The following is a 107,019-nucleotide window of genomic DNA, read 5'->3' on the forward strand; positions in this document are numbered from 1 at the left end:
AATTGTTCTAACAAACAGAGTGCAGAAAGATGAATGTCAAATAGACGCATTTTAATGTACATTACAATTAAGAATTATGTCATATTAGTGTCTTCTACCTTGGTACACCCGTTACATAGTGTTGTGGATTAAGTTTGATCAATATTACACTAGAATTACCAGGAATTACTTGTTTTAGTGACAATATTATTCAGATTAGAAATCCTGTTGTTTAAGTAAGGTTGGATTTGACAATGGATCTGATAATGGAATTTTACATTGATATTATGTAGATGAAAAAATTAATTTTTTATATTCAGGTGATACAAAAAAATGAGAAACATTTTCAAGCCACAGAAAGTAGCTGGCAAGGAAGAAACTAAATCTGACTTTTACAAAAGATGTTCACACACATACACATCAAAATATCCTTTCCTGACAAAGGTTCAAATCAAAGCTAAGGTCAATATTGCCTGGAAAAAGCTACAGAAGAAAAGAAAATCTTTAGAAGGTAAAAAAATACTGTTTATACTTTTTGTTATGGAATGTTGGAGTGTACTTTAGGCGTACAAACTTTCGCGAGCAGAAACTTTCGCGAGGACGAAAAATCGCGAAATTCACGACATTTACTTTCGCGAATTTAACGGAAAAATATTTTTCGCGAGCATAAACTTTCGCGAATCAAGACGTAAAATTGAGAATTTTCACATGAAAAAATGGCTTAGAGGGTCAAATACTTCTTGGATTGGCTTGAAATATTTGTCTTTTGACTTATTAGTATTTTAGCAGGCTAAAAAGTGCCATAAAAGTTACATTTTATTCAAAGTTTGAAGTTTAACAGATTTTCTATTTTGTCAAGAGTTTTTCGCGAGCATAAACTTTCGCGAATGGCCCTCCCTAGAATTTTTAAAGACATTTACTTTCGCGAAATAGGCCAAAATTCGCGAAAATCGCGAAAGTTTCTGCTCGCGAAAATTTCTACGCCTAAAGTAAGAGTAGAGTGGTAAGAATATAACGCTTAAAAATCTTTACATTTGGCAGTGTGTGTTCATCTAATATTTGTACAATTTAACAAAAGTTTTCTTATTTTGCATCTGAAAATAATGTCCAATATTAAATTGTGCAAATTTTTGTTCTCTATGTATTATTATTTCATCAGAAAATATATCTTACCGTCAACTGCTCTAACTTGGGACGATTGGTCGAAACATGGGACTGCTGACAATCTGGCCTGTATTTTCACTTACTGCTAAATCTCTTTGACAATAAATTTGTTTTGATAACTCCACCAAGTTTATCAATCATACTTCTTCGTTCCTCTTAGAGTACACAGACACTCGCGTGTGTTCCACTACGGATTTTTTTCATATTTTGATTTAAAAGCCTACTCGATGCGAAAGAGAAATCGTGTATTTTTTAATACGCTGTTCATTAACTCAAATCAAATGACTTTGGAGGTTCGGTGAAATGGTGGCCCATGTTAGATCAGTTGACAGACCTTCAATCCAAAAATCAACTGGAAATTAGCATTTTACAAGAGCAAATTCTTAGAATGTGACTTTGCGGAGCTGTATCTGTCTTTTTCATTGTACTACAAGTCTTTTTGCACACTTGTTTTAACATCTTTGAAGACCATTATGGCATCATTAGAATTAAATGAAATTGGCTAGAAGGTCCCTTTTTGAGCCTTTTTTTTGGACCTACCACGGAGGTCCTCTAAATTAAATGATGTTCGTTCGTTCGTCATTTTTAGGGAATTATGAGCATTTCTCGCGATTGGTTTGGTACTTTTTTCTAATTCTTCACTTTGTTTTTCTTACCATTATTGCCATTTTCTCATTGCATTAGTCGTCAGGTAGGTCCATTTAGCATGTAGCTTGTTAGTCCTAATTTTACAGATTTTCAAAAATGCTAAAAATTGCTCATAAGAGGGCCCTGTCACAGCTACAGTTTCAGGGAAAAGTTCTTTTGAGATCTTATCAGTACTGTAAAAGTTTGGGACCATGAAACACATGCATTCAGATTTTAGCTTTTTTGAAAATGTCAAAAACGAAACAATCATAAAACATTGTCCTTTTAGAGAATGGTTGGGAAAGTGCTAGGGACATAATAAATAGAAAGAAATATTTAACTTTGAAGAAAAAGCTTTTAAATTTTTTTAAAAAATAGGTAAGAATAAGATAGGTGGAAGTAAATTAGTCTAAAACATCTAGCTCCTTGAACATGTAGAAAAATGTCATTGATAAATTTAAAAAACCCTGTTTTTATATCTTCAGAGATAGACGTTGGGAAGAATGATAATTTGGATGTTTCCTCAGAATCCAGCGCTTCACAATGTGTAAGTTATTAAATACCTTAAAGGAAGAAATTTCGGCGGATTTGGCGGATTTGGCCAGAATCCGCCAAATTAAACTCCCGCCAAATTAAACTTTTTGAAAATATGGTTTCTTTCAAGGTGTTTTTGCATTTTTTTTTGCTGTTTTTACGCCATTTTAAGGATAGTTTTTTCAGCAAACTCCAAATTGAATTCCCGCCAAATTAAGTTTTTTCGTCCATCCGCCAAATTAAATTCCCTCTAAAAAAACTTTTTCGGCCAACCGCCAAATTAAATTCCCGCCAAAATTTCTTCCTTTAAGGTATAATGCGTCTGGAAAAATTGACTATCGAATCATTTAGCTTCTCCATGGATAGTAACAGGGCGGAGTTTTAAGGTTCATCTGAAACGCTATGACAGCTACTTTGTTAGTAGTTCAAAGGTTTTTGTTTCACATTTCCCGTTTCATGTCAGACACGTATGTTTTATATCAGGTCTGCCTATTGTTATATTATGTGCGATTTTGTACTGGATAAACAAAAAAATTCCCCTATTTATGATCAATCTTTCTCCACATCCGTGTCGATTCGATGTGAAAAAAGCTTGTAAATTACCTTAAGGGAAATTATTTTGGCAGGAACTAATTTTGGCGGATTTAAAATTCGCCAAAATTAGTTCCCGCCAAAATTAAATATTTTGCTCCCTCGTCAAAATAAGTTCCCGTCAAAATTTAAGTTTTTGTTTAAATAGCCCCTGAAATTCATCGAAATTGCTCAAAATAAGACAAAATAGAACAGATTTACGCCGTCATTCGCCAAAATTAGTTCCCACCAAAATTAAAAAATTTCATCATTCGCCAAAATAAGTTCCCGCCAAAATTAAAAGTCTTTAAGATTTTTGCTGAACGCCAAAATTAGTTCCCGCCAAAATAAGTTCCCTTAAGGTAAAATTGACGATATCAAACTTATTTAAAAATAAAACCTTTGAATTTGGGTTTTTGGAGGATATTATAAAGGGTTTTCATAATAATCTGATTTTTTTTACAAATTTATTTTGGAATCTTCTTCACATTTCCTTAGGTAAATCAATGTCGTAAGAGTGCTCGTGCTCGATGAGTTAAAAAAAAAGTTCTATTTTCTACAAAGTTTAAGAAAAAAGACTAGCAAAATATTTTCAAGAAACGAACTAAAAAACTTATTTTTTGATACATTTTTTATGAAAGTAACAGAAAATTACTACAAATTTGAATTGATTTTAGAGAAAAAAGGCCCTTGTCAAGGATAAGTGGTATATGTTTGCAAAATAGTTCCTATTTAAGATAAAAAAAATCTTAACGACAATTTTAAATATTTTTCTATTTTCAGAGTAGAGATGCTGTTGTACCATCTCCTGAAATTCTAAACGATGAAGATTTGGACAAATTGGAATGTAGTTCGAATTCCACTTCAGTGAAAGAAGTTATGGATATTCCGGACACTCCAGAAAGTGGACTTTCCCCTAGCGGTAAAGAGAACATTTCTCCGGTCATTCTTGAAGGCGGAAAAATCCAAGACGTTGTGGATTCTTGTACTACCGAAGATGTTGTTTCGGAAGACATTGAAATGATTGAAATAAGTAATCCTTTAACTAAAGCTCCTCACCAAAATTTTATGAAAGAAATTGAGCTCATTGAAAACGCTGAAAGTGATATCGGAGACGATATTGAATTCAAGGTGACGTGTAAAACACAGACCGAACAGCAATCTAAATCGCTTAATGAGGATAAAAAGTCTGTAGAATGTTCTCAACACGAGGATTCTGGATTGGGTGAAAAGCATATAGATTCAAAACTTGATGATTGTCTGGATGTTGAAAATAGAATCGACCTAGAAGAGAGTTCGTCAAAGAACGTTTCAGCCTTGGTCGAAAGTGACAGAGAATCTAACATTGTTGATTTGGGGGAAGATGAAAAATCTCTTCACAATATACAGTGTAGTACTGATAACAATTTTAAGTTGGATTTAAGAACAGTTGAAAAACAAAACGATATTGAGGTTACTGAGATCCTTGACAGTCCACCTGAAAACCAAAAAGTTGATAATGATGATGATTTTGCGAATGAAGAGCTATCTGGTAATAAGCCTGGTCAAGTAACACACAAGAATAGTGAAAATACTCAAGAGAGCGTGCATTTAAACAACGAAAAGAATGACGAAGAATTTACACTTAAAAACAACGAGTCTTGTGTGGGAACTGGATTAAACAACGGAAAAAGTGAAGAAATTTCAGATGCAAGTGACGTAAAACAGCTCAAAAATGAGGATTCAAAAAATGAACTTTCCTCAAACGAAAGAGATAATTCGAATGAACCTATCGATGGAGACGTTAAGAAACAACCAATCAGAAAAAATGAAAACAATATTCTTGAAAGAGAACAACAGATCGAATCGAAATTAACAAACGGGGACGTGAAACTTTCATCTCTTGATAAAACACAAAACCAGTGCTTAATCAACCGAAATCAATTCTTCAGTGACATTTTAAATCAAACAGAGGATTTAGATGATAGAAACCAGGCGCTTACAGTTGATGTCGCTAAGGATGAGTGTAGAAACCAGCCCTTTGATGAAGGTGATAGTGGTTTCTTAACAGATTTGTTCAGCAAGCGAGATGGAAACCGTCCACCTGTCAAGACTAATGATGCAACTGGGTAAGTGAATTCGTTGAATATTTGAATCGGATATTTCTCGACGCTTGGTTTTTTAAAGGGACATTAAAGTAGTAAAATGTAAATATTGCGCGAACCACGTGTCATTGAAGAGAACAATTAAAGTCACGTGTCTAAAACAAACTCCAAAACAATTGAACAATCAAAATCAGCCATATTTGGTTTTATTTTTTATTTTGACATGTGATATTTGTTTTGATTTTGTATCCGCTGCATACAGTTTGTTTACAAATTTCGCAAGTACTGTTATGTCCCTTTAAGCTACCTCTAAAAGAATCCAAGAGAACTCACTCGAAAACCCTAATCTAACATATAATTCATCCTGCAATACCACTCTCTTTTCTAAAGAGGTGTGGTAAATGAGCCAAGGTCTTTATAGTGAATACCTGTCATGCACAGGGTATCAGAATCTGCTTGAAGATTATCAAAATTCTATTCCGCATGAGAGACATTCACTGACTCTCTACGACGGTGGAGTGCAAACTGTTTTTTAAATTTGAATCGCCTGTACGCTTGTGTTTTCGATACCGTCGAAAAGAATTTTCCTTGTATTTTCGTTACAAGTCTCCTCCAGTTGACCGCGCTTCTAATGGTTGATATAAAGTCTGTCTCGAAATAATTTGCAGCTGGAGAAATAAATAGCTGTAACTTTTGATAGAATTCGAATCAAGTTACGGTATTGTGCTCGTTAAAAAGATATTCGTGAGTGGAATATTATCAAGTAAAAAAATTGAGAAATAAAAGGAAAATGAAAATGAAAAATGAAGAAGAAAAAAATTAACTTCTTGTAGAAATGTGGTATAACTATCATTTTCACAGGAGTGACTCTTCAATCTTTATTCATCATCACTGTGAAAAAATTTTTCAAAAATATTCATTCAATCAAAAGATATCAAACAAAATTTATTGCTGGTTGACTCTATAAAGTACTAAAAAACGACAAAAAAAACGAAAAAACCTGCCTTTTGTCGATCAACCAGCAATAAACTTTGTTTGATATCTTTTGATTGAATGAATATTTTTGAAAAATTTTTTAACAGTGATAATGATCTAAGATTGAAAAATCACTCCTGTGAAAATGATAATTATACCACATTTCTACAAGAAGTTGATTTTTTTCTTCTTCATTTTTCATTTTCATTTTCCTCTTTTTTTTCTCAATTTTTTTGACTTGATAATATTCCACTCACGAATATCTTTTTAACAAGCACAAAACCGCAACTTGATTCGAATTCTATCAAAAGTTACAGCCATTTTTTTCTCCAGCTGCAAATTATTTCGAGACAGACTTTAGAAGTAAAGACTACTCTCCTGTACTCGCGGCTTTGAAATGCCTTCAGTGTGGCTTCTTTCTGTATATTCATAAAGTCGTTATTTTAGCTGTTGTGTCAAAAAAAAAATGAATTGCTTTAATAAATAAGAAAAATCTAAATGTAAAAAAAGATATTTTTGCGAAACAAGACTTTTAATAATCAATAAATTACAGTTATTTTCTCGTTAAAATGTAAAATTAGCGACTAAAAATTGTAAACCTGTTTTCAACAAATTAGGTTTGTCTGTTTGATCACAAATAAAACAGCAAAAAATACTCATTTAATAGGAAAACAACACCGATGCATGCAAAGCAGACTTTAAGTAATTTCTTCTCCATTCGAAAATTATAGAAATATCTTTCCAACGTTAAATGAGTTTTTTCAGAGGCAGACTTTTCAGAGTATCAAAACAATAATAAACGAAAGATTGTTCATAACACTAAAGTATAAAAAGTTTACAATTTCTATTTTAACTTTACTTTTTACCCTTTTGAAGATGAAAGCGCTTAAAAATATCTTTCCAACGATTCATGATTTCTTTTCAGACGCAGTCTACTTATGGTATCGAATAACAACAATGGACGAAAGATCGAAGAATTCGATATGTTGGGTAACGAGGATGACATCTTCGCTTGAAAAAAGTTTATTTTATACACCTTTTCGACCGTAGCTGTCAATTGCCGCGCGGGCTTTTTTTCGTTTTAACACCCTAAAACCGTCCCAGTCTTTTTTTCGCACTATAGACATTAGATAAAGGTGTCAAAAAGGATTGGATCGAGTTTAGGGGTGGGGGAGCCCGCTCGGCAATTGGCGGCTACGGTTGAAAAGGTGTATGAATTGTATTCTCAGGTGCTTAAAAAGCGATCCAAAATTTTATCCATCCTTTATAACCATGAACGAGAGATCTGTATGAGGTGAAGAGTTTATTTATTTTTGAAAATATTTTTTGCGGTCAAAAGGAACCTCATTATTTTGCTCTAAAGCAGTTCGAGTTTAGCCTATATTTAGCCTTTTGCTTTACTTGGCTTATCTTTTAGTATGTAGAGGTATAATCTTAACACCCCAACGGCAATTAGGCCCTCTAGTTGATCAAATTTTGAACGTTTTCAACCCCCTGTTTAATTTAACCTCCCCTCTGATAAATGCCCTTTCTGTTCACATTTCCAACGCCCCGGTAATAAGCCCCCCTCCCGTGTATTCCAGTCCCCAAACCCCCTTTTATCAGGTTCCTCGGAGTTCTTTGCAAATAAAGACAAAATTGAACAAAATAGGTTTGTTGAAAAATTATTTTTTATTTTATTTTTTTTTCAATTAATATTTATTTCAATTTTTTCAAAAAAGACAATATTCCAATATTTAACCTTACACAGAATTAGGTCTTTTTCTCAGTTTCTTTCGCACCAGCAGGATATAATTGATACCTTTTCGACCTCCTCAACCCTTTTCTTGGCTCTCCAAATCTAAGTATATCGTTCGAGTCTAAATTGTATAAGAAAATTGTAAGAACATTCTAAGGCCTTTCGAACTCTAAAACATGCAATCTGCCGGGGATAATCTTTGAAAACGGTAAAAACGAAATCCGTACATACCAGGAGTGTACACTCGTCGAGTTTTAAGGGCTAGGGATAAATCTTAAAACTTTCAAAAGCAAGAAAAAGTGAACTCTTAACCTGTTCCGGACGAGAGAAATGCACTTTTAGAAAACAAAAACATTTTGCACGACACCTCGTGCTCTTGGGAAGGCTTAGCTCTCGAGTTATCCTTGTTTGAAGTAAGGTCCTTAGAATGGGCCACCCATTGACTTCAAAGCCCCGAAGGAGCTAGTATTCTACCATCCAAAACGCGCGACTCGTTTGGTTTTTACATAAAAAAAGCAATCTAGATCTGTTGATGAAGTCTAAAATCCACTTTTCCGAAAGAAAATGTATGCCAACTGAACCCAAAAAACTAGCTAAAACAATCCAAAGAAAAATTAAACCAAAGTTTTAACCTAAAAATTTCAACCTCGCTTCGCTAACCCATTTTAAAAATAATTCGCTAAAATTATTGAATATCTTCAATTACATTCCCCAGTCTTATCTAAGGAAAGAAACTTTCGCGGAATTAAATTTCACAGTTCACAGCTCAAAATTCGGAAGTTTCGCGGAATTTAACCCGCGGTTGCGATGAATTTTTGTTTAAAATATGGCTTATTTTGCCCCAAAAACACCAACTCTATCGGTGATTTTTTAAATCATGAGAATATTCTTGTTTCGCAGATTTGTAAAAAAACCGTAGATAGTGTACTCTTTGGTGCCAAACCCCCCGGACGTTATTAGGACCCCACTTGTCTATTAATTTTTGAAAAAATTCCTAGCTACCAAAAGGAAAGTTTCTTGATTTACTCTAAAAAGCCTAAATGTAGTCTATTTTGACCCTTTTTAGGATTTTTGAAAGTCCATTTTCCAACCCCCCCCCGGTAATTAGGCTCCCCCCGTTTATTTGATTTGAAAAGTTTTTCCAACCCCCTCGTTTATTCGAACCCCCCCCCCCCGTTTATTTGGCACGTAAGAGTAGACAAATAAATTTGTAACACCAAAAATTTTTAATTTAACTTTGCATCATTTATTTTCTAGTATGATAGTAAAAGATAACATAATCGACGGAAGAAAAAAGAGAAAGAAAAATTAAAAATGAAATTACTTTTATTTATACAAAATGAATATTTTTAAATTAGTATAAAAAAAATTGGAATATTGTATCTACTGAAAAATGATATGGTTATAATTATCGACCAGAAATGTTCCAAAGTTTATATTTTTTGACATTTGACCCAAAAAGTTAAGTATGTTGTCCAGTACCTTTACAAGTCTTTCTCCAAATAAAGTCAAGTATGTATGCCTTTGCATCGAGAATTACTCATAAACCTCAAACAAAACAAAAACCAATGTTCTCGCTTTACCTCATACTTTGCTCCACAGCATAAATATTTCCAATCAAAACTCGAACTTCGTCGATATCAAATTTAACATATTTTTCAACGTTCTTTGTGAAATGCACATCACGATATCTGAGGAAAAACAAAATAGAGAATAGTCACTTGCTTTGTTTTAAGAGCCTCTTTGATGCCAGTAATAATCCAGGCAGTATGGGGTTTGGGCTATCATTTTGGCGCTGACAAAGGTTTGGGACTATTTTTAGGTTGTCAACGGTTTTTTTATTCAAAAGTTATTAAATTCGGGCTGCACTTACAAAATTCTTGGTTTGCCGTCACCCGACCCTAGATTTTGGAGGTGGGTCGGTCGGAAAAATTTTTATTTTGTTCATTCATGGAATTTTTGTCTACATTTTGCAATTTTTGTAGAAAAAAAATTCGCGAAACAGCAATAAAAGTTTTTAGGTCGGCAAGTTTAGAGAACAGTCGCCGGCTGACAGCAAACCAACATTTTTTTAAATCCAGCCTCGGCTGTTGATCTATTTTTTCAGATTTTGTTAAAAAATAGTTACACATTTCTATTGGTAAGCAACGATTTTTGTGATTTCTAAAGAATTTTCTCTGAATCAAAGGAATAGAAGGATAAGAATTATTCATGAAATTCTTATTTTAGGTTTTTAACGAAAGAAACTTTTCTGGGAAGTTATTTTGGCGGATTAGTAGGGGGAATTTTGTTCGATTTTTTGAAATCGCTCGAATGTTTTGATCAAAGCACTTGTTATACATTTTTGCAAAGCTAAGGGGTAGGGGAATCGAAATTACAATGTTTCCAATTTTTTTCGGACACTTTGATGTGATTTTTGGACAAATATGACGGTCTCAGGCAAAAATCATAGGGTTAAAAATTAATGAAAATTTTAGCTCGAGAAAACGGAGACCTGTTGTATATTTTTGGAAAGCTCTCAAAAAATTAAGATTAGAGATATATTGCAAGTATAGGTGATTTCAGTACCCAACTCGAGATATTGAGCTTCAAAAAGCGTAAAAACTGGACAAAATAGCTGTTTCTGGCTGAAAAACACGGTTTTCAAGGGTTAATATCTCGAGTTAGGTACAGAAATCACCTATACTTGCAATATATCTCTAATCTTAATTTTTTGAGAGCTTTCCAAAAATATACAACAGGTCTCCGTTTTCTCGAGCTAAAACTTTCATTAATTTTTAACCCTATGATTTTTGCCTGAGACCGTCATATTTGTCCGTAAATAAATCACACCAAAGTGTCCGAAAAAAAATTGGAAACATTGTAATTTCGATTTCCATACCCCTTAGCTTTCCAAAAATGTATAACAAGTGCTTTGATCAAAACATTCGAGCGATTTTACAAAATGCCCTCTACTAGATGACAGAAAAAAATAATTTGGCGAATTTCAACTATATCCGTTTTTTTGGTCCAGCGCGCAGCAGAATGGACCTTTAAAAAGCAACTGATCGAAAAGATTTTGTCTTTGTCGGGGCCTGTGCGCGCAATAAATTAACAAGTCCAGGCTAAACCAACCGCCGATCTAGAATTTTTGTCCCGCCGTCCCGCGCGATGTTTGACCTATGTTTTGGATTGAATTAGTAGTAGAGTCAAATTTCTCGGTTAGATTAAAGGGTTGTTTCAGGTAGGGTCAGGTAGGGCTAGGGTTAGGGATAGGAGTTACCGAGTGGTTAAGGCGCTGGCATTCTAATCATAGATGCTTTGTATATAGTGGGTTCGAATCCCATCAGCCGCAAAAGTTTCGAAATTTCGGGAAATACATCAAAAGCTTTTAAAACTTAGCAATACAAAGAAAGTGTCAAAGAATAGAAGCTCAGAGTGGAGGATGGGAAGGAAATTTTTTGCGTCACTTAAGGAACCCGGTACGAACGACATTCGGTTATTGCCACGTCAGCTGGACCTTCACGCCGCTCCGGCTTCTTGTCTTTTTTTAAGGTATGTAGCTTTAAAAAAAATCACCTTTGAAGGAAAGCAGTATATTTTGGAACGACCAGATCGCAGATGCGATCATAAATCCTTTTCTTCAGCTCCATATCGGGGACTGTATATTGACAATGTAGTTGCTTGATGTCTTCAATATCTGTGTTGAAGCCCTGGAAATGAAGGAGGAAATAAAAATTGGTTTTATTGTTAAGTCAATGCCGGGAGGGGGGGGAGGTGCCGCCCGACTTCCGACCCTTGGACCCTTACCGGGACTAAAAAGGAGAAAACAAAGGAAAATTTTACGACCCTTATTGGGACAATTTTCCTATTTCTCCGTCCCTTAGTGGGACTGAAATTTGATTTTCTGATTTCTCCGACCCTTAGCAGGACTTTGGAAATCCAAAAAAGGTACTCTTAAGTGTGGCACATACCGTACCCTCCATTTGCCTAAGTACCCCCTCCCCCGGGAGTCAATGGAGGTAAAAGAGCTGATAGGAGTATACTGCTAAAATATGTTTGTCAAAACTATTTTAAAATATTCATAACTACAACTTTTTAACTTTTCAACCTCTTTTAGTCCTTTTTTCGGTCATTTTAGGTCTATTTTGATCGAAAGGAGAGTTGATACAACTTACCTTAAATTTTTCCTTGATTGCTTGCTTTTGTTTGTCTTTTAGCTGTGAAAAAATAGCAAGTTAATTTGAAGATAGACGCCCTTGTGACAACAATAAAGTTTTAATCCATTAAAATGGGTTGAATGGGTCAAAGATACTTTTTCCATGGACATTTAATTTGAAAAAATTGTGAAAGACCGTCTGTCCATGGGGTAAATTTGCTATCTCCCATGGGGTAAATTTAGTGTCCATGGGGTAAATCTCAGTGGCAGTGGCAATGGCGATGCTTGATACTTTTTCAGGGTCAAAACACGTGTCTAGGGGGTAAAAAAAATCGTAACGTCAAGAAGAGATCATTGATAAAATACCCCCTACTAAACCACAACCTTGCGCACCGTAATAAGATGCTCTACCACTGCACTACAGTCGCTACCAATAAAAATTAATCATAAAAAATTGGCCTTACATGTCCTCCCTTGGCATCAATACTTCTTTCACCAGCACTTTGTTCTAAATGGTGCGTCACACGAATCCAACTAACACGAAAAGAAGAGAGAGTACACATTATCTTTTTTCTTAAAAGGCTTGGGGACACGAGAAGTTGTTTTCGCGTTGCTACAATAAAACATGCTCCAACCCACCAACACAATAAAAAAAGTGCATGTCTCATGGTTTCTTTTTTGTTTCATGGGATAAAAAGTGAGGGAAATACCCAAAAGACACGCTGATTTTGTCCCTGGGACAATGGAGCAAAATTGCTTCGAATCAATTTTTCTCCATTATCCTAGGGACAAAAGTGAGTGAAGCACAAATGTTTTTAAAATAAAAATGGGGTGGAGACACGAGAAAGCGTCTCAGGTTGGTGGGATGGAGCATGTTACATTGCACCAACGCGAAAAAAACTTCTGGTGTCCCCAAGCCTTAAGTTATTGAGTCAAAACTACATTCTAGGGGATCCACCCCTTCCCCCAATATCAATGTTGATGGCGGAGTCTTGTGAACGTGCAAAAATTCAACTCCTACATTGATTTTTGGGGAAAAGGGGAGACTTGCCGTTGGAAAAGGGTTATCAGACACCAGACCTCTACAAAACCGCTGGTAATATAAGAAGCACAAATTCGATCGTATTCCTTAGAGGATGCAAACATCCCGAAAATTGTCTTGGGGCAATAAAATCCTTAAATCCTTGAATATCCCATTATTCTTGTACAAGTTTTGACATTTTTCTATCTACTTGAATTGAAAAAAATATTTTGCGAATATCGCAGTTGGCAAACATTGTATTAATTTAGATGTTACGGGCGTTTTTGGACGTTAGATAGACATTTTGTACCAGTGACATAATCAGGAGCAAGATACGCACCTTCGTTCATAGGATTCCAGTTCTGTTTCAAGGAACTCGTTGTATCTCCCTTCGAGGTCTGGCTCACCGTTTTCTTGAAGCATCGACATGATACCAATCCTATGATGAAAAATGAGACCATGTTCTATTGGTTAGAAATGACGCAATTGAATTTAACCAGTAGAATTGCTTCATTTTATTTTGTGAAGCGAAACGGAACCGTAGCGTATGAACGTGATCCGAAAGATCAAAGAGTGTTGTAACTTCATACTTTCCTCGGAAGTTTGCAGCTTAAAAGTACTTCGTCGCATCGAGTTTAAAACTCCGAAGCGCCTAGAGATGAAACATTGGGATGGAAAATGAAGTCACTCATTTGCCATTCGAAACGCTTGACCCGCTTTGTGCCCGCCAGGTGAAATTTGTAACCAAATTGGATTAAATGGAAGAGCTAAATATACAAGAGCCATTGAAATTGGCTATTTTTCAATGAGTGCGGGACTTTTCAAACTCAAAATTCAGTTGGGACTCTCAAAAAGAATTATCCAATTCGTTTTGCAATAGGGATGAAATGTGTTTTTAACTAGAGGTAATTGGTTCAGCGAACCTATCAAGTGAGGATGTTGTCCCACAAAGTCCAAGCTGTTTGGTGAATTAATTGAAACAGTACTTCTTAGATTGTTTCATTAAGGATTTTTGGCGACACCAAGTGAGTGGACGATGGCTTGTCATGCTTAATACATTTTCAAAGGAATTAATCATTGAAATAGAATTAAGTGTGTCCAAGTCGTGTTTATATAAATAATACGTTTGACCACAGCACAATAAATGAATTCTGCTTGAAAAATGTTATTTAATAACCCTTAAATGAGGTTTTTGATGGTTAAGACGTATGCAAGATCGCATTACAAGCTATTCAACACGAAAACAATTAATTTAACACAGTTTGAAAGTTGTGTAAGGGCAAGTAAAACAGTAAAACAGTTCATTTAGCAGCAAGAAGGAGAGAGGAGCTAACAAACGTTGTCTACGAAATATTTGATACGGTTGAAAACAACACAAACATATTTTCAAAGATTTTTATCCATATAATACTGGATTAAATAATTCATCCGGCTGCTGATTGATTTTATATGACTTGGGTGGAGCTAGAAAATTCTTTGAGGAAAAGTTTGAAAAGGTCGGAAAAAAGCTTGTGAAAGTTTTTAGAGATGGAAGAAAATCGTCAGGAAGGAATGAACGATTTATCCAAAAACACATTGGAGATCAATCAACTAGCTGAATCCTTTGCCAAGGAGAGGACAGAGTTTGAAAACAAGATAGACCAGCAAAACCAACGTATCGACATTCTACAACAATCCATTGAGAATCTACTCCAAAGAATGGAGAAAATGGAGATATGCCATAATGAAGTGAAACATATTGTCGAAAAGCAAGGACAACTCGATGCTGTGGACACCGAAAAGCTGGGCCACGTTGATTTGAATCCGAATGAAAATTTACAGAGACAAACAACTGATTTTAATGATCAATCCCAAAACAAGCAGAAATCTAATAGTGACCAGACGGTGGGAGTGTGTAAACATTCTATTGGAAATATCGAAAGACATTCGAAAAAGACACTTTCAGTTGGACAAAAACTCGATGAGCGTATCTTGATTGAACTTGAGCAGGAGGAGGAAGTCAATCTACATAAAAACGAGGCCGACTCTGCAAAAGAGAGGGAAGTTGCATCGAATGGTAATGACAAAATCCCTCAGCTTGAAAATACCATTAAGAATCTAACACAAGAAATAACGAATCTGAAAGAGTTTGCCCACAGAATCAGTAACCTTCACTCAACATTGAGTCATCCAGAGGTGTCCGAGAAAGCTTGGACAGTATCCTATCTCCGAAAAGAAGATTACAACAAGAGAACAGAGATTCTAAAATGGAACAGGTTTCTGGAGAATCTCAAAGCATCCAACACCAATGACTGCAAATACCTTAAAGAGCTAAATGATACCATATTGAGATACGGGAATCTCGTTTATAGTAACGAATGGAGGTGGAGACTATTGAGACTCTCCACTGCAATGGAAGTTGGACAATTCTTAGGTAACTTCATCAAAATAGGTGCCATATTTCATATTAAAAACATATCAGTTAAAGTGTTCACTAAATTGAAGGATTTTAATAAAGAGATTTTAAATGGGAATTGGAATCGTTTAACACATTACTTGGCAACTTATGTCGATGAAGATGAAAAGTTTTTCCGAGTTGCGTTGAAAGTTGATGGTTGCCAAAGAGTATCGATTCTCCATTGGAAAGATGAGAGAAAGAGAAAAGAGTTACCGAAAGATGGTCGATTTGTTTTGGTGGATGAACATTATTCTGTGCTCGGATATCGAATGTTAGAAGTGGAATTCTAATGGTGTATAGTTAATGAAGATGTTATTTGTTTTTTTAATAGACTTTTGAGAGATTTATAATTTTAAGGAACATAAAAAACAATGAATATTTAGTTTTTACGTATATGTATATTATACTACACATGTTTGAGTTTTTATCTTATTTTTATCAAACGGTCTTATCACTTAAAACACGCAAGGGGAGGGAAGACAAATTTGTCGAGTTAAGGAAATTTCGAGATATGGAGTACGGTTTGCAAGGCATTGTTAACTGAAGGGACTAGAAAACTTGTTCGAGTTCAGGAGACAATTGGATTAGACGTTTTTTTATAAGAACAAACTATATAAGAACATAAGGCTTTGTGGACCCTAAAACACATATTTTCTATTTATCATTTTCAGGAATATAAAAAAAACAATGAATTTTTAAATGAATTTATCACTTCAATATAACTATTACTGTAAGAGTTCTATTTCGAATCTTTCCGAGTGGCAATAAGAGTGGACTATTGCTAAGGAGCCCAAATTCTCCATTGACAGGATGTCAATGTTAATTTTATAGGTGCAGATGTTAATTTCTTTTGAATCTTTATTATAAGAATTTATATTCTAATGATCGCTTTCTAACTTGTATTGTTTTGCTTAATTTCAATTTGAACAGTCTTTGTTAACTACCTCGAAAATTAATCATGGCTTCATTAGCATGTTCTTTACAAATCAATTAGCGACTTTATATGAATCATTAAAGATGTAGCATTCATTAAATGGAAGAGAAGAGGATTATTTTTAATTTGATCGCTTTTTCTGGAACTATGTTAAAGGTTTTGTTTTTACCTAAGTGTTTCAGTTTCTTATAGACACATTTTTTCATACCAGGGCAGTGTCTGCCTATTGTTATATCAGCTGATATAAGCAAAAAATGTTTTTCTTTCCTCTTTCTGACCAATCTTGCTCCACATCCGTGCCAATTCAATATCAAAAAAGCTTGTGAATTAAAATTGATCAGTAAGCAAACGACATCACTCTTATTTAAAAACAAAACCTTTAACATAGAATTCCTCTAATTGATCTGCAACGTCTTAAAATGTACGATAAACACAATTCAATAAGAATGAGAAAGGCCCTACCCTAAATAGTCATTTACAGAACAAACATTTGGATCTTTACAACTTTGTTTATATATGATTGTCAATTTTTATTACGTCTTCAGGTGTTCTCAACTTTTCTAAGGTTACGAGCCTTAAAATTATTCCTAAACTATTCTTATTTTCCGCTTCTCATGCGTGAATCTCTAGCGAATCGCGCGTTCAGCAAAACCTAAGAAAGTTTTTGCATGTTTGTGATATTTGGTCTCTAAAATAAATATATAACTTATTATATTTTGCTCTTATAAAAAAATGATTAGTTCTCAGTTCCCGTCAACAGGAAGCCCTCATAAAATACTCTATAATTCGAATCTTTCAGTGTTCCAAACTGGACTCGAATTAGCGAGAGCTATCTGTAAAAGTAAGAACGTCTGCGACCGCAGTCGGAGGCGATTCGAAGGCTCCTCTTTCGATAGCTATCTACCCGAAGGTAGGGGAGGGCGCCACTCTCTCCTTGGATTGCTCCACTTACCCTTGATCCTTCTCTTAATTGGTGAACATCAAGCAGAGAGACATCAAGTACCATTTTGGGAATCTTTGGTATGACCCGGCTAGTGGGTTGAACCCATAACCTTGCGCACAGTAACCGGATGCCCTACCACTGCACTACGGTCGGTAAAAAATAAATTGAAAACTCACTTGTGTAAACTTTTAACAATATAATTGTAGTTGTTCAGCATGAAGATTGATTGGAGCGCTGATGTGTCATAAATCTTTGATTTCTGCATCAAGTTACCACTCAGACTGCCAAGAATTTTTGCTGTAATAAGAAGGAAAAAGAACTTTGGTAAAATTTCTAAAGTGAATTTAAAGTATGATATATTTTAGGTGGCCCTAATAAAAGTCACATGAACTATTTTTCGCGAGTTAAGCTCTCGCAAAGAATTCAAATGAGGATTTTTACCAAAACCCATAGGAAAATGAAAGGAATTAGGTGAAAAAGAGGTCGACTCGCGAAATTTGGTGCGTGCGAAAATATATTTACGAAAGATATTCAATAGGTAAAAGATTGTTATTGAGATTTATTAACCCGAGGTGATGCAAAACAGGCCAAAATAAGAAAAGTGCTGTAAAGCCAGTGCCGGGTAGAGGGTCAGGAAAAGCTCGAATACTAAACATAGAAATTGAACAACAAATTCAAATACAAAGAACCTACACATGTACGATGATGCAGTCCGCTTGATAGAATAGGCGTCAAGTACAGCCTTTGATGCATTTGGATCTAAAAAAATTAGAGAAAATAGTTGAGACCAAAGCAAAACAGGATTTTATGGGTACCGGCTCTAATTTGAAAATAATTTAATCTGAATCGAGTGGAACTGATTTGAATCCTTTCAAAATTCAAACTAATTCTCAGGTTCCGTCAAGAGAAAATCAGCGTAGAATGCTCTCAATTATTCGAATCTCTCCAAAAGTCAATTTTCAATATTTATTATTATATAATAAGAAAATGATGAAAGGTTTTACCATTTGAGGAAACAATAGCGGCTGTAGTATCCAAATACCCATTCAACTCTTCTAAGAAAATCATGACCTGAAAACCGAAAAGAAAAACATTAAAGAGAAAACCCAGTCGTGAAGCAATTTGTTTGAAACTACTCTCGGGTACCTCTAATAGCCATCCTCTTCACTAAAAATTTTCCACCCAGGACATTCTTATTCCAGCCCCCCCCCCGCTTATTAACTTTGGGGAAATGTTTTTGAAAGTTCCCTCTTTTGTCCTAATTCTGCTGTATTAGCCCCCTTTAAAAAGATTTTCCACCCAGGACATTTTTATTCCAATAACCCCCGAGATGAGATTTTTTCCAACCCATCCCCGGCTATTAGGTACCCGAGAGTAATAGGTACCCGAGAGTAATTGGCCCTTTATGGGCTACTGGGAAAAGGGTCGATTTTGGAGCATCATCCAGTATACTTAATCAGTATCAGCAGTCGAAAATTCAACGAATGTTTACAAGAAAATCTCATTTAACAGGGTCAGTTGTAGGAGCCAAAAAGCCAAAAGTTCTTACTATAAGCTGAAGTTTTGACGCTTTCCATTGTACAGTGGATATAGTAAAAACACCCCTATCTCACAGCCCCGGTGAAACTATTTTCCTCAGTGGGGATAAAAATTCCTATTGAAATCTCAATTGGGATAGAAAATCTATTGTTCAAAGGTTAAAAAATCCAGTGGGGATGGTTTTGGAGTGCAATGTTCAAGCATTTAATTTCGAGTGGGGATGAAATAGACTTCAATTTCCCAGTGAGGCTAAAATTCATATTTCTCAGTGGGGCTGGGGTCCCAGCGGGTCTTTGATACAGGGGTGTGTAAAAAGGCGGGAACACTTACGAATACTTAACAATACTCACGTTACTGGTGACTTGGTGAACGGTCCCATCTTTCGGCATATTGCCATGCTTCTCTGGCTCCTGTAAGAAAAAATGAAACAACCAAAAATGAATTGACTGACTGAAGTGATACATAGTAGGCTTGTTATAAAAGAAATTGTTTATTTTGAGTCTGTGCTGAAGTACTCTAAGGCATGTAGATTAAAATTCAAAGCAGTGCCAAAAATAATCTTAAGCCTGTGAAATCACCAAAATTTGACGAAATTTATATTTTAAAAAGTTAATTCGCAACACTGCATTATGTGAAAGGCTTCATTTTTTTTTCACAAATTAACGTGCACTTTATTTAATCCAATCTAAATACCTTTAAACGTTCGATGAACTCGTTTAATATCTTCAAACCCTGGTTAGAAAAAAAAAACATATCATTACTGGTGAAAGGACTGACCGGGCGTCACCCTTTCATTGGGATTTTGTCTTTTGGATTTTCGGACCCTTTAGTTTAGTTCTTATTCGGTTAGCTTTACCTTCCTTATTACGAGCTTGATGAATAAAGCACTTAATTAAACAATTCTTCTGAAGCTTATAAATATATACGAAATGGGTCTTCTTCAAGCAGATGAGATGGAGTATTTATAAGATACTTTAATAATTGGCCATCTGAAGTAATAAAAATGACCCGTTCTTTAGAAAAAGTAACAAAATCTATATATTAATAGCCGTAGTCTGTATGTGTGTTTGTTTTTTGTGTGTCACTTTCGTTTTCGCAAGCAATGTTTTGTTCTTTTAAAAGATGACTTTTGCTTCTTGCTCCACAAATGTGTTAAATCAGATTCGCGCCGTTTCAAGACTTTGAGTTGTTCGATAAGTTTGTTTTGATTGATAGATTAGACTTTTTCTTCTTTTTTTTTTCTTTTCTTTTGTTTTATGTTTTCGAATGTAATTAACGACCTTATTTGATTTGAGACATTCGAATTCTTTTCAAAACAAAAGAAAATCTTTTAAACAGAATCTGTTAAAGAAAAAAACAAATTTAAAATAAAACATAAGAATCACAAGATAAGTTTGTTAGAACAACAGCAACATTAAAAATACATCCAAAAGGCGGTAAAAACTAGAGTTTTTTCTTCGTAAAAAAGGGACCTTTAAAAATCTATGTCGATAATTATTTTGCTGTAAATCTAAGTCATTGTTGAATTTTAAAAGTTATGACGAAGTTATTTTATAAAAAGCAACATAAAATTGCGCTATCAAGCTTTTTTGTCTGCGTGCCCTAGCTGCCTTTCGGAGGGACTATGGTTGCGAGCTGACTTTCGGCCCTGCCCATCGGACCCTTAGCAGAATAAAGAAGATAAGAAACAAGGGAAATTGTGTGAATTTTAATTCACCTTTTGGGGCTAATTTGACCAAATTTCTATCTTTCCTATTTTTCCGATTCTTAGGGGGACTGAAGTTTGATTTTCTGATTTTTCAAACTGCCATGTTTCAAAAAAGGCACCCTAAAAGCCGGCACATACCCATACCCTTCTCTTGCCTAAGTACCTCCCCCCCCCCGGGCTGCCTTTTCCGACGAATCTCGTGTCATGTCTATTATTTCACACCGCTTATCTTGACATCAAAGTTTTCCTAAACATCAAGAACTACGGCAAATGTAACGCGAACGAAGCGAGAAAAAATTCTAATTGCAGAGCCGTCTCGGACATGGCTGGTCGCCGGTATGGTGTAATATGGGAATGACGCCCTTCCTGGGGCCCTTCCTGCTTACTGATCATTTTTGCCACAAAAATCTTTTTCAAAATATGGGAGGGATAGAGTCAAACTTTGAAGAGAATTCTTCCCTTTAATTTTGATTTCATCGTGTTTAAGCCACCTTCCCAACATCCAAATTACTTTAAATGCGTTCAGCAAACAGCTAAACGGGCGTGCGACGCCGGGTACCGGCTAGTTGTTTTATAACTGGTTAACGACCAACCAAATCAAATAAGAGCTTGTAAAAACTCCATCTCGTCCCCCTTCAAAAGAGAGCTATCCATTCTCTGATCCCAAATTTGTAAGAGTAATTTCCCAGTCATTCATAAAATTCTCAATCCTCTAACGTTAGTTTAATGGATTTCGGATTATAGACAAATCTGTATTTTGATAACAGAACAGCCTTACATACCGTATCGTCCACCAGTTGACCAACACTTAGAAACTTCTTTCGTGTGTCTACATTCACACCCTGAAAATGAAAATGAAAAACAGTAAGGTTAATATACATCATCCATAAATTTGTAACATATCAATCATTAAACCGCTACCAAAACAATTCACGAATAACAATAAAAAACGTTCAACGTGCGTATATATTGAATCCAGTGCAAAAGTGTTATCAAAGTAACCTGGCTTTGTGAATGTGGACGAATGTCATGAAAAGTATTTGAAGTCTTTTCGCGATAAACCTGCATTCTTTTTAGCTTTCTTTATCCCCCTTAAGAGTTATTTCCATATTTTAGAAAGAGGAGGGCGCATATATCGTGATCAGACTTGTGTTAGTTTGTCCAGCATCGGGTCTTTCTTTAGAATGCTATCCGAGGTATTGTATTAGTGGGGTCGTTTAGCATAATTTACGGGAAAACAATATGATCTAGCTGAAACTTTCTCCAGACCTTCTCTATAGGATGGTTATGCCTCAGATAATAGAAATGTCCCAAAAAAAGGATGTTCCACCAGTGGGATTTTAGGGGAATTTTTCCTGAGGTATAAGCATCCTATAGAGAAGATCTGGAGAAAGTTTCAGCTAGATCTTATTTTTTTCCTACAAACAGCCTGTATTTTTGTAACACGACCACACTATATGTCCGTTAGACCTTCGTGCCGTTTCGGCTTCTTGTTTCTTTATTAAGGTCCAACTTACTGGAAAAAGCGCTAAAGTTACAACACTGGAATACTAGTACAGTTAGGAAACTAATTTATAAGGAAGCGAGTTTTGTTCCTGGAGTTCCATTTACGCACCTTTAGTAAGGGGTCAAAGTCTGATTTCACCAAACTCAAACATTTGGCCAACGGTAAAATGACTTGAATTGCCGTATGATCCAATTTTGATACTTTTCGTGCATTCAAACAGACGTTCTAGAAAAGAAAATAAAAACAATCATTTCTACTGCTTTTTACTGCTATTATTGATATAGACATTAGAAAGTGAAGACTAGAGTCTTCTTCTGATTGAGCTTTGCTGAGTCCAGTGAAATAGACTAGATAATCTCGCCATGTTGAAATTTTTCACTTTCGTTTTCAGAAATAATAACATCTGTCACAATGCCATCCAGTCTATTAAATAATGATGGGCTAAAGAATACTTTTTGTAACAAAACACTTTACACCCGATAGAATCTCTATACTTACAGGGAATTCTAAGGAGTCCCTAAGGATTATAAGGCCACCCACCAACCAATGTTAAGTAATGAAAAAAAGATCGGTCCAAGATAATGAAACAAAGCACAAAACAACAGAAAATAACCTCAGCATCAGTATAGTACATTGAAAGAGTTTGTTGAACCAAATGACTGAAGACAGGAACTTGTCGTTCGGCTGGTATGATTGTTTGCATTAACTGCTTCTCGCTCTGTTAATGAAAAGAATTAAGGAAGAAGATAGAATGTGAGATACGAAAAAAAATTCGAAATTCATCTCCGTAGAATGTCCACCAACAACAAGCTGGAGTTTTTACAAGCTCTTATTTGATTTGGTTGGTCGCTAAGATGTAATAAAAAGAATCTTATTACTTTTTCTAAAGAACGCGTCATCTCTATCACTTTAAATGACCAATTAGTGAAGTATCTTGTAAAAACTCCAAGGCATCTCCCAACAATAGAAGCAAAACCATTTTTTCAGAGAGAATATTTCATGGGGAATTAGCTGCAAACCAGCCAATGAACGCAAACTGTACCAAGGAACGATATATGTGATATAAAAATATACTATTGCAATACATGAGCTAATAGAGTAGTATCACCTAACCAAATATGATTGGGAAAATCGTCCGAAAGAATGTAAACTAACCTGCATGAGCTTGAGTAGAGCATAGGTGCATTTGATGAAGGTGTTCACTTCCCTATTCCTAAAAAGGAAGAGTTTTTGTCAGGGTTCACACCACACTTTATAAAAAGATGAGTTATAAAAGGATGGGTTATACAAATCTAACATCAAAATTGATATCTCTGATCGGAATAAATCTAAAATCTCAGCCTCAGCTCTTGTTTTGACTCTTGTTTAGCTTAGATAGGAGCTGGTTCCAAAAAAACAAAAACATATATGTTATAAAAAGATGGGTTATATAAATCCGATATCTAAATTAACATATCTCGGGAGGGAATACTTATAATAATTCTGAAATTCGCACGTCAAGTCTCAGGTCTTGATTTGACTCATCACGAGTTTATACAGTAGCTAGTCCCACTGAATCCCAAAAAAAAAAACACAATAAACGAACAGAAAGGTTTTTAAATAATTGGTAACAAAAAGTGACTTACTCGTCCTCTTCGGTGTTGTCAGTATTCGATTTACTCCCTTTCACACCATACATACCTTCAATGAGGAGGAAAAAAATATTTTTCTTGAAATAAAGAAATAATGTGCGATTTTGAAATGAAAGACAATGGAAAGAAAAATTTAAATAAATGTCTAAAATTATTTTCTCGCAAAATGGGTTTTTCCAGAAAAAAATTTTGATATTAGGGGTGGAGGAAATAAAATTGTTGTCAATTTACCGCCCGGACATTGTGACTTTTGACCCCCGGACAGCAGGTCTTACCCCTGGATAAGCATCAGTTGCTCCATGGAAATCAAAATTACCCTCGAACAGAGCAAAATTGCCCACAAACGAGCAAGTCCCCCCTCCCCCGGACAACGCAAATTTTGTAAATTTTTAAATACCCTTAACCCCAATGTACATTTTCTGGAAGAGCCCATTACATCAAATCAAACCTTACTTTCGATATGTTGTCTTGTGGATCTCCTTGGTCCCCTGAGAAAAAATAAACCATGCATTGTCTTGATTGAGCAGATGTTGGATATTTTTGATAATGATAAATATTATCAAAATAGTTGAACTACTCTTAAAATATACGTTTTTTTATAACAACATCCAAAATTTTTAAAGCTTTTGGGATGTTCTTAACTTTTTGGGTTTCAAGCCTTAAAGTGTTCTTAACTTTTTGGGTTTCAAGCCTTAAAATGTTCTTAAAATTTTCTTACTTTCATCATTTTGTGACCATTTTTATCCATTTTCCTAAGAAAACGGGTGTTTTTGAGTCCGTAAAGCCTTAACATTTTAGCCATCGAGGCTTTTATGTTCTTATAAAGTTTGTTCTTATAAAAAACGTGTAGGTGACGAGAATGGAAAAATTCAGAGTTACAATCTTTTCCGTTGGAAGACGTCTGTTTGTCTTCTGCTTCCCGTTGGTGCAGCTGAAAAATCAAGATTGTCCAAAATATATTCCTTATACGCAAAAAAAAATAACACTTAAATATATAGCATGAAAAAATCAATACCTATCTGTTGACGAAGACAGAACCCAGCTAACACTCACATCTAACGTCGAATGGACGTTGTGAACGTTAGATAAACGTTGAAACAATGTTGTTGTTGTCAGCTGGGAATAGAGGCCTACTTTTCGGAAGAACAGTTCTTAACAACTGAACCCAAAAACTACTTTAATCGGATTAACTTTCGCGAGATTAAATTTCGCGATTTCGCGGATTTTTGCCATTTTCACAAAATTTAAACTCGCGAAAACACGTGAGATTCCTGACTCACGAAATTAAATCCACCACAAAATTTTAAAAATCGCATTTTCGGCGGAGAAACCAGTCCAAAGTCTCCAACTTGGGTATAGAATGGCTATTTTTTAGTTGTTTTCAGGTTTATTCTCGTAATTGAATCCACGCGAAATCTTTCAAAACCCTGACTCACAAAATTCAATCCAGAACATTTCGCGATTTTATTTGCTCGCGAAATTTATCCGATTAAAGTAGCCAGAGCAGTCCCAAGAAAAAAGAGACGATGAAATCGTTGGTATAGATCATTGGTTGAAATAGTTCAAAATAAAAGACAAAGTCCTTTACCAATCGAACATTTTATTTTCACATGACATTATGCCTGAAACTTAAAATTTAAAAATCAGCGAGTCAATCATAATACCTGGTTGCTTCTTTTTGCCAATAAGATTCTAAAACGAAAATGAACAGAAATGAGGTTTTCCTATAGCGAGCACCTCGCTCAAGTAAAAAAAACATGCAATGTAAAGCTAAAAATTAAGATTTGATATGAATACCAATAAACACTTACCTCATAATTGAACTTGAAGTCATCTTCTTTCACTCTAAAATATAACAGATGTACACAGAAATCTGCAACAAATTCTTTCAGCAAGTACGAAAGCATCCATCGAGGACCTTTTTTCAAACATCTGTTTCCCAGGCATAGGCTTACTGGAAAATTCAATCTGTTGGCCAGAATTTCAAAATTCTTATTTCTAGAAATTAAGATCTGTTTCTCCTCGAAACCAAACTTTTAATCTTAACCCTATTCATACTAGGCTTTTAGGGGCGGTTCAGAACTAGGGGGGCTTTTCCTGTACCACCCCTTAACTTTTGATCTAGTGGGTCTTTTTGGATGAAATTTGGCACACAAGATCCTTGTGACGTAAGGTAACAATTTTTTTGATGACGTCACTCATCATGCCCAAAGTGAGCAAAAACCGAAAATTTCCTTTGTTCTTGTAAATAGCTATTGTATTCTAACAGAGGCTTTAGAAAAAAGTTGCCTGAGTTTAAAATGCTCATTTTATCCTAAATATTCAATAAATTACGGTTTAAAAGATATATTTGACAATGAAAATAACTTTGTATTGGAAAAGTGTCAATTTTTGTGACACCTTACTGTCAGAAATGTCATCATGCTCAAGGTGTGAAAATATTTAGGTGTCAAATTTTTTTTTATTTTGAAGCTAAATAAAAGTTAGGAATTTACAGAAAATTTCACGGCAAAAGCTCTATTATTTCAGGAGCTATTAGCAATAGTTTGACCTCCGAACAGAAAGAGCCCCCCCCCCCCAGTCTATGGTAGCCCATCGGTATCAACGTTGTTTTTAGAGCATTTAGAACAAAAAAGTCAAAATTTAAGATAAAAAAATAAAAAAGTAAAAAAAAATTTCAAAAAATTTAAAAAAAAAATTAAAAATTAATTAATTCCTGGGCTACGGGGTCTAATTTCTTAATCGCAATCTATGGTTGTCTTGATACTTTTTCAAGAAAAATTATTTTCCTGAGAGTTTGGACCTCGAACTCTGACCCTAACTTGATTGGCAGATTTTATATGGAATATTTGCTGGATTCAAAACAAATTCCTACATATCTCAGAGTAGATAGAGGTACAGAAATTGGAACCATGGGGACAATTCAAGCCTTCCTTACTGATGAATTTGGAAACATGGAAGATCCTTTGAACTCTGTTGAAATTGGTCCATCAACTTCAAACAAGATAGAACGTTGGTGGAAAGAACTTCATGAACGCATGGAACGTTATATCAAAGAACAATTGAATTTTCTTCTACGATCTCATGCATATAATCCCAACAGTGAAATCGACAAAAAAGTAATGGCTTATATTTTTGTCCCAGTTGTCCAACGTGAGTGCGACATTTTTGCAAGAGGCTGGAATGCTCATCGAGTTAGGCATCAAGCAGGTGTTATTCTACCAGCAGGTGTCCCTAATCATATCTTCAATTTTCCAGAGAAATACAATGCTGAGGACCAGCATATTCCGATCACTGAAAACTCCCTGTTAGAAGTTAGCGCCCTTGCCAAGCTTGATGAAGGACCATCACACTATATCAACGAAGAAGATCAGCAAGTTTTTTCAAACCATTTGGCACACCCTCAAGATATTTTATGTAAGGATTTAGTGGATACATACTTAAAAAGCTGTGTCACTTAGAACTTGACTGTTTTTGAGAGATATTTAACCCTATCTGCCTGAGGGTTTCGGGGACTTGTGCTGCTCCGATATGGCACATTTAGGCCCCCTTGAATAATTCCTGATAGGGTGATTCAGATTTCATGAAACTTTGCACACTTATATTAAGAACAAATCACGAAAAATGGGATGGAACTTTTAAACAGAATAAATACCATTCACAAAGAGTTTTTTGACTCATTTTTTCTGGTATTGCTCACGTCACAAGCAGGTGGTACATTAAAACCTGATTACTAAAAAGCTGGTGCTAAAACCCAAAAAGTGATTAAATCGCAGATTTCTAATTTTTTGAAAAAAACATTTTCCCATAACTCCTGATAGAATTTTTCTTTTGCCATGAAATTTGGTACAGAAGTAGTTTACAATGAATATATCAAGATGGACTACAAAAAGATTGCATTAGATATGGAAATTTTTCATAATAGCAGCATAAATATGGAAAAATGCGAAAACGGCTATCGGCCTACCCTAAAAAATCGGTCACGTGATATAGGCGTTTTCAATGAAATCTTTTTATGCAATCTTAATCTACATCATGTACTGAATCATTGTATAAAATTTCAGGTTATTTGGACAACTGGTTCGGATTTTATTGCTATCTATTAATTTTCGGATTTAGCGGTTCTGGGGTTACTGCTGAACAAGGAGCCGCCTTGGGGGTCATCTATATATAATATATAGTACGTACGCAAGAATTTTCCAAATATTTGACACCCCCTCTTTTCTTGTACGCAGAGAACAATATAAATGACATCATTCAAACAATAGACATATGCTTTTGCTAAAACCCCCTCTCTCCCCCCTTCACTGCGTACGTACTATATGGATGGCCCCTTGGCTGACATGGGCAGATTTTTTAAATAATTTTTTTCAGAATTTTTTGTTTAAATGAATTTGTAAAGAAGTCAAAAACTTTCAGAAAGTTTGTTTATAAAGTGGATAAAAAGATATGGGGAAAATCTAGTAGGGGGCACATTGTGCCCCATAGGGGCAGATAGGGTTAAGCTATACCTTAAGGGAGCTAATTTTTGCGCAATTAATTTTTGAGGTCAGCTAGCATGAAATAAACATTTTTATGAACCAAAATTCTGTTGATACGTTTTGTACAAAAATAGCAGACATCAATATTAGTGTGCTTAGAAAGAAATTCATATTTAAATGGGTCTAAAATTATATTTAATTTTGAATGAAAAATGAATTTTCCTTTTAAATTTTACCAAAACAACCAAAACCATGTACTAAGACTCCCAATGTTATTACAATTGACTGATTTCTTGAGGAGAGCATATCGCATTAGTTTATATCTTCTGTTAAAAACTTCTTGTAGTTGTATTTATTAGCAAAAAGAGCTTTGAAATGAAAATTTATCGTTAAATTTATTTTTGCTGATGACCAATTTTGATAATTTTTGCGGGAATTAATTTTTGCGGTCCGTATGTCAACAAAATTTGCGGGAACTAAATTTTGCGGTTTGTACTTCGAGACTGGTTAGTTTTGTTGTTTTTATTTGTATACCTTTCTTCTTTCCCATAATGAATATTGTTTCATTTTTTTGCTCTAGCTTCTAGGTGGATCTATTTTTTTGGTCATTGCATTTATTCAGGAAAAATATTATTATTTGTAACTTTGAGATTATAATATATTTTGTTCTATCCTGTCATCCTGTAAATAAAGGTTTAAAACTACTTGTGCATTGTACCTAATGATTATCCGTGAAAGTACATTAATTAAAAAGCACTTTTTTAAGAAGACCAATTAGACCATTTTTCATTACTCTATGGGTCAAATAACACTTGGATATATCAAGTTAATATCTTAGTTTGACTGGATATTTTTTGCAGCCCTTTTGTCAAGGTTTAGTAAAAAAAATGGACCCAAAATTTTTCACAAAGCACTTTCTCCACGCAAACAGCTTTTTAATTTTGTGATCTAACCTAAAAACTGTAAGGTCTATCATGCGATCTGAAAAAAATATGGGATAAAGAAGCACACTCAACTTTTTATCAACTAATGGACCCTATTTGAAAAAATTTTATTTGACCAGAATGACCAAAAATATTAAAATTCTTTGGCCTTGTGAAGTGTGAAGCCAAGGCTTTAAAATTGAAAAGTGCTTGATAAAAAAAACAATTTCTGTGAAATATTTCCTAAATATTGCCACTTTTTATGACAGTGGAGGGTTTACGTAGTATTACTACAATTATGTATAACTGTATTAGGCGAGACCAATTTAATTTGTTGTTCCACGGGCGCAACCAACCCACCATTTTTGCTGCAAACAAAAAAATAATTTCAAATTTCTAATACTAGTCATTTTAAAAATTTACACTTAAAGTTGAATTTTCGACCAAGATTATTTGAAAATATTACTTAAAGCCTAATTACCTTCCGTGATTAATGAAAATCTTATTTTTATTTTATCGACCGACCGACTCATATTTTGCTAACGATATGCCTGTAGAATAAAATTGGTCTCGCCTCATACAAATTTAATATTTAAGTATCTTTTTCATTTGGTAATGTTAACTTAGTTAATGGGGGGCGTACGGTTTGACTGTATCCGGGATAAGGCTTTTTTAACGTGAGATAAAGGTATTCACGGGAGAAAAAAAAAACAGGATAACAGGATTTGACTCATAGTGACGGTAAATGTCAGATTTTTCTCTCAGGATACAGTATTTTTGTTCAAAATCTACAGTATTTCGGTGAAAATCACAGAGAAACGGTACACAATTTTGTCATTATTTTAGCGACAACTTTTGTGATGCAAATACTTTATCAAACAAGAGCGGTTTTGGTTTTGGCCATAACAAGAACGCCTAAGTAAAAAATCAATATTCCCCCCTCCTCTAGTTTAAGCCTTTTCAGGGTAGGTTCTAAACATTTATCTTCTTTTTTGTTATGTTCTAGCTACAAAAAAAATTACAGTTAACACAATGTCAAATTCAGAGAAGTGGAGAAATTACAACAAAAAAATCTCTCAGAAAAGGATGGGTGATAACCAAAAGATTCAGCCAACAAAGAAACTGTCATATATTAATATTCAAAGAATGGCGCCCGATGCAGCAGAAAAAACTCTAAGATATGCTCCTGAAAAAACAAGAGACTTTGTCGATTTTAAAGAGTATCAAAGTTTGACACTTGCAAATGTTAAGCTAGCATGCGAAAAGTTTTATAATGAGCCAGCAGGGTCATGTGATGTTTTGTTCTCCGATAAAGGGCCTAGCTGTTCTGTAGATGAACAAATACAAGGCAAAAAATTTTTATTAATTAGATTCATCGAGCCAGTCCAGGGGCCAGCTAAAAATTTAAATGTCTCCAATCAAGCTAGCGTGATGCAAAGCAGAATGGTTGGCGATAGTTGTATGGAAAGTTCATCTAAGCGTATACGCACTAGTAAAACCATCGCTCGAAAAAGTGCCCTTATCCCTCCTACAACTACAAATGGATTTCCAAAATCTGTTTCCATTGGGGACGTTCTCGATGCCGGAAAGCTGAAAAAACCTATTCATGAAATGAAAACTGAATTGGCACTGGAATATTTTGATATTAGGTCTAAAATTTGGTTGAAAGATACGAAAGAATTAAATATCAAAACTGAAAAGTTTTCTGAGGGTGCTTTCAGAGAAGCTTTTATGACATACAGTATTTCGAATGGTAAGCGCGAGCTCTACGTATTGAAAAAATTCAAAAGTGAATCATGGTCCAAAGTCTCAAAAGTGTATGGTATGAGCTTAGAAGAGCATACACGCAAACAAATACAGATGCATATGGCTGCAAAAGCCATTGCCGATATATTCTTCAAGAAAATAAACCTGACGAAAAGAGAGGATTGGTTTTCATATAACGATGCCTTCTTTGCGACCCTAAATGGAGAGCCGGTCACAGTAGAGCCATTTGTTGCTGGTAAATTTACGAAATATATTAACAATGATGGGGTTATTGGATCCCACGATACAAACAAAAATGCATCCAAAGCCATATATGAAAAAGCTGAAGCCTTGTGCCATTTTTCTTATGAGGACAGTGCTGACCGTCTCATGCTAGCCGATTTGCAAGGGAGTGGTCTAATACTGTATGACCCAGAAATTGCAACTGCCGAAGAACTCGAGGGTGAAGATTTACAGGGAGAAAAATTCTTTTGTGGAGGCAACCTCAACGATGTTGCAATTGACACTTTCTTTCGTAATCATAAGTGCAATATTTATTGCAAGTTAGCTTCACTGAGAGAAGTGGCAATGACAGAAATTTCCGATGACAGTCAGTAAAGTTGCTCCTGGCTACATATTCGTAAAAACAAATATGTATTTACTTCATATTTTATTAGAAATTTGTTTTGCGTATTTTTCTTTTGTTAAATTCGTTTGAAGGTAGCCCTCAACAATAATCTTTTGTCAAGTTATAGTTTTTGTTTTAACGTTTTTTACGTGTTTAAATAAGGGAGCATAATCCGACTTTGGCCAGGGGAGAAGTTGTTTTCATTTTGGCTGAAAATCGAAATCAACCTGCTACGACCCCTATGCACAAATAAAAGTTAGCCAGAATGCCAAAAATAATAGGCCTTTTTGTGTAGAGCTTGTACGCTGTTGTTCTTTGACTAATTTTGGGTAATATCACCAATATTCTTTTCTGAACCCGTATATACTTACAAAGTGCTTTCATTTTCAGAAAAAAAATCCAGTGTATATGCAATAGCCTACGTCAAGTAACTGACCCTTAGAGTAACTTCAAATTTTATCAAATGTCAGTATTTTGGTAAACCTGGTGCGTATCAGACCCACAACTTTTTTTAAGGGTTTTGGCATTGCCATTGGCCTATTTGGAGATCTTTTGACTAAAGAAACTCGTGATATTTATACCCAAAATTAGTCAAAGAACAGCGGATACAAACTCTACACAAAAAGCCTATTTTTGGCATTCTGGCCAACTTGGTGCATAGCGGTCGGAGGCTGATTTCGATTTTCAGCCAAAATGAGTATCATTTTCAGAATCAACATTTAAAAAATGCCAAAAAAGCTTTTCCAGGCAGAAAATCGAAAAAAATGTTGATAAATGTCCTTTATCAATTTTCACATATTTTTAAGGCTTTAAGGTTGTCAGGGTTTAACCCTATTTTTATCAGGGGGGGGGGGTGTTTTCCACCACCCTGGCGCTCTTTTGCTAATAGCTCACAGAAAAATTATTTTGACACTCTGAAACTTTTTGACTTTTATTAGCAATGTGTATACCAAATTTTACAATCATCTTCGACATTTTTATTGCTACATTAAAAACCGGCAATTATGTTTAACATCTTCTTTTTGGCTTTTAGAAAATCAAAGCAGAATTGAGAAATCTTTATTTGTTCAACTTTAAATTGCAGTTTTAGTAGAGGGTACTTTCTCATTGGTCAGCGGTAAATGTAAAACTTTGTGATGACGTCATCACCTTTATGATGACATATCCAATCCAAATATTTTTTAATGTATTCCTAATATGGTATTGAACATTCGTGCCAAGTTTCAAGTCAATAGCACTTCTACATAAAAAGTTATGGAAGGGTGGTGGAAAACACCCCCCCCCCTTGATAAGAGTGGGTACTTAAAGTTACACAGCCTAGTTTTTTTTAAAGTTTTTCAACTGTTGATATTCATATATTTTTTAAGGCTTTAGGATTTATAAGAGTGGGTAAAATTCTTCACAAACCAAGTTTTAGGTTAATATTTTTAACTGTAAAATGCTGTAAATATTCCAGAATATTCACATATTTTCAAGGCTTTAGGAGGATTCTCACTGTCAGGGATTTTTTTGCCGTCATCGCGATCACGAAAATAACCAAAACTTGCCCATCACGCCAATTCTCAATAATATAGCACCACGCCCCACATTTTCCCCACGACAGAATGTCAGAAAAATATGGGTGGGTCGGTATAATTAAAAAAAGTTTCTCAAAACCTCGGGTTGGTAATGTCCTATAGAATTAGGTTTTTACCCTGAAGACGTCAGTATTTGCAGTATTTGTACTTGATAAGGAGAGTTTTCTATTTGAAGCTTGCGCGGCAGTGATTTTTTCTGTTACCTTTCTCTTTTGTTTGATACTTCTTTATTTATTACTTTATTTTCACGTGATACCAAATGACACTTTACTTCATGGTTTGATGAAATTAGTTTCCTCCTATCAATTGGATAATTTTTGGACTTTTTTTATATTTTTGATGACATCTTTTTCAGTTATAACATAGGTTAAGACGTTGTCAAAAGCATTTATCTTCATATGGCTCAAAGTGCAAATCCATTAAATATATTTTGATATTTTAAAATATCTTTTGTCATATTTGTTAAAGTTTTCTTACATAAACAATTTATTGACATTCGTGAAAATGTTTTATTCTATTCTTGAATTAAAGTCTATTCACGATAAGTGTGCACTAATTTTTGTTTTGCTTGCCATTTCCTAACGAATTTCGCAAATTTAATAAATGAAACACCGTTAAAAAGATAATTGCGAGCACTGTAATTTTACGACAAAAATAATTCCAAAGATTTTTGAAAATGAAGATGAAAAATAAGTTGATGCTAGAAACTTCAGTTTTAGTACAGAGGTACCATGAACCTTCCTAATTTTTCAAATAATCATTTTTCCATAGCTTTAGTACATCAAAAGTTACAGCCTATAGGAGATAGATAGTTCGTTAGAGCTGAAAACCCCTGTTTTTGCTGTTGTTTTTTTTGCGTCAACGGGTTACCTTCCAGAGGAATATCTTTTGATCCAGTGAAGCAATGGAGAAATTTAGAATTTAGAATTTAGCCATTTGTTTGAAAATGGCAAGCAAAATGAAAATTAGTACACACTTATCGTGAACAGACTTTACTGTAGTTTCCTTTTTCCTTTCTTTTTATGTGCCAGATTAAGCGGCGCTGGGAGTGTTGGAAACTCAGTTGCTAAGAAAACTTATACTCTTCAGACGTACTCAGCAACGCTTTTCAGTGTCCCAAGCTCACGTGACGAAGCTATTCCAGAAAACATATACATGGGGTTGGAAGTTTAATCCCAGGAAATTCCTCTTTTTGACCCCTTGAACAGGCATACATTAGCAAAAGTGAGCCAAACTAAGCTACCCCCAGCAAATATTTTATGACGTAATCTTTTTCATACGGAAGCAACCGAAACTAGTGGCAAATTCTACCACCACTCTTTAATGTTATTTAGCCAGTTTTTCGAGTTATTTCGGGTGTTTCCGTATAAAAGATTATGGTCATGAATGTACGGTAGGCATTCCGAAGGGGCAGTGCCGATTTGTTAACGGCTCTTGCATTAGCTACGACACCAGTTGGTCGCTGTTGTCTACGTCAGACTAACCTAACTCAAATTCTTTTGCATTCTTCGTTATCAACATATAACCCCCCCCCAATAAATACACATATTTGTTTCTGGTGCAAATTGGTATTTGGCGGCTGATCATGTTAAGCCAGCGAGATTGGTTGCATCGTCACCTCACGATAACCAGATGAGCCGAGTAAAAAGACACCTCGGCCCAAGCCCCGATTTTATAGGCTTGCCGGGTTCAACTGCGATTTTTCAGGCTGCCACAGCATGACAGTTGAGTCCGACTGGTAAGGCGTGTGTCAAAGAACAATTACCCGTTGCGGTGGTGGCCGCCAAAACGCCGTCGGAATATGGGAATGTCAGATAAACCTATTATCTGGCGCCGAGATGGTGAAATTTTCATTCGACACGCCAAAGCTCTGAAGGTCGGGAAAATTTTGGCCCGCTCCCTTTTTAGAGCGTTAGCGTGGGCGGCCACCAATCCGCCATCGGAATATCAGATAAATAAACCTAGCTCCTCCGCTCACTTTTCCGCGCGGATAACTTTTCAAACCCGACAGGATTGCCAGTCTAGTCTATCAAGCTAACAATAACTCACGGATATTCATATTAGAGAGATAATCGAAACTATGATACTGATACTCATGGGCCACGTCGAGAAATATAAAAAAAATTATAATTTTTTTTTTTTTTTTTAATTTTTAATTTTTTTTTTCGTTTTCTTAAAATTTTTATAAAATAATTTAATAAAAACAAAATTTTCAATTTTTTTCTTTTTTAAATTTTTTAATTTTTTTTTAATTTTTTTTTTATTCATTTAATTATTTTATTTTATTATTATATTTTTATTTTATTACTATTATGATTTTTTTCTTAAGTTTTTAATTTTTCTTTATTTTTTCTTCAATTTTTTTTTTTTTTTTAACTTTTTTAATTTTTCATTTTTTTTAAACTTTTTTTTACTTTTTTGTTCTAAATGCTCTAAAAACAACGTTGATACCGATGGGCCACCATACTAGTCCGAATAGGGTTAAACTGTTCTCCTAGAAAATTTGATATGTTTCTACGATTTTCTGAGTTATTTCCTGAGTTAGAATTGTGATCTGCTTTTCCAATGTATTGGATCTGTTTCCCTCTCTTAGAATCCTAGAAATCTTTACTCTTATCTCCCAAATAGACGGGGGGGGGGGGTGTAATTTGAAGACAGAATTTTAACTGATATCAATTTTAACAACAAAAAAGAAAAAGGAAAATTTAACAAGTTTAAGGTTTAGTCGGGGGGGGGGGGGGGTGGGGGTGGATTTTTCTCTTAACAATTAGCGGGGGGGGACGTCTAGTCGGGAGACGAGAGTATCTGTTCTCCCGCGCTTGTTTGTGATTGATATCAGTTTTCCTCTAGAAAACTCAATTTTTTCTAATGCAATGTCATCTTTTAGGAAACAGATGTCTGTCTCCAAATTTATTATATCATCTACTAGAAATTTTAATATGTTTCCCAATGATGACGTCATCACTTGGAGCGGGGAAACAGATGATTGTTAGAAAATCATTTCTTCTAGAAATTCTGATCTATTTCCCAATTTTCGGAGTAAAAGCTATCTCTTGGAAAGGGGAAACAGATATTTTGGGGAAACAGGCTCATCGACTGCTTCTGCAAATAATGCTGAACATGAAAGTCCAGTTCATATTTGCTAAATTTTTTTGTTGTTTCTTTGTTCTAGTAATGTGTCTCTAGGGAAATTTGGTTTGTTTTGTCTTTTGTCTTTTAGGATTTTGGGTTGTCAAAATTCATTGGTCATTTGATTGTTGTCATATGATGTGGGGAAAGTTTAAGTGTTTTCTGAAATTTGATTAGCTTCTTCAGAATATCAATGAAAGCCAAGTCTCTCATGCGTTATTGAAATTTCAGATGACTTCAAATTGACTTCTAGGGGTCGGCGAATACCTTAATTTGGTGTCTTATGAATATCACAAGAGAGAGACGAAAAAATTTAAAAAACCCCGAGACGTAGCCGTAATATGCGAGAAGAACTAAAGAACAAAACAACAAGAGAAATAAATGAAAGATAAAGCAATACCCTTGTAAAGATTCCACCAGTTTGTGAGCACGAATTTGTGAATAGACGTTCATGAAATCTGTTAAGAAGAAATAGAAAGAAAAATGTTTTTTCAGAATTTCATTGAGAAAAAAATCTATGATCTATAACTATGGTAGTGTGGTCGTGTTACAAAAATACAGGCTGTTTGTAGGAAAAAAATAAGATCTAGCTGAAACTTTCTCCAGACCTTCTCTATAGGATGGATATACCTCAGGAAAAATTCCCCTAAAATCCCACTGGTGGAACATCCCTTTTTTGGGACATTTCTATTTTCCCCAGGCAAAATCCTAAGGGCGAGATTTTTTGAACATTTCAAACTTATTTCCAGGCAATATCATGTATACCATTCGAAAGCTCTCGAAAAACTATATAGAAGACTTTTAAACGGTTATAGCAGATTTCCCTACCTAACTCGAGATATTTCAAGCGCAAGTTCCACTTTTCGCCACACTTTGGTCAAAATTGACCATAAATAGCATCTTCTGCGTGAATTATCTTGAGTTAGGTAATGAAATCGGCTATACCCGTTTAAAAGTCTTCTATATAGTTTTTCGAGAGCTTTCGAATGGTATACTTGAAAATATCTAAAAATGAGTTTGAAATTTTCAAAAAATTTCGCCCTTAGGGTTTTGCCTGGGAAAAAAAGAAATGTCCCAAAAAAGGGATGTTCCACCAGTGGGATTTTAGGGGAATTTTTCCTGAGGTATAACCATCCTATAGAGAAGGTCTGGAGAAAGTTTCAGCTAGATCATATTGTTTTCCCGTAAATTATGCTGAACGACCCAACTATGGCTTGAAATTCGTCAAACATATATTTCACTAGCAAAGGGGAGGAGGCGTACGGGATAACGAACACCATAATACCGATGCATGTTTCATCATTATTTTCTTTCTCGACACCGACAACTAAAAATTGCTAAAATCCATACTGTGGATGATAGCAATACTCCAAAAAAATTAACAATATAATATTAAAAATTTAATACCAGTGCTTTTCTTATGTGAAGTAAACCAGTTTGCAATCGTTGCCAATTCATTCATGTTGCGTTCTAGAAAAGAGAGACATTTATCATGCAAAAATTAATTTGAAGCCGAAAAACGGTGTAACTAAATACATTAAAGGAAGAAAATTTGGCGGATTTGGTCAAAATTCGGCAAATTAAGTTCCTGCCAAATTTAATGTTTTCCGTCATTCCCCCAAATGTGTGCTATTTCAGGCTTTAAAACAGATTTTTCCATTTTCAATGGCGTTTTTGGACAAAAATGCCCTTCGTCCGCCAAATTAAATTCCCGCCAATATTTCTTCTTTTAATTTATTCAAGCTGACAGTTTTCATTCCCTAGCTAGAGAAAGCCAAAAATGTTTAAGAAACTTTCCATAGCTGTAAATAAAAGTAACTTTCTCTGAAGCAGTTTCTGATGAAAGATGACAGCAGAAGAGAAAAGAAACAGCGAAAAAGTAAATACCTGAAAAATGTTCAATTTGAGTTTCTTCCTCTGAAATTTGACTGACTGCATCTGAAAAAGACAGAAATTTTTTGCTAAAGTCAAACACTCGCAGCTTGAATATCTAAACATGAGGTTTGTAAAAGAAAATACCTGTACAGAGATTTGAAAGAAAGGGACCAAACTTTTGAAACCGCCGGAGAAAATGTATGCAAATAAACCTGCGCATACCTGCATTTTCCGCCATGGCGTTCAAAATATCTTGAATGGTAACGGGCGGAACTGCTTTACTGTTTCGTTTAAGTAGTGTTAAGAATTCTTTCTCCAGTGATTCTTTGCCAGACTCGTTTAGTGATCTCTGTGAGTCAAAAATGAAAACGAATAAGTTCTTGTGTATACGACGTCCAGGGAGGGAGCTCCAAAATAGTTTGCAGAGGGGTATGAACCCCTCCCTAGCTTTATTTCACCCCCCTTTTTACATAAAATCTATTTCGAAGGAAACTTGCTCTATGCGCTACCAAAAAGTGATCAAAGAGTACAAAATGTATACAGTTACAAGCCAACAGTTTCAAAATATGAAAATATAACTAGCTGTATTATTAACATGATACACTTATGATCATTTGTATATGATTAAGTTGACCAAAATTTCCAACCCCCCTTTCTTATTTGACCCCCCTACATTCCAATTCCCCCAGATTTTTAGGCAAATCTTAGTACCCCCCTAAGAGGGCCCCCAAAAAATTTGTCATACCCCTATTGAAAAGGGGGGTGCATAAGAAAAACAAATTCTCGCAATACACTTTTTCAGTAACTTAAAGTGTTTCATGCACGATGATCCAGCTCTTTTATAAATCGGCTAAATAGGATAACCAGTTAAATATCATCACAGCTTAAAGGAAGCCCAGCAAAAAATATTATAGACTCGGATCTGTTCCAAAATGATCAAGTCTTCCTAATATAAAAACCGTAAGAATAACATTTACCAGAACAGAAAGCTCAATGCTGTCAGGATTGTTCTTTTCGAAGAAAGAGATTGCATGGTCGATCTTCTCCATGCTCTCCAGATACTCTGTCAAATGTCCTGTTGGCCTGAAAATGAGAGCAAAATAATATCACAATGATTACTTTAGAATTTCAAAACAATTGAGTCTCCATAACTTGAACACCCACTGGGAGCGCAAATTTACTCGATTTATGGAAGTTCTGACAGGCATCGTTGTCTTAATAATGAGCAAAAATTTAGATATCTTAAGGTCTATTCCTGCCGGAAAATAAAAAATAAAAATATTTTAAGGTCTTCCAAAAGAAATTAAGTAAAGTTTGAAACATTCCTTCTGAAAGGGATAAAAAGTCCATTTCGAGCATTTCTAAGCAATTTATCGCTTAAAAATTATTTTACTTTTTTAAACTAAAAAAAAACTTGGATCTTTTCTCAGAGGGTTGTAACTTCTACTCCAAAAGAGATATTATATGAAATATCGGCGGGTTTCAAAGTCTCAGAAAAATATGTAATAAAAGATTGGCTTCATTGATATACATGCCCAGTAAAAAATATCTTCTTTTTTCTTCTTCATCTTTGATCTTCATTTAAAAAATTCAAAAAAAGTTTACATCAAGCCGCTCAAGATTATCTTTCAAAGGAGCCATTACTTTTCATTATATCTTTTATCCCATCAAGAGCAACAATGTTTCAAAAAGTAAGGACTGTCATTTTTTGAACAGATTTTAAATAAATGCATTTAAGAAGATAACGAAAGTACGAAAGAGGAAAATAGGCTTACCCTTCTTCGATGATTGGTTTAAGGTTCGACGAAACAGAGTGGAAACTCAAAACATCGTCCAGTAATACCAAAGTCTTGTCAACATCTTATTGTGGCAATGATGGATTGGTCAAGGGCAATGAAGAAGCTATTCTAGAATCTCTAATAAAAAACTATATCTACTTTCGTCTCCCAAAACAAACTTGTGGAACCCCCATCCACACTAGACAAAAACTAATGAAATTAATTTTTTTCATCCGATTACAGCTTCCACCATTTTCTAACGAGAAATCGAAAAAAGGAGCTTTATTCTGCTCCAAAGCCCGATCAGGGCCCACATCATGATATGGAAGGTGGAAGGGCCAGAAATATAGTGACTAAGGACCGTGGTAGACTGACTTTGCACAGAAACCAAGCTTTGAACCGTGATATTTTAAATATACCATTTCATTTGAGAAAAAAATTGAGAGGGCAATGGCACCCCTGCTCCCCGTAGCGTGGCCCTGCCCTTGCAATTATTAAATTGAGGTAAAGGATACTGTCTTGTCTCCGTTGCAAATCAGTTGTTTCTTTGTGAACAGGTAAAATGGTGTCTTCTAACTTACATAATCGTTCTTCGAATGATGACAAAATGTTCAACTATGGAACATAAGAAGATGAAGAAAGTATTAAAGTTCACCTTAAGGAAAAATACCAAATAAAACACCCGGGAAGCCTTAACATGGCACTTTCGATATCAATAGCTCAGGTTTTGAATCATTCAAAATAATGAACAACAAGAAGCCCGTTGGGCGTAAAGGCCCAGCGAAAAGTAACGTGTTGAAATCAAGCGTACAAAACAGCAAATGTATGACCCCGTTGACATGGATCAAAGTGAAGACAGGAAAAATTTTTTCAAAATAACCGCGGTACTTCTCATTGGTTATACGCTTGAAATTTTATTGAATGGTCCCCTACCAACCGGGACTACACAGGCGAATAAGGCTCATCCGGTTGAATACTCTCCTCGGGTACCTAATAGCTGGGGTGTTTTGGAATAAGCGGGGGGGGGGGGGAGGTTGGAAAAAATCTCAAAACTTAATAGGTGGGGGGGGGGGGTTGGAATAGAAATGTCTGTGGGGGAAAACTTTTGAAAAGGAGGCTACATGTTTTTTTATAAGCATATGTTTTTTGGGAAACAAGCTCAGTTATGCTTAGAGATATTTTAGACTCAGGCTTGAAGTATGTTTATCATATGCTTATTTTTCCAAAAAATTCGAGTTTCCAATTTTTCCAAAATCTGTCATTGCTATACATGAGGATAGGGAAATAAGTAATGACACTAAGATTTGTCATTACGTTTTGCAATAGAAAAAGAATTTTCACTTACACACCTCAAAAGCAAGCTCAGTAATATGCTTGTAATATGCTTATTTTTTAGACAAATTTAGGTCTTGGTATGCTTATAAACGTTATGCTTATAAAAAAACATGTAATACAGCAGATTTAGGACAAAAGAGGGAACTATTAAAAACATTTTCGCAAAGATCAATAAGCGGGGGGGGGGGTTGGAATAAGAATGTCCTGGGTAGAAAATTATTTTCGAAAAATTTATTTGCGGGGTGGGGGCAGCTATTAGGTACCCAAGAGTACGAGTATCAAAAATCGTGAATTTTTTTACCCAATTTTTGCCTTTACATTTTTGCCTGTAACGTCAGTCTTTGGCCAATAAAATATTTTACCAGGCCTTATTAGCAGCGGACCCCCCTCGCGAAAATGTCTTCAGCTACATTCAACTTTCCAATAAAATTCTAGCCTGGGTATCCAGACTCAAAATTTCAGAAAAAAAAAACAATACAAAGTTTCTAAAGTTTCGGTGTAACTAAAAAAGTTGGGTACAGTTTGTTTGATACTGCCTGTGAGTGAACCCTTCTTGTTGACAGACTATCAAAACATCAGGCACATTTTATAAAGGCTACTTTCCAGCAGCCATTTTGTTTAGAAATGCACCTGTGTTTTCATTTTCATTTGTTTATCTTTTTTCACAAGGTCAGCTTTTTCCATAAATTATGCGCACCCATAGAAAAACTGGAAAAATATAAAAAAATCTCGCAAATATTCTGCTTAGTGAGTGGGCGCTTTTTAACGAATAAGGTGCACTCACCTGCAATCACATATGCAGGGAGAAATATCCCTGCAGGCATGTTAGTTGGACCAGACTGTAAACCAGAAAAATAATCTTAAAAAAACTAGACGGTGAAATAGTTTACGGTCTGCATATCCAGGCTAATAAAATTAATGTGGTTAATGTTTGAATTAACAATTAATGTGACAGATCCAGAAATGACCATTTTCACTGTTCACGCATTGCAACCATGAAAAATGTTCCAATCTAGTTCAAATTTACCCATGAGCTGCATTTAAGTGTTTATTAACAGATTCCAGAATCAGTTTATATACTTTAAATAATTATGTGATTGATGTGAGTCGAGTTTGAAACCGACCGACCGTTTTAATGCGACAGATCCAGAAATGACCATTTTATTTAATGTGTGGAATCATGAAAAAATTCCCAATCTTGTTAGTTTCCATTAACATGTTCCATAATCAGCTTATTTGAAATAATTCTGTGTCGAGTTTGAAAAATCAAGCCACCGCACCTTTCGTCAAACGAGACAGATCCAGAAAAAATAATTTTCACGCACGCGTAGCATCATGGAAAAGTTCCAATCTTGTTCCAATTTACACATGAGCTCCATTTTAGTGTCCATTACCAAATTCCAGAATCAGTTTACTTGAAATAATTATGTGTTGGGTTTGAAAATCATACCACGTCCCACCACTGTTGTACTGACCGTTGTTAACACCGACAGATTCAGAAGTGACTTTTTTCTTCTGTAGCATCAAGAAAAAAGTTCCAATCTTATTCAAATTTACACATGAGCTGCATTTCAGTTTATTTATTTCTATATATCAGTCAGAAGCCATTTTTTCCTAAAAATAAAGTCTTTTTGAAAACAAGAAACTAAAAATGAAAGTGATTTAAGGTAGAATTTCACTCACAAAACTTTATGAAAACTTGAGCAAAGACTATAAGATATGGCAGAATGTTGAAAAAGGTTTATAAAGAAAAACCTTTACAAAATTTCTTTGGTTTTAAAATCTCTTGACCACTAAAAGCAAAGAAAATGTTCAAGAAAGTATGAATCAACCTCCTCGCTTCGACCGCCATCTTGTTTTGTTTTGAAAATTGTTTTGAAGGAGCGCGGAATCAGAAAATATATCTTTTATAGCCAGTATCCAACTTTAGCAAGCTTTTCCCTATCCAGACGGCAAAATGTGTGGTACTGGTTTTAAGCGCCGTTTCTACCAAAACGGACGGACAGATACACGTACACACGTACGAACAGAACGTTGCAAATGAAAGGCCCACTCGCTTAGCGCTGGGCCAACAAGTGATACTTTTATGGACCTACCCGGTTATGCATTTAAGCAAATATAATTGATATCTACGTGAGCATGACCGTTAAACAATCATTCAGAACACAAATAGTGACGATCTATTAAAATCAGTCGTTTGTTTTTTATAAAAAAAACGTTTAGAAACCAAAATTTCATGCTCTTGAAATATTCTTTCATATTCAAGACTTCGTGAGCAAAAAAAACATCTATCTCATCAAAAAATTGAGTAATTTGGCCAAGAACATTGATGTATGCTTATTTAGTGATTCTTATAGATAAAGATGCGCTTTTGAGATGAAAAATTCTTTTTTTACAAATATCTGCTTGAGCCATCTTTTGCCTACTTTCATGCAAAAAATCTGAAAAAAGTAATGATCCAATATTTCACAAAGTCCCTTTTTTTAGGCCCAAATTTGCCCAAAAACATTTTTTTTCAAAAATCGGGCTCCGTCACATTCGAGAGTTTATAGTTATGCATCTTTGTGCGAAAAGCATAAAGAATGAAAGAGCTAATACCTAAGTAATTGATAAGGTGCTTATAAAAAATATCGAATTTGGCCAGTTTTTCTATAAAAGCACGCTAAGCAACCAAAATTTCATGTCTAAACACACATATTCTTCAAAAAGTAAGCCCTCAAGAGCTAAAAAAAACATCTTTCTCATAAAAAAATGAGTAATTTGACTAAGAACATTGATGTATGCTTATTAATAGTGATTCTTATAGATAAACATGTGTTTTTTGAGCCAAGAAAATTTTTTTGCAAAAATCTGCTTGAGCCATCTTTTACCTATGATGGTACCCTACTTTCATGCAAAAAATCAGAAAAAATTAATGATCCAATTTTTCACAAAGTCCAAAACCCCCGTTTTTTAGCCGTTTTTTGGCCCAAATTTGCCCAAAAAATGTTTTTTTCGAAAATCGGGCTCCGTCACATTTTGGCCAACACCATTTTGCACCTTTGTACCAAAAATCAAAAGATTCCTATGATTCAATCCTGAGAAAAGTTGGTAACAGACGAACGAACGAACGAACGGACGAACAAACACAAGTTAATTTATAGGACCTTTACCGGGGTAGGTCCAAAAAGTCCTTCTAAATGTCTACTGTTGCCATCTACATCAATTAATTATAATAAGGCCTGGATCACCTTTATCCATTATCCAATGAGTGTAAAAAGAAAAACTAATTTTTAGTCATCAATAAAAATCTTGAAAAATTTAATTTTGCCCTGAACTGATTGTTACAAGGGTGTACACCTTTTTAATATTGGAGAAGTCTAATTGAAGGGAAAGACAGGTCTGTTTTTTTTCCTTTTTTTAAATATTTAATAAGGCGAAAAGTAAATTTAGCAAATGTTGTCTAGATTCACGTAGTACCTTACCATGTTATTGGTGAGCTGGTCACTCTTCTGTAAGCTTTCTTGTAGCCATTGAATATTGGCTTTCTCCTAAAGGTTGAAATGAATTGAAAAGATACAGGTTACTCTATGTTCATTGACCACATGGATTCGATATCTCAACCTTTTTTTGTTCAGATAAGCATACACTTATCCTCCCTAATTCGAACTCAAACGGTGAATCTAATTAGTTCTAAATTCGAACAGAATTCGAATTAAAGAAAACAAAGGATCCTCCTTGACGGGGACTGGGGATTAGTTCGAAATATAGAAAGATTCGAATAATGGAAGTTCGAATTAACAAGAGTCCACAGTAAATGTAAACGAGACTCTATACATCATACTGATCTTAACTGTCTTTTCTAATAAAAATAGGTATAAAAAGATAGAAGGACGCGATGGACCTAAAACGATGGGTAAAGAACGTTCCATTTTATGTTCGTTTTATTGGAACGTTCCATTTTACTTGTATTCAAAGTCGCTTGTGATTACAAATGTTAGGTTTTAGATCGCTAGATGAACACCCTGTGTATGTAGACCAATGTAGTATAATCTCGCATGGCTAGAAGTGAATCTCCTTGGTAGGATTCGAGGCCTCTAGATCCTACCAAAGTTGCGCGGCCTTGAGCGGCCCGAGTGGTTTTTATACAAATTCCTGATTGTAAAGTGAAATTTTTCTCTAGATTTCAAAAATATATCAATCGAAAACAAAGAAGCCGTTAAATTCAATCCGTCATCAAAAATACGGCGCGAGTTTATACTTCATTGATCTAGACCTCGCAACGAAATGAAAACATAACCTTACATCTTCCAATTTGGCTTCGATCTCTTGTTTCTTGATATGAATGTCCTCCATTGTAAACTGAAAAATAGACACATAAAAATATGAAACCACTTAACCGCGCTGAATTTATAGGAACTAACACGTTAAAGGGATGACAAGCTTTTTTTGGATGTGTTCACTGATTTTTCGTAAAATCAACGGTTTTCGACACCATCTTTGAAAGTCCGTCCTTTATTTCATCGAATATTTTTACAGGATACACATCTTGTCAAAGATTCTGACACAATTTCTGGCGAAGTATAATCATAATAGTATCGAAGTACAAAAAGATGGAAAAAAACAAGTACGGAAATTTTGAATTACTATTTAAATGGCCGTTCCCAGCATTGTTCTTTTGTTTCAGGACTTTAGCTTGCTTTTTGAAAAATGCATAATTAATCTAAATAAAACATAAGTGTTGAAGTCCATACAGTCACTCTATTGTCATGTCCTCTGACCAGCCAAAACAATCGTTGGAAAGCCAGCGGATCCGGCAAGACAACGTTAAAGCAAAGCAAAGCCGTTTGCGGGCATTTTCTCTACTCTTTTGTGCTTAAATGTAGGGAGAGGTGGTGGAATAAGCAGGGATTGGTACTCTGGGAGAAAATCCATAAAATGGGGAGGGGGTCAATATTAAGTGATTTTGGGGCGATTTCCCCCAAAATCCCTAGGAAAATGAATGTATTGGCATTTTGTCAAGAAAATTTTATAAAATGGGGAGGGGGGTCATTATAAAATGCTATTGGGGTGATTTTTTTTCGATTCTTTCCATTGAACTATGAATCCATGTGAGTCCTTTGAACTAAATTGCAACTAGGACTGACTGACTGGACAGAGACAGTGAATCAAGAGAAATCCATCTCCGTTAAACTCAAGATTATTAACTTTTGTGAAACGGTGCAATATAAAAAAGAACATATCGATGGCCGAAGCCATTAACTTTAAAGGAAATATTATCGATTCTGTCAAAGGCCCCCCCCCCAGCGGTTTGCGTGAATGCGTGAATCGGCTTTTTTGGTTGCGTGAATGCATGAAAATCGAAAAAAACTTGCGTGAATGCGTGAATTGAAAAAACTTGCGTGAATGTGAAAATCCATATTTTTATTGCGTGAATGCGTGAATCTGCCCTGTTTTTTGCGTGAACGCGTGAATTTTTCCTTTTCACAGTTTGTAGAAAACCCCAACGTGCGCACCTATCCCAAATTCAAGGGATGTCAGGTAAAGGCGCACAAAAAAAATCAGCAACTTTCAAATTCTCTATTTTATAAAACGATTCATGATTTAGATGCGCTTTCTAGCAATCTAGACACCTTAAATTTCCAGATTTTTTCGCTCGGGCCAAACATGTATTGGCCCTCAAATCTTAAATAACTCTAATTTGCCCCCTTGAAAGTGTTTGTTTAAAAGACAAAACCATGGTTATGCATGATGAGTGATCTAGGGTCAGGGCCAGAGCCACTGGGGCAGGAGGCGGCCATGACTTCACCACGTTTTTGCAAATAAAAAGTAACTTATTTCAAAGAAATTTTTACCCATGATGTAGACTTTCGATAACCTAATTTTTTGGCAAAATTAGTCTGAAATGGAGTCGTATTCAAGCACATCAGAGGGTTAAAATAGAAATTTTCTCCTGTCGGCACAAAACATGGTTGCGCCTCCTTAGTCACTATGTTTTCGGCCCCTCCACGTTAGGAAATTGATTCGCGAGCCCTTATTAAAACCTTTCTTTTTAATTTTTTTTGATCGCTTATCTGCTAAAGAGAGCATTTTTAGCCAAACGCGAGTGACAGAAATGCAAAAATTTCCTCTCTGCGTAAACCATGGTCGCGCCTCCTTACTCCTGAGCTAAGCATCATGGTGTCATACTCGAGTTTGTTTGACCTGTTTTTGATAACGTTTAAGCTATTTTTTGTACAAAAATTCACCTGCGGCGCATATCTTTTCACTTACTATCGCGATACGTTAACTGCAGAAGCTTCACCTTCTCCAAACGATCGTGACAAGTTAGAAGAATCAAATATTTTGCGTGATGGCATGTGATTAAAGTTGAAAAATTACGTAACGCTTTTTATTTGGGGGCTTCTTATGACGCTACCAAACACGGTGTTTTATAGTCAGGTCTACAGGAAAAAATCACTAAGTTAAGTTTTTCTCAAGTGCATGACCAGATCCGGTCGAATAATATCTCGAGTACAGCCTTGTCATACTTTTTTATGCAAATCGAACATTTTACTCCATAATGGCGGAGATTACGTAAATTACGTAACTTAGGGAAATGTGCAAGACCTCTATTTTTGACATTTTCCCCGATTTTTTCCGAAAATTTCCCCGATTTCCCAAAGAAATTGGGTTTGCGTCAAAATCTGTGAGAAATAGAAAATAACTTTTTAAAATCTTATTTCTATAGTCTTCCATATTAGGTGGATACTTTACTTTGTAGCAATTTCTCAGTGTGTATTAATGCTATAAAAAGCAATACACCGTTGGAAAGATATTTCCAAGGAGAATTATCTACAATAAACTAAAGATTTTTGCAAAATTATTGCAGAATGAAAAAGAAATATGAAGATAAAAGAAATGAAGATTTACTTAAAAAATTATGACATCAGTCAGACCTATTTGAATTTTTAACCTTGCTGATTTCAAATCGGGGCTCAGATTTTTCGTTTCTTATCACTTTTGCTGTTTTTGGTCATTTTTTGGTCGTTTTCGGCCTACTTCAAACTTTAGTTACAAAATTTACAGAAATCAAACTTTTTCACATCAATTTCTTTGAACGATTCTTTTTTCCTTTTTTCCTTTTTAAGCGAGAATCGAAAACAAACCTTAAAGGGGGACTGGGCAAATATGTGATGTGATAAATGGACAAAAAAATGTGTGATAGATATGATTAAAATGAGACGATTTTTCTTGATTATCGCTAAATATAGATGAAATAATTTATAACTTATTTTTAAACAAATTTTCTCTGTTATTATTGTTAAAAACTTCAATAACATAATAGTTTAACACACTTTTCCATAAGAACATAAATGGCTCAAAAACAATGAACGTTGTAAGAACATTTTTACGACTTTGCAGAAAACGGCTTTCCAGGACCATGAAACTTTAGATAATATTACACGAAAATGTTAGAAAATATCTTAATAATAAGAACACTTATTTGTAGGCTTGAACCCAAAATTGTAAAATCATTCGAATTCCTAAAATAAACTTGTGACATTTTTATAGGACCGACTTTGTAAAGTAAGCCATACAGTTTTGTTGATATGAAATTTGATAAATATTCCGTTTATTATTATTTTGATTACCCCCTGGATAAACAGTAATGTCTTTGTTTTTGTATTTTTTCCCTGGAGAGGCGGTTTTATTCGCGTGATTACTCAAAATAATAAACGAAAGAAGACTTTTTCATTAAAAGAATGAAAGGTGAAATGGAAGGAGGGAAAAAATATGTTGATGTCGTCAAAACTTTATACATACTTTTTATTTTAGTTTGAAAGTCATATCTTTTTGTTGTTAGCTTGAAATAAGTACTGGAAGACGGGAACCGTCTAGTAAAGTACTAAAGTTAAAGTTAAGATTTTGAGATACATAGCTATTATACCTTTATTAGGAGTAACCTGAGGCAAACGGATTTTTTGCCAATATCTAAAGAAAATAATTTACGACTGATGGAAAATTGATAAAAAATCTTCCTTTAATCATTGTTAATTTAAAGGGACATAACAGTACTTGCGAAATTTGTAAACAAACTGTATGCAGCAGATACAAAATCAAAACAAACGTCACATGTCAAAATAAAAAATATGGCTAATTTTGATTGTTCAATTGTTTTACAAGTTTGTTTTGGACACGTGATTTTAATTGTTCTCTTTAATGACACGTGGTTTGCGCAATGTTTACATTTTACTACTGTAATGTCCCTTTAAAAACGTGTAGTTAAATAATTTGGGAATTTGGGTTCTACTTGGACGTGAACTCGCCAAGTCTACTAATTTTAATTTGACATTTAATTAATAGTTTTTATAGCACAAAATAAAGAAAAAACAATATGGGAGTCAGCTTCAACAATAGGACTTTGAACGCTTCATTCAGTTTGCTGACAGCGCTTACAGACGATCTCCAAATAGTCCAGGGGATGCCTTACGTGTTTATAGCAGAGGGCGTACTCATCATCACCATAAACTTCGGACTCGTACTTTTTATTGCGCTACGTAAAAACGTTCGTAAAAACCCCAAAAACATTATCCTGGCAAGCCTCTTCTCAAGTCATTGTTTTGTTGGCATGTTGTGTTGCTCGTTGCCAAGCAACCATCATCACAACGAGGCCGTTAAAGGACCATCTATTGATTACGGGAGTGCTATCATGCTGGCATCTTTTTGCAATCTAATGTTGGTGACTTTAGATCGATTCTTGGCAATACAATTCCCAATGTTGTACAGTCGTTTAACAACACATATGCTGATCTTAGCATTATTCATCGTTTGGTTGATTCCTGTAATGTTCTTACTGGCAACTCTGGCAATTCAATTATCACGGCTAGCCTTTGTGATTATCACTTTTTCTTCCATGGTCATTTTACTACTTAACAATATACTCATATATGGTATAGCTAAGAAACAAGTCAAAAACATTAAGAGCGTTTTGATTCAAACTACAGACAGGAAAAATACAAATAAAATAAATAGACAGTCAGCCAGTCACCATCGCGCGTTTTTCATCTGTGCAGCTATGGTTTTATCCTATATTATAGCTTGGTTACCAGCCACCATTTATGTGCTCTACGATTCGCTTGTCGAGGAGAACAAAGTCAGTAATGTGTATTTGAATTTGATTGTGTTTCTGGCGTTTGCGAATAGTATCTCTGATCCGATTATTTATACGTGGTTTAACAGAAAGTTGAAAAAGAAATTGAAACAATTTGTACAAGAGGGTAGAGGACGTGCGCAAACACAGATGAGCTTTTTGGAAAACTCTTAAGAGAGAGCAGATGTATTCGTTCTTAAGCTATGGGTGTCCACTGAAAATAATAGCTTCGTTCTTAAGCTGGATGCCCACTGAAAAAAAAAAGTTCATCGCAAACATCTGTTGCGGCCAAAAAAATAAATCCAGATACATAATCCAGATACTAAATTACGCCATCACGGAAACTGCTGGCAGTCGAATGAAACGATAGACGTTTTAATTCTAATACACGCAGCAGTAAACAATTTTCGATTTGAATATTTTTTGACACTACCAAAATAAAAAAACCGATCCTTAAATAGTTAAAATTGTTTTTAAATGGATTATACCTAAATAAATACATATTAAAACAAAGAAAATTCATTAAACGCCAGGTATTTCTTTATTTTTAGATAAGTGTTCCCTTTAAGACAACTGTTTCATATCATGACAGTGTCTTCCTATTGTTTTATTGTGCCTAATAAAATTCAGTTTCTATAAGAGTCATTTTTGGGAGGTTCTGTCTACATTCACCAAACCATGGAAATTTATAATGCAATACCTGTATTTTTGTCTTGATCAATTTGTCAACTCAAACCATGACCCATTGATAATCTACAGCCATTCCATGAATCCAATAAACCAAGAAGTGTGTATAGTGAGTTGGCATCAAACAATCATAACATCATTTTTTTATTCATTATCTCTTAAATTATTTTTTCTATAAAAAGAAAAAAACAAAATAATGATCAGGTAGAAGATATCAGAAGATTTTTTTTCATTAAAATTTCTTACAAAAAATTGTTTATTAGGAATAACGACTTTCACTTCCGATAGACCTTTTCAGAAATTACGTCACGAACATCACTTGCCTCGTTTTGCCATGGTGATTAACTCCCAGTGGATTTTATCAAAACGACTTCCTATTCATAAAAAAATAATTTGATGTCTCAAGAGACATAATCACCATGGTATTTGTTTGAATACGAGGCAAGTGATGTTCGTGACGTAATTCATGAAAAAGGTCTATTACCCTCTTATAATTCAAAATTTCCCTCATTCTGAAATTTTGCTGCGTTTTTTGTAATGTTTGCTATTTAAGAACACTACAATGAATGAATATCAACTGAGAGTAAAAATAAAATGTATTCTTGATTAAAGTACATTAGAACGTAACAGGCAATCTTAGTATCAAAATCAAATAAGAATGTTTGTTTTTGGGAAACTCTGGAGAAATAAGAGTTGGTATGGGTAGAATTGTTCAAATCGTGATAGGCCAGTGAAATAACTGAGATAAAGGAGGGACGAAACGTACATTTCTTATAAAATAACTATCAAAAAATATTTATTATAAAGTTCCTATAAATTCGAAATTAAACAAAATTTAAAAATATGCGATCACGTGGGCAATAATGAGAAGTTATAGGTAAAAGCCTTAATAATAATAACAAAAAAAGTTGCGTGAAATTTATAAACTTACAATATGAAATCGACCTAGAAAAGATCACTGACAGCTCTTTGTTAGGTGTTAAAAACACATACAGTAATTATATCTCTCTCAGAGTAAGTTCGTATTTTTATGTGTCCTAGAATCAGATTTAATATTAAAGTAAGAATTGATGAAATTTTGAAATAATGTTAACAAGCAACATGGTGAATGGACCTACCTGTTGATCAAAAAATTTTCCAAGAAAAAATTACTTCAGCCACATTTTAGGGTGCCTTGCACTCTATCTTTCTGCCAAAAATCAGGAAAAACTAATGAAGCAATTTTGCACAAAGTCCAAAAAACCTTATTTTTAGGTAGTTTTTGGCCCAAATTTGCCCCCCAAATTTTTTTTCAAAAATCGGGCTCTGTCACTTTTTAGGCATTGCTATTTTGTATCATTGTGCAAAAAATTAAAAAAAACTAATGAGCCAATCCCGAGAAAAGCTGCTAACAGGAAAATGGTAAAAGGGAATTTCCCCAAAAGACGAAAATCCATATTTTACGACGAAAAAAAATTTTCCGAGAAAAATTACTTCAGCCACATTTTAGGGTACCTTGCAATTTATCTTTCTGCCAAAAATCAGGAAAAACTAATGAAGCAATTTTGCACCAAGTCCAAAAACCTTATTTTTAGGTAGTTTTTGGCCCAAATTTGCGAAAATCCGTATTTGACGACGAAAAAAAATTTTCGAGAAAAATTACTTCAGCCACATTTTAGGACACCTTGCACTCTATCTTTCTGCCAAAAATCAGGAAAAACTAATGAAGCAATTTTGCACAAAGTCCAAAAAACCTTACTTTTAGGTAGTTTTTGACCCAAATTTGGTAATGGTAATAAGAACATTTTTGAAAAATTAATTAGCGCCCCCCTGTTATTAGGTACCCGAGAGTACTTCAATGAGACTTTCTGATGAGAAATCTAAATCATTGCAGGTCAAGATAAAGAATCAAATTTTAAAGATTTAAAAGGCCATTAATTTAAGTAATCTCTCTAACAAAAATACCTATAAAGAATAACTTTCTAAATCCGTTTTGAATATTGCATTAATATTTGATTTCATATCCAAGCATTGTACCAAAAGTTCCGGTGAACGTGTTTCATTGAATTTCTTGTGGAGTTCTGCATACTGTTTTATCAACCATGATAAATCTTTGATATCATCAGCATCAAAATCTTGTAACAGGCTCAGTGCTTCACTGAAATCATGTTTTTGGAATTTGACGAAAGAGAAAATAGTTGATAATAGTGAATCCAAATACAACGATTCATCGTAAAGTTTTTCAACAGCATCAAAGTTTCCAAGAGCTAAATTTATCAATGCTTTAGTAGAAATTAACTCGCTGTATGCACTTTCGTCAACAAGATATTTGATCCCATTTGATATTTGATCACAAACCATTAGAGCATCAGTGTATTTACCTTTCTTATACAAAAAGAAAGCTTTATAATTTAGAAAATTGTAATGTCCATTAGGTGCTATTGAATCGTACCTCTTATCAATGTAATCTTCAAATTCTTTAAACACATTCTCTGCTTCATCAAATCTTTTTTGAAACAATAAATTGTTACTTTTTACTTGAAAATATTTGATAACATCATCGTTATTGTCTAAGTCTTTAACGTTTAGTGTCTTTAAAAGCTCTTTCGTAGCTACATGATTGTTAGCATCTCTGGCCATTTCTAATAGAATTTGGGGAGAATCAACTTTATTTTTCGATGCTTTTTCAAATAATGTAGATTTTATTTTCGAGGCTACTTTAAGCATTCTACATCTTTGGTACAGCTCAGCTTGAGCCAATTTCCAATTGTATATTTCATCATGACCAACCTCCAGTTCCTTATTATAATCCTTTTCAAATTGTTTTAGTGTTGGGATAACTTGATCTTTAATGATATCATCTGAAAAAGTATTTAGGCAACAACGTATGTAAACTTTATAAGAAGTCACCATTTCAATGAAGAATCCAAGTTCATTCGACTCTTTATACTTTTTAGTAAAGAGGCCAACGTAAGAACTTGACATCAGACGTAGACCATGCATATCCATTCTTCTATCTGCAATCAATGACAATTCAGATAACCAGATCTCATTTAAGAAATCAGTGTGATGGTTGTCGATAAAGTGATTTTGCATTACATAAACAACATGGGCATACCATAAATCTTCATCATCATAATACATTGTAAGGTTTTATAAATCTTTCTTTTTAAAGCTAAAAATCCCAGCAATTGTATCCATCACAAGTTTTTTGGGACATTCATCTTCAACTAAATTCTGTTCTTCAACACAATATCTTAACATTTTTTGAACAAGGGCATGAATTTCCAAAAATCCATTTCTTTCATTAACCAGAGAATATTGACCGAGTAATTGAACAATTTCTTCAACATCAATTTCATCAATATTATCCAAATAAGTGAACGTTTTTTTATTGATTCTCTTATTATCCATGTAACCCATCATTGTTAAAACTAAAATAGCATTTTTAGATTCCTCTTTTATCTTGTGAAATGCCATATCCCAAACTGTCAACAAAGTTTTATCGTAGTCTGAAAATGACTTTATTTTCATGCTTAAAACACTTTTGCGGCAAGCTTCAAATTGCTCAATATAAGATGGGACAGCAATTTTTAACTTACGTATATAACATATTGCTTGATGTAAAGCTAAAGGGTAACATTGTAGATGACCAACTAGAGTTGAAATATCTTCAGCAGAAGCATGATGAATTTGACCTTCCAAAAATCCAACAGATTCATATTCCTCAAAACAAGGAACTTTTATATTGGTGACAGCAAGATCCTCCCAATCAGTCAATTGTGATGTCATAAGTAATGATAATTTGTCCTTGACATGACGAAGGAAACTCTTAAAATCTTTAGATGATAAGTTTGTAACATCATCTAATACAATCAAAGTCTTTTCCTCAACTTTGCAAACTTTTGATAACAATAACTTGACCAATATTTCAGTCGAAGGATCTTTTGGAAGATATTGACCTAATCCAAAATAGCGGATGATTTCATCCATTGTTTTATTGAGATTATCGGCAGCTATCCAAAAGACTTTTTGGTACTCATCTTTGTATAACTGTGTGAATTTGGCAACAGTCTGTGTTTTTCCAACACCTCCCAACCCAGTCAAAACGACTCTTTGATTTGAATCAAGTTCTGAGTGAATATTTTTGATAAGTTCCTTACGACCATAGAAAACGGAGACAGGATCGTATATGTTCCAATGTTCCACTATGGAAAATAAAAGTAATTGGTTTGATACCGATGTCGTTGAATTGCATAAAAAAAATAAAAATCATCTGTAGTGAATTCACATCATAATGTGTTTAGATAAAGTGGAAAATAGCAAAATTGAAAAAAATAAGCAACTCAATTATGCCGGCAAAACTCTTCATAGAGAATTTGATATAGTATAAATTAAAACCTGTATGATCCCTGGATTGAATTGACTCATCTTTGATTTCCAAATTCTTCATTCTATCTTCCAAAGCTGAAAAAGGATTTTGAAAGTATGGCGTGTTATTGGAAATCATTATAATCTCTATTGTTTTTGGATCAATATTTTGTTTATCAATTGAAAATGAGACGAAAAGGAATTTCTTTTTGTTAAGTTTAACCAATTGATTGATTCATAATAGTTTGATTATATGAAGAATTCTTTTTATGTAAAAAGATTCTAGTTCAATGTATGTAAAACACATATAATATCAGCTCAGATTGACTTAAATCAACTTTTTTATTTTTGAATCCCTCAATTTCATCGTCACGAGCAAAAACCCTGCGCAGGCATAAAACAAAGCATAAATTATCATTGAAGAAATATTTCAAAATCAAACCTTTAAGTTGATTTTTATCAGCTTTTTCATCTTTGACATTCTTTACTTCATCGCTCAAATCTGAAATCACAAAAAAATGAAAGAAATTAGCAGCTTATCCCTTTAAAATAAATACTTACTTATCATTGAAGAAATATTTCAAAATCAAACCTTTAAGTTGATTTTTATCAGCTTTTTCATCTTTGACATTCTTTACTTCATTGCTCAAATCTGAAATTACAAAACAAAAGAAATTAGCTGCTTACCAGTGGATACCCCTTAAAACCTACAACAACTAAAAGATACTCCATTTATCCTGATAGAGAAAACATTAAGGGCTGAAACTTTTCCTAGTGAATCTAGGCTACCTATGAATTTCTCCCCTTTTTATAAAGCTGCTATGAAAAATGTTATTGCTTCGTGAAAAATGTGATTTTAGCTATTTTTACCCCTTAAAACCTACAAAATGGTTTTCTTGAATGACTTTTTATAAAATAGTTCTTTTGGTCTCAAATTTTGAACAGCGATTCACTGCAAAGTTACTAATGCTATAATTAGATCATTGGTACCTAAATATTTTCAAAACTGTACGTTAAAATCAAATCACACCTTAAAACTTACAAACATTGACCCCTTGCTCACAACTTACTGAAACGATGAAATTGTAATTCAGGTGCTGAACCGTGATTAATTGATCAAATACATGCTAAAACCGATTCCCAAAACAATACTTGTATATTTCAATATTTCATGCCCATAATGCAATTGCACCTGTTTTTTTTTGTCAAAAAAAGGTTCGAAGGGTTAAAAATTTTATTCCCTTCATTTTTGACGTATGTTACTAATGTTTTTCTAAATCTTTATCAAATTTGTGACGTTTCGGTATGCAAGATGACCATGTTTCGAGAAAGTCGATTTTTAGATTTCATTTGCCACTACCATAACTTTAAAATAGAACTTTGAGGGACTTGCAATTTCTTTGGGGTGTAACCATGAAGAAAAACATGATTTTTTCGTACCTACCATAAGTATAGGTACCTAAAAAGTAGAGGTATTATGACCTTAAATTCATTTGTGTAATCTCTAGGTCCGAAAGACTTGATTCTTTGAAGGGATTTTTGATAACATTTTCAATAACTTCGAATTTTACGACACTTTGCGATGGTTAAAATTCTTGAAAATAGGTATTTTATGAAAGTATCTATATTAGAGTTTGTAAAAAAATGAATAGTAGCAATATTAAATTAAGTTTGGGGGTTAAGAGAACCCAAAACCCAACTTTGTAGATTTTTAGGGGTATATGGTTTTAAGGGGTATCCACTGGTATCCCTTTAAAATAAACTATTACTATATCATAGGTGAAGAATTATTATTTCAAAATCAAACCTTTCAGTTCATTTTTATCAGCTTTTTCATCTTTGACATTCTTTACTTGATCGCTCAAATCTGAAATTACAAAAAAAATAATAAAAGAAATTAGCTGCTTATCCCTTTAAAATAAAGTATTATTACTTATGATAAATGAAGAAAATATGTTTTCGAAATCAAATCTTTGAGTTCATTTTTATCAGCTTTATCATCTTTGACATTCTTAACTTCATCGCTCAAGACTGAAATCATAAAAGAATAAAAGAAATTAGCTGCTTACCCCTTTAAAATAAAGAAATTATATATGATAGATCAGAAATATGTTATAGCGGAGCTGGATAACGCACATTTAAAAATCCTTGTTCTATCTCTGTCCCTGACAAATTTGATAAGAAATTTAACTTTTTTAATTAAAACTCGTGAAATTTGGATTTCCTCTTAGCCAATGATTCTGCTGCTGCATTTATCGTTCACGATTAAAAATTTTTAATTATCAAGAGGATCTGTAAAACATTGGTGAATGACAATTAAAAAAAATGAAAAACATTGTTTTCATTAGTAAAGTTGTAAGAAATTTCTTCTCTAAGATTATAAATAGTACTTTTTCATTTGAAATACCGCGCTATACCGTACTACCGTGGTGCCTCACTTTCTAACTGATATTTTCAGATAGTCGGTATGTCTGATTATGGAAAAAAATTCAAGTCAATTGAAACAATATTTGTCAAAATATTTACATCCGAAATTTTTAAAGAGAAATCATGAAAGCTTCTCAAATTCATAATACACGCTGGTAAAAATAGATTTCATTTACAAAAGGAAGCTTTTGGGGTATCTTCTACAAATATGTGACCCTCCAAACGATTTGGAGTACATTAAAAACGAGACCGGTCTTGGTGCGGTCGTGCTTGTGCCGCTTTCGGACTGGTTAATTGTGCGATTAAATATTGAAAAAAGCGGCCAGAAGACCGCACAGTACCGTATGGCCCGTGCGTACAAAACGCCGACTAAAGCGGACGATGGTGCGGTCCCCGTCGACTAAAGCGGACGATGGTGCGGTCCCCGCCGTTTCTATGTATGCTGTATGCTGTTTGTTATGCCGGCAAACGTTTCGAACGGCAAAATTTCCGCACCATGACTGCACTGAATACCGCACTTATTCAAATGGTGCTCTTTAGTGACCGATCGAGTGCGTTTGAATGGATTTTTAAAAATTATTTTTGGATGATTTCTGGCCGCACGGTAAATCGTTTCGCCGCTTTTTTGCCGCACATATTATCGATCCGTCCGCACCAAGACCGGTCTCATTTTTGATGTACTCCAAATCGCTTGGGGGGTCACATATTATTTTGATGAAAAACGGGAACATCATAGCAAAATATGTGCAAACGTACTGCATAAATACTTTGTCTGCTTCATTTTTCTTATAAAAACAGAACACTCAAGGGGACAGAGATGGATTTCTATTATCAACAGTTTACAATAGAAAAGACAAAGAAGCAATCCGCTAAGGAATTCTCGTCCTTCATCCAGCTCCGCTATAACATTTCCCTGGATAGATGAAGAAAATTTTTTTTTAAAATCAAACCTTTCTGTTCATTTTTATCAGCTTTTTCATATTTGACATTATTTACTTCATCGCTCAAATCTGAAATTACAAATTAGATGAAAATAGAAACACAAGGTATCAAAAAGTCCAAAAATTCGTTATTATTGTTATGGGAAGTATAAAACTTCTGCAAGCCGATAGAATTTGCCTGGTGAAAAATTTTGCTCGTTTAAAACAAACGATTCAGTGTCAAGCAATTAATATCAAAATTCAAGAGAATACCTTGCACATCCTTTTTATCAGTGCTGATTACTTGAATTTTCTGCTGCAAGTTTTGTATATCCTTAGCATTGTCATTGGTATCTTTCATTAAATTTCCAAGCATCGTATGAATCAAGGAATTATGTTTATCCAAAGAACACTTTTCCAAATCATAAAACTTCTGCATATCCTTGTACTGAAGTCCAAATAGAATGTTCTCAATTCGACTCAAAAATGTTTTGAACGTTGGCAAGTCTGGAATGTCGGTAACAGCTCCATGCTTTAATTCGTTTCGAAGTTTTCTGACCAAATAAAGATAAGCTCCAATAGATTGGTCACCTGGACTAACATTCTTGATATCCCAGCCTCCATTAGGTTTAAAACCAACAACAGTTCTTAAGACAGCAATGAGTAAGGTGATGTCCCAATCTTCAGGGTTTGAAAGTTGGTTTTGAGGACAAAGTGTGTTCCATTGATCAGATTTTAGCACTTTGTGAAGCTTATTACCTGAAACATAAGAAAACTGAGGTTGAGTATGTATCTGAATTGAGAGGAAACAATGTCATTCATGGCTAAAAAGTGAGCAATACTATTATTGTAATCAATAACACAGATGCACTTCCTATCTTGGAGTCACCCTTGAATAAAAAAGTAGGTATTTTCATCTGGTGGCTGTTGGTAGAGCAGGGAGTGAGGGAGTCTCTCCCCTTTTCTATCTGCGGTAGACCTGTGAAGTCCCACACCTTCTCTCAGCCCCAAGCTATCTACCTCATTGATCAGATTACCCAATCTAAGCAACTCATTTGCTGAGTTGGCAGTGACCGGGGATGAATCTCACATCCCTTAGATTGTACAGCGAATACTCTACCAAGCCATGTTTAATATTAATCTAAACCTATATTCCATTATTACGTTAAGGTTTCCTGATACAACTCAAGTTCACTTACGTTTATCTTGTTTGCATTGCAATAATCGCTGATACAAAGCTGATGGATTTGTTGGCAGACCATGGTAAGATGCATCATTATGAGAATTGTAAAGAACATCTATAAGTGCCTCTTTAATGCAATATTCCAAAGCGAGATTGACTCGAATCCAATACTCGCTTTGTAGAATGTGCAGAGGTGTACTCATGATGTTCTACAAGAAACACTTCGCTGATGAGGTCTATAAGGGAAAATCGAAACCAGATATTGCTTCTGAAGAAAAAAATTTTAAGAAAAGCTGGACTAACAGAGGGTTTCTTTTAAAACTTTATGGTCCTTAGGTTGCACGCCTGACGGAAGCGGGAGACTGGGGAGACTTCAGCCTCCCAACTTTTGAGCAAATGAGATTTTTTTATTACATTCCTATTGATTTTTATCTCATTTTCAGCCTTCAGCCTCCCCACTTTTACGTTTGTTCCGCAGGGACTGCCTTGGAGTTTAATACTGGCAGAAGATATGATTTCCTTACGCTTACAATGTTGGTTTTTCTCCTTTTGTAGCAAAGTGGCATGATGCATGATGGAATAATTCAATCATCTCTCATATTTTTGTCCATAAAACATCATTGTTCTATTTTGTTCAATTTTTGTATTTGTTCTTTTATTTTTGCTAAAAAATAGAATAATTGTATTAGAATTGTCAGGACAAGTTTATATTGAAGTATATTGATTTGACTTTTATTTCAAGAAAACAAACTTTTTCAAATTGAGTCCTTTTTCCTTGAAAAATACACAATACAGATTCCAATATTGGTTAACAAAATACCAGATACTTTTTCTTCTTTTTTTTCTTTGGGGGGGGGGGGGGGGTTGAAAAAATCTAACAAAAATTTCAATTTTTATACTTTTCTTGAGAAATACACAAAATAGATTCAATTTGAACATATTTTCTTAGGGAATATAGAATCAAGACTTTAGAAAATTAGAATAAACATATTTTTATTGAGGAATGCAAAGATCATATTCACTTTCAGCCCCGGGGGTGGAGAAAATTATAAAAAGGTCTCGCTAAGGGTAGAAAGTTTTTTGAAAATCGAACAAAATGTTTCAAAATTTGTTCTCTCCAAGGGTCAGTTATGGCAGTTCCTGTCCCCACATAACCAACATTCTCCAACCCTAGTATCCTAGTTGGTTTTAAGCACAGTTTTTCCTTTAGAAGTACGTTATAATAATCCGGCACCCTTCAATTCACTTGGAAATTTCTATCTTTGGAAAGTAGCCTAATAACAATAATGTGAAAACATTACCCTCCAGAGACACAAAATTTTTTACTCTGAATACATTTTTTTAATGAATTCACAATTCTGATACACATCAACTTGTTTCATTTAATTTCCTTAATAAATACAACATAAATTTCAATGTCCATAAATTTTCCTTGTGAAATACACAATAAAGATGTTCAATATGGACACATTTTTCTAGGCAAAAAGATTTCATCGCAAACACTTTTTCCTTGAGAAAAACTTAATTTAAAATTGAAAACATTTTCCTTAAGAAATACATTATAAACAGATTTCAAGTTGAGCACATTGTCTTTGATAATTACTTTATATATAAAGACTTCATTATGAAAGCAATTCTTTGTGAAATATATACATCACATAAGTATTCAATATGAAAACGTATTTACTACGAAAATATTTTCCTTGATACATACACAACGCAGACTTCAATTTGAATATTTTTTCCCTAAATAAGTACATGAAACACTCATGTACTTTGAAAACGTTTTGCTTGATAGATAAAAAGTGAACAATTCAACGAGATAAAAATAAAATAGATTTTAAATTGACTACCTTTTCCTTGAAAATAAAAAATACTGACTTTATTCAATACTGATAAAAAACAACAAATTTAAACAACAAATATTTCATTTTTTATACTTTTTTCTTGAGAAATACACATTTTTAGTAAGATAATATTTTAATCTCAAGAGAAAAAATTCTAAAACAAGTCTCTCTAAAGTAAGGAATTTTTTTCAAAAATTGAGGTAAATGTTTCAAAAATGCCTCTCTAAGGGTCACTTTTACACTAAAACTCAGTCTCTATAAGAGTCATTTTTGGGAGGTTCTTTCTACATTCATCAAACCATGAAAATTTATAATGCAATACCTGTATTTTTGTCTTGATCAATTTGTCAAATCAGACCATGACAAACAAAAATTCCTTACATTGATGATCTACAGTCATTCCATTAATCCAATAAAACAAGAAGTATGTACAGTGAGTTGGTATCAAACAATCATAACATAATTTTTTTATTCATTATCTCTTAAATTATTTTTTCTGTAAAAAGAAGAAAACAAAATAATAATCAGGCAGAAGATATTATCAGAATCCAACCATGACAGAATCAAAATATTTCTTACAAAGAATTGTTTATTAGGAAATGACTCTACTTCCAATAGACCTTTTCAGAAATTAAATCACGAACATCACTTGCCTCATTTTGTCAAGTGATTAACTCCCAGTGGATTTTATTAAAACTACTTCCTACTCATAAAAGAATCATTTAATGCCTCAAAAGACATAATCACCATGGTAATTGATTAAATACGGGCAAGTGATGTTCGTGACGTAATTTATGAAAAGGTCTATTACCCTTATAATTCAAAATTTTCTTCATTCTGAAATTTTGCTGGGTTTTTTGAAATGTCTACTCTATTAAGAACACTAAAACGAATGAATATCAACTGAGAGTAAAAAGAAAATGTTTTCTTGATTAATATACATTAGAACGTAACAGGCAATCGTAGTATAAAAATCAAATAAGAATATTTGTTTTTGGGAAACTCTGGAGAAATGAATCTAGCTCCATTATTTTATTTTATTTTTCAAAATTTTCCATGTTTTCACTAAGAGATTTTGTTAAGTTTCAAAAAAGAACCATGAAACTTATTTAGAATTTCCTTCCTTGGGAGTTGGTATGGGTAGAATCGTTCAAATCGTGAATAGGCCGGTGAAATAACTGAGATAAAGGAGGGACAAAAAGTACACTTCTTATAAAATAACTATCAAAAAATATTTATTATAAAGTTCCTATAAATTCAAATTTAAACAAATATTAAAAATATGCAATCACGTGGGCAATAATAAAAAATTATACGTACCAGCCTTATTGATAATAACAAAAAAAAGGTGCGTGAATTCATCAACCTACATTATGAAGTCGACTTAGTTGCATTTGTGTTCTGCATCTTTCAGTTTAGTGTCCAAAAAAAGCAAACTCATTCTACTAGAACCATCTTTCATATATAAACTCACTTTCCCATACGTCAATCGTTTCACAAATTTAATTTTTTACTATGAGATAAGCATTGTTGAGTTACAGTTGCATAAAGAGACAAACAAAAAAATATTCATAATTTCACTACTTTCACAACAAAAGGTTCAAAAATTATACTACAAGTAACAAAGAAAAGTTCGCTGACAGCTCTCTGTCAGGTGTTAAAAACACATACAGTAATTATATCTCTCTCAGATACCAGATTTAATCTGTATTAAAGCAGAGGAATGTAAAGAGATGGAAAAACAGCTTTTCTGATTACTCAAAGTTCAAAGTTCAACGATCAATTCTATTGAAAATTCTATTGTAAAAACGTTGATTAGGTCATTAAATGAAAGTCCAGAAAAGACGGCTCGCAATACAAATCGGACGGTTTCTACATGATTTGACGATAAAAATGAAAATTTGTTTTTCTTTTTTTGCCGATTACTAGTTCAATTTTTAAGAATAAGGAGCAATATTTTTACCAATGTATAGCAAAAGAAATTCTTAACGCAATGATATTAAATTGGTTCTTGTAAAACTGTCAAAAGTCGAGTAAAATCAAGATGAAGTTATAATTTTCTCGAGCTCTAGCTTTCCATATTATGGTGCGGTCATGATGCGGTTATATCAGTAGAATCGCTAGGAAATTCTGAGCAAGAAGATATAGGCACCTTTTCGTATAGGAGAGGTGTACCCAAAAAGTTTGCGCATAATTAGGCTTGAAACAAAAGAATTTTGTCACAACACGCTAATTATGCAGGTTTTTTATAGCGACAACAAAAGAAACCTATTTACTCGACATAAACTCCCTTAAGGGCAAGAGACCTGGTATATGACAAGCCGTTTTTACATTGTTTTCAAGAAGCTGTTTTTCCATCTCTTTACATTCCTCTGATTAAAGAAAGAATTGAAAAAAAAATTCAAAAAGCACCTACTCTCGGGTACCTAATAGCCGGGGGGGGGGGGGGTTTCGGAATAAGCGGGGGAGGGGGGATGGAATAAAAATGTCCTGGGTGGAAAATTTTCGATAAGGAGGCTAATACAGAAGAATTAGGGCAAAAGAGGGAACTTTCAAAAATGTTCCCAAAAATCAATGAGTGGGAATTCCCACGGGTGGGAATAAGAATATCCTGGGTGGAAAATTTTTGAAAAATTAACTAGCGGCCCCCTCCCCCCGGCTATTAGGTACCCGAGGTACTTCAATGAGACTTTCTGATGAGACATAGTGCGGAAAGGGGTCTGATCCCCCCTTCTTAAATGATCCCCCTCTTCTTGGCATCCCCCCCCCAACCTTTAAAAATGCCTATCCCCCAAGGGTTTCGGGCTAAATTTTTTATGGTAAAAAGGGAAGGGAAACAGTAAAGAAAAATTAAGTCTGGCAAATGTAATACCACTTTTTAGTGAAAATAAATAACTTCCTTTCACGCAGACCAAATTTCATAACAGTGCTGGAAAATAATCTACAATATATGTAAACCCCCCCCTTCTTAAACGATCCCCCCTCCTTGATATCCCCCCCCTTTTTAGTGAAAATTTCTGATCCTCCCCTTCTTCACTTTTTTGGAAGGTGTCATCCCCCCTTAAGAAAGGGGGGGGGTCCGAACTATGTGAGAAATCTAAATCATTGCAGGTCGAGATAAAAGATCAAATTTTAAAGATTTAAAAGGCCATTAATATAAGTAATCTCTCTAACAAAATACCTATAAAGAATAACTTTCTAAATCCGTTTTGAATATTGCATTGATATTTGATTTCATATCCAAGCATCGTTCCAAAAGTTCCGGTGAACGTGTTTCATTGAATTTCTTGTGGAGTTCTGCATACCATTTTATCAACCATGATAAATTTTTGATATTATCAGCATCAAAATCTTGTAACAGGTTTAATGATTCACTGAAATCATGTTTTTGGAATTTGACGAAAGAGAAAATAGTTGATAATAGTGAATCCAAATACAATGATTCGTCGTGAAGTTTGTCAACAGCATCAAAGTTTCCAAGAGCTAAATTTATCAATGCTTTAGTAGAAATTAACCTGCGGTCTGCACTTTCGTCAACAATATATTTGATCCCATTTGATATTTGATCACAAACCATTAGAGCATCAGTGTATTTACCTTTCTTATACAAAAAGAAAGCTTTATAATTTAGAAAATTGAAATGGTCAATAGGTGCTATGCAATCGTACATCTTATCAATGTAATCTTCAAATTCTTTAAAAACATTCTCTGCTTCATCAAATCTCTTTTGAAACAATAAATTGTTACTTTTTACTTTAAAATATTTGATAACATCAGTGGGATTGTCAAAGTCTTTAACGTTTAGTGTCTTTAAAAGCTCTTCCGTAGGTACATGATCGTCAGCAATTTTGGCCATTTTTAATATAATTCGGGGAGAGTAAACTTTCTTTTTCAATACTTTTTCAATAAATGTAGACCTTATTTTCGAGGCTACTTCAACCATTCTACATCTTTGGTACAGCTCAGCCTGAGTCAATTTCCAATCGTATAGTTGTTCATGATCGACCTCCAGTTCTTTGTTATATTCATTTTCAAATTGTATTACTGTTGGGATAACTTGATCTTTAATGATATCATCTGAAAAAGTATCTACGCAACAATGTATGTAAATTGTATAAGAATTCACCATTTCAATAAATTGTCCAAATTCTTTCGACTCTTTGTACTTTTTAGTGAGGAGGTCAACCGAAGAACTTGATATCAAACGTAGGCCACGGTCATCCATTCTTCTATCTGAAATCAATGACAATTCAGATAACCCAATTTTATTTAAGAAATCAGTTTGATGGTTGTCGATAAAGTGATTTTGCATTAAATAAACAACATGGGCATACCATAAATCTTCATCATCATAATACATTGCAAGGTTTTTTAAATCTTCCTTTTTAAAGCTATAAATCTTTTCAATTGTATCCATCACAAGTTTTTTGGGACATTCATCTTCAACTAAATTCTGTTCTTCAACACAATATCTTACCATTTTTTGAACAAGGGCATGAATTTCCAAAAATCCATTTCTTTCATTAACCAGAGAATATTGACCGAGTAAATAAACAATTTCATCTACATCAATTTCATCAATATTATCCAAATAAGTGAAAGTTTTTTTATTGATTCTCTTATTATCCATGTAACCCATCATACTTAAAACTAAAATAGCATTTTTCGATTCCTCATTTATCTTGTGAAATGCCATATCCCAAACTGTCAACAATGTTTTATCATAGTCTGAAAATGACTTTATTTTCATGCTTAAAACACTTTTGCGGCAAGCTTCAAATTGCTCAATATAAGATGGGACAGTAATTTTCAACTTACGTATATAACATATTGCTTGATGTAAAGCTAAAGGGTAACATTGTAGATGGCCAACTAGAGTTGAAATATCTTCGGCAGAAGCATCAAGGATTTGACCTTCCAAAAATCCAACAGATTCATATTCCTCAAAGCAAGGAACTCTTATATTGGTGACTGCAAGATCCTCCCAATCAGTCAATTGTGATGTCATAAGTAATGATAATTTGTGCTTGTCATGACGAAGTAAACTTTTAAAATCTTTAGATGATAAGTTTGTAACATCATCTAATATAATCAAAGTCTTTTCCTCAACTTTGCAAACTTTTGATAACAATAACTTGACCAACATTTCAGTCGAAGGATCTTTTGGAAGATATTGACCAAATCCAAAATAGCGGATGATTTCGTCCATTGTTTTATTGAGATTGTCAGCAGCTATCCAAAAGACTTTTTGGTACTCATCTTTGTATAACTGTGTGAATTTGGCAACAGTCTGTGTTTTTCCAACACCTCCCAACCCAGTCAAAACGACTCTTTGATTTGAATCAAGTGCTGAGTGAATATTTTTGATAAGTTCCTTACGACCATAGAAAACGGAGACAGGATCGTATATGTTCCAATGTTCCACTATGGAAAATAAAAGTAATTGGTTTGATACCGATGTCGTTGAATTGCATAAAAACAAGTGATACTTTTATGGACCTACCTGGTTATGAATATAACACATATAATTGATATATACGTGAGCATGACCGTCAAAAAATCATTCAGAACACAAATAGTGACAACCTATTAAAATTAGTTGTTTGTGTTTCTTATAAAAAAACGTTTAGAAACCAAAATTTCATGATCGTGAAATATTCTTTCATACTCAAGACTTCGTGAGCAAAAAAACATCTTTCTCATTAAAGAATTGAGTAATTTGACTAAGAACATTGATGTATGCTTATTAATAGGGATTCTTATAGATAAACATGCGTTTTTTTAGCCAACAAAATCCTTTTGCCAAAATCTGCTTGAGCCATCTTTTACCTATTTTCATGCAAAAAATCTGAAAAAATTAATGATCCAATTTTTCACAAAGTCTAAAAAAAACCCGTTTTTTTAGCCGTTTTTTGGCCCAAATTTGCCCCAAAATTGTTTTTTTCGAAAATCGGGCTCAGTCACATTTTGGCCACTACCATTTTGCACCTTTGTACCAAAAATCAAAAGATTCCTATGATTCAATCCTGAGAAAAGTTGGTAACAGACGAACAAACGGACGGACGGACTAACACAGGTTAATTTATAGGACCTCCACCCCACAGGGGTAGGTCCAAAAATTTAAAATCATCTGTAATGAATTCACATCTTAATGTGTTTATATAAAGTGGAAAATGGCAAAATTGAAAAAAATAAGCAACTCAAATATGCTGGCAAAAACCTTCATAGAGAATTCAAGATAGTATAATAGTAAGTCAAAACCTGTATCATCCCTGGACTGAATTGACTCATCTTTGATTTCCAAGTTCTTCATTCTATCTTCCAAAGCTGAAAAAGGATTTTGAAAGTATGGCTTGTTATTGGACAGTATTATAATATCTATTGTTTTTGGATCAATATTTGGTTTATCAATTTAAAATGAGACGAAAAGGAATTTCTTTTTGTTAAGTTTTACCAATTGATTGATTCATAATAGTTTGATTACTCTTAGGTTCCAAATAAACGGGGGGGGGGGGGGGGGGGGGGGGGGGGGGGGGTGGAATGGAAACGGGGGGTTTTTTTCTAGATTTTAATAAACGGGGGGACCTAATTGCCGGGGGGTTGGAAATTGTACTTCTGAAACCCAAAAATAAGCTAAAAATAGGCTAGAATCAGGCTATTTAGAGCAAAATAAGGGGCCTTCTCTTTGACAGCTGAAAATATTCTTAAACGGGGGGGGTCCTAATAAGGTCCGGGGGGTTGGAAAATTTTCGAAAAATTAACAAGCGGGGGGGGGAGGGTCGTTTATTTGGAACCTAAGAGTAATGAAGAATTCTTTTTATGTAAAAAAATTCTAGTTCAATGTATGTAAAACACATATAATATCAGCTCAGATTGACTTAAATCAACTTTTTGGTCAGCCTAAGCTGAGCATTCAAATAGGTAAAATTTTCTTCCACCATAAGACGGCAAAAAAAAAATTCCGATTTTCCGATCTCACTTTGATTTCTAAACTTTCTTCCGATCGGGTTAACTTTTTGGGTACTTTTAGCGTGCGTTGTTTTTACAGATCATAATGTAGTTTCAAGATGGCGGATCAAGCGATGTCGATAGTCAGATGTGATAAGTCAGTGTTGTACCAAAGTATTTCCAGTGTAAATCTGTTGCAAGCTTCAATTTCTGTCATTTATTTTTTTAACTAGGCAAATCAAACACATGATTTTCATCAAGGGGATTCTTTTTCTACATCCTTTGAAGGTTTAAAGCCGTTTGCTCAAGTTTTTGTTTATGTTGAATTTTCTGATACTTTTTACAGTATTGCTGCTTTTTAATAGTTTTTACAATAAAAACATATTTTTCTTGTTTGCCTCTAGGGGGATTGATGGTGTTATAATGTTATTGGAATTTGATAAAGTTTACAAAAGTACAGCTACTGTATAAATTTGATAACTGAATGCAATCGTGCTTTTTTGGACTTGGACGTGTTTGTGATATAGGCGAATCGCAAAAAACTGTTTGGTTCCCGTCATTTCTACTTTAAAAAGTGGGAGTCATTTGGCCGGTCAGTCGAAAATATTTTACTGTTAAGAAGCAGCTATACATCTTGTTGAAAGGGAATTCGTGTGGACTGATCCGAATTTTAAAATTGAGAAACCGTGGATAAACTGGTGTTTTCGGTTTACTCTCCATTAGCATGCGGCTCTCTACTTCGATTTGAAAACTTTTAAACACAGAGCGTGCAGAGGTCGACAGTGGAAATCCAGCAAAGCAGCGGAAAAGCTTTCCGACTCTCCAGCTCTACCTGCTGACCGTAAATCAGATGACGGGAACCAAATGATGACATCACATCTCCTATTATTGGACTTGCAAAATTATGACAAATGGTCTTTGGAATTTGATCATTTATATTAATATTAATATATACAGTTCTTGTTGAAATTGATCAGACTATTTTTCACGCAGTTCCGGACGCAGATTGTGTTTTTCTAACCTTTTCTAACCTTGGCGCACATTTTGACTGAATGATGAATGGAATGAATGGCGATAACAGTTTAATAGATATCTCTTATCAGACTTGCAGAAAGCGGGCTGCCGTCAAGTTACACAACATGCACACTCTGGTCACAACTTGCACAGCCATAACAAACAGATCAATCTGGTCTTTATTTAACATTGTTAAATATTTCCTTTCCAGAAGGAAATATTTGTTAAAACGGCAATTTTTCTCCTTCTCCTTCTCCTTCTTCAAGTCTAACGCCGGTTTTGGTCAATTTCGTGAGTTTGTACATGAGTCTCTTTTTAAATCAAGCTCCGGTGGTAAAAACAGTATGATGTTCTTTTTTCGAGGCGGAAGACGTCATTTTTTCAAGACACGTCGTAGGAAATATGCGTACGGTGGTCTATTCTCCTTGCCGATCGGAAAACGTCGCCCGGTTCGAAAGCGTATTGTTGATCGGACCATACTGCTTTTTAACAGTCATAGCAAAGATGGAGGCAAAAAATAGACAACAAATGTTGCTCTTTCGCTATTTTTCTTTGGTTTTTATGATTTCATGAGTTGAATTGGATCATGTTTTTTGTACGATTGGCTGGATTTGATGTTTCGTTTACATACTCTTGGTGTGAGAGATACAATCTTTTATCTTGATGGTCTTGGAAAAACAGGACATTTTGTCAACTTTCATGTTTCACAACAAGCTAACTTCATGCCTGTATATTTACCTAAAGTGATATTGTGGATAAATCTGACCATGTTATACCTGAGAAAAAATACTTGCGACATCAAAAAAGTTTGAACTCACTTTTATGGTATGCACCACCCAGTGCGCAATGGTCAGATGGCGATATGGTTGGTGATGAACTATGATTAAGCTAGCTTTGAGCTAAAAATTTAAACATGGAGCAAAATTGACTGGTTAATGATTGAATTTCCCTTGGTGTTTTTATCTACAACAATGAATTAACTGGTTAGTGACAGTTGGTGAAAACTCTTTTTGTGGTGAAAATTCTGTTGCGGTTCACAGAACTGTAATTTCACTTTCATTAACTTTTTAAGCTGGTATAACCGGAACACCTTGGTCAATATGAAGAATGTTAACTCTTAAAATTTTGATTGTATTGAATATGGAATTAAACAATTGGAATCATTGTCTTGAACTTGGTACTTGGAGATTTTCTTCCCCATGCATTTATAATGTGGAAAACTTTGGTCGTGGAGATTTTTTCCCCGTGCATTTAATATGTGGAAAACTTTGGTTGTGAATTTGTAGATTGTTTTCCACGTGCGTTTTAAAGGCAAAAGGTTGAAACTTTTGTTATAAATTTGGAGATTTCTTACATGTGCATTTAAACAATGGAAAAGTTTTGCTATGAATTTATTTTCTTCAATACGCGTTGAAAACGTGGAAAACTTTATAAATTTGGAGATTTCTTACACGTACATTTAAAAGATGGAAAACATTTGTTATGAATATATATTTTCTTCAATGTGCGTTTAAAAACTTGACATTTTCTTCCACATATGAATTTAAAAAATGAAGAAAACTTGTTCTCAAATGACAATTTTTTCAAGTGATTTCCTGGCCTGGCATGACAACTTTTTTCCTTTTTGTCATTCTTTCATTTCAGATATTTCCCCTTTTTGGCTAATATTTCTGGCAATAAGCGCTTAAATAAAATAATATAATTATGCACTATCCCAAGGCCTTTTGATGTGGTCAATAACACAACACTCTACTCAGCAGGTGCGACGCCGGGTGACGGCTAGTATAATACTAAAATCCAACTAAAGTCCACCTACTCTCGGGTACCTAGTAGCCGGGGAGATTGGAATAAGGGGGGGGAGTTGGAAAAATCTCAAAACTTAATAAGCGGGGGGGGGGGGGGTTGGAATAAAAATGTCCTGGGTTCTCAAATTTTTTAAAAGGAGGCTAATAAACCTTTTTTCAAAGAGGCCACCCTGTTGAATAATTATGTAGTCCAGCAGAAAAACAAATCGTCGCATCAAAATAAGAAAGCCTTAAGTCCATTTTTGTAGTTTTGAGAAAATCAAGTTTAAAGGTTTGAAATGGCTGCCATTTTTGACCATGTTGGGCTAGCTAGCTGCTTTTTTGATATGAATATAAATGAAGAAAGATCTTTCAAGTTCTAAAGTATCAACATTGTCACTTATACCATTGCGGAGATATGAATGCTTCTTCATAGCATGTTTTTCGAGAATGGACTTAAACCTTTTTTTCTATGTAAATTTCCTTGATTAAAACTGAAAATTTGAAAAATTTCCAGTGAAAAAGTGTCTTAACTCCAAAATGGACTTAAGACTTTCTTGCTTTAAACTTTCTTAACTTTTTTGAACTCTTTAACTAAAACCTTAATCTAAAAGGTCCTAAAGTCCAACTAAAATGACAATGGACTTAAGACTTTCTTAACTTGAGAAAATTTCAAAAATAAAAATTCTTATTTTTCAAAAAACTTAAAATTAGGCCACTTTAGGTTGGTTTTTGATGGATTTAAGCCAAAAATTCGATAAAAAATGGGGTGTAAAGCATCGGTATGGTCATAACTCAATTTTTGAAAAAATGGACTTAAGGCTTTCTTATTTTGATGCGACGAAATGATAAAACCATGCATAATGTATACAATATACATGATACAGTAATTATGCATGGCTCTATCATTGTTTTTATGGCTGGAATACAAAATTATTCAACAGTGACGTCCTCTTTGAAAAAAGTCTATACAGCAGAATTGGGACAAAAAAGGGAACTTTCAAAAACATTTTCCCAAAAATTGATAAGCGGGGGGGGGGGTTGGAATAAGAATGTTGAGAGTGGTAAATCTTCAAAAAATAAATTAGCGGGGGAGGGGGGCGGCTATTAGGTACCCGAGAGTAACAAAAATTAAAGGTTGTCTAGCCAATTTGGTTACTGCATTGTTATATTTTCAGTCGAGTTCAGCTTGGATATACTCCGTAATCCGTAGGTTTGAACCTTCGTCATCTTAGGAATAATCCTGCAAATATTAGCAATTACATAAACGAATTTAGAAATTCTTGGGGACTTGTGTTGCTTGATGTTATCTGAGATAAAGCACTTTGAAATCTTTTGAGGACATCAATAATTATTTTATCATTTGTAAAGGAAATATTTATCCGCATCTTTGCGGCTCTTGTTTTAAAGTTTAAAAAACACTGCCAGTGCTTGGCACAGAAGAGAGGACTCCCAGTTGAAATTAATTGCTACACCACTGCCCTGTTGAATTTATTTATTATGGTTGTGTGTTTATTCCGCCAAGGCGGTAAATCATTCGCCCAAATTCATAGACCAATCAAAAGCGAGTTTAAAGCAAAAGGGGGGGGGGAAATAAGCTCCCACGCATAGTTATGAATTTTAAGTTTTGCTTTCGATTATCATTTGCGACCAGCAAAGTCTTCAAGATGGTTGTGTGCATGTTGTGTAACTTGACGGTACTAAACTACAAAATTTATTTACCCAGACTGGAGGGGCCATCCATATAGTACATACACAGTGAAGGGGGGAGAGGGGGTTTAGCAAAAGCGTACATCTATTGTTTAAACAAAGTCATTTCTATTGTTCTCTGCATACAAGGGGGAGGAGGTGTCAAATATTTGGAAAATCTTTGCGTACGTACTATATGGACAATGCTAAAGAGAAGTATACTTTGAGCTTCTCGTCGGGGGGGGGGGGGGTTTGGAGAAGCTCTCAGGCTTGTTTTACATCAACAATTTTAAATCAAGTTATCAAATGTTTCACATTTTGTACATTATTAAACATATTTAGTCTACTCTGTTTCAGTGCATCTCTTACATCTGTTAACCCACTTCTTAAAGCTATCTAGCTAAGCTCAAGTGGCTGACCTTCCAGCCTCGGCTGGTTTATTTATTTTTGAATACCTAAATTTCATCGTCACGAGCAAAAACCCTGCGCAGGCATAAAACAAAGCATAAATTATCATTGAAGAAATATTTCAAAATCAAACCTTTAAGCTGATTTTTATCAGCTTTTTCATCTTTGACATTCTTTACTTCATTGGTCAAATCTGAAATTACAAAATAAAAGAATTAGCTGCTTACCAGTGGATACCCCTTAAAACCTACAACAACAAAAAGATACCCAATTTATCCTGATAGAGAAAACATTAAGGGCTGAAACTTTTCCTAGTGAGTCTAGGCTACATATGAATTTCTCCCCTTTTTATAAAGCTGTTATGATAAATTTTATTGCTTCGTGAAAAATGTGATTTTAGCTATTTTTACCCCGCCTTAAAACCTACAAAATGGTTTTCTTGAATGACTTTTTATAAAATAGTCCTTTTGGTCTCAAATTTTGAACAGCGATTCACTGCAAAGTTACTAATGCTATAATTAGATCATTGGTACCTAAATATTTTCAAAACTGTACGTTCAAATCAAATCACACCTTAAAACTTACAATCATTGACCCCTTGCTCACAACTTACTGAAACGATGAAATTGTAATTCAGGTGCTGAACCGTGATTAATTGATCAAATACATGCTATAAACCGATTCCCAAAACAATACTTGTATATTTCAATATTTCATGCCCATAATGCAATTGCGCCTGTTTTTTTTGTCAAAAAAAGGTTTGAAGGGTTAAAACTTTTATTCCCTTCATTTTTGACGTATGTTACTAATGTTTTTCTAAATCTTTATCAAATTTGTGACGTTTCGGTATGCAAGATGACCATGTTTCGAGAAAGTCGATTTTTAGATTTTATTGGCCACTGCCATAACTTTAAAATAGAACTTTGAGGGACTTGCAATTTTTTTTGGGTGTAACCATGGAGAAAAACATGATTTTTTCGTACCTACCATAAGTATAGGTACCTAAAAAGTATAGGTTTTATGACCTTAAATTCATTTGTGTAATCTCTAGGTCCGAAAGACTTGATTCTTTGAAGGGATTTTTGATAACATTTTCAATAACTTCGAATTTTACGACACTTTGCGATAGTTAAAATTCTTGAAAATAGGTATTTTAAGAAAGTATCTATATTAGAGATTGTAAAAAAATGAATAGTAACAATATTAAATTAAGTTTGGTGGTTAAGAGAACCCAAAACCAAACTTTGTAGATTTTTAGGGGTATATGGTTTTAAGGGGTATCCACTGGTATCCCTTTAAAATAAAGTATTACTATATGATAGATGAAGAATTATTATTTCAAAATCAAACCTTTAAGTTCATTTTTATCAGCTTTTTCATCTTTGACATTCTTTACTTAATCGCTCAAATCAGAAATTACAAAAAAATAAAAGAAATTAGCTACTTACCCCTTTAAAACAAAGTATAAATTATCATCCAAGAAATATTTCAAAATCAAACCTTTAAGTTCATTTTTATCAGCTTTTTCATCTTTAACATTCTTTACTTCATCGCTCAAATCTGAAATTACGAAATAAAAAACATTAGCCGCCGATCCCTTTAAAATAAAGTATTACTATATGATAGATGAAGAATTATTATCCGACACGCGTAAATAGCGACATTTGATTGGCTTCTTTGCTGTCCAATATTTTCGAATATATAGCTTCCATGGAGGCTACATATTTCAAAAATTGACGTCACACAACGAGTTCAATGACAATTGAGCATCTTCTTTTTGACGTTACGTCACAAAATAAAAATAAGACTTTTGAATAAAAAACTACCAAGAAACCAGATTTACGAGCTTATAAATTGGAATTATGTTTGAAAACGAGAAATGTTTTAGCGATAAACGGATAATAAACCATTTATTTGGACGCAGTCTCATCCAATATGAAAAGTATTGGGCTACGAGAAAAGATATTTTTGCATATTGGATTCGACCTTGTCCAATAACTGCTTAATATAATTTCAAAATCAAACCTTTAAGTTCATTTTTATCAGCTTTTTCATCTTTGATATTATTTACTTCATCGCTCAAATCTGAAATTACAAATTAGATGAAAATAGAAACTCAAGGTATCAAAAAGTCCAAAAATTCGTTATTATTCCCGTATAAAACTTCTGCAAGCCGATAGATTTTGCCTGGTGAAAAATTTTGCTCGTTTAAAACAAACGATTCAGTGTCAAGGTATTAATATCAAAATTCAAGAGAATACCTTGCACATCATTTTTATCAGCCTTTGAGGTTGCCTGCTGATTGATATTTTGCTGTAAGTTTTGTATATCCTTAGTATTGTCATTGGTATCTTTCATTAAATTTCCAATCATCGCATGAATCAAGGAATTATGTTTATCCAAAGAACACTTTTCCAAATCATAAAACTTCTGCATGTCCTTGTACTGGAGTCCCAATAGAATATCCTCTATTCGACTCCAAAATGTTTTGAAAGTTAGCAAATCTGAAATGTCGGTAACAGCTCCATGCTTTAATTCGTTTCGAAGTTTTCTGACCAAATAAAGATAAGCTCCAATAGATTGGTCACCTGGACTAAGATTCTTGATATCCCAGCCTCCTATAGGTTTAAGACCAACAACAGTTCGTAGGACAGCAATGAGTAAGGTAATGTCCCAATCTTCAGGGTTTGAAAGTTGGTTTTGAGGACAAAGTGTGTTCCATTGATCAGATTTTAGCACTTTGTGAAGCCTATTTCCTGAAGGATAAGAAAACTGAGGTTGAGTATGGATCTGAATTGAGAGGAAACAATGTCATGTCATGGCTAGAAAGTGAACAATACTATTATTGTAATCAATAACCCAGATGCACTTCCTGTCTTGGAGTCACCCTTGAATAAAAAAGTAGGTATTTTCACATGGTGGCTGTTGGTAGAGCAGGGAGTGAGGGAGTCTCTCCCCTTTACTATCTGCGGTAGACCTGTGAAGTCGCATGCTGAGGTGGAGCACCACACCTACTCTCAGCTCCAAGCTATCTACCTCATAGATCAGATTACCCAATCTAAGCAACTCATTTTCTGAGTTGGCAGTGACCGGGGATGGATCTCACATCCCTTAGATTGTACAGCGAATACTCTACCAAGCCACTTTTAATATTAATCTAAACCTATATTCCATTATTACGTTAAGGTTTCCTGATACAACTCAAGTTCACTTACGTTTATCTTGTTTGCATTGCAATAATCGCTGATACAAAGCTGATGGATTTGTTGGCAGACCATGGTAAGATGCATCATTATGAGAATTGTAAAGAACATCTATAAGTGCCTCTTTAATGCAATATTCCAAAGCGAGATTGACTCGAATCCAATACTCGCTTTGTAGAATGTACAGAGGTGTACTCATGATGTTCTAAAAGAAACACTTTGCTGATGAGGTCTATAAGGGAAAATCGAAACCAGATATTGCTTCTGAAGAAAAAAAATATTAAGAAAAGCACAGGGTTTCTTTAAAAATTACATGGTCCTTGGGTTGCACGCCTGACAGAAGCGGGGAGACTTCAGAGACTTCTCATTTTCAGCCTTGAGGCTCCCCACTTTTACGGTTGTTCCGCAGGAACTACCTTGGAGTTTAATACTGGCAGGAATATGATTTCCTTACGCTTACAATGTTGGTTTTTCTCCTTTTGTAGCAAAGTGGCATGATGCACAATGGAATAATTCAATCATCCCTCATATTTTTGTCCATCATTGTTCTATTTTGTTCAATTTTTGTATTTGTTCTTTTATTTTTGCTAAAAAATAAAATAATTGTATTAGAATTGTCAGGACAAGTTTATATAGAAGTATATACATTTGACTTTTATTTCAAGAAAACAGATTAAATTTTAGTTAATACACTCTTCTTAAAATGCTCTGTTGACTTGTTTTGAAAAACGCAAACACGCAGCTGTTGAGATAAACACCATTCTTTGTTTGTAAAAATTTCAAATTTTTGTTTCAATATTAATTATTTGAAATATATCTTTTCTAATAACAACACCCATAACGCTTGCATCTTAAGAAGAGTGTATCATTACCCCCACGCTATTTTAGGCGTTTGATGGAGGCACTGCATCTGAAGCAAGCTCAATCAAATTTATTTCCGACTGGAAAAAGACAGACCAAACAAAAACATATCTTTCATTCTTCAATACATTTCTAACTAAAATACAATAAAAAAATTCAACTTCAACATTATAATAAATATTTTTTAACAAATTTTTACACGCAAGATTTAAAATATAATTCTTTTTTGGGTCACACAATAAATAGTTTTTAAAAATATATACACAACTAGTAATTAAGATGAAATAAAAAAATAATGACAAAATTTCTATAAAATATTTTTCTGTTTTCTCTTAACTTTACAAACTTTAGTAAAAAACAAATTACACGTCATTTTATTCAGGTGTTTTAAAAATCTCAAGGGAAAAGTTTCCCCCCTGAATCTCCTCTACTAAAGGAAAATCTAGCGATAGTTTCTTATTCTAAGAGTAAGAAATATAAGAAATAACCTCTGAAAAGAATGGTCAATTGTTTTCATTTTATAGCTATCTTAAATCCGGTCAATATCTAAAAATGCTGAACCCTTATTTGATTCAAGAAGTTTTTAAGATAAAAACACTCTTGTCTTTGATCAAGAGACAATTCCATTACTGCCAAAGAATATCTCGTTTCTAAGATACCTCTACTATTATCATGCCAATGAAATTATACGATCCTCACGTTTCCTGGTCCAAATTATCCCATTCTGTAGAAAGGCCATGGACACGGAATCGATACAAACAAGTACAATCAGGATTTCCATAATTGCTTTTTACCCTCAGCTCCACATAACTGATTGCTTTGGAATAGTAATTCTATATATAAAAAAAACAACTTAGATTATTGACACAATCTTAGAATAAATAACAAGAAGAGCACACACAACTGTAATTTGATATCTCATCCCAAACTTGCAGGCGAATATTGAATTACAAACCTTTTTATGGTATGATAAGTTGACACACTGATACGCTTAACCTGCTTACTTTTAGAATTTTAAAGGCCTAAATCAAAGGTCTTTCGGTACTAGGTCCTAAGGAACTTTGTTGATAATGCTTCATTGAATGGGTGTAAATATGCTTTGAGCTACTTACTATCTCATTATCTTATTACTCATTATCTCTACATGCTATATACCTGAACATTGAATGTTTGAATAGCACTTTTCTCTCTTAAGTATACATAGGATCCAAGATGAAATTTCTCTTTGCCCTCCTTGTCCAGCCAAGCCTAGAAAAAGGTGAAGATAGAATAACTTTGGGATACCAAAATAATATAATTGTTCTTGATTGGGATTTCTGGGGTTTCCTTCTTTGTAATTTTTGTAACACTTTGGGGCTCTACTGCAGTGCAATGATCTCACTTTGTACTTGATATGATATTCCAGTGTCAGATTTAAACACTTTTCCCAACCAAGCTTGATGTAAGTGAGGCAAAACTGAGTAAAACCCCCAAATCAAACGATGTCAACAGAAACCCTTCTATTGCTTTTTTTTTTCTCGAAAATTTTGAGATTTTGAAAAGTCGTCCATTATTCTTCAATGATAAGGCGACATTTTATTGTCATATTAGATAAAACATAAAAGAAGCCCTGAAAAAAAATTGTCAAAAGTCAAAAGTGATCAGTTTCTTACATAAACATCAAACTCTCTAGGAGCTAATTGATATTGACTTGTGGAATAACGATCAAGTTTCCTATCTAAATGTTCTAATGTAACCATTGTGATTTGAGTTGAGACTGCAAGCTGAAAAATATATTAATAATAACAATAAGAAGTTAACTATTGCAGAAAGAAAATACATTTTCAATTGGATTTTATTCTTTCAGAGGTTAGTTATGTTAATTTATTCAAAACATTTAACTACACAGCTAGAAATTCTGATTCAACATTCATTAGTGAATTAAATTGATTTATTTTTGTTTGCCTCTCTTCGTTACACTTGTTCACTATTTTCTAGCCTTTGGCAGCACAAGGGCTAAAAGGGGAAATTCAATCAAGTCTAGAGTTCACTGTCCCTTTTCAAACTTATTAATGTAAAAAGCATTATAAATAAAAGAAACCTTGATAACAATGTATCCATTTGTTCCCTGCATCGGCCAACAATTTCCTGGAGTTGTATCAGGCTGAATAACATTCCTTGGTGATCTCGGATCTTGCCAAAGAGGTAAGCCAAATACTTTGATGATTGGTGCACCAACTTCACAAGTCTCTGAGTGATGTGGAATATTGATGGAGCCACCTGAAGATTCATAGAGTCATCATTCAATTGTGGGTTACTTTTATTACAGGCTTAAAATTTGAATAAAATACTGACGAGGCCCAGAGGATATTATTGACTGCCATGGAAACATTAGATTATGATTTTTAATTTTTGACTTGAGGCTATTGCTAACTCTATAGAGTAGAAATACTATAATCAACTAGATCAAGTCATTTTGATATCAGTTGTAACTGATAAACTTCCCTATTCTTAAAAATGGAGCAATGGGGTCTTCCAGAAAATGTACTTACATGAAGGTGGAGGATATAGTGTCCGGGGGTAGTGAAAAATCTACAAAATTTGCCCTGTCGGGGGGGGGGGTAAATTTCTTAAAAAAAGTTACCTTTCCCCATAATTATTCAAATCTTTTCTGGAAAAGCCCAGTTGAGGGAGAACTGAGTGGGTTTGACGTAAAACTTTTAGACGTGATAAACTGACAGTTGAAAAATGGGTGTTGTTATTATCATACCATTAAAAAGAAAGTCTGTTACCTGCAGACTCCATAGCAAAGTCTGGTAAGGCCAGTACATCAGCATGGAAGTGATCGAGAGCTGAGTGGATTGTTTCAAACAGGTTTGGCGATGAAGATAGACAGTCCTTGAAGTATACAAAGAAAGAAAAATATCTTGAATGATTGGAAACACTAATAAAGTATAAAAAATGGTGAAATCTGTATAAGCGTACATAATGGGAGAAATGAATCTCTATTTAATACAATGCTGAACAATTTCTAATAAAAAAAGGGCGCTGTGGTATAGTGATCATTGACCTTGGTTGCTACACCGGCGACTGAGGTTCGATTCCCACTCACAACGGTTCACTTGGCAAGAGAAAGAACCTTCGCCTGGGTCAACCCATGCCATGTGAGGGGAATGGGGTAGTCAGTTCAAGGTGCTAACGGGGCGCTAATTGAAAGGGTCTATAGTTGCGAAAATGGGCCTTAAAAGTCTCCTGCGACTCAACCAAATAGAATAGAAAAGTAAGGTTGTATAAAGGTAACTTGATCATACCCCGCCGTTACAAAGATCTTTGCTTCCATTTTCTTTACTTTCAAGCTCTTTGTAGGCTAAAAAATCAACCCAGTGATAAAATAATCAATTGATAAATTAATCAATTTTATTTTGATTACTCAAGTGAATTGATCTTATATATGTGAAATCAAGTGCGTATTACTTATAATAAATGAATCTACGGATCCTGCACTAATGTACTTCCCAGTTTTCTCAAAGGTAACGAATCAAGTGGGAATTGAACCCATGAACTCTCGCTTGCCTGGCCATTGCTAGTTAGCGGGTTGGTTGTAGATTGGACACTGACTGTTTCTCAGTCGTAGCAATTCCATTGATTCGTATGATTCAGGTACCGGATGGTGAATATGAGCATGTCGCTCCCCTCGTCTACTACGAACTAGTGTAATAGCAACGAACCGATAGTACAGTTGGGAGAGCAATCGCCCGGCAAGCGAGAGGTCGTGGGTTCAATTCCCACTCGATTCGTTACCTTTGAGAAAACTGGGAAGTACATTAGTGCAGGATCCGTAGATCTTATATATGATGTGCAGTTTGGGATTTCACAAAAGGGAGTAGGTATAAGGAGTATTTAGAGGGCTCAGATTCTGTGGAACTTTGATTTGTAAATAAAAATAAAGTGGATCTTATTTTACAGTTATTTTCATTTAATTTTCTAATTAATGGGCGACTCTGGTAGTTGTAAATCAATATACCTTCTTGTTGAAATTCTACGTCAACTTGAACTTTATTAACTCTCTCGTTCATTTTCTTTACAACATCAATTGTACTGAGAATCTATAAGATGAAAGAAGAGATAATAATCACAAGAAAAGTAATCTAGTCAAGGAGACTTTCACTTTAATCAAGACTTATTTTCCAAGTATCGGATCCGCAGCTTAAAATTAAAGCAGATAGAAAGGAAGTGTTGGGATTACCAGGGATGAAAGTGCACGCGATCAACTAAGTTGGTCCCCATATGGCCAAAAAAAATCCCAATTTTGTTTTCTCAGTTCGCTCCACTTTTGGCAGTAATTCCTCCCATTCTTCGTAAAATTAGCACTTTTATAAGAAGTCGTTGCAGTGCTAATCTTTCACTAAATTTTTAACTCACTTTCCTTTGAGATTTTTGGACCCTTTCAAGTACTATGTGTTTCAAAAAAAGTGTACAAGTTTGAATTAAGATTGTGAGAAAACTAAAAACATTTATAATATCTGAACTTTTTACCATCAGAAGGAAGAAAGGCTCAAACTTTAGCTTTAATTTTGATATATTCTATTCTAATATTCATGGAAAAACTTTTCCTAACCTGTTTCTGCAAATTTTCCATAGTACTTTTTTCAGCATACTCTTCTAAATTTGGTTTTTGACAAGTACAGTTTTCCACTTTAGTGATATTATTGTTATTCTGATGGAGGTTTGCCATGCTTTCTGTGACTTGGTCAATATATGTCTTCTGTAAATTGATTTGTTGCAATAAGCTAGAAGAAACAAAAGATAAGGAGAATTTACTCAACCCTAACTATTCATTCTACTACATCAATGGCCGAAAGCAGACTCATCCTCTTTACTTTAGATTTATGTGCACGGGCAAAAAATTCTGGGTTCTATAGTACACTTACCGTAAATCCTCGAATAAGCGCCTGGGCGCTTATTTAATTTTCAGGCTCTAAGGGGGGCGCTTATTCAAGCGGGCGCTTATTCGAGGATTTACGGTATACATCGGCAAAATCAAATTAGAACTGCTGAGATTGAAAAATTGTATTTTACCTTTCTAAAAGCTCCGATGAATCAGGTTTGCTTTCTTCAGATTCAACCTACAGACATGATTGATAAAATTTTTTATGTGTAAATTGTTTATATTGAAGGGTCTATTTACATGAACATCGACATTTTTTCAAGAAATGGGACTAAAATTTGATATATGAGGTCCCCAGCAGACCCTGGATTCACGCAATAACCCAATTTTTTTCAAAATTCACGCATTCTTGCAAACCCTTGAAATAATAGACATAATCGGCAGAAAAACTGAAAATTCACGTATTCAAGCAAAAAATTGTGCTAATTCAAGCATTCACACAATTGAAAAGTGGATATTCACTTTCACGCAAGTTTTTTCAATTCACACATTCACACATTGTTTTTCAATTTCCAGGCATTCACACAATCAAAAAAGCCCCTACGGGCAAACCACTGGGGGCCCAATATACGACAAGCTCCAAATGAAAGGCTTTATGAAAAAGATCTAATGAATAAAAAAGACAGGCTATGATTTATACCTTTTGAAAGAAAGCCTTTGATGTTTCTAGGAAAGAAACAAAGTCAAAAGATATTATATTGCTTATACAAAAACGGTTTGAAGGAAAAGTAGTTGATTTGATTAGAGTTCGATTTGTAGAGAGTTAAGAAAAATGAAAATTTCAATTTATGAAGCAATTCAGAGGTCTGCGTTAGATATTTTCTCTTAATGTTATCTAGGATTGGGAATTGAGAAGATATCTAAAGTTTTCTAAAAGAAATGTTGATTTTGAAATCAAAATACAAAATAGCAGTGAACTTACTATGATATAAGAACAATAAGGCCAAAATGTAAACTGTTATTAGCAGCCATCCCAAAAATAGACTAGAATGAAAAAAATAATATTCATTTGATTTGAATGACATAATACGATTTAAAAAAAGAAATTAACCCTGAGAAGTTTAAGCAGAGGTGCTTTAGCATAAAGAGATTATTTGTGGAATAAACTTTTTCAAGTTACCTTTTTTTGGAACTGGTATCTAGAAAAAGAAATATAGTAGTTTATAGTAGTTTATACTACAAGTTGACACTTAAACTTGCCAAACAAAGATTGCATAAAGCTTCTATAAGCCCCTCATTCAAATTTTGCTCACTGGTTTTCATGAATTTTGACATTTTGGAAAGGTCGAAATTTTCAGTTTTTAAACATAACTTTTGATTGACTGAGTTGAAGTTGATTTTTTAGTTTTGTACCAGTTTGTACACCAAAATTTATTAGGCTTTCTTTTTCTATAAAATAAAAAGAGTCAGCAAAAAAATCCTCTCTATAAACTCATCTTGAGAAATCTGTATACTTATTTTTGGCGCACTAGGTGTGAATGAAAAATGTGAATGGACCTTATATGTGACTCCCCAAGCAATTTAAAGTACCAGAAAATTGGACCGATCTTTAGACGGTCTTTTAAGGGCCGGTAAATTTATGAAAAGGCCACTACGAGTTTAGTTAATTTAGCTGCTGCTGCCAAGCATCCGGTCCCAGACCGGCCCCGATCGCCTGTTTGACATCCTTTTACAGCAATTTTTTGATGTAATCGTTACTAAAAATCACTAACTAGCGGCCTGTACCGGTCTAATGAACGGCCACGAGCGTCTATAAGCGGCCAGGACTGTTAGAGATCACATTTCTAGGAGGTCTGGAGGCCGATCTAAAACAAAAATTTGACCGCTACTAGACCATTCGTAATACCGGACCAAGACCGGTCTGATTTTCAGGTACTTTAAATCACTTGGGAAGTCACATATGTGCTGTTTGGGATTTCACAAGAGTGGAGAAGTATGAGATAATAACAGGTTTCAGACTCTGTGGAATTCAATGAATGTATTGAGCAGTCCTCTCGCTGAACTACCCTAAGCTGTATATTTATACTGTCTGAATATGAAAACATACCTTTATCATTGGCAGCAGAAAATGGGTTGAACTTGAAAATGATTTCAGTTGCTATGACAAGAAAGAAAGGAGTTCATTAAGAAAAAAAACATGATCTTAATTTAGTTGTAAATGCTAGACCTAACAACTGAAAAAGAAAAGAGTTTTAATAATTTAGCATTTCTCGAAGAACAATGTCAAGTTTTTAAACTCTTGCTTTATCAGAAATAAGTTTTACTAGGTAAAGATCCTAGAAGTTGACTAAAATTTATTGCCATGGCTGTATTATTTTTATCAGGAAAATAAAACATTGGCACAGGATGGAATCTTTTAAAAAATAAACTCACGTGGCTCCTCATCTTCATGTTTATCAAGTCCTTAAAAATGAATGAGAAATATATAAAAACAAAATATTATCAGGATTTTAAGGGAGGCTTGAGTTTCAAGTTTGTGAATTTTTTTATTGAATCTCCAATAAAAATCTGAACATACCATATAAATGTTCTGGGCTGTCATTGTATGTTGCAACATGAATTGCATCAGATTCTTCTTGGTCTTCCTCTTCTCTGGTCGTCTTTTTTTTAAAGTTCCGAGAATTTCTTCTCTGAGGGCTGCTACGATGTGGACTGTAACCACGCCTTAAAGAGTATCCATTTGAGTCACCCATTTTAATTGTTAATACTAATAGTTCATTATCTAAAATTAAATTTAAAATGAGAGATGTAGGAACTTCCAAGTATTCATTCAATCTTGTAATGCTCCATTTCCAAAAGCATGTTTTCCAAAGATAGAATTTTACTTGCTGAGTATCGAACATATTTTCTCTGGTTTAGGTCTAATCTGTCTAAATCATCTGCATTAAAATCAGAGAATATAAATATGATTACCTGCGTCAAATCTAGTATCATAAGATGATGACACACAGGGTTTTTTTAGTTTTTCTTTTTATGTTTGATAATGTCTAACAGAATTTTCTCAATTTTTACACAGGAAAGAAACAATAACTTGTGCAAGCAAATGTGTTGTGTATCTTATTAACTGTAATACTTGTGACATGCAATATGTGGGCAGTGCACAGAATTTAACTACAAAAGATGCCACAAAAAGCATGTTGCAGGTGGTATATATATAGGCATCTTTTCATGAACTTTTCTCAGCCAGATCATTTTGGCCAAGCAGACTGATTGTTTATCTAAAAAAGAGTAATTTTAGCAACACAAATTAGACACTTTTATGCCATAGGGATTCAATAAGAAACTTGTGAAATTTTTAACGTTGTAAGGCTCTTCTGGCCACTTTAGAAGGTAAGTATAGACTCAGGGAGATTGAACTGCCATCTGTCAATGTCATTGTCTTGATTGAAAAGGCCATTGCTAGACAAAAGGAAGCAATTTGTAAACACATTAGACAGCCTTCTGCTAGTAGTGTGTTTCTTTGTTTATTCTCTCTTTGAACCATGATGAAGTCTTTTTTTGTCTGTCATGTACTGTTTTAGTTTGTATCGTCCCTTTTAGTTTTCTGTGAGTGAGGGAACGCTATACTTTTGTTTTAATGTTTTTCATTGACCCGCTATGTCAACTTTTTATTAGTATTTTAACATATACACCATACATATACCTATTATTGTACTATCTTTCATTGTATAAAAAGTATTTTTATCCTTAGTCGTAATATTAAGCTATTTTATCCATTACATTTTTAATGACCAATTTGCTTTGATTTTCCTTTGTGTAATCTCGTTTACAATTTGCTTGACTTATTTAGAACAAACAATTAATTACCTTTCTAATTTGTAGCATATCATATTTTTATTTTATCTATTTTAAGACACTTAAGCCACCAAATATCGTTCAGAAAGCAAATATGTGTTATGTTTCATTTCTTATTAAGTTTAAATAAGTTCTCATCAGTTCTTGTTTTTCCTGGTTTACCATAAGTTTGAGTTTTTCTTTTTCTGTCCAACCAGGTCTGACAGAATTTTCTTAAGTTTAAATAATGTTCTTGTTATTCATGATTTACCATTAAGTTGGAGCTTTTCTTTTTCTGTTGACTATCATAAGTTGGTCTAATCTTGACATCCCTAAATCTAATTCTGACACCTGACTTAAACCTGATTAAAAAAGGATGTTTTCCCCTCTGACCACTCATAAAATATAGTTTCAATCAGCCATGGCAAAAATTAAAAAAGATTTTCTGTACCTTTAGCAACAAACAGTTAGTCACACTAGAAAATCAAATTTTCAGAAAAAACAACATCAGTCATCTACAGGATGTATTTGAAACAACCAAGACAAATACTTTAATCAAATTAAATTTCGCGAGCCAAAATAATTGGAAAATTTTCTGGATTTAATTTTCACCAGTATTTCTTGCCAAAAATGGGGACTTTGGACTGGTTTCTCTGCCGAAAATGCGATTTAAAAAAATTTGTGGTGGATTTAATTTCGCGAGTCAGGACGATTAAAGTATTAAAACTTGAAATGAAACAAAATAAACCAATTGCTAAATGCGCAGCAGCCAGAATCAACTGACAAAATTTCATTATTCAATTCCCGAGACAGAGGTTTCCATTTGTTAGGTCTTAATCATGCGGTAAAGCCAAAATAATTCTGCACATGTAAATGGGTCTTTGTTTGAGGTCCAGCAAAATACATTGTTTAGCAGATATCTACGGTGCTCCAGCACAGGCGATAGGTATTTATTGCCATTTTAAAGAAGATTTTTTTCCTTCTAAAACTTCAAACAATAAAAAATCAAAACTCGTATCCTGTTTGTCTCAAGCATAAGAATCGTAAATTCCCTGCTAGCAATTTTGTTTTTTATTCAAAATTACCTAAATGTAAACAAACTGTTAACCCTTCCATGGACGAAAATTTCACAAATCGCCAAAATAAAAAAAAAAGTCACACTAGCATTTTGGCGAAATGCTAGTGTGACTAACTGACAAACCCTTTCATGCAGGTTAGGCGAGGGAAATTTGATGTTCTGTTGACCGTCGACCGCCCACATGCTCCTGAGCCGCCGCTCAAAAAAGTTCATTATTTCTTAAAAACTCATTATTTTCTTCTTTTCCTGTGCCAAGCTATCCAAAACACTCAAAGTGAATCAAAAATAACATCTTCGCTAACAAAATGTGCGCCTCGAGTAAAAAACATGGTTCCAATCACGTCCGCGAATAGGGGGCAGGCATTTTTTTAAGCAGTGGGCGGCTACAAGGGCGTTTTAGAAATTCGCGCGTTTGAATTTTTGCGCATGTCATTTTGATTCCGAAAGTGAAAGCAGCTTGATTTCACGGTGGGAGATGGGAAGCACCAGGTAGGAATAATGAATAATGAAATTTTGCCGCATCAAATATTTTTGCAACGCGACGGTAAACAGAACATCAACAGTGTAGCTGGAACCTCGATAGTCCAGGATTAGAAAAAGCTATATCTGTTATCTTTTTTCTTTAAAGAATCAACAAGCCATCAACATCGATAAATTCCACACATTTCCTCAGAAACTTTTAAAATCATCTGCCATTATGACTTTCTTGAAGCCGTTCTGAAATGAACCAATCGGGTTATGTATCGAAATTCCTATGGGAGTTCCTTTCTCGAAATTTGTAAAATAGCTAAGTTGGCCAAAAAACTTTTCCCGGGGGTTTGAGGAAAAACAGAACTGATATCATTTGTTTTTATTTAACCAGATATTTAAATTTGGGCTCATAAATACTTACTCGGGTAAATTAATGCGTGTCCAAATTTTCGTTAATTCTTCGGACCCATTATCACCCCTCCTAGCATAATAAATTATACCTTTAAAGAAGCGCATTACGATGTAGAACATGAAAATTGGTGTTACTTAAATTTAGGTTTTGCCAATTTTGCGAAAAACCGCAAAAACCAAAAAATGCTGACATCAGCAAAACTTGATTTTTAAATAACTCCAGTTTGGCTAATGGTATGAACATGAAATTTTGCTGATTTCTGCTGACGTCAGCAAAATTTGAAAAAAAATATTATGCAAAAATGTTTTTATTAATGATATGCAACTTTGGTCCAAATTTCATGTTTATACCATTAGCCAAACTGAAGTTATTTAAATACAAGTTTTGCTGACGTCAGCATTTTTTGGTTTTTGCGGTTTTTCGCAAAATTGGCAAAACCTAAATTTAAGTAACACCGATTTTCATGTTCTACATCGTAATGCGCTTCTTTAAAGGTATAATTTATTATGCTAGGAGGGATGATGATGGGTCCGAAGGATTAACGAAAATTTGGACACGCATTAATTTACCCGAGTAAATAAATAAGTTAATAATATTCAATATACTATTTGTATCTCTTAGAAAATAAACACTTACAGAACGACATTGTTTATCATTTGGAATACCCCCGTATTTGAACCATTCTATTGTGGCCGCAAAATAGGGCGAAAACTAAGTAGCACCCTCAGTGCAAGATAGCCGCCTCATCTTTATTCGCCCGCGCAAGAATGTGAGCTAATCATTTTTTCTCGCGCGCTCGAGGGGAAAAGGAAAGTGATCAATATTCTTTGAAGGAAAAACGTCAGAAACAAACCCAAAGACCAAAAGATGTATTTTGTTGTTGAGAATTGATCCTGTGAAGATGAAAAAATTTTTGCTTTGCGTTTTTTTCCGAACGCTGAAAAACTCTAATTTCGATCTTCCTTTAAGGTAAAGAGGTTGCGAGATTTGGGTTAGCGAGGCAAAAATTGCTAAAAAGCTGGTAAAATCGTAATCCTCAAAAATCGAAGTTCCAGCCTCACTGAACATCAAATTTCCCTCGCCTTATTCTGGCAAAAAAAAGCTGAAAAATTCCGGAAAAGTTACAAGCAACAAGAATCTTATCTTAGTGCCAAAATGGGAATTCTGAACTTTTTTTCATCTCTTTTTTCCCCGCGCGCGGGTTTTGTCGCAATTGAATTTCCCAACCAGTCAAGAACAAGTGCAAATTAGGATACCTTCGGCAATCTCTCCTACTTAGGAGAGTATCTTAAATTGGATACAAAAAAGTATCCAAAATAGCAATCAACATCCTAATTAGGATACTGAAAACCAAAAAACCTGTATTTTTCACCAACCATAGACATCCGCACCATCTTACCACTTCCAAGATGTAAATAATAAGCAAATGAGATTGTGTACTGAATTTCATCGAGTTTGGCTGGCGGAATGCAAAACTATAGCCTAAAACCACTCCGAATGTGCTAACTAGCATATGCGAACGAAATTTGGACCGTAGCTAGGGTGGACAGGCCAAAATTTTCCCCTCAATCTTTAGAAACCAAACTAATTTTATTTGAAAGTATTCCCAAAGTTATTCCATTTTCAAAACACAAAAAAATCACCTTTTCAAAGAATCACCTCCTTACACCACGCCAGCAAGAAATAATTTTCGGAAGCACCAAAATCGCGCCAAAAATCTTCCGTGTGGCGGGGTGTGGGGAGTTTTGCCTGTGCGGTCTGAAAATCGGCCCGATGACTGTTAAACTTTAGCTTATCGCTAATGAGCTGGAAATGATAGCTAAAAACAAATTTCACCACTAGAAAGCTGAAATCCTCAGCTTTCAGATGGTGTATGGTGCTTAAATGAAAAAATCCGCAATCTTGTTAAAAAATCACAATTTCTTCTTATTTTTCGAAATTCCAGACGGTCTGTAGATTTTCAAATAAAGCACTTTGTGATAGATTGTAGCCTAATCTTACCCTGGGTTTACTAAAAAAACCGCGATTGAAAAGATAAACCAGCTCAATAGCGACAGCCATTTGTTTCAATGTGGGTCGAGAATTTTCCGGTGCCGTGGTCAGCGCTAAATCGCGTTTTCACCTTGACATCGAAAAACATGAATATCTTTGGAAAGAAAATAGATACCTGGATGCAGTTATTTTTACTTGTTTCCCTGATAATTCCTGATTGATTTAAAAAAAAGAATGAACAGATTTGGATGATTTAAAGGCAAGTACTAATGCATTGAAGTTCATTTTTGTAAATTCTTCCTCGTTCCGCGCAAAAAATCCTGACGAGTGCGCACCCTACCGTAGCGGGCCGTTCCGTAAAAAGAAAAACAAATCTTTAGCTCGTGTTCGCAAAATTTTAGACTCTGGGCGGCAGATTATTACCGTAACTTGGTCTAATGTCAACATCCCTCGTCTAAATTCAACACCCTTCTCTAGAGCTGACAATAATAGAAAGGTCGAAACTATTTTTCTTTGCTTAGTGGTAAGAGAGGAAAAATTCTTTTTCAATCACCGATTCCAACTTTCATATTATTCCTATCTCTAAAAAAGGGTGTCGAAATTAGAATACGGATGTCGAGATTAGACCAACTTACGGTAAGGATGTTAATTTTCGAGGAACCCGCCAGAGAAATTACTTGAAATTTTGATCAGTGGTGCAAATCTTGATGAAGAAAAGGTTTGCATAGTTTTCCAAACGCGGATCGAAGAAGCAGGAACCTGAAAATATCAGGTCAAAGTGTCTGCTCTCCTATTTAGGATACCTAAATCTCCAAATTAGGATACAACTCTCCTAAGTAGGAGAGATTGCCGACAGGTATCCTAATTTGCACTTGTAATTGTTCCTGACTGCCAAACGCCGCCCCACCCTATAGGCCGATGAAATTTACATATGAGTTTACCGTCGTGAACTTACCCAAAAATAGATGCGTCATGATTTCATTATTCATTATCCATTATTTTCCCAACAGCACCTTATCCACCATTTCTGCCAATCATGCTCTCTCAAAATAAAAAATTTTGCTTCGCTTCAACCCTTCGCATCTTTTGCGAACGAAAAATAAAGATCGATTGCTACAGTGGCGCTAGATTTTGCAAAAAACTAAAATGGCGGTCAGGGCGGTTTGGCAGATATATGGGCGGGACGCCCACTGCAGTTGTAGGATTGAGGGCGGCAGCATTTTCTGTAATAAATCTTCTTTGTTTATCCGTGTAAACATGCGTAGAGACGATTTTAACAAAGATAGAGGTTGTAGTTGTAAAGAAATATGGAAATAGTGAAAAATTTATGAGTTTTGAAAATAATGAAATTTTCATGCGGGTGCTTTTTAGAGATGCGGGCGGCCGACAGTACTCATATATAAATTTCATCGGCCATAATAGTGGTAGCTATACACAAGACACAACAAAGAGACATAAAACATAATTACAAACCGATTCAAAATTAACGTGGATAAAGATAAAATGCTATTATACAAAAGGGGAATTAAAACAAATCAAACGGAAACTATTGTTCATCAACCTGTTTAACAATTTGTTTGATTGGCCAAGCAAGCGCTTGGCTCTCTTCTTCTCTGTCTGGGTCTGGCTGAGGGTGAGGCTGAAGAAAAAAGTGAAAGGATGCACAGCAAGTTTACAAAATTGCTTTTCAAAGACAAAAGAGGGAAAATATCCCTAGCCTAATCATTTTTGAATGTTTTATACTCCCCTGTTACCAGCAAACAATCACATGTCGAACAGATTAATGGCAGGAATAGGAAGGAATGGAAATGGTCCGTTTTGGAATTCCCAACAACAAAAATAAAGACGTAAACATTACAGTCGGCGTAATCTGCAGTGAAAGATTAAATATAACCGTTTCAGTTTAAATACTTTTACATACTATTGGTACTAGTAGTATTAGTACTCAATTTTTTTTTGCTTCTATGATTCTTTTTTTTTTCTAATGAATAAAAAGATTTTAGAACTAATTTGCTATAAAGTATATACTATTACCGGAGCCAGTCCCGGCACGGGTCTTTTAACAAAAGTTTATTGTCTTTAAATAAATAAACAAAAATGCTCAAATCAAATATATTATACAAAAGAACACGACTGTCTTTCAGGCATTTTTTGACCTTGATTGATTTTATCGATAGGGGTAGTTATGAACAAAGGCCTATCTACATAAACTATTTTTCATCATTAGGTTAAACCATTGAGTTTCAAGCCGAAGGCTAGAGGTCAATCTCCTTGGTAGGATTTGAAGCCAACAAATCCTACCAAAGTTGCGCGGCCTTGAGCGACCCGCCTGGTTTTTACACAAATGACAGATTGAAACTAAAATTTACCGCTTAATTTCGAAAAATATATCACTCGAAAACAAAGGAATTGCTAGATTCAATCCGTCATCAAAAATACGGCGCATATTTTAAGGCTTCAATTTTTCTTGCCTGAGAAAGGTTAGAGATTGACCTCTAGCCTTCGGCTTGAAACTCAATGGGTTAAACAACTAAAAACTCAAAACATTTCAATTAAAAATACAGATTGAAATATTTTCACAGATTTTTCCTTCAGTTAAAACATGAAAATGAGTTTATCCTATTGACATTTTAAACGCAGAAGACGATCGAAGACGAGAAAAACACAATTGGTTTTTGTTATGCAGTCTAGATAGACCTTTGAATATTCGCATAATTTATACGACTTTTTGGTACCGCGAGGAAATTTTCTAGCAATACGAAAATGGAGACGCGGAAGGCAGACGCACTTCAAAACCAAATTCTCAAAAAATAAATAACATAAAACGAATCAAAATAAAGCATTTTCATGAAGTAGATGCCCCTGTTCATGAAAAGTCATTATGGAAATTTCAGTAGGGAAGTGCTTCCCAGTTTTAGTCAACTTTTCAAGTGAAATTATTGATGAAAAATCACTTCATCAAAGCTTTAAAAAATTTGGTCCTGTTAAAAAAGTGCAAGCGATGAAGGAAAAAGGAAAGCACAGATCAGGTATTAAATTTTCTTTGACATACAACATACTTGTCAGCTCAGACAGATCTCATTATTTGTTCATCATATCATATCATGTTGTTTGGGTGAGGGGTTTGATGTTTTCTCTTTTAACCCAGAGCAGACGGTACCGCCAATCGAACGTTCGATTGAGGACCCTCCCCCTCCCGGCGCTCTGGAAACTTCCGGAGTTTTCCGGAGTAGCTAAAACCAGACGGTGTCAATAGAACCCCGGGGGGTAATCAGTTACATCAAAATGCCTCGAAAATGTTGATATGAAAATTGCGTAATCAGAGAACGTATGTCTCGCTCATTATAAAAAGGCCGAGACAAACTTTCAATAATTGGATTGTAACATCGAGTTAAGTCTCTTTTGTTAAGTCACCAGGGGGTAAATAAAACAGACCTTGATTCATTTATCGTTCGTTTCAACTTGACCATTCGTTTAAAACTCAGCGTCCCAAATATTTGGGGTAGGTAAAATATGTACAAAGAAATTCATACTTTTCCAACTTGGCAAATCTTTAAAAAAGAAGCGAACAATAAAATATAATTACCCTTTCCAAATAAACCTCTTCGGTGGCGAGCGTAGTCTACTCTGACGTAATTGTAAAATTTATGTGATGGGAGTTTGACATAGTAATGTAATGTTGTTTGGGGAATTATGAAGTTCTCTGGAATTTCGATTGCATTTATTCAGGTTGATTTTTTATGACTTCTAATGGTACTTTTTCTAACGAGTTTGATTACTCTGTTCTCACACTTATGTCTTTTTTTTTCGCGTCCTTTTCCGTGATTACTTTTATTTATATTTTTAAAGACAGGTAAGAAGGCATATTGATGTAACTGGTAATAGGGTTGGTGAATGAGGGGTATGTGCGGACAGGACCTCCAAAAACCGACCCTTAGAGAGACCAAATTTTAGTGAAAAAGTGACCCTTAGACTTTTTCGAAAAATTATCTCTGATTTTCAAAATTTCCTACCCTTATAGTGAGACTTTTTTGTAATTTTTTCTCTCAAAATCAAATTTTTTTTCTAAAAATCGTGATTTTTCCCACCCTTAGAGAGACTACTTTGAAATTTCCTGATTTTTGTAACCCTTAGAGAGACTTTGAAAGGTGAAAAACCCGACCCTTACCGTCCGCACATACCCAGCACCTATTTTTGCCTAAGTACCCCACCGGGCAATAGAACGGATCGAACGCCGAATCAACTGAACGCAATTGCCATTCGATTGTCTAACGTAACGTAATCAAATTGTAATCGAATATTTCCCAGAGGATTAGCCGTTCGATTGTATTCAATTATTTTCGATTGTATTCAATTATGTTCGATTGTATTCAATTATGTTCGATTGTATTCAATTATGTTCGATTGTCCAGACGATCTCAATCGAACGGAATAGACGATCGAACCAGTCGAACCAAATCGAACGCAATTTTCAGATTCGATTGATGTTCGATTGCGTTCGATTGATGTTCGATTGCGTTCGATTGCGTTCGATCATCGATTCATTGACCCCCAGATTGTTCATCGCATAATTTATACGGGAAATCGAAAGTAATTTCATTCGGCTTGTGATGTTTGAGAGTTTGGATGTTGGGAAGCTGCAAGAATAAAGCCAGACGATCTCAATTGAACGGAATCGACGATCGAACCACTCGAACAACAATCGAACCAATCGAATATTACCCAGAATTTTGACGTTCGATTGAGATTCGATTGCGTTCGACAATCGAATTTCAATCGGTCGATTGCGTTCGATTGCGTTTGATTGGTTCGATCGTCGATTCCGTTCGATTGAGATCGTCTGGGATTGAATTCAATTATGTTCGATTGTATTCAATTATGTTTGATTACATTCAATTGATTCAGTCGATTCGATCGCATTAAGCGCTCTCGTCTTTTCCAATGACGTATTAGAGCGGTCGCCCGGGCACCCACGCTAGGCTATAAAGCACTAGGAGTGGGCTAATTTAATTGCAATCAATATTCTTATCGAAGATTATCGTAGTAATCGAGCTAATTAAACATAATTGAATCTGAATCGAACGTAATTTGAACGCAGTCGAACACAATCGAATATTACCCAGGAATCAGCCGTTCGATTGAGATTCAATTGCGTTCAATTACATCCGATTGGTTCGATCGCAATTTTCGTTCGAACTTGTTCGATTGACACCGTCTGGCTAAAAGTAAAAACATTATTTTTTTCTCCAGAAAGTTCTGTAGCTCTTCCGGTGCTACCGGAGCAAGTAATTTTGAACCTGTTTGAACATGTTCTAAAAAACTGTTTTTTAAACATGGTTACAAAAAATATTTGTCCCCAGGTGATGGACTTTGGTCAAATAAAATACTTACAGTCTTTGAGGATGATGGTTCAGCCATTAATGAAATTGAAACGTGCGTTCAGTTAGTTTTCACATAATTAGCAGTAGCACAGCGACCGCTATCGTAAGGCGGCAATCACAAATATCTTCATTTTGTGTCCTCGTTATGGGTCTAAAAAGTGAGTTGTAAAAATTTTTGGGTTTTCCATTATAAGTAAGACCTCTGTCATCCATTTTTGGAGTGTATTCTTAAAGGAAACTGCCAGCCAGCTAGCAGCCAAAAAAAACAAAATGATAGCAAAAGCTAAGGACATTTCTAGTTGGATTTTGAGAACATTCAACAACAGAAGCAGTGATGTTATGATAACGTTATGGAAACCCTTAGTTCTCTCTCACCTCGACTACTGTTCTCAGCTTTGGTCACCAAACAGCATCCACCAAATTGAACAGATTGAATCAGTACAAAAGAACTTCTTCAATAAAATCAAAGGCCTTAGTGCTTTCGATTATTGGGAACAATTGAAAATGTTGAAAATGTATTCTCTACAAAGGAGGAGAGAGAGATACAGAATTATTTATACTTGGTCGATACTAGAGGGTATAGTGCCACACTGAAGGAGATGGCACTGTAAAAGGTGGTGTCTCGTCTTCAACTACAAGCCGTCATGGTCGAAAATGTGAATTACGAACAATCGAACGAAGTAGCTTTCGCAAATTTATTTGTGAGAGCTTAGCTGTACAGGCTCCAAAACTCTTCAACAGTATTCCCTCTGACATACGAAATATCACTGGCTGTTCAAAAGATTCGTTCAAGAAACGACTCGATAAATATCTGTGCTCTATACCCGACGAACCTCACACTACGTCGCGACAAACAAGATTGGCTGAATCAAATGCTCTTTTCGATCAAATTATACGTGTTGGGCTCAACGAGCTGGACAGATGAATATCATCAAATCAAACCGAAGTATACCAAAGTAAGTAAAACAACCGCGTGTTATGGGTGGTTTCAAATTTTGACCTTTGAACGCTGTGACCTCCGACCCAAAATGGCGCATGTAATGATAAACAAAGTCAAAATGCCAGGAATGTGCTTGCAAAATATCGGCAATAATAAAATTTTTGAACAAAGGAAACGTCATCGACAGAAAAAGTCCGACAAATTTACCGACTCAATTCTACTCAATTTTCGAGAGTCGGTCGGGCGACGCATAACAAAGATATTTGTGATTGCCTCCTAATTATATCGCGGCTATCTTGCTTCCAGGACACCGGAGACTTCCGGTGCAGACTAATCATCGAAAATCGTGCTCCGGAATCTTCTGGTGTTCCGGAGCACGAAAAAAACAGCACTTTTTGCTCTAGGCGTTTCCGGAGCGCCAGGAGGGTCCTTTTGATTGTGATCGAAGTAATCGATAATGATCAATAATAATGTATTGAATACCTCTGATTGTATCAAATACCTTACGATTTTATCAAATATTTTTCCTGTAGCAGTGCATCAAAATAATCTGAAATCAAGTTTATCTTGCCCAATTAAAACAGGTCCTAGGACCCATCCATTTGTTTGTTTAAAAAAAAGAAATATGAATAAATAAATAAAATGTTACTAAGAGCAATAAAATATTATGAAATTTTAATTAATGCTTGTGCAAAAAACTAAACATAGAAAATTTTCCAAATCTCTTATTTCAATTAAAAAAGCAATAAAAAATAAAACTTTTCCATGTCTCACTTTTTTACACCAATTTTTCAAAAAATATTTTAGAATTTAAGTTCTTCTTTTAATTTGATGTTTTTTTGTGGCACTTTGTTGAAAATCTAACTCTCGCATCAAATTTCAGTTTTCTTCGGAGAATTGAAGATGAGGAACAGTTTACACACCTTAGGATCATGGATTGAAACAAATAAAAGAAGTTTTATAAGGGTCAGACTTTACAGCTGCTTGTGTCAGGCAAGACACTGAAAGGCCACGGGTGCCAAAATGAAGGGTTGTATGAAATGCGACAATCTCATTGGTGGAAATTAAATAAATATTCTGCGAAGGAGCTCCAAGAAGCAATCAGTAGAAGAGTACTTTCATTTTTTTTGCAGATTTCGATATGAACTTCTCACCGCAGAGATTACTTGTTGTGTTATGATGAAGAAAGTATGACTGGATTTGAAATGGCAGTCGGGGACTGACTGAGAGAGAGAGCTGACAGAGGGCTTTTAGGGCATTAAAAATGATTCATTGTAATTTAGTTGACAAAATAAACTTCAATTGACAAAAATAATAAGAGAATCACAATAGGGTCTGCCAACTTATTTAGTTATGAAAAATGATTCATTTAGTCATGCTAAATGGAGGAATGCAGATGCCATGAAAGGATATAAAAAGAGATCATTCAGAAAGCAAGATTCCTGCTACAGAGAGTTAGATTAATATTAAGATTGGTTAATTTTGAAACGGTTTCAAAAAAGTTATAATTGCAGACAATAATTTAAAAGTTTCTGATGAGTAAAATTGTGGAATCTGTGGATGTTGATGACTTATTGATTCTGTAAAGAAAAAAGAAAAGAAGTATAAACGAAGTCCTCTAAAAAAACGGCTATTCTTTTTTAGAATCATCCTTACAATCTAGTTTTTATATTTATAAAAACTAGATTGCTGACGTGTGGAAAGGAATGTCGGCGTGACTGATCCTTTTGTTTCGATGATAAAATCAAAGCGGGAACTAATTTTCTTCTCGTTTCTTTCTTTCCTTTTTCTTTCTTATAAGTTCACGCTTTCCCTCACACTCTCCAAGCGTGGTTAGCTCAAGCGGTTAGAGCGTCTGTCTCATAAGCATGGGTTTCCGAGTTCGATCCCGCTGGGTGTCAAATTTTTCAATTCTTCAAATTTATTTTTTTAATTCTCTTTCTATTATAATGAAGGTCAATCAAACAAGTAACTAGCATACCTCCGCTCTCTGTGTAAGGTTTAGATAAGCTATGATAGCCAGGGGGGTCCATGTACAAAACAGCCGCATGTATCAGTACTTTGTAGCAAATTTCGATTTTAAACACCCACCCACCCCTATAGTACAAAATGTACAAAATAATATCCAGCAAACTCCCAAAAACACCCCAACCCCCCCCCTATATTTTACAATATACTATCACAGTACTATCCAGCAAACTCCCAAATACACCCTGACACCCCCTGTATAATACAATATACTATCAAGCAAACTGCCAAATATACCAAATATAATTTTGGCTTTTTAGTACACAAATACTAAGCAGAAAATCCGAAATTTGACCCTGACACCCCCTGTATAGTACACGTATACTAAACAGCAAATCAGAAATTTGACCCTGACACCCCCATGTATAGTACACAAGTACTAAACAGCAAAAAAATTTTGAAAACACCCACCCACCCCATGATACATGCCGCTTTTTTGTACATGGACCCCCCCCCCTGTGATAGCATCACTTAATAAGAACTTTCTTAAGTTTTTTTTTCTTCAATCTTTTTTTTACCACAAGCGATTATTCAAGGCTGAGATATAGAAGAACGAGTATAGGCGTTTGCGCCTGCGTTTGCTGACTGACAGTTTCACTTTCACTACTTTCACTTTCACTTTCAGCCAGCGAGTGAGCGAGCGATTCTTTGTAAGAGAATCGTCAAGTAACTTCTTTCAGAATCATTCTCGTTTTATTCATGATATGCACCACTGCAATGTCTTCTGACATTACGTCATGGACCCAATAGCTGATTGGTTGGAAGCGACGTAAAAGCAGTCAATACGTCACTTTCAACCAATCAGCTATTGGGTGGAACGGGAGACATTGCAATGGTGCATATCATGAATACTTTAAAGACAGATTTTTCTATATGTTCACTGAATCTTTCCAAACCACTCTCCCGCGGCAATTTCTATTTTTTATAAGAACTCTTTATTATAAGCACTTTTCCCGCGTTCCTGTGACGCTTGCTAGTCTACTCTCCCCCCCCCCATCAACAATCAATGATGAATTTATTGCGTTATGCATCTTTGCTAAACGCTACATTTTCCAACTGATTTTTATCATTTTTCTCCTCGCATTGCTATCTAACTTTCATCATCAGGTAGGTCCATTCAGGATCTAGCTTGTCCTTTTAAAACTTGGCCTCTGCTACTCAGGGTAGCAAAAAGTTGCTTATAAAAAGTGATTAGGCAAGACCAATTTGATTACTTGTTTTACAGTCCGACCGACCCTGAAATCCCAAATGTCAAAATAAAAATGAAATTGATTTTGGTAGCCTAGTACATTTTATTTTCATTGCTTTATATTATAACTCCCAAATTTGAAGTATTTTGGTAGTTTTTGCAAGGTTTTGAGAATTTCATGTTCAATTTTTCATTTTATCCATGAATTCGAGCTCTTGCGTCTTTTTATTTTCTACTTTGCATTTTTGTCAAGATGTAGTAGTTTTTGCTGCCTTTTTAGGAGATGTTAAAGGAGAAATTCTATTTTATTTTTGGACCTACCCCGGTGGGGTGGAGGTCCTATAAATTAACCTCTGTCCGTCTGTCTGTTCGTCCGTTCGTTACCAAGTTTTCTTGAGATTGACTCATTAGTTTTTTCTGATTTTTTGCACAAAGATGCATAACTATAAACCCTCGAATGTGACGGAGCAAATTTGGGCCAAAAAACGGCTAAAATCGGGTTTTTTGGACTTTGTGAAAAATTGGATCATTCATTTTTCAGATTTTTTGCATGAAAGTAAGGTACCATCATAGGTAAAAGATGGCTCAAGCAGATTTTGCAAAAGAAATTTTGTTGGCTCAAAAAACGCATGTTTATTTATAAGAATCACTATTAGATAAGCATACATCAATGTTCTTAGACAAATTACTCAATTTTTTTATGAGATAGATGTTTTGTTTTTTTTTTGCTCATGAGGGCTTACTTTTAAAGAATAAATGGGTGTTTGACATGAAATTTTGGTTGCTTAGCGTGTTTTATAGAAAAACTGTCCAAATTGGATTATCAATTACTTAGGTATTAGCTCTTTTCGAGATTGACTTTTTCATTCTTTATGATTTTTTGCACAAAGATGCATAACTATAAACCCTCGAATGATTTTTTGCATGAAAGTAGGTAAAAGATGGCTCAAGCTAATTTTTGTAAAAAAATAATTTTTCAGCTCAAAAAACGCATCTTTATCTATAAGAATCACTATTAATAAGCATACATCAATGTTCTTAGCCAAATTACTGAATTTTTTTATGAGATATATGTTTTTTTTGCTCACGAAGTATTGAATATGAAAGAATATTTTAAGAGCATGAAATTTTGGTTTCTAAACATTTTTTATAAGAAACAAAGGGCTAATTTTAATAGATCGTCACTATTTGTGTTCTGAATGATTGTTTAATCGGCAGCTACAAAATGCATAAAACATAATGCATATTGCATAAACGCATAATAGTATTGTGTAATTTACAGAAGATTTTTATATTTTCTAAAACTCTCCTTTGTAGAGGCTAAAACCGCAAAAACCTCTTTAGAAGAGTTTCTTTAAGAAAACATTCCAATTAGAGGGATTCCGGAGGGATTTCCCCAGACATGATATTTACTTTTCGAATCTGAACGAAAGAGAAAACATTCGAATCATAACAACAAAGGGTTTTCCGTCAGCATAAATAATAAGAAGATGCAACAGATCAGAAAGGTTTCCCCCTTCTTCTTACTCAAAAAAAAGTAAACACATAAACATTCGAATGTAAAAAGATTCGAAGTCTATATTCTAATTTTCTTTGATCTAGCTTTTGCATGAAGCTCTTTACTTTATATTGGCTGGATATTGGCTTATCTGACAAAAAGCATTCACATGGTTAATGCTTTGTAAGAAGGAAAACCCGTTGAAATTTATTAGCAATTGTTCGAAAAGGTCTCTGAGAAAACCCAGAATAAAGATCTTGGTTACTATTCTGGGGGGGGGGTACTTAGGCAAAAATGGATGATGGGTATGTGCGGACGGTAAGGGTTGGTTTTTTCACCTTTCAAAGTCTCTCTAAGGGTCGGAAAAATCAAAAAGTTTTAAATTAGTCTCTCTAAGGGTCGGAAAATTCAGGATTTTTAGGAAATTTTTTGATTTCCAGAGAAAAAATTGTAAAAAGTCTCTCTAAGGGTATGACTCTTGTCAAAAATCGAAAAAAAAATTCAAAAAGTCTCTAAGGGTCACCTTTTCAGCAAAAATCAGTCTCTCTAAGGGTGGGTTTTCGGAGGTCCCGTCCGCACATACCCCTCATTCGCCAACCCTAGTACCCCCCCCCCCGGGTTACTATAAAATTTACGCTTTCGAGTTAGAAAAGTAATATACGGAGGAGATATTTTCGTGTTTTTTCTACACTATACTACGTTCTGTAAAATACAATTTTGGAAATCAAAATGGCAGCAAGCATTTTCAATGGATCATGAATTTTCTTCATCATCCAAAATTCAAATTTACAGCTTTCTACCCTTTATTTTCTGGTAGATTTGTTTTGTTGAAAGTACTATATTTCAAATTCTCTTTATTATAGCCTCTAAAATTGACAATTTTCAAATATTATGCATTATGCAATATACATTATGTTTTATGCATTTTGGACCTGCCGATTGCTTAATGGTCATGCTCACGTAGATATCAATTATATATGTGTTAAATGCATAACCAGGTAGGTCGATAAAAGTATCACTTGTTATCTTTTCGCCCACAGACTCATTTTTGGGTAGCATGGCCTGAAAAACAACAAATTAAGTCGTTTTTAAATTCTCAACTTCAGTTGAGCTACAATTTGACAATGTCTTTCTGTCTGTCTGTCTGTCTGTCTGTGTGTGTGTCTGTCTGTCTGTCACAAAAACTTTAGGGCAGCCTGTAGACTTCAAAAATACAATTCTCAACTTCAGTTGAGCTACAATCTGACAATGTCGGTCTGTCTGTCTGTGTGTGTGTGTGTGTCTGTCTGTCACAAAAACTTTAGGGCAGCCTGGAGACTTCAAAAATGCTTGGATTTGGCTGAAATTTGGCACACTTGTTCCTTGGGAAAATATCTGGGGGTGTTTTTTTTATTTTTTAAAAATTTTGATTTTTGGGGCCTGGGGACGAGTTTTTCGTCAAAACGAGGCTAAAACTTTAGGGCAGCCTGGAGACTTTAAAAATGGTCGGATTTGGCTGAAATTTGGCACACTTGTTCCTTGGGTGAATATCGGGGGTTGTTTTTTTTAATTTTTTGAAAATTTTGATTTTTGAGGCCTAGGGGCGAGTTTTTCGTCAAAACGAGGCTAAAACTTTTGGGCAGCCTGGAGACTTCAAAAATGGTCGGATTTGGCTGAAATTTGGCACACTTGTTCTTGGGTGAATATCTGGGGATTTATTTTTCATTTTTTGAAAATTTTGATTTTTGGGGCCTGGGGACGAGTTTTTCGCCAAAACGAGGCCAAAACTTTGGGGCAGCCTGGAGACTTCAAAAATTGTTCGATTTGGCTGAAATTTTGCACACTTGTTCCTTGGGTGAATATCTGGTTGTTTTTTTTATTTTTCAAAAATTTTGATTTTTGGGCCTGGGGACGAGTTTTTCTCCAAAACGAGGCTAAAACTTTAGGGCAGCCTGGAGACTTCAAAAATTGTTCGATTTGGCTGAAATTTTGCACACTTATTCCTTGGGTGATTATCTGAGGACGTGTTTCTTTTATTTTTCAAAAATTTTGATTTTTGGGGCCCGGGGACGAGATTTCGCCAAAACGAGGCTAAAACTTTAGGGCAGCCTGGAGACTTCAAAAATTGTTCGATTTGGCTGAAATTTGGCACACTTGTTCCTTGGGTGAATATCTGGGGTTCTACAATTGGGCCTATGAATAGTTTGAAGGCACTGAAGTTGAGCCCAGTGCGTTGCGCACGTTCGACTATTTTTGACAATGTCTTTCTGTCTGTCTGTCTGTCTGTGTGTGTGTCTGTCTGTCTGTCACAAAAACTTTAGGGCAGCCTGTAGACTTCAAAAATGCTTGGATTTGGCTGAAATTTTGCACACTTGTTCCTTGAGTGAATATCTGGGGGTGTTTTTTTCTTTTTTTGAAAATTTTGATTTTTGGGGCCTGGGGACGAGTTTTTCGCCAAAACGAGGCTAAAACTTTAGGGCAGCCTGGAGACTTCAAAAATGCTTGGATTTGGCTAAAATTTTGCACACTTGTTCCTTGGGTGAATATCTGGGGTTCTACAATTGGGCCTATGATTAGTTTGAAGGCACTGAAGTTGAGCCCAGTGCGTTGCGCACGTTCGACTATATACAAACAACTGAGACTGTACACGCTTTTTTATTTGTAAGAAACAGTTTTATAAAAGCATGAGACTGAAGATTTCAAAGATTAGACCCTGAGAACAGCAGTTCTATTTTATTTAAAACATTAGAAATATAATATAACAACTCAAGCCTCAACTCAGATTTACTTAAAAGAACAATCATGTACATCAGGAAAAGAGGCAGAATTAATTCTGGAGAAAATTTTGCTTATAAAAAGACAAGTTGCTTTTAACAATATCCAAAATACTTGCCTCAAATGAGCTACGTAATAAGATTAAAGAACTCGTTTACTCTTCGTTTCTAATAATAATAATAATAATAAAGCTTTACAGGTTTGCAGGCCACCGTGAAGACACATGAACCTCTATAAACCGCTCGTACTTTTTACAATGATCTTTTTTAAATATAGTTTTTTTCGCGGACTCCCCCGAACTTTCCATTTTGTGTTGTCTTCCTTGATTTTAGCATTCATTTTTTCGGCTTCCTTACACCATTCTTTAATTATCTGTCTTTCATTTTTGGTCAAATCCTCTGTCACTCGGTAAGGCAGGGCTTGAAATAACGATATTTAGGTGGTCGGACACATTGTCCGATCAAAAATTGATTTGGGTCGGACATGTCCTAAGGCTTTTAAAGTAAAATGGGTCGGGCATGTCCGATTGATTTTTATGTGGGGTATACTTCAAGTCTAATAAAAGCTTCTGATAGAATTTCACATTGATCACAAAGAAGCTAAACAAATGCCAATTAATGGTCAGAAGCCCATGATTTTTACTTGAAGCATGCTTTCATTTGTTGAGAAAAAGCATCACACAAAATGAATATCTAACACTAATGATCGCAACTTTGAGAGTTTTTGTGTGTAAATAAAGAAGTTACTAATTCTATGTAAATTATAATTTCTTTTGGAAAGTTCACAACGCATCTGACAATTTATTTGAAGGCACCGAAAGTAATTGGGTCGGACATGATGTCCGACTAGAATCGATTTGGGTCGGACATTTCAGCAATTGGGTCGGACACAGACCACACTTAGAATACGCCCAAGTTATCTGGTCACCAAAACTGAAAAAACACGCGAGATTGATAGAAGGTGTTCAGCGGCGCGCATCTAAAACAGTTGAGACATGTGGACAGCTAAGCTATGAAAATCGAATGCAAAGAATCGGAATAACTAGTCTAAAATACAGACGCGAGGTAAGTGACATGGTTGAGATCTTTAAACATCTAAACTACTATGACAAATCTTGCATCCCTAAGAAATGTAACCAGCGAGTGAGACCTATGAGAACGCACGACTCTGAATTAATAGTAATCTTTGGGAACGATGGTGTTCGCGGTCCGCAGAGTAACTCCCTATACTATCGGGGCATTAAGCAGTGGAATAGTTTGCCTTCAAAAGTAGTCAACTCATCCTCAGTGGAAGAATTTAAAGAGACCCTTAGTGTGGCCTGGAAAGCTAAAAAGTTTGAATATGATTGAAAGTGTCACTATTGTTGCATACCTGTCTATATTATAACAATGTAAATAATTAACCCAAAATGTATGAGCGATTCATAGAGGCCCATGTGTCCGCACGGTGGCCTGCGAATTTGTAAAACAATATTATAATGTCCGATGTCCGACCGTTATTTCGAGCCCTGTAAGGAAAGCCTTTTTCTTTTGTTATTGCTTGCAACACTGTATTCTTGTCCTCTTCGTTCGTAAAAGCAACTTTGATTGGTCGGTATCTCGCTTTTTCTTCTCTTTCTTTCGTAAATTTACCGATCCGCTGCGTCTCGGTAATCTTTATATTCCTCAGATGGAGCCGCCGACCAATAATTTTGTCATAGATAAATTCTTCGTCCTCGATTTTTGTTTCTTCTTCAGTTTCATCTGTCGATTCATCAATCCCATGAAAAATTAGGTTGCGTGCTGTAGATCGAATCAGCTGCTCCTCCTGCTTTTCTTTTCGAATCGCATCTCCAATGTTTTTCTCGACGTGTTTGGATGTGATTTTAGCGTAGCTCATTGGTGGTCTCTTCTCTTCTTTCTTTTCCATGATGTTTTCAATCTTCTTTTCAAGCGTGGTTATTCTGGTATCGATAGTTTCTTTCATTTCGTTGACCATAACATGGTCATAGTGCGTTTTCTTCATTTATGATGCACTTTGACGGGCTGCAAAAGTCGTTTATTGATGGTGATTTTTGATTATTTTCTTGAATTTTTTCCGCCATCTTTGTGCGTTTTTTAGACGACGTTTCTATTCATGCTATGTTCAAATAAATAAACCTGGAATTTAGAAGATGCTTTTGCATATCCTGCATGAAATTAGATTTTATTTTAGTCTGTTTTTTTTCTTCAAATTCCTGAAGTTTGAATGATCAAGACAAGAAACAATAGCGTTCAAAGTGAGATTCTATCCATTATGTAAAAGTTGAATATATATGCGGGAAGGACTATAAAGCGCCCTTCGGGCGCAATAACATGTGCTAAATATTTCATCTTAAAAACCTTCAAATTGCAGCACAATTTACCAGAAGCTTCATGAATCTTTGAGGGTACTTTTTAAAGCTCAGGAGAACCTGATTTTTGCCTGGGACATAAACCCATACTGACACTATGAATTGTGAATACAGCAGTAAAAACACAACTTTTGTATTTTCCTTTTTTTCTTGAAAAAGTTGACAATTTATCCACTGATGATCCGCAGCACTATGGAAAGCTAGAATTGAAAAGTGTACACTTAGCTTGACAAAAATGATTGACAGACTTAAAAAATTTCACCTGTGAGGGAGTTCGCGGGTGTTCTGGGGGTGGCTTTTCTCAACTCAGCTAAATCTTCAAAGCCGCTCAAAATGGTAGAACTTAGCTGCAGCAGATTTTTTCGATGGAAATTGTCAGTCTTTGTAAGTAACAATATATCAAAAAATTGTTATTAAAAGAAGATTGGGCGCTAAAATTAACTAGACTCATAGCCGCCTTTTGGTAAATTTTTACTGAATCATTTAGACCTTCTGAAGACCGGTACGATTTTCAGGTACTTAAAACCGCTTGCAGAGTTGCATTTGGTGCACATCATTTAATTTCATATCACTTACAAAAGCTAAAATAAGCTTAAAATTTAAGTTTGGTTTTCCCCTTTCCAATAAAAAAGTTTTAGATTCGTACTTTTTAGTTTTTTGCCAAAAGTCAAGTAAAACTTTTTTTTGAAATCAACTTTTTTTTATTTTAAAGCTTTGGTTTATTTCCTGAATAATGAAGTTGCCGAAATGGCCGCTAGAGAGATGGATGG

General features: G+C 34.6%; 7 protein-coding genes and 1 non-coding gene across 8 annotated transcripts in view; 4 read left to right on the forward strand and 4 right to left on the reverse strand.

Annotated features, from left to right (window-relative positions):
- Positions 1-302: 302 nt before the first annotated feature.
- Positions 303-7,004, forward strand: LOC136815361 (uncharacterized). Its single transcript, XM_067071802.1, has 4 exons — positions 303-490; positions 2,256-2,317; positions 3,658-4,982; positions 6,859-7,004. The coding sequence occupies exons 1-4, from the start codon at positions 313-315 to the stop codon at positions 6,947-6,949; spliced, it is 1,656 nt and encodes a 551-aa protein (XP_066927903.1). The 5' UTR covers positions 303-312; the 3' UTR covers positions 6,950-7,004.
- A 1,903-nt stretch (positions 7,005-8,907) lies between these two features.
- LOC136815344 (exocyst complex component 7-like) lies at positions 8,908-50,974 on the reverse strand. The gene is made up of 29 exons (XM_067071785.1): positions 50,814-50,974; positions 45,286-45,342; positions 44,466-44,531; positions 40,182-40,281; positions 39,664-39,748; positions 38,866-38,971; positions 38,111-38,237; positions 37,901-37,951; positions 37,421-37,483; positions 36,414-36,471; positions 25,341-25,374; positions 25,194-25,221; positions 24,409-24,460; positions 23,983-24,017; positions 23,524-23,578; positions 23,054-23,111; positions 22,512-22,616; positions 22,007-22,123; positions 21,174-21,233; positions 19,377-19,415; positions 19,034-19,093; positions 18,149-18,215; positions 17,838-17,903; positions 17,321-17,441; positions 13,171-13,269; positions 12,274-12,343; positions 11,829-11,870; positions 11,230-11,363; positions 8,908-9,362 (listed from the first exon to the last, which is right to left on the reverse strand). Exons 2-29 carry the CDS (start codon positions 45,334-45,336, stop codon positions 9,251-9,253), a joined length of 2,061 nt encoding a protein of 686 aa, XP_066927886.1. The 5' UTR covers positions 45,337-45,342; positions 50,814-50,974; the 3' UTR covers positions 8,908-9,250.
- On the forward strand, positions 49,332-50,627 carry LOC136815318 (histamine H2 receptor-like). The gene has a single exon (XM_067071758.1). It carries the CDS (start codon positions 49,358-49,360, stop codon positions 50,285-50,287), a length of 930 nt encoding a protein of 309 aa, XP_066927859.1. The 5' UTR covers positions 49,332-49,357; the 3' UTR covers positions 50,288-50,627.
- Positions 50,975-53,932: 2,958 nt separating the features above from the next.
- On the reverse strand, positions 53,933-76,796 carry LOC136815345 (uncharacterized). The gene is made up of 5 exons (XM_067071787.1): positions 76,586-76,796; positions 75,632-76,126; positions 55,593-55,652; positions 55,181-55,246; positions 53,933-54,987 (listed from the first exon to the last, which is right to left on the reverse strand). The coding sequence occupies exons 1-5, from the start codon at positions 76,770-76,772 to the stop codon at positions 53,933-53,935; spliced, it is 1,863 nt and encodes a 620-aa protein (XP_066927888.1). The 5' UTR covers positions 76,773-76,796.
- On the reverse strand, positions 64,709-74,776 carry LOC136815319 (uncharacterized). Its single transcript, XM_067071759.1, has 3 exons — positions 74,721-74,776; positions 67,789-67,854; positions 64,709-66,951 (listed from the first exon to the last, which is right to left on the reverse strand). Exons 2-3 carry the CDS (start codon positions 67,838-67,840, stop codon positions 64,709-64,711), a joined length of 2,295 nt encoding a protein of 764 aa, XP_066927860.1. The 5' UTR covers positions 67,841-67,854; positions 74,721-74,776.
- A 748-nt stretch (positions 76,797-77,544) lies between the features above and the next one.
- LOC136815347 (SUN domain-containing protein 3-like) lies at positions 77,545-85,084 on the reverse strand. The gene is made up of 15 exons (XM_067071789.1): positions 84,880-85,084; positions 84,735-84,764; positions 84,409-84,459; positions 83,482-83,500; positions 83,284-83,345; positions 83,002-83,027; positions 82,493-82,539; positions 82,032-82,203; positions 81,438-81,519; positions 80,725-80,780; positions 80,206-80,311; positions 79,515-79,693; positions 79,087-79,197; positions 78,590-78,682; positions 77,545-78,267 (listed from the first exon to the last, which is right to left on the reverse strand). The coding sequence occupies exons 1-15, from the start codon at positions 85,052-85,054 to the stop codon at positions 78,130-78,132; spliced, it is 1,347 nt and encodes a 448-aa protein (XP_066927890.1). The 5' UTR covers positions 85,055-85,084; the 3' UTR covers positions 77,545-78,129.
- Trnaa-ggc (transfer RNA alanine (anticodon GGC)) lies at positions 81,138-81,210 on the forward strand. The gene has a single exon. It is a non-coding gene; the product is annotated as a tRNA-Ala (tRNA).
- Positions 85,085-92,850: 7,766 nt separating the features above from the next.
- LOC136815362 (meiosis regulator and mRNA stability factor 1-like) overlaps positions 92,851-107,019 on the forward strand; it is a gene marked incomplete in the record, with an annotated part of 34,919 nt that continues 20,750 nt past the window's right edge. The window contains 2 exon segments of the mRNA XM_067071803.1: positions 92,851-93,117; positions 106,962-107,019. Coding sequence (XP_066927904.1) covers positions 92,970-93,117; positions 106,962-107,019 — 206 coding nt within the window.

This window comes from Clytia hemisphaerica, unplaced genomic scaffold (genome assembly GCF_902728285.1).
Source record: "Clytia hemisphaerica strain Z4C2 unplaced genomic scaffold, Clytia hemisphaerica genome assembly, whole genome shotgun sequence".
Lineage (NCBI taxonomy): Eukaryota > Metazoa > Cnidaria > Hydrozoa > Leptothecata > Clytiidae > Clytia > Clytia hemisphaerica.

What these genes read in the sequence shown, in the direction of transcription:
- LOC136815361 (XM_067071802.1), top strand. Translation starts at nt 313, where the DNA reads ATGAGAAACATTTTCAAGCCACAGAAAGTAGCTGGCAAGGAAGAAACT. An exon ending in AATCCAGCGCTTCACAATGT is followed by an intron (nt 2,318 to 3,657) that starts GTAAGTTATTAA and finishes TTCTATTTTCAG; the next exon opens with AGTAGAGATGCTGTTGTACC. An exon ending in AAGACTAATGATGCAACTGG is followed by an intron (nt 4,983 to 6,858) that starts GTAAGTGAATTC and finishes ATTTCTTTTCAG; the next exon opens with ACGCAGTCTACTTATGGTAT.
- LOC136815344 (XM_067071785.1), bottom strand. Translation starts at nt 45,336, where the DNA reads ATGGAGGACATTCATATCAAGAAACAAGAGATCGAAGCCAAATTGGAA. An exon ending in GTCAACTGGTGGACGATACG is followed by an intron (nt 19,416 to 21,173) that starts GTATGTAAGGCT and finishes TTTTCTAACCAG; the next exon opens with GGTTTGAAGATATTAAACGA. An exon ending in AGTTCATCGAACGTTTAAAG is followed by an intron (nt 19,094 to 19,376) that starts GTATTTAGATTG and finishes TTTTTCTTACAG; the next exon opens with GAGCCAGAGAAGCATGGCAA.
- LOC136815318 (XM_067071758.1), top strand. Translation starts at nt 49,358, where the DNA reads ATGGGAGTCAGCTTCAACAATAGGACTTTGAACGCTTCATTCAGTTTG.
- LOC136815319 (XM_067071759.1), bottom strand. Translation starts at nt 67,840, where the DNA reads ATGAAGAACTTGGAAATCAAAGATGAGTCAATTCAGTCCAGGGATGAT. An exon ending in TCAGTCCAGGGATGATACAG is followed by an intron (nt 66,952 to 67,788) that starts GTTTTGACTTAC and finishes TATTTTCCATAG; the next exon opens with TGGAACATTGGAACATATAC.
- LOC136815345 (XM_067071787.1), bottom strand. Translation starts at nt 76,772, where the DNA reads ATGAGTACACCTCTGTACATTCTACAAAGCGAGTATTGGATTCGAGTC. An exon ending in GCAATGCAAACAAGATAAAC is followed by an intron (nt 76,127 to 76,585) that starts GTAAGTGAACTT and finishes CTTATCCTTCAG; the next exon opens with GAAATAGGCTTCACAAAGTG. An exon ending in TGATAAAAATGATGTGCAAG is followed by an intron (nt 55,653 to 75,631) that starts GTATTCTCTTGA and finishes TTGTGATTTCAG; the next exon opens with ATTTGAGCGATGAAGTAAAG.
- LOC136815347 (XM_067071789.1), bottom strand. Translation starts at nt 85,054, where the DNA reads ATGGGTGACTCAAATGGATACTCTTTAAGGCGTGGTTACAGTCCACAT. An exon ending in CAAAGGCTTTCTTTCAAAAG is followed by an intron (nt 82,540 to 83,001) that starts GTATAAATCATA and finishes TCATGTCTGTAG; the next exon opens with GTTGAATCTGAAGAAAGCAA. An exon ending in CTTTGCTATGGAGTCTGCAG is followed by an intron (nt 79,694 to 80,205) that starts GTAACAGACTTT and finishes ATGAATCTTCAG; the next exon opens with GTGGCTCCATCAATATTCCA.